This window comes from Perca flavescens, chromosome 24, assembly GCF_004354835.1.
Source record: "Perca flavescens isolate YP-PL-M2 chromosome 24, PFLA_1.0, whole genome shotgun sequence".
In the NCBI taxonomy this organism is placed as follows: Eukaryota; Metazoa; Chordata; class Actinopteri; order Perciformes; family Percidae; genus Perca; species Perca flavescens.
In genome coordinates, this window is record NC_041354.1 from 10,968,743 (window position 1) to 11,110,714 (window position 141,972).

Sequence of the window (141,972 nt, forward strand, 5' to 3'; positions counted from 1 at the left end):
AAGTGCTAAAAGCTGTCGTACCTAGCTACATTTCTTTCACAATCTGGCGCACACACGCACACACACACACACACTTTTGTTATCGACCCCACCTAACACCTAACATGCTGCATCGCCCACCACCCATGTGGAACATAGACTCTTTGCCCTTATGCTTTAGAGTTACAAACAAGGAAGTACAACAATTTGTGCATGTGGCTGTTTTCAGTTGTTATTACATGCCAACATCTTTAAAAAGATGTGCTAGTTTCTTCATTATTTTACTTTGGAACAGTGAAAGTGGAAAAAATGGGGGGGGGGGGGGGGGCACTTGAGAACTCATGCTTTAAAGCAAATTAAACATGGCTACCATCTAGTGGTGTAAAAGCAAAATTCTGCATTCTGAACTTATAAGGGAACTGGCCATATATTTTCCTAACAGTGTGACTCCATAAACATTAAAAGCCACTCACCAAAACAAAGTGATTTTTATTGTGAAGTCCACTTGAAGTCAGCACAGTTTCCTCCTCGCCTCTATGTTGTTTTTAATACTAATTTTTGTTGTCATTGCTTTGATTACATCACGGTTAACAATCAAAAAGAAAATATGTCAAAAGCCACAAGTGCCTTGATTAACAAACCTACCCTTACCTGTCTTTGTGAGGTTTGTGGAAAATGTAATACAAAAACGTTTATTTATATGAAAGATGATGGAAAAACGTTGCAATGGTTCAATTCGGACTGTAGAGTTTGAACCCTGAGCCACTGCGTCGAGGACCGAGCACTGTAGAGTTTAGCTAATTTCAATCAATGTGACTACCTGACGCGCCTCGTGTGATATGTGATTTCTCGTGATATCGCGAATATCCAGCTGCCGTGCACGGTAATTGATTTCATAAACAATAAAAGTCCACTCAAGACCTATTTTTACATCCTATACTCAAACAAGCCAACTTAATATGGTTATATAATTCAACCATTTGTCCATTACTTGTATTGTTACTAATATTATAAAAGTATAGGCCTATATTATTATATATATATATATATATATATATATATATACTATTAATATATTACTATTTTAAGTATTTTCCCATTACTTACCATTTCCAAGTGTTTTCCCAATGTTTGTTTTTTATCTTACTATTACAATGTTTTCCTATTACTTTTAGCTAAATATTAGGTAAGTGTTTTCCCCTTACCTTAGCTAACTGCTCTAACATTTTCATGCAGCAAAATGATTATGTGGCTATGCAATTACATTTTTTGTTTTTAATAACTTAAGCTATCACTACTCTACAATCTTTCCACATAACCCTTGGCTCCAGCAGAAGTACTCCTGGTTGGCAAGCCCACCATGAGGCTACAACGGCTTTCTAAAATCATTTTAAGGAACAATAAAAGCAATTGCATCCCGTGGACTTGAGGTTGAACTCATGGTAACAATTATTTTCAAATAGTTATTTTGCCATGAAACTAAAAAAAATGTATCCATGACTCACTCAACAACCGTTTATGTGGGATAGGTGTTAATTTGAGGCTATTTTAAGCTTTAAATATTTGCATTGGTTCATCATAGATTATAAAAAAAGGCATGAAACACAGTTATGCCACTCACAAGGTCTGAGAGAAAAAAAGTGAAGTCACTGGAGTGGGCTGTTGGAGGAAATGAGTTTCCTATTGTAACGTTATGGTGAGGTTTCTGCACCACCCACAGGCTTCATACAGTCACCCACCAACGTCTAAAGAATGCAAGTTGGTTCGGAGAGTTCAGTTACACACGTGAGGTATTACTTATATCTAATATTCTTACTCAAGATCTCAAAACACTGATCATAAAAATCAAAACAAAAAGCAGATAAAGTCTCAGATTTTATTTCCACTTTTAACTTCAGATTTATCTCAGCACCTGTACAAGAAACTACTCATCAACTCATACAGATAGTAAAAAGGTGAACACTGTTAAAAAAAACACTGTTAACACTGAAGACATGATTATTCAACTGAAATACAAAAGAAAACAGCAGGTCGTCAACTTAGCTACGCTTTTTAAAAACTTCAATAAAGGCATTTATTAACATTTAAACCTAATATTCACCTTTATATACAGACAATGTACTTTAATGTAAAACCACCCAACAGCTGTGTTTATTTGTTAATAGAAAATATATAGATTTTTGTTTCCTGATAAATGAGGTATAAATTAAATTTTCTACAATTAATTAACTATACTGTGCACAGCCCATAGGCCTATATTAATATTTTCCCAAATAGAAAGTTATATTCTAACACTGGTGTTCTGTAAGTCGTGAAATATTGTACAACACACACATACATACATACATACATACATACATACATACATACATACATACATACATACATACATACATACATACATACATACATACATACATACATATATATATATATGGAGGACATGCTCTAAATGTCTTTGCGCGCACACTCTGTCACACATTTCACACACACAGTGATTCACAGCTGCAGGGCTCATCCACACAGGAATCGTTTGGGCGGTGTTTTAACCACCCAGCGCTTAAAGGTTAGAGGGTCGACCACCCTTCTCTGTCCCGCACAACACAGCAGCTATAAATAACAAACCTTTCATTCCTTCCCACTCAAACCCATCCTTTTAGTCTTGAGTCACACCAGGGCCAGTTCACTAAAAGTTAGATTTTAGCCTCCATCCCCCTGCGTCTTTTGGATTTCCTGTAGCGTTTAGTTCAAGATTGGCATGGCATCCCACTCATCCTCCTTCATTTCTAGTTTACAAAAATGGTTGGGTCACTGACAACCACAAATACAGGGTTTTCAGGTGACGGAGCAGGCTGTGGTGGCCGTTTTGGTGGTCAACAGCAATCAAGGCAGCAGTGGCCAAGACAGTTTCAGCCACCCTAAAAAGGCTCTGAAGAACAATTTTCTTATCATCATCATCATCATCATCTTCTTCCTCTGAGCGATGGGGGTTCGGTGTCACCGTGTTCGTCTGTGCACCAATCGGGATTGAGCAATGTGTGTGTCAATTAAAAGTGTCTGATGACAGTTGTGGGGGTTGTTTGTCACATCTGATCAAACCGCACTTGCACAATCACCCAATGATGGTTAGCTGAGTTTTTCAGCATTAAAGGTCCCATGACATGCTGCTTTTTGGGTCCCCTAATACTGTATCTGAAGTCTCTTTCCCGAAATTCAGCCTTGGTGCAGAATTACAGCCACTTGAGCCAGTCCCACAATGAGCTTTCCTTAGGATGTTCCATTTCTGTGTCTGTAGCTTTAAATGCTATTGAGGAGGAGAGGGGGGGAGGCAAAGTGGATGGGGGGGGGTCTGACCTTGACCAAGCCATGATGTCTCTCTCTTTCTCATGGCTGGGCCAAATTCTCTGGGCGGGCAAAGCAGAGAAAGGGGAGGTAACCCCTTATGACATCATAAAGGGAAGATTCCAGATCGGCCCATCTGAGCTTTCATTTTCTCAAAGGGAACTCATATTAATGTTAAAAGAAACTCATAAAAAAGGGAAATTTTCATGCCATGGGACCTTTAAATTAAAAAAAGAATACCTAGGAAAATCTAATTCACTTTCATTTGTGCTTGTTTAGCAAAATGTGTTAAGGGTTTTTAAAAGAATATAGACATAAATCAATCTTTGAGTTGCCTTTAAATGGAACCAAATCAATTTCCCACTGATAAATTATCTATTAAATGTATTTAAATTTAGATTACATTAGTTGAGTTTAGTTACTACCCAAGCTACCCAACAAAGTCAAAAACATTTCAAACCAACAGAGAGAACGCTACTCAAGCTCGATATATCAACCATAATTAAAAAATATATACATTATTACAACATCTGAGAGTTGACCTTATACACTGCAACACCACTGGACCTCTATGAAGCCATAAGATCTACTGATCCAAATCTAAAACCCTCTTATTCATATCACAAGGATCTCATCAATCATCAAAGCAACTATTCTAGTGTAAGTGTAATATATAGCATTGAATAATGGTGGTTTTAGTTTTAGTGCTGTTTACGTTGTAGTAAATGACATGAGAAACGTGTGTGTGTGTGTGCACTAGCGGGACCTTCCCAGACCGTGGAAGCAGAACCAGCAGCGTCGGTTCAGTTCTGTGAAAGCTCTGTTCCCTTCCTCTGCACGCTGAGCCGGAGGGCACGGTGCTGAGCAGCTAGGTCAGGATCAGAACTCCACTGGACCTTCATCAAAGCAGCAGTGACGTCGGCATCCAAATCAGTCTGGACACAGAGAGAGAGAGAGACAGAGAGACACGCACAGTTAGGTGGGTCAGCTTTGTCCCAAGTATCTTTCCACAATGTTTTATTTCCCATTTCCCATTAATCAACACAAAACCCCCCTCCTCCCCCCCAGCAGTCTGCATGTCCTGTCGGGCTGTGACACCATTTTCCTACAGGGCATCCTCTGAGATTTCATCTGTGAAAAGGTTGAGCACTATGAGTTTAGGGGGACATCAGGTATTTATCCTTGAAGAAAAGCAAAGTGAGTTTCAGAAAATATACCACTGCTAAAACTATAGATTTATTATAACGGGGGGGAAAAAAGTATATAATATTGTCCAATTCTTTATAATAAAACTTGAGTCTACAGTCATGCTCAAAGCTATTTATTTTAAACTGTAGCTAAATGCTTACAGGACTCTACACATGTTGACATTATTATCATTTTCTATGAAGACTACAGCTCCAACAAGTTCTTATTTTCTTAGGAGATAATGCCAATGCGCTACTATTATTCATCAGAGTATATGAGGTGGAGGTCAGTGCAAAGTGTTAAGGCTGGGAATCAAAACTGTTGTTTCTCCAGTGAAGAATGAGTTTCCCCAAGCCAAAAATGTCTTAACATCACAGGGAGAGGTTGCATTTACTTGATATATAAATCCCACCCAGGAATGCAAAAATAAACACAGCAAGCACATACACGCTTGTATCCCCAAAACCACCCACTCACATCCAAAAAGACCACATGCACATATATAATGAAACATTGCAGGAATTCCTTCGTCGTGATCAAGCGACTGCCACGCCTCAATGTACATGTTGCGGCAATGGGAGTTATTTAGCGGTTAGCTTGTAGTGTTAAAGGAATATGCCATTGTTGAAATAGGGCTTATCACGGTCTCCCCTAGCTGTAGATAGGTGGGCCAATGCATTTTTCGTCTCAGTGCAAGTAATTAGGTTGTTTTTTTGTCTTTTGTTGGCTCACTTTTACTCACAACATGCTAACCGGCAACATAGGATTCCATTCATTATGCTAAGCTAACTAGCGGCGGCGCTGCCGGTGTTGCACCGGACCAAAACAATGCATTGGCCCACCTATCTACAGCTAGGGGAGAATGTGATGAGCCCTATTTCAACAAATGGTGGCGTATCCCTTTAAAGCTGAATCGACAGCCTAAAAGCCTAAGTGGAGCGAGAGTGACAAGAGAAGTGTATAACATAGAGCTTGGAAAAATCACACTGCAGTGGCCAGATGTTTCTGAAAAAGAAAGCAGCAGGCGTCACTTTCATCATGTGAAGAACTTGGGATGCATCTCATAGCCCTTATTCGATGGCTCCTCGACTCCTTGGCTCCTCGGCAGAACCAGAAGTTGTTCTGTCCCTCCTCGGTGAAGGCCGTCTCCAAGCTCTTATTTCTGCCGAGAGGAGCGAGGATCGAGGAGCTATAGGCGAGGACACACGAGAGCAGCCTTCCCAGAAGCCGTGCAGCTGAAGGAGTTGCTAACTCCGCCCATACAGCTGACAAATTCATGTGACACTTCAGAGGAAAGGACGTCTCATCCCTCTAAAAAACACATTTCCTCGTTTCATCTCTCCTACGATGATTTTCCTCCCGTGCCTCCTCGGTGGGAGGGACTAAGACGCGAGGGAAGGGAGGAGTCGAGGAGGAGTCGAGGAGGCAATTTAATGAGAAGCACGTCTGGTGCGCTGCTATATCATGTTTTTCTACCACTAATCTCGAAGGAGCAATCTGTGTTACCCTCAACCTGCCCTCGTGACCGGATGTGGTGACTCCCCCGTACTTCCTGTCTCGCTACAGATTAAAAGCTGCCACTTAAAAACTTTGGCTTTCATGAATAAACATCTCTTATCTGAGGTTAACTCCCTGACCTTGTCCTTGTAGCTGTGCCACCACTGCACCTTATAGTCTGTACATCTCCACCCGGTCCCACCAAAAAAACAAACATGGAAAGACAGACACAAATAGCAAGCAGCATTTTACTGGAACAACCTCAGTCCTTGGCCCTACTTCCCAGCTGTGATTGAAGGCTGAATAACGCCCACTGATTCTGTGGGAACCACAAAAGGACCAATTGTGGCCGGCTCGCGGTACAACTTTAGCCGCAGACATCACAACTTTTCAATGCAGTCCACAGTGGCTTTCTCTGCAGCTGAACATCTCAGACACACTTTAAATGCTCTGCATCCCTCCAGCAATGGGGCAGTTCACCTTACTAACAAAAAAAAACAACATATATTCCCGCTTACTTCTAGTGGTATCTACTGTAAGCCATGCACATAGTTTTACAGTACATGCGCCAGTTTTGGGATATTTAGCTGTGGTATTTGGATTAGTTTTGGGTATTTCACATGAGAAATGTATGTATTGTGTTTTTTCCTCTGCTCATCTTGCGGGTTTGACACTGGCAGAAAAATGTGAGGGTGCACGTTTAAGTTTTTACGGGTTTTTTTTTGGTCTCTTGATTGTTGGCGATTTTGTCGTTTATCTGTGTTTTTTGCCCCCACAACGATGCCTTCCCCAGTGTGAAACCCCGTCGTAGTTGAACATTCACAAAATGCTCTCTCTGTATGATGCAATTAAAAAAGCTTTAAAGTGCTCATATTATGCTCATTTTCAGGTTCATAATTGTATTTAGAGGTTATATCAGAATAGGTTTACATGGTTTCATTTTCAAAAAACACCACATTTTTGTTGTACTGCACATTGCTGCAGCTCCTCTTATCACCCCATGTGTTGAGCTCTCTGTTTTAGCTACAGAGTGAGACATTTCACTTCTGTACCATCTTTGTTGGGAGTCGCACATGCGCAGTACAGAGTATGAGGGCGTGCCACCCTAGCAGCTAGGCGAGCATTATAACGTGTGTTACAAAGTGACGCACGTTTGTCTCTGAAGTAAAGGCTGGACTACAATAGAGCTGTTTGGAGCAGTTTGTGAATGCTATTTTCTGTTTCAGATGGTAAGTCCCTATAACATGCAAAAAAAAAAAAGATATAACACTATAAAGGAAAGAGAAAAAGCCAAAAAGCATAATATGAGCACTTTAAAAAGATATGTCAAAATGAATGAGGCCAGCTCCAAATAAAGACAAATGCTTCACAGCTCTCTTCACATAAACTGCAATCTGAATCACATCCCAGCAAAAGCCTGTATTCCTGGCACATCTCAGCCAAGACTGGGACATACAGTAAGTGTGTGTGTGTGTGTGTGTGTCTGTACAGTAGAGTGTTGTTATCAGCTGGGCAGGCTCTCAACTTTGGGCTCTGTTCCTCCCTGTCACTGCCCCCTCCTCCAGGCCTCTAATGTCTGTCTAACAGTCCGAAGGATTAGACAGAGAAAGAGGCGCTTTTCTTCAGGCTGCTACCTCGCGACAATAAGCACCACCACTTGTTATTCTGCTCAGGATGCACGGAGTTGGAAAATGAGGAAAGACCTTCAAGCAATGTGGAAAGTCTCAAGCCAACGGGCTTTTTTTTTTTTTTTCTCCTCTCTCTCTCCAGAGAAACATCTATTTTTGCAGTGACCCAGCTGCCATGTATTCAAGATATCCCACAGATACTTGTGCAAGTTCTGGTCCAATACCACGTCCATCAATCACGTGCAAATACAGTGTTTAAGAGTGTCAAGCTGCCCCCCCCGACTGTCATGAGTTTAAAGAAAAACACAAACACTCTTAAATCAACAGCATAATTGACGCATTGTTGTGTGCGACCCATGTGGGCGAATGTTGGTTTTGGCGCTCGACATGATGGGGTGACGAATAAATTAGGAATTAAAAAGATGTGTCATTGGGTTTCCATCTTTAAGACAATAGGAAAATGCACGTATGTGGAGTCGGCTTTCTTATCGCACAAGAAAACAAAGAGGAGGAGAAGCTGAAGGAAAAAGGAAACTCATAAATCTTATTGGAGGAAATGCATTGCGCTGGAAGAATTTAGAACGAGTCCATGCAGGTATGACAAAAAAAAAATATCAAATATAAAACTATATTTATTATCGTATGATTCTGGTTGGCTCATGCGCCACAAGGCGAAATTGTGCATTGCCAAATCGAGAGTGGCCGTGAGACCGTCCTGACCCCGACGCATCATCAGCTGAAAGCTTTTGTTTTTCTTCCTTTACGGCTCTTGTTGGCCCGGCAGAAGCACAAATGTCAGCCAAAGCTTCTGTCGTTGCCGCGATATCTTTGCTTTTCCCTCCCTCTCCTTGGTGGGCGGAGAATTGATGATAAAAAGGAGGGGAAATGGGCTTCGGTCCACACGCCACATTACGCTGGCAGCACACAGTTTCCGTGACACCCAGCGAGGATTGTTGGAAAGGTGTTAACAGGAGTCAAGGGAGTGTTGATGACACGTGAGTAAGCATGCCACCTCTGTGTGGAGAGTCTCTGGGAGCCCTGCAAACTGACCTTTTGAGTGCGTTGTCAGAAACATGTGAGGCATTTCATGGTTTGATGACGCTCTTGGTCACTTGACCGACATGCACCTACACTATATTCACTTCCTGAGATTTCCTTCCCACTCTACAAACAGTTGAAACAGCTGAATTTCCGAAATCTTCTGTATTACTCATTAGTTAAAAACAGAGAATAAGCAGGTAAGGAGCAACATTAGCACTCATTTGGAGTTGTGTTTTGTGTCCAATCGATGAATTTAAATCCAATATTCAGTCTGTTTTTGCTCTTTCTTTGGTCTCTGCCAACTCCTGAGGGGAAATATCTGGCTCTTTAGCTACTTACTGCTCCATGTTTACCAGCTAGTCGCTAAATGTAATGGATCTTGTTTGATAGCATAGTGGTTTTCACTAAAGACAGCTGCCTGGTGCGCCTGGAAATGATGCTGATGAGCGCGATGAGAGTGAACCAAAAACAATAACTTTGCAGGGCCGGAAAAACCCAAAAAATTAGCTCAAAGTCCGTGAAATGCTCCGTAGAGTTGAGGGGAACTGCAAATACGGCTGGGCGATATGGAGAAAATCAGATATCACGATATTCTTGACCAAATACCTCGATATCGATATTGCGGCGATATTCTAGGGTTGACAATTGGTGTGTTAACAAAATATCTTCACACTTAGATTTTAGATAAGTAATCATCAGTAATGTGGACATAATGTCTAAGTGGGGAAAAGGCAAATAATAGAACAGCTAGTACAGTCTGGTAGGTTCAGAAAAGTACATCACTTTACTGTAATGCAGCCTTTAAAGCCAGTAAAAGACAACACTTATGTCATATCACGATATCCAAAATCTAAGACAATATCTAGTCTCATATCACGATATCGATATAATATCGATATACTGCCCAGCCTTAACTGCAAACCAGTGATCATTCTCTGTGGTGATCCCAATATAAACATATTGACAACATCAGCTTCAAGTACAACTTTTAACTTTTTTTTTTTTTACATTGTTTTAGTCAGGATTGGCTCAAGTTCTCTGAGGTTGTTCTAGTGTGCCAAGATGATTATGTAACCAGTAGAAATGTAGCAATTCATCACAATCGCTACAATGACAAAAGGCTCTCAAAACTTGGCAAGCACAACAGGCCACAAAACAAAAGTGTTTTTCTCCCATCATAGAGATCCTGTAAGAAAGAAAATCCCATAGAAAAAGACTGATCCTGAAGTCCTCAGCCTGTTTTTTTTTTATTTATTTGAATTTTTTTACAGTTACACCTCATGCTTCTGCTGAACTCTGTTCAAAGTGCCTCTTATTCACTTTCTCCACCCACGCTTTCCTGAACTGCTGGCAGCTTCAAAAGAAAAACATCCACCTTCACTACTCTCATTGCAGGAGTTAACAGTATGTCGGTTACACTTCCCAGAATGCCTTTGGAAAACCACTAGAGAACCTTGTTGCACACAGCTGCTGCAAACACTGGTCCTTCACCGGGGTTTGGCCGTTTTAGGTGGATTCAACGAAATCCTAATGAAACTAAATGTGGACAGAACGTGTAAACACATTTTTTTTGAGTCATTTAAGAAGAGGGAACGCGGCTTGAAAGCGCAGCTGCAGAGTCGGGACTCACCGTCGGTACAGATGAAGCACTTGCAGAGACACACACAGAGACATAGGAGGAGGACCGCCGCCACACCGCACACTGAGAGGAGGACGACCATGGCAGGACCCACTGCAACACACACACACACACACACACACACACACACACGCACACACGCACACGCGCACACGCACACACGCACACACGCACAGTTTCGGTTTGATGACATCTGGACTAAACATGTTAGGTGATGTGGTGGAAAATAATCCTTCTCGTATGCTGCGACATTACAGGATTCAGGAGGCCATCAAAGCAGCCATAATTACCCGTGACCCAAAATAGCCGAGAATACACACATGTTGAAAACAAAGAGCCTCTTTCTGCTTCACCTCAGCACACAAGAATGGGAAATAATATATATAACTGGTTTCTACACATTTTTTGAGACATTACTGGTATGTAGTTTAATTCTGGCTTGTTTCTTGTGCTGCTGTATCATCCAATCTCACGCTCAGATTTGACAAACTACAAAGTCCACATGGCTAACGGCAGATTTTATTTGTGGTTACACCTTATTTTTTATTACACTCTCTTTCACCAAGAAGCTCCGACAGGACATCATTCCTACCACAGGCAATAAAACATTTTAAACACTTCGTCACTGAGTGCTTTAGATAACAATACTGCACTAAGTGCAACTTGCACAAACATAGGTTTTGCTGACATCTTTATAAATACTATTTAAGTAGTTGGTACATTTTTATTCCCAACTTGTATTTACGTTTGTACATTCTCCACAATAATTGGTCAAATCGTGAAAACCTGATAACATTTAATGTGATAAAACCCCCCCCATTTGAAGAGGATTTACGAGCTCCTCACCGTCTGTGTTGAGGAACACTGTCAGGGGTTTGACCAAACCCGGGTGGTGCACGATGCACTTGACGGACCGGTCGTTGAGCATCGCTGATTGGAACGACAGCGTGCTCGTGACTACCGTCGTGCCGTCGCCCTGGTCGTAGGCGGACGAAACGGGCGGTCCGAGTGTTCGGTTGTCCCCGCCGACGTTCCACAAGATCTCTGCTGCGGGTCGGGACTGGGCCGTGCAGTTGGCCTCAGTGACTCCTGGCGACGAGGTCACATAACTCACCTCTGGTTTGGGTAAAACTGGCGAAAGAAAGATTGGGTGTAAAATCAGCATTTATAGGTTTTATTTTTCTTTGTGATAGTGGAAGCCGACTTCTATTTTTGTCTGAGCCTGCCAGTCACAGACGACAGAAAGCAGAGATTTGTTCCTCTGCCTTTATAATGGAGATGGAGAGATGGCGAGACGGAGCACATCGCCTGTCAATCTCTGTCCCCCGGAGGACACAATGACACAAGTTGTCCTCCGGCGGGCCGCCAGAAAACAGAGGCAAAGCAGCTTTTTTACTAACTCTGGCTGGTTGTGTGTGCGTCTGGATCTTCGGTCAGTTGAGACAAAGCAGAGCAAGGAGAAGGACATACACACAGACACAGGCCTTGTGTCTAGGGGAACAGTAAGCCACTCATCCCCTGGGCTTTCTCCCAAATTAAATCACCCCTTTCCCCCTCAGTGACAACCCCTCCCTCGGTCAACATCTCACACACACACACGCACGCACGAGGGACTCGAAGAGCTGTCACCAAAACAGTAGTTTAATGAGCCACTTGAGAAACTTTCACCTCAGGGTTAGTTTATACACAGCGCTTCCCTTTCCTTTCCTGAGCTATGTCTGGGATATAAGCATAAACACACACACACACACACACACACACACTTCCTCTCAGCCTACAGTGCATCTCCAGTACAATAAGTGTCAAGAACATTTGGAAAATAATCCCTAAGGTGTACAGTGTTTGTATTCAGCCAGGACTGTGCAGTGTTTGCTTTAAAAGCTCACTATTAATAAATACAAAATATAAAAATGTATTAGTCTAATACAATTTTATATTGTTTTTTTGTGCCGTTCTGTATGTATTTTCTGGTTGACTTTTGTATATTTGTATAAAAGGCCGATCTACGGTAGAGACAGCCATTGCGAACTAGGTTCAACTTGTTTTAATAAAAATAAAAAATAAATCAACATTAAATAATGAAATCATAATTTATGTCTTTTCACAAGGGGCAGTTTCCTCAGCATAATTATTTCCCCCACCCATTAAATGACAGAAAGGAGCGGTTGAACGAACGGAAACATCTCGCTGTTGCTTCATCGACTCGTTTAGAACAATGTCGGGAAATCCCTAACATTAGTCATAAGTTCCAAAATAGCTTTATTAAAAAATTATAATCAATTTGCAATGGCATCACCCAAGAAAGATAAATGGGGCACTCAAGAATCTAAATCAAGGATCCCGATCTCCTTTAAATACTTCTCCAAGCACACACCATTCCGTTCCCATTTAAGGAGTTCCGGCTCCTATGCAGTGGGATGTCCCACGAGGACAGAGATAGTAGACGGGTACTCACCATGAACAGAGAGACAGGCCGTGTCCCGTCTGGTCCCGTCCGGGTACGTGTGGAACTCGCAGGTGTAGCAGGCCTCGTCCTCCGTCCTGACCTCCTGGATGGTGAGTTGGGTGTCGCTCAGACTTCGGCTCAAGCTAAACCGGTCCTTGTACTGCTCCTCTACAATCCGGTGGCCACGCTTGGCGTAGGAGGCCACGGTGGTGGTGTCGCCCTGCTCGGCCGTCTTCCTCCACAGCACCTGTTGCACCCTCTCGGGGAGGCTGTACCAGCAGGACAGGGTGGCCAGCTTCCCGCTCACCGCCGTCTTGTTGCCCTCCAGGCGCACTTTACCTGGGACAAGGGAAATGCTCCTGTTATTAAAAAGGTGTTTTAAGCGATGTTGGGTGACGGCACTTGTTGACGTTCGAAGTATTTTTAAACAAAACGAGGCTAGCTTGCCCCTCCCTCAACCCCCACCCCCAAATTCTTCTTGTCGGTTATTGGCTGGAACACTGTTTGTTAGGTTTGGTGGTGCAGGTTGGCACGGTTTGTTTCTGTTGCCGTTTGTGGAGCCCGGGCTGTCCACAGAGATTGCATTTTTTTTTCGACAGTGTGTTCAGGGGACAGGCAGCCCGCGGATAGTGAGGAGATGTTTGCTGTATGTGACCAAAAAATGTTGTAGCCTAAAAAACGCGTGACATCGCTTAGAGCACCTTTAATATCAAGACAATGAAGATATGCAATAGCAAGTTGGCCTCTGAGTTGATTTATTTCTTCTGGCATCAAAATGTGGAGGAACCAGGCTAACGAGGGTAAAGAGGAGTGTGGGTGTAATAAAAATGTATGTGCACAATTAATAGTAACAACAGGAAGTGCCAAGGTTGACAAGCTGGGTGGTGGGTGGGCTTTCTTCCCTGCTGGTCTGCGAGTTCAAACCTCAGCCTACTACTTCCTGTCTCATACTGTAAGGCACACGTGTCAAACACGTGTCAAACTCATGGCCTGTTTTGGCCTTTTGTGACTTTTCACAAAAAAACATTTAGACATTTTTGACGCTTTTTCCAAACGTTTTTGCCATTTTCATTTTTATCGACCAAACTGTAAGTGAGAAGACTATTTGAAACATGCAATAATACAGTCAAACATATTTGACTTTTCCCATGACATAAAAGCAATAAACACTATGTCTGGCCCTTGATGTGATTCTCATTTTCTAGTGTGGCCCTTAGGGAAGTTAAGTTTGACACCCCTGCTGTAAGGGGTCTAGTAAAAAAAACAAACCCTAATTTGTCTGGAAAAAAAAAAGTGTGTGGAAAAAAGAACAAAAGTTCAAATGTTAGGTGTGAACTGCAGCACTGGAAAATGTCTTATTGAAGATAACTTGCTCTTTAAGATAACGTGAAAACTACTGACCGGTGACGCTGATGCAGGTCGTGGCCTCTAGCGCGCCCTTGGGGTAAACATCAAAGATGCAGCGGTAGCAGCCCTCGTCGTCAGGCCGCACCCTCCGCAGGGTGATGGAGCTGGCGTCGTTGTGGGAGGCGGTGAGCTGCACGTTGGGATCTTGATGGCTCACGCGGATCGGCACGCTTTGTTCGTACGCCAGGACCACCTCCTTGTGCCGGTTGAGCCAGCGCACTTGCCGGACGCTGTTGCCCGCTTCCGTGGTGACGTTGCAGCTAAGCAGCAGGGAGTGACCTACCTCGGCGCTCAGCCTGGCAGGAGCTACGACCTGACCTGAGTTCAGAGACCATATTACATTTCACTTTTATGCACCCTGAAATAAGTAAAAGGTGCCAATAAAACAATGTGAAAAAAACTTAATGACAAGTTAAATGTATTACCCGGGACTGGTATATTATTATTCTATAATATTAGATAATGAATACTCTCCACCCTCCATAGGGTCACAAGATACATTTGAGAGGATGTGAGATGATTAATGAGAAAGGTCTGATACACAACTGTGTATTCATTTTTCTAATCTCTAAGCTTTTACTTTGAAATATTCAATAATTGTATCTCTTTGAGCCTCGAACATCTAAATAAAACCAGTGAGAAGTGTCTTACTGTAACATCTGGAACAAACAAGGAGCAGCGACTAGATGCGGCTTTTTTTGTAACAAGTAACAAGACAAACATGTTTTTAAACTTGTGATATGTTTTGTTTATGTAAAATCTTGTCAAATGAAAAATGTGCAGTGGAGTAAAAAGTACAATATTTCCTTCTACAATATAGTGAAGTAGAAGAATAAAGTAGAATTCAATGTAAAAAGGCAGGCATCGTTAAGTTCTTCTCTTAACCCTTGTGTGGTCTTCCCATCGACCATGCAACTTGGTGTTTTTTCGGGGTCGAAATTTCAAAATTCCGACAACTTTATTCAAATATTTTTGTCACTTTCTTTCCAAATTTTTTTGTCGCCTTTTCCAATATTTTTGATATTCACCTTTGGCGATGTTTTTTGTCATTTTTTCTGATTTCTCACTTTTTTTCAGCGTATTTGTAGCTTTTTCCAACATTTGTCACTTTTTTTTTCCAACATTCTTATGTCATAGTTGAACCGAGAACAACAGGAGGGTTAATAGATTTGTACTAAGTTACATTCACTGCCATCACTGCCAAAATGAATATAAAAAAACAGCAAAGCACTCGGTACCAAACAGCAATTACTGAATGCAGAAAGTACCTCGCGTCCTGGAAACAGCCGTTCCTACTATCCAGAGGAGCAGACACAGGGGCAAGGCCGATCCACACATCGCACACTGACGCTGGGTTATCAACTCACACGCTGAGCCAGTAGCACATCCAGGCTGCTGCAGCTGCAAAAACACAAACACTGTCAGAGAGCTTCAACCACAGCCTTAACCCACAACTAGTTTGAGGCTACACACAATTAAAACCATCATTAGAGAAACAAGCGGTGCGAGTGAAGAGGCCGTGATGCAGACGTACCCCCCGTCAGCTGTCCAGTGTTGTGACTTGTTGAGCTGCGGTTGGTCAGAACGGCTGTAGCTGCATCGCACTGACACACTGTCTGCTGTAATGGGGGAAACATGAAGCCAGAGGATGACATTAGCCATGACAGCATCGTCTCAGCCTCATGAGAGATCACTTTTTAAAAAGTTCCTAGATCCCGAACACAATCAATGCATCATACAGTATTGTGTCGAGGGATGGTTGCATGGAACTCACTTCAGGCTGAGGTTGCTAAATCAAGCTTTTTTTAAAAAAAAAAAAAAAAAAAAACAAGTAAAGCAACATCTAAGGGCCCTAAGCCTGTAACCATATTTTGTAACTAATTTTGTACTTTTTATGTATAGGAATATTTATATGTACACAAAGTTGTAAGATTTAACTTTTCTACATTCAGTGCGTATGTATTTAGTGTAATATGTAGAAGAGTATATGAAGAGGAATATGTATAGTTATATTTGCAAGAAGGAATAATGCTAGTTATACTGCTCTTATTTTTTTATTTTTATATCATGTGGCTGTCTTGTCTGTTGTAATGTTTTATTTTTTGTGTTGACCCCAGGAAGAGTAGCTGCTGTTCTGCATCAGCTAATGGGGAAAATAAAATTCAAAATCACCCTTTACTTACTTAAAAATAGGGCCGGGTATTGCCAGTGATTTCCCGAATCATTTTGGTTCCGATTCAATAACATTTCTGATTCGATATCGATTAGGTTAGGGAAATATCAGTTACAAAACCAGTTTAGCTTGGCTATGAAAGAGATTCTCAGAGAGCTTGTGCTGTGAACTCTATGAACAAGAAGCAACCCTCAAATATGTTGTATAATGCACCAGGTTAATGTTTACATTAAGAATAAAAAAAATAAAAAAAAGTTTGTTTAAAGTACTTTTTACTTAACAGGACTAGCATGGCAGTCATTGAAGTAGGGGTGCACCGATAGGATATTAAGATCGGATATCGGTCCCGGAAAAATGAACACATCCACGGGCCGATCCAGTTTTGTTTGTTTTTTAATCCCTATCAATATATCGATATTATATCAATATCGTGATATGAGACTAGATATCGTCTTACATTTTGGATAAGTAAGTGTTGTCTTTTCCTGGTTTTAAAGGCTGCATTACAGTAAAGTGATGTCATTTTCTGAACTTACCAGACTGTTGTAGCTGTTCTATTATTTGCCTTTACCCACTTAGTCATTATATCCACATTACTGATGATTATTTATAAAAAAAAAATCTCATTGGGTTAATATTTTGTGAAAGCACCAATAATCAACACTACAATATCGTTGCGGTATCGATATCGAGGGATTTGGTCAAAAATATCGTGAGATTAGATTCTCTCCATATCGCCCAGCCCTAGGTGGAAGGTATACGGTTTATTATTAATTCAGCAACGGTATTGGATCGGTATCGGGTATCGACAGATACACAAAGACCAGGCATCGGTATCGGTATCAATACTGAAAAAGTCGGATCGGTGCATCCTAAAGACATATTAAACGATTATTTTAATCCAGCCCTGCTTAAAAACATAAAATAAAAATGTGAACAACTCAACAGCTTTGGCACATTAGTTGCCATGGCAGTACAATGTGTAAGCATCAACAACCACAGCTGCTGACTCATAAAACATCACCTGGGGTGTAATGGAGGTTTTACTGTAGAGGATATAGTCCTGACAGCATGCACACCCTCTCCAGTAAACACACAATTATCCGGCAGCAAAACAAGCTGCTACGCTTGGGATGTCTAGACAGAGGCGACCTCGAGATTTCAAAACCAAAAGCTGAAATCCTCAATGGAAATGACAGTGGTCGGATGATGATGGAAGCATTAGTCAGCAAGGTGATACGCAAAAAGGTGTGTGGAGGGTGCAGACCCCCAGCTAAGCTCAGCCGTCGGTTGGCTGTCAAACATCACGTAGTGTTTGGAAGACAACAGATCTGTAAATGTACCGGAGAGTTCTACTCTCAGATCACTTCTCCACACCCTGGACAAAAAGGTGGGAACAGCAGGGATCAGGCCTTTGATCAGACTTAACCAGAACGCGTAAAAAAAAACCACAAGACAGACCTCAGAGCTTTATGGGCGTTGTGTGCTCTTTTACAGTGCCAACCATCTGGCTTCAAACATGCAGCCTGCTCCTGTTGGGCAACAGTTAAATCACCTTTCAACTCCAAAAAAAACAAATCAACCACTGATGTCTCCCTGTGGGCTTTTGTAACCTATCTGATTGACCTCTAGGCTTTTAATGTGAAACCAGCAGATAAAGCCCAAAGGAAGGTAGTATGTTTCACATTCAGGAGAGCTGAATACTTTAATGTCCACCAAGAGAGGGGCTGAAACAGGCTGGCAAACTGGAATCCTCAAAACTTGCCCTACATCCAGATGTGCACTTGACATTTTTGCACAAGCTGGTTCAGTCCCAGAGAACACATGTTAGGGGAGATTTCTTGAACCGATTGCTAACAGAAAACCTGGAAACCACATTATACCTTTTTTTTCCCCTCACATAATCAAGCCAATTTTGTGGAAATGTAAATCTGTCTCTTGACTTGCCAGGTGTACCACATGATAATCAGAACAGATTGATAAAATAAAATACAATACAGACAAGTAACACATTAAACATGTCATGAAAATTGATTTCTACAACCAGGTATGCTAAGACAAATATCAACGGATTTAGGCAAGGCAAGGCAATTTTATTTGTATAGCACAATTCAGCAGAAATGCGATTCAAAGTGCTTTACACAAGACATAAAGACACAGTTAAAAATATCATACAAATTGGTAACAGATTTAGAAAAAAGGGCAACCTCTATTGATTTAATGGCAAAGTAATTAATGTATTTTTAGTGTATGTCAATGACTGCAATTGCAATACTTCAAACAACTTTTAAAGTAAAAGTTATTTGCAGTAAAAAAAATAAAAAAATATTAGTTTTAGAACATCCTTATCGATTTAAAACCATCCCAAGGAGTTTCACCATGGAGTTAGACGAACTCATTTAGGGGAGTTGACATTCCTGGCTGGATTAAGTAAGAAAGACTACAATGGTAACATTCCAAGTTATTCCACATCAATTTAGCTGCAACTGCAACTCGTAATAAAAGACATCCAAACTTACCAGCTGACAGATGAAAGTCCGCAGAAGACGGTGTGAGCTCCCAGTAGTGTCTGAGCTGCTCCCTGTGCTACAGGTAATGTGGAACTGGAGCAGAAGGATCCATGCTTCCGAGATTAAACCATGGGGATCAAACTAGGACTGGACTGAACCTACCGCGTTGAGTTTCCTGCTGCCTGCTCCCTGATCGCTTCATAGCGTCGACTCTCCTTCGGCTGCATTTGTAGGAGAAACAGGACCTCCAGTGGCCATGTTGTGCAACTACTGCTACAAATCTGAAAGAACTGCTATTTTATTAAATACAAATGCAGTTTCATTCTGCAAGTGCATTTTGTCTAGGGGTGATTATTCTATTTGGTGTTTCATCTTGCTCTATTGGAGATGCAGTACATTCTTTTGATCATCACATGGAGCTTCCAAAAAATACTTTTGTGAAATGTTCCTTTAAGAAAGTAATGATCTACAGTACATGAATTATATTCAATGCCCACAGTAGCACCTATGAGCCACATTTTTGCGTATTAGATGACACAAACATTCATTTTGATTTGAGACGTGTTTTGAAGACACTTTTTTTTTTATTTTGTTAAATGCTCTTTTGACACAAGATTTATACCCATTCTATATTCATATTCAGCATATTTACAGTTCCCTGAAATTTCATCTTTGCCATATTTCAGTTCACGTGAAAAACAAAACAAAAAGAAGCAGTAGTGAAATTATATATACACATATATAACAGTAAGTTGGTGGGTCAAATGCTAAAAAAAAAATTCAAGTATGAAAACATTAACACCAAATCTACGGTGTACATGAATATCTTTGATCTGCTGGAATCCTTATCTATGAACCAGGACAGACATGTCCTCTGGGTCATTCTTTGGAAAATTGATCTTAGACATGTTTTTAGGCTTTGAGGCAGTTTTGTTCAAGTCCAACTGTCTTCATTCAGGGACTTCAGCCTTGTGGGTTATTCTGTTTCACAAAATAATTTGCATCTTACTGTTGGAGATGATACTTTAGGGGGGATGTGATGTTTTTTTTTCACAGTAGACACCCGTTGCCGTACCTCATTCTCTTGACTCATTAAAGGTGTTTTGGACCTTCAGATGAAAACAAGACATTGGTCAGTTGCCAAATTAGTCTGAAGAACAGTGATGCAGACAAACATGCTTACAATGAATGAGTAAAGGGGCATCACATTTTGCTTCATGAATTAATAACACATGCAAATGATGCAAATACAAATAGAAAATTCATAAACTGACTTACTCATGATCATCTTTAGTTGTTTTCTGTGGTGTCTTGTTCTCCTCAGAGTCCCTGTGTGACAGACTGAAGGAACAAACATTTCTTTATGGCTTTTATCTGAAAATATCTCAATCAGTCGTTACCAAATTAACTCTGAGACACTGGTATTACAACAAGACAGATGTTGAGTTAAAAGTTTGAAATTACCGGCTCCAATGTTTTCTTTTGAGCCAGACGGCGATGATTACGGCAAGACAAACACCGGCCATTACCAAAGACAACACAAGGATCAAAGTGAAATCTGGGAGGGAAGAGAGAAAAACATTAAGACTCAACATTCATAAAGCAGCTACATATCAAATGCTAATGCTGACTTGAGGCCACCTAAAGGTTAACTTATTGTGATCACGGTTATCAGAGATAGATTTCTCATAAAAACCTAAAAAAACAAAAAAGACATGAGCAATAAAGTATTTATCAATCCATAAATCTGTATCTTTAGAATTGTTTCTCACCATCAGCAGACGGCTGTCTGATCTCAGGAATCATGGTAAACACCTCTATCTGAGGACCAGAGAGCACTCGCACTGCACATCCAACCTGTGTGCTGTTGCCATGGAGACGAGGCAGCACAGCTGTAGTGGTGACAGTGACTGTACCGTTGGTGTTGGTGACCCTGGAAGAGTTGTGGTGAGGGACAGTCAGTGTAACTGTGGGAGCAGGTCGACCTGTGGCCGAGCAGGACACTACTGCCTCTTCAGGAGAGATGGATTCTCCAACATGGAGAATAGGTTCATGCAGCTCTGCAAAGATCATATATTAAAAAAAATATATATATATAATCTGAATGACCATGTAAATGTCTCTGATAACACAGTTAGGTTCTTACCATAGAGTAGGAGGCAGGTTGTAGCAGTGAGAGCTCCTTCAGGGTAGGTGTTAAACAAACAGCGATAGCATCCTTCATCCTGCTCCGTCACCTTCCTGATGACTATGGAGCTGTTCTGTAGTCCAGCACATTTAAACTCCACTTTCTCTTCAAAACCAGCATTCACCTTTTGACCAAAGTATTTGTTGTAAGTAGCTAGATTCTTCTCCCCCTCAGGTAATAGTTTCTGCCATGTGACCTGCAGAACATCTTTAGATTGCATCAGCTGACAGTTTAACTGAGCCTCTTCTCCCACTGCTGCCATCACAGTCTGCTGGGTTTCTATCACAGAGGTTAGACCTGCAGGAGATGACAGGTTTAGAGGTGGAGTGTGTAACACAGTATATTTATTCACTTCAAATAATCCCAAACCAACTAAAATAAGATAGATGGGAAAAGGGAGACATATCGCCCAGTAGTGAGACTGATCCTATGTGCTGATTTTACACTGGGGTTTTAACATTACGCTGCGCCACCGCCGGCTTTTGCTCCAGTGTGTTCTTATTTTGAATGTCCGTGTCCTCTCGTGCGCTTAGAGCAGCAACTAACCTTTATCAACCTGTGCAGGTACAGTAAGGAGATAAAAACACACCATCTGGGCAGAGAAAGTAGCCTACTGACAGCTGCTGTGTGGGACAGGACAGTCATCTATCTGGAACATTACGCAGCTTTAATAACACGAGGAATAAAACAGTACAAGTTCTACGGGCACCATGTGGATCCAGGTCAGACCCTGGAAAATAGGGCAGATGTTCCCGTGCGCATGCTGTGGTTACTTTGTTTAGGCATTTGTTTCTTTGCAAGATGTGATTAAAAAGAAAATGTGAATTTAAGTATTAAACAATGCAAACGTGTTTTCTAAATGAACCGCCCAAAACATTGCAGGACAATAAACACTAAAAACACACGAGTCACACATCAGTCTAAGAACAACAGGCTACATTATATAGACTGAGGCTAAATTAAATTAAATGAGGCTACTGTATCATCTGTTTCTCACCTTTGTGAAAGACTCCCAACGCACAAACGAATTGTAGGACTGCACGGAGAGCCATCGGATCTGATTTGAATCTGCGCGCCCAACCAAATAGCTGAGTTCAAATTTCGAAATGTGCTCTCGCGAGAACTCTGGATGAAAGTGAAAGTGAAAGTTGTTGAAGGTATGATGTCCACCTTCTTTGTCCATAACAGTATATCTTTGCCCAATTAGGCCATACAGTGCAGGAGTGGCACAAAGTACGCGCACGTGGGCGCACAAACACGTCTGAATAGCATTAATCATGTCTGTATCCACTACTCATATCTAGGCTGCATTACTAACACTACAGTATCTTACAGCTCTGTGTTGACTTTATTCTTTCAGACTGTGCCTCCAAAAGCATTTATAGGCTACAACAGAAAACAATGCAGATTCAAAAATAAAGTCACAGTATAAAGTTACAACAAAATTGAAATAAATACGCCTGCAACTACACATCAAATGCTAAAACTGACTTGAGACCACCTAAAGGTTAACTTACTGTGACCACTGTTATCAGACCTAGATTTCTTATCAAAACCTGAAAATTAAAAACCTGAAAAACAAAAAAGACATGAGCTATAAAGTATTTATCAATCTACAAATCTGTATCTTTAGAAGTGTTTCTCACCATCAGCAGATGCTGTCTGATCTCAGGAATCATGGTAAACACCTCTATCTGAGCTAGTATCTTTCTCATGGAAACCAGAATTCACTCTTTGACCAAAGAATTTGTTGTAAGTAGCTAGATTCTTGTCCTCATCAGGTAAAAGTGTCTGCCATGTGACCTGCAGAACATCTTTAGATTGCATCAGCTGACTAGTCTACTTTAGAGAGGTTCGACTTGCAGGAAACACAACTCAAACATTAATAAGATACTCCACAGAATTCACTTCACTGGACTAACATGTTTAGAATGGGATTCTCATCATAAATATATCTGTATTGCACACAAATAGCCCGGTTGGCTATGTTTACATCACCTGGACCACTACACACACATTACACATTTGTGGAAAGAGATCACAAGACATTATCTGGCTGAATTGGACATCACTGAAGACCATAACACACTGGGAAACTTATATGGTACAATAGATTGATGTATGTGTGTGTTTATGTAAGCTACATATATTTTCTCTTCTTTTCAACATGTCGTATTGTTGTAATTGTGTTATTATCATAAGTAGTGGTAATATTAGTTGTGGTATTAATATTATGGATATTGATATTCACATTGACAGACTGAATCTAACTGTCAATCCCTCATAAATCCCAATCAGGTCTGGGAGCAGTTTTGGAAGGGATCAAGCACACAATGGGCCAGCCCTCTACGACGGGCGACCCAAAGCAATGCCAATATCAGTCAAAATAAACACCAAATAAACAAATTTATAAATAAATAGCAATATTGAAAACAGAGTAACTAATCAAAATTTAAATTCATGCAAAATATTATATAAAATATGAATTAACCAATGCAAAATGATAAACCAACATAGCAAATAATAATAATATAATAATAACTTTATTCAGGACACAAATGGAAGGTCCATAGTACATTAAAAATGACAATATTTACAAACATAGCAATAAATATACACTACAATTCATATAAATTAATAAAAGGTCAACAACCTTCACCTGTAATATATACAAAAAGGAGCGCCAATGTCTCCACAGTCTAGATGCATACCTGACAGAGCTCAAATCAATGTGGACTAAAGCTTGTATAATTCTGTTTTGTGAGACAGACATTCTACACATGTATCAATAAATAAGGTTTCTTATTAAGGCAGAACAGGCAGGCACACCATCACTAACAAACATTTGACTAGCACTACACCATCTCGGTTGTTTTAGAAGCAGTCTCATGCCATCATTATACGCTACATTCAGCCTCTGCATGATCTTTTTGCTGTAAGACCACCACACGTGGGCAGTATATAGTGGTGTACAGAATGCTTTGAATAAAGCTACATTAACATTGGGGGTAGGGGCCTCCTGGTCCTTTGTTGATGAGGCCAGCTGCAGTTGGGAAGAAACAGGTTTTGCGCTATTCTCCGACGTGCACTCTAATGGTCAGCCTTTTATACACTTATTTTTAGCTTAGGCTACGTCAGTGCAAAGATTTTAAGTGAACTTTTTGCATCAAATTTGTCATTTGTTTAAAATTCCTTAAATAAAGGAACAATATACAAACAAAGTGAAAACATAAAAATGATAATGAAATGCTATTAAAAAGATCCTATAAACATGGAACGGTATACAAAATATAAAACCTATATTTTTGGGAACACTCACGTTTTTTGAGTGTCTGAGTTCTGGTGCTGCAGTCTTGAGGGTTATTCTGTGTTACATTGTTGACTCAGATCAAAGTCAAGTCTTCTTGCTGTTGAAGGTGACGGCTCCAGCTTGTCACTTGTCGGACTTTTCTCAGGAGGTGTCTGTTTTCTGATCTGATTGTCCTGCGTGACTACACACCTATGGACCCTTGAGAAGAAAAAGACGCTCACATTATTACATGATGACATACATATTTCTATAACTAAATTCCTCTGAACAACAGGATTGAACATGCTGCCTATAAGAGAACGATGATGGCTTCATGTACAAATATATGTAGAGAGACAAGGTGGTATGAAAAAAAGGGTGCATAACATTTCAATCATTTAGTGAAGTATTAAATATGTGTAAGTTAATAACAATTAGGAAAGTGTCTTACTCATCAGGTTCTTGGATGCTTGTGTTGTCCGACTTCTTCTTCTCAGAGTCCCTGTGTGACAGACTGAAGGATTTAACAACAGTAGAGCAGGACAGACATTTATCAACTATCATAGAGTGAGACAGATAGTGACTAAAAGAAGTACCTGTTGGGATTTTTTTTGTCTAAGCCTGGCAGTGATGATGACAGCAGCAACACAAACACAGGCTACCAATATCACAGGCAATATGATCCAAGTCCTACCTTTAAGGAAAATGGGAAAAAAATGTTGATATGATAAACAACAGTTATTAAACGATTGAATGGGAATAGGCCTAGGCCTACATCTGAACATCAACTTACTGCGATCACTATTATTAGTTTCAGATTCCTCATCAAAACCTAAAAAATAAAAGAAAAGACATGAGCTATATAGTATGTATCAATCCATAAATCTGTATCTTTAGAAGTGTTTCTCACCATCAGCAGACGGCTGTCTGATCTCAGGAATCATGGTAAACACCTCTATCTGAGGACCAGAGAGCACTCGCACTGCACATCCAACCTGTGTGCTGTTGCCATGGAGACGAAGCAGCACAGCTGTAGTGGTGACAGTGACTGTACCGTTGGTGTTGGTGACACTGGAAGAGTTGTGGTGAGGGACAGTCAGTGTAACTGTGGGAGCAGGTCGACCTGTGGCCGAGCAGGACACTACTGCCTCTTCAGGAGAGATGGATTCTCCAACATGGAGAATAGGTTCATGCAGCTCTGCAAAGAGCATATACAGTATCTCACAAAAGTGAGTACACCCCTCACATTTTAGTAAATATTTCATTATATCTTTTAATGGGACAACACTGAAGAAATTACACTTTGCTACAATGTAAAGTATTAAGTGTACAGCTTGTATAACAGTGTAAATGTGTTGTCCCCTCAAAATAACTCAACACACAGCCATTAATGTCCAAACCGCTGGCAACAAAAGTGAGTACACCCCTATGTTAAATTCCCATAGAGGCAGGCAGATTTTTATTTTTAAAGGCCAGTTATTTAATGGATCCAGGATACTATGCATCCTGATAAAGTTCCCTTGGACTTTGGAATTAAAATAGCCCCACATCATCACATAGCCTTCACCATACCTAGAGATTGGCATGGGGTACTTTCCATAAAATAATCTACTTTCCATAAAATCATCTCTCAATGCAAATCAAACCAGCTATTAGGCTAACTGACATAAAACCATGCCAATCTCTAGGTATAATGAAGAGCATGTGATGTGTTGAGCACATTTACACTGTTATACAAGCTGTACACATAATACTTTACATTGTAGCAAAGTGTAATTTCTTCAGTGTTGTCCCATTAAAAGATATAATGAACTATTTACTAAAATGTGAGGGGTGTACTCACTTTTCTGAGATACTGTATTTTAAAAATATGACATGAAAATATCACATGAATGACCATGTAAATGTCTCTTATAACACAGTTAGGTTCTTACCATAGAGAAGGAGGCAGGTTGTAGCAGTGAGAGCTCCTTCAGGGTAGATGTTAAACAAACAGCGATAGCATCCTTCATCCTGCTCCGTCACCTTCCTGATGACTATGGAGCTGTTCTGTAGTCCAGCACATTTAAACTCCACTTTCTCTTCAAAACCAGCATTCACCTTTTGACCAAAGTATTTGTTGTAAGTAGCTAGATTCTTCTCCCCCTCAGGTAATAGTTTCTGCCATGTGACCTGCAGAACATCTTTAGATTGCATCAGCTGACAGTTTAACTGAGCCTCTTCTCCCACTGCTGCCATCACAGTCTGCTGGGTTTCTATCTGAGAGCTTAGACCTGCAGGAGATGACAGGTTTAGAGGTGGAGTGCGTAACACACTATATTTATTCACTTCAAATAATCCAAAACCAACTAAAATATGATATATGGGGAAAACATTGCAGGACAATAAAAACTAAAAACACAGGAGTCACACATTAGTCTAAGAACAACAGGCTACATTATATAGACTTAGGCTAAATTAAATTAAATGAGGCTACTGTATCATCTCTTTCTCACCTTTGTGAAAGACTCCCAACGCACAAAGGAGCTGTAGGACTGCACGGAGAGCCATCGGGTCTGGTATTTTAATATACTGCTCAAATGTGTGAAGGTTTGCCGCAGGTCTGATGGTATCATAGTTATGGTATCCACCTTCACTGTTGCCCAATCAGCGAGGCCATACAGTGCCGGAGTGGCACACTCTAAAAACTCCTGGGTTAAAAAGGGACCAACTAATTTCTGGGTTATTTCAACCCAGAAAATTGGGTTACTCTTTTTGACCCAACTTCTGGTTTAAATACTTGACCAAATTTTTGGTTAAAATAACCCAACACTGTAGTTAAAATAACCCAACTTCATCTTATACATCCCACTCCTCTGTTATGGTGTGGTGGCCATTTCAGTAGATTTACTCACTAACATTGTTGTGGAAACACAACAAGCATGGAAACTAAATGCACACTTCCTGCATTACTTCAAATACTAAGTTACTCATCTAGTGTGCGGTGGTTTATGGGATGAGTAGTTCCTTCGCTCTGAAATGACGATATGTACATACGTTGTATCAGTCCAGCCCTCCTCTTCCTCGTTCTTCTAAACGGGGTAGACAGGGAAGGAGGTGTTTCTTCTTCCTCTTCTTCTGAATTTCTGGCAGACTGATGTGTATGTTATAGGGGCAAGGGTTTAATATATGACCTTATTTCTTCTATTTCTTAGTTAATATATCCATGTTTAAAAGGTGTGTCACTTTATTTCTCCTACAAATACTGGTGATACTGTTTTATCATAATGTACACAACACACAAGTATGATTGTTCATATTGTAAACTATGTTGACATTATAATATAATAACTCCATAAAATACACCCCTCCAACAAAAAATACATTATATACAGTACAGGCCAAAAGTTTGGACACACCTTCTCATTCAATGCGTTTCTTTGACTATTTACATTGTATATTCTCACTGAAAGCATCAAAACTATGAATGAACATATATGGAATTATGTACTTAACAAAAAAGTGTGAAATAACTGAAAACATGTCTTATATTTTAGATTCTTCAAAGTAGCCACCCTTTGCTTTTTTATTAATAAGGGAAAAAATTTAATTAACCCTGACAAAAAGCACACCTATGAAGTGAAAACCATTTCAGGTGACTACCTCATGAAGCTCATTGAGAGAACACCAAGGGTTTTCAGAGTTATCAAAAAAAGCAAAGGGTGGCTACTTTGAGGAATCTAAAATATAAGACATGTTTTCAGTTATTTCACACTTTTTTGTTTAGTACATAATTCCATATGTGTTCATTCATAGTTTTGATGCCTTCAGTGAGAATCTACAATGTAAATAGTCATGAAAATAAAGAAACCCATTGAATGAGAAGCTGTGTCCAAACTTTTGGCCTGTACTGTATATATATATATATATATATATATATATATATATATAGAGAGAGAGAGAGAGAGAGAGAGAGAGAGAGAGAACCCCTAAACCCAGAACATGGGTTACTCTTTGAAAAATAACCCAGCAACCCAACAATCCAGGAATTGGGTCAAAATATTAGCCCTATAACCCAGAAAATGGTTACTCTCTGAAAAAATTACCCATCATTTTAACCCAACACAAATAACCCAGAAACTGCGTTGAAGAAATAACCCAGGAGTTTTTAGGGTGCACCAAGTATGAGCACGTGGGGGCACAAACACATCTGAATAGCATTCATTTATCATTTCTGTATCCACTACTCATATCTAGGCTGCATTACTAATACTACAGTATCTTACAGTTCTGTGTTGACATGTTTAATTTTAAAGATAACTAGACCTACCAATCACAACACAACAGAGTGGCACCATAAACATGTCTAAAGCTTCCATACTTTATTCTTTCAGTGCTGCAGAAGAAACTGTACCTCCAAAAGCATTTATAGGCTATACAACAGAAAACAATGCAGATTCAAAAATAAAGTCATAACAAAATTAAAATACATACGCCTGCAACTCAAATGCTAATACTGACTTGAGGCCACCTAAAGGTTAACTTACTGTCACCACTGTTATCAGACCTAGATTTCTCATCAAAACCTGAAAAATAAAAAACACATGAGCTATAAAGTATTTATCAATCTATAAATCTGTATAGTGTTTCTCACCATCAGCAGACGGCATCTATTTGTTGTTGGTGCAGTCAACAGGGAGATTGGCTACAAAGTTACTGTAGGTACAACGATATCGATTTTTAGATGTTTTGTGGTGTTTGAACTTTTTTTCTGTCTTGGCATATAGACAACATCTCACTTGCATAAATTAATATCATTATTATTAATAAAAAGTCTAGGTAAAGCCAACAGTTTAAGGAGTAGCCTATTAATATACTTACACCCTGCCTGTCAAATAACCAAATTTTTTTTGCCACCGGTATTTGAATGTGCATGATCTAGATGGATAGAGAGATTTTAAATCCAGGGCAACAATAACATATGAATGCCAGTAAAACCCCCTTTATCACACAAACTTTTTATAAAAACTGTTTTATTAACAAAAAAACTCACTCAGATGTGCGAAGTAAAAAATTGTGAATGGGAAATAAAAACATGTTATCTAAAATTAGATAATTAGATATAGTGGTAAACCTCAATAGCCACAGATTAATAGAGTTAATAAATAAGTATAAAGTTCATTGCGTTGGTGTATCGCCTGACGTCAGATGTGGATCAGGATAAGAGTCAGTGCCAGTGGGGGTGTTGGGGGGGTCAGGAAGAAACAGGTTTTGCGCTATTCTCCGACGTGCACTCTATGATCACCGCTGATATAGAGAGCCTTTTATACACTTATTTTTAGCTTAGATCAGTGCAAAGATTTTAAGTGACTTTTTTGCATCAAATTTTTCATTTGTTTAACATTCCTTAAATAAAGGAACAATATACAAACAATGTGAAAACATAAAAATGATAATGAAATGCTATTAAAAAGATCCTATAAACATGGAACGGTATACAAAATATAAAACTTATTTTTTTTGGAAACACTCTCTCACGTTTTTTTGGTTTTTGTCTGAGTGTCTGAGTCAAAATCAAGTCTTCTTGCTGTTGAAGGTGACGGCTCCGGCTTGTCACTTGTCGGACTTTTCTCAGGAGGTGTCCGTTTTCTGATCTGATTGTTATCCTGCGTGACTACACACGTACGGACCCTTGAGAAGAAAAAGACGCTGACATTATTACATGATGCCATACATATTTCTATAACTAAATTCCTCTGAAAAACAAGAATGAACATGCTGACTATAAGAGAACGATGATGGCTTCATGTACAAATATATGTAGAGACCCAAGGTGGTATAGAAAAAAAAATCTGAAATAGACAGAGTGCATAACATTTCAATCATTTAGTGAAGTATTAAATATGTGTAAGTTAATAACAATTAGGAAAGTGTCTTACTCATCAGGTTCTTGGATGCTTGTGTTGTTCTTCTTGTTCTCCTCAGAGTCCCTGTGTGACAGACTGAAGGAGTTAAGAAAAGTAAATGCTGAACAAACATTTATCAATTATTTCTATAGTGGTTCCTATGTTTTCGAATAAGCATCACAGTGATGATTACAGCAGAACTATTGCAATGACTAAATGAAAATGAACAGGTAATATGAATAAAAATGCTGACAATGAATGACAGTGATCCATAATCAAGATATAGTGATATTCATTACAATTACATTATGCTGTAAATATCTGATTATCCAGTTAAAAGGATAATAAGTTGATATAGAGGCAAAATGTGACAATATACAATAGAGTGTAGACAGATCATATCATTTTGTGAGTGTGAAGTGAAGGATGACAAGTACAGAGTGTCTTACTTATTAGTATTATTGATTGCAGTCGGAGACATCTCATCCAGCTCCCTGTGTGACAGACTGAAGGATTTAAGATCAGTTAGAGCAGGACAGACATGTATCACCTATCATAGACTGAGACAGATAGTGACTAAAAGAAGTACCTGTTGGGATTTTTTTGTTTACGCCTGGCAGTGATGATGACAGCAGCAACAACACAAACAAAGGCTACCAATACCACAGGCAATATGATCCAAGTCCTACCTTTAAGGAAAAATGGGAAAAATGTTGATATAATAAACAACAGTTATTAAACTATTGAATGGGAATACATCTGAACATTAACTTACTGCGATCACTATTATTAGTTTCAGATTCCTCATCAAAACCTAAAAAAAAGAAAAGACATGAGCTATATAGTATGTATCAATCTATAAATCAGTATCTTTAGAAGTGTTTCTCACCATCAGCAGACGGCTGTCTGATCTCAGGATTCATGGTAAACACCTCTATCTGAGGACCAGAGAGCACTCGCACTGCACATCCAACCTGTGTGCTGTTGCCATGGAGACGAGGCAGCACAGCTGTAGTGGTGACAGTGACTGTACCGTTGGTGTTGGTGACACTGGAAGAGTTGTGGTGAGGGACAGTCAGTCTAACTGTGGGAGCAGGTCGACCTGTGGCCGAGCAGGACACTACTGCCTCTTCAGGAGAGATGGATTCTCCAACATGGAGAATAGGTTCATGCAGCTCTGCAAAAAGCAAATATTTTAAAAATATCACGTGAAAATATCACATGAATGACCATGTAAATGTCTCTTATAACACAGTTAGGTTCTTACCATAGAGAAGGAGGCAGGTTGTAGCAGTGAGAGCTCCTTCAGGGTAGGTGTTAAACAAACAGAGATAGCATCCTTCATCCTGCTCCGTCACCTTCCTGATGACTATGGAGCTGTTCTGTAGTCCAGCACATTTAAACTCCACTTTCTCTTCAAAACCAGCATTCACCTTTTGACCAAAGTATTTGCTGTAAGTAGCTAGATTCTTCTCCCCCTCAGGTAATAGTTTCTGCCATGTGACTTGCTGAACATCTTTAGATTGCATCAGCTGACAGTTTAACTGAGCCTCTTCTCCCACTGCTGCCATCACAGTCTGCTGGGTTTCTATCACAGAGGTTAGACCTGCAGGAGATGACAGGTTTAGAGGTGGAGTGCGTAACACAGCATATTTAGTTTAGTTTAGTTTAGTAGTTTATAATGTCATGGACAGTCCCCTTTAATTAACTATACAGTAAAAGGAGCAGCTTTTGCCTCAACGGCTAATTTCCAGCTGTAGTCCCCGGCCAGCTATGATACAATGGTTAAGACACACACACACACATATATATATATATATATATAGCAGGCCTAAGCAAAAAAGGTTAAAACATACAAAGAAGTGGCACACAAACAAACAGGCACAAATATTGGCAATGGCATTAAAGCAGTCCATGCAGTCAATCAATACGAAGGAGACAAGAGAAAGGAGAAAAGTCTCAGAGGCCACACTGAAAACTCATACAAGACATAACGGAGGCAGGCAGCAGAGATGGAGCGACAGCAACAATGACTATGTCACATCGAACACACCACATCTGACAGATTAATGTATGCAGTAGGCTAATAGTTATCAGACTGCCAGCTTTAAGGTGTGTTGTAAAGGTGGAATATGTATGTATATCTTTGATTGTAGTGGGCAATGAATTCCAGTTTTGTAATGCCGTAACAGAAAATGATAATTGGCCAAATGTACTTTTCCTGAATGGAATGACAAGGTCACCTCGTGTGGTGCTTCTAGTGATCTGACTGCTGTTGTTACGTTGGGTTAGAAAAAAGTTCAAAGGAGGAGGAGCAGTGTTAGGCACTTCTTCACTTCAAATAATCCTAACCCAAATAAAATAGGATATATGGGGAAACGGGATATATCTTCCCGTAATGAGATTGAGGCTGCATGTTATCTGTGGTCCCATATGCTGAATTCATACTGGGGCTTTAACTTTACGCTGCGTTACGGCTTTTGACTATAAATCAGTGTGTTCTTATTTTGAATGTCTGTGTCCTCTCGTGCGCTTAGAGCAGCAACTAACCTTTATCAACCTGTGCAGGTACAGTAAGTAAGGAGATAAAAACACACCATCTGGGCAGAGAAAGTAGCCTACTGACAGCTGCTGTTTGGGACAGGACAGTCATCTATCTGGAACATTACGCAGCTTTAATAACACGAGGAATAAAACAGTACAAGTTCTACGGGCACCACGTGGATCCAGGTCAGACCCTGGAAAATAGGGCAGATGTTCCCGTGCGCATGTTGTGGTTACTTGGCGCACAAGTGAAGTCTCATTTGTTTAGGCATTTGTTTCTTTGCAAGATGTGATTAAAAAAAGTGAATTTTAGTATTAAACAATGCAAACGTATTTTCAAAATAAACCGCCCAAAACATTACACGACAATAACACTAAAAACACAGGAGTCACACATCAGTCTAAGAACAACAGGCTACATTATATAGACTGAGGCTAAATGAAATGAGGCTACTGTATCATCTGTTTCTCACCTTTGTGAAAGACTCCCAACGCACAAAGGAGCTGTAGGACTGCACGGAGCGCCATCGGGTCTGATTTGAATCTACCGCCCAAATGTGTTGTCACAGGTCTGTGGTATCATAGACAGTTATGGTATCCACCTTTCTTGGCTGTGGCCCAATTAGGCCATAAAAAGCAGGAGTGACGCAAAGTACCTGCACGCAGGGGCACAAACACATCTGAATAGCATTCATTTATCATTTCTGTATCCACTACTCATATCTAGGCTGCATTACTAATACTACAGTATCTTACAGTTCTGTGTTGACATGTTTAATTTTAAAGATAACTAGACCTACCAATCACAACACAACAGAGTGGCACCATAAACATGTCTAAAGCTTCCATACTTTATTCTTTTAGTGCTCCAGAAGAAACTGTACCTCCAAAAGCATTTATAGGCTATACAACAGAAAACAATGCAGATTCAAAAATAAAGTCCCAACAAAATTAAAATACATACAACCTGAAAAATAAAAAACACATGAGCTATAAAGTATTTATCAATCTATAAATCTGTATAGTGTTTCTCACCATCAGCAGACGGCATCTATTTGTTGTTGGTGCAGTCAACAGGGAGATTGGCTACAAAGTTACTGTAGGTACGATATCGATTTTTAGATGTTTTGTGGTGTTTGAACTTTTTTTCTGTGCCGGTATATAGACAACATCTCACTTACATAAACGGATATCATTATTATTAATAAAAAGCCTAGGCATAGCCAACAGTTTAAGGAGTAGCCTATTAATATACTTACACCATGCCTGTCAAATAATATATTTTTTTGCCATTGCTATTTAAATCTTCATGATCTAGATGGATAGAGAGATTTTAAATCCAGGGCAACAATAACATGTGAATGCCAGTAAAACCCCCTTCATCACACAAACTTTTTATAAAAACTGTTTTATTAACAAAAAAACTAATTCAGATGTGCGAAGTAAAAGATTGTGAATGGGAAATAAAAACATGTTATCTAAAATGAGATAATGAGACATAGTGGTAAAACTCAATAGCCACAGAGGTTAATAAATAAGTAAAGTTCATTGCGTTGGTGTATCGCATGACGTCAGATGTGGATGAGGACAGAGTCAGTGCCAGTGGGGGTGTTGGGGGGGGGTCTCGGGCCTGTGTTGATGAGGCCAGCTGCAGTCAGGAAGAAACAGGTGTTGTGCTATTCTCCGACGTGCACTCTAATGATCACCGCTGCTAGACGGCCTTTTATACACTTATTTTTGGCTCACGTCACTGCAAAGATTTTAATTGACCTTTATGCATCACATTTTTTATTTGTTTAACATTCCTTAAATAAAGGAACAATATACAAACAATGTGAAAACATAAAAATTATAATGAAATCCTATTAAAAAGATCATATAAATGTGGAACGGTATACAAAATATAAAATCTATTTTTTTGGAAACACTCACGTTTTTTAGTTTTTGTCTGACTGTCTGAGTAAGATAAGATAAGATAAGCCTTTATTGTCTCCTATAGGAGAAATTCATCTTAGGCATTCGAGAGAAACGAAATAAAGACACATCACGCATTAACACTAGGGCTGGGCGACATGGAGAAAATCAAATATCACAATATTTTTGACCAAATACCTCGATATTGATACCGCAAAGATACTGTAGTGTTGACTATTGGTGCTTTCACAAAATATTTACACAATGACATTTGTAATAAATAATCATCAGTAATGTGGATCTAATGACTAAGTGGGTAAAGGCAAATAATAGAACAGCAACAGACAACAGTCTGGTAAGTTCAGAAAATGACATCACTTTACTGTAATTTGTTGGAATTGTTGGGGCTTTGTAAATTATAGAGTGTGGTCTAGACCTACTCTATCTGTAAAGTGTCTCGAGATAACTCTTGTTTTGATTTGATACTATAAATAAAATTGAATTGAAATTGAATTGAATTAATGCAGCCTTTAAAACCAGGAAAATACAACACTTATTCCATATTACGATATCCAAAATCTAAGACGATTTCTAGTCTCATATCACAATATCGATATAATATCAATATATTGCCCAGCTCTAATAAATACACAAGAAACATACAGTTAACCTACATAGAAACATCATCATACATCACCTCATTCAATGCTTCAATGAACATATTATAAACCTCACACAATACCCCCCCCCTACCTTTCATCACAATCACAGAAGAACAGAAGAGAACTCACAACATATCCTCCCCCTCGTATTGCACTTAATTTTGATAATGATTGCACATTTCCCATTAACTCATGCTGTGGTCAATAACTTCTGTATAGCAAAATACTCAATTGCATAATACCATATCAAATATAACATATATTTGCTGCAGTCTTGAGGGTTATTCTGTGTTACGTTGTTGACACTGATCAAAATCAAGTCTTCTTGCTATTAAATGTGACTTCTCCGGCTTGTCACTTGTCGGACATTTCTCAGGAGTTGTCTCTGGTGGAGTTGTTCTGATCTGCTTGTTGTCCTGCGTGACTACACACGTATGGACCCTTGAGAAGAAAAAGACGCTCACATTATTACATGATGCCATACATATTTCTATAACTAAATTCCTCTGAACAACAGGAATGAACATGCTGACTATAAGAGCACGATGATGGCTTCATGTACAAATATATGTAGAGAGACAAGGTGGTATAGAAAAAAAAAATCTGAAATAGACAGAGTGCATAACATTTCAATCATTTAGTGAAGTATTAAATATGTGTAAGTTAATAACAATTAGGAAAGTGTCTTACTCATCAGGTTCTTGGATGCTTGTGTTGTTCTTCTTGTTCTCCTCAGAGTCCCTGTGTGACAGACTGAAGGAGTTAAGAAAAGTAAATGCTGAACAAACATTTATCAATTATTTCTATAGTGGTTCCTATGTTTTCGAATAAGCATCACAGTGATGATTACAGCAGAACTATTGCAATGACTAAAAAACTGAACAGGTAATATGAATAAAAATGCTGACAATGAATGACAGTGATCCATAATCAAGATATAGTGATATTCATTACAATTACATTATGCTGTAAATATCTGATTATCCAGGAAGTTAAAAGGATAATAAGTTGATATAGAGGCAAAATGTGACAATATACAACAGAGTGTAGACAGATCATATCATTTTGTGAGTGTGAAGTGAAGGATGACAAGTACAGAGTGTCTTACTTATTAGTATTATTGATTGCAGTTGGAGACATCTCATCCAGCTCCCTGTGTGACAGACTGAAGGATTTACAACAGTTAGAGCAGGACAGACATGTATCACCTATCATAGACTGAGACAGATAGTGACTAAAAGAAGTACCTGTTGGGATTTTTTTGTCTAAGCATGATGGCTGTGATGATGACAGCAGCAACAACACAAACACAGGCTACCACAGACAATATGATCCAAGTCCTACCTTTAAGGAAAAATGGGAAAAAAATGTTGATATGATAAACAACAGTTATTAAATGATTGAATGGGAATACATCTGAACATTAACTTACTGCGATCACTATTATTAGTTTCAGATTCCTCATCAAAACCTAAAAAAAAAGAAAAGACATGATCTGTATAGTATGTATCAATCTATAAATCAGTATCTTTAGAAGTGTTTCTCACCATCAGCAGACGGCTGTCTGATCTCAGGAATCATGGTAAACACCTCTATCTGAGGACTAGAGAGCACTCGCACTGCACATCCAACCTGTGTGCTGTTGCCATGGAGACGAGACAGCACAGCTGTAGTGGTGACAGTGACTGTACCGTTGGTGTTGGTGACACTGGAAGAGTTGTGGTGAGGGACAGTCAGTGTAACTGTGGGAGCAGGTCGACCTGTGGCCGAGCAGGACACTACTGCCTCTTCAGAAGAGTTGGATTCTCCAACATGGAGAATGGTTTCATGCAGCTCTGCAAAGATCATATAGTTTAAAAATATCACATGAATGACCATGTAAATGTCTCTGATAATACAGTTAGGTTCTTACCATAGAGTAGGAGGCAGGTTGTAGCAGTGAGAGCTCCTTCAGGGTAGGTGTTAAACAAACAGAGATAGCATCCTTCATCCTGCTCCGTCACCTTCCTGATGACTATGGAGTTGTTCTGTAGTCCAGCACATTTAAACTCCACGTTGTTTCTAAAGTCAGGATTCACCCATTTACCAAAGTATTTGCTGTAAGTAGCTAGATTCTTCTCCCCCTCAGGTAATAGTTTCTGCCATGTGACCTGCAGAACATCTTTAGATTGCATCAGCTGACAGTTTAACTGAGCCTCTTCTCCCACTGCTGCCATCACAGTCTGCTGGGTTTCTATCACAGAGGTTAGACCTGCAGGAAACACAACTCAAACATTAATAAGATACTCCACAGAATTCACTTCACTCGACAAACATGTTTAGACTGGGAATCTCATCAGAAATCTATATGTATTCCACACAAACAGCCTGGGTAGCTATGTTTACATCACCTGGACCACTACACACACATTACACATTTGTGGAAAGAGATCACAAGACATTATCCCTCTGAACTGGACATCACTGAAGACCATGTAACCATAAGAATATATATATATATATATATATATATATATATATATATATATATATCTTATTGGTATAATTTGTGTCATTATTATCATTATTTGTATTGGTATTAATATTATAGCTACTGATAATCATTATATGGACACGACTGAATCTAACTGCCAATCCGTAATAAATCCCAATCAGGTCTGGGAGCAGTTTTGGAAGGGATCAAGCACACACTGGGCCAGACCACTCCATATTATAATAGCAATATGAAAACTTCGTAGAAACGGATCGTGCTGTAATTAGAATTCATACCAATAATTAGGCCTACGTAAGGCAACAATAACAATAGCCTACTGCTGACCACGGATGCATTAAGAGAACGCTGCTGACCCGTTGTGCAGAAAGAAAGCAGATCTCCTGCAGGAGATGATAGCTCATATTGTGGTTGTGATGTAATAGGCTGCGATGCTGCAAGTCCACTTCAGGGATGAAGTCTGATTTGTTTTTTTATTTGCAAAATAGGATATAATATAATATGACTTAACCAATGCTAAATCATTAACCGCCAAATTAAAGAGTTGCGCAACTACAATAAATAATACAAACACATAGCTCCATTTTGAGGCTATACAAATAAATCACACAGTTCTAGTAGGCTATATAAGTACGGGAAACACACATGACTATTTCATCTCTTTCTCACCTTCCTGAAAGACTCCAAACGCTCCCAACGCTATAAGGAAATATATGACTGTACGGTGTGCCATCTTTGGGTTTACCGCCACATTTTGAAAAGTGAAAGTTGTTGTGCTGCGCGCGTTAAAGGGCGGGTCTACCTGTAGCGGATCCAGGTAGTACCATGGTCCAGGTACATTCTTCTTCTCTGGGGTTCTACTGCCCCCTAGAGGGGAAGTGTATTATAGGACAATGTAAGACTCCACAGGGAAAAACATGCTGCCTTTTGAAAATGTTTTTGTAGAATTCATCTCAACCCTTAATCATTTCTATTTTATAACTATCTATTTTATATATTATTAAGTTTTTTTTTTTAAAGGAATAGGCTACAATCCTAGTGTCTCTGTTTGGTTGATGTATTTGCTTCCAGAGGATCAGTCCATCAACACAGATCTTAGCATTTAAAGAAAAGAATCAAAAATATCATATAAAGAGCATTAAGATTGGCAGTTAGATTCAGTCGTGTCCATATAATGATTATCAGTAGCTATAATATTAATACCAATACAAATAATGATAATAATGACACAAATTATACCAATAAGATATATATATATATATATATATATATATATATATATATATATATATATATATATATATATATATATATATATATATATATATATTCTTATGGTTACATGGTCTTCAGTGATGTCCAGTTCAGAGGGATAATGTCTTGTGATCTCTTTCCACAAATGTGTAATGTGTGTGTAGTGGTCCAGGTGATGTAAACATAGCTACCCAGGCTGTTTGTGTGGAATACATATAGATTTCTGATGAGATTCCCAGTCTAAACATGTTTGTCCAGTGAAGTGAATTCTGTGGAGTATCTTATTAATGTTTGAGTTGTGTTTCCTGCAGGTCTAACCTCTGTGATAGAAACCCAGCAGACTGTGATGGCAGCAGTGATGTATCCTTATTTTTGATACAGTATGTTTAATTCACAGTCGCCTACATAGCATTTTCTAGCTATTATAATTATTATTAAGAAGTGTAGGCTACTTATCATAGGCTATAAAGGCTATACATGTAACTGCTTCACACAATTGTATTTTCTTTTGCATCCCTATTATCCAAATGTATTTATCAAATATTTGTCCAATTCTGAATGTTTTATTGTCTTACTATATTTCTTATGATTGTACTTTCTGTGTTGTTGTTCTGACTTGATGACATTGTAAATGAGAGTTGCCCCTCAATGGTCTCGCTAGGATAAATAAAGGTCATAATAAAGTAATTTCCCCCCTTTGGGCCCTCTATGGGTTGAACTGCAAAGGGCCCACTATGGATTTCAAGGGGGCTGCCCATGTGTGGGCTTCCCACTAAAAATCCACAGTGGGTCCCGATGTCGGATGCATGTGGGCTGCCCCTGGCCACACTGCCTACACTAAACCCAAAGGGGGCCCGCAGTGCTCTGTTGGCTGCGATGTATCTATGGGACATATGGTGGATGACCTGTCAATTTCTATCAGTGAGATGGATTTGGTGTTTTTCGCCCCCTGGTGGTGAAGTTAGAGCTCTTCAGTTTGTGTTGATAAAGTCTCCCATTTATGATAAAGTTATTTTTAGCTACTGCATATGGTTTTTCGGATAACACTTATACATTTTTTTTTATTAATTAGGCTATAACACGTAACGTTATGCTACTGAATAAAAACAACTTGATATTATGGATTTTAACAATTTTTAAAAGTTTGTCAATTTCAATTTCTTATCATTCTGGACATTAATTTATTAGGCTACCCTTGGTTTAAACTCGGAATAGTAGCCTAGTTTTCATAAATAGTTGTTTACTTTTTTGAAATGTTCTTGACATGGTTGCTGTCCTGCCGTTTCCATGGATACCGCAAACTTACTACGACGGAGCTGTGGAGTTTACCCATTGACATATATTTTACCAAAACGTAGCTAGCTAGACTAAACTAATTCCACCAATTACCAAAGGTACTCTGTTAAACATCTTGCGCAGGTGAGGAAATCGAAAGAAAAATACCTCAAGACCGACAATGTCTGGGAACTGGAATAGCGGACTTCCATTTTTACCAGGATACGCTTTTTATGATGTTACGGTGAGAATGCTGGTTATCCTACTACAGGTTTGACGTTAGTCACTTTATTTATTCGCAAGGAAATTGCTGTTTTTCTGAATGCATTCCTCCAGTCATTTGTGTCGAATAATGGGATAGCAGTTTCGACAGTGCTATTCAGGCCTGAGCGAGTTTTTAAAATTAAAATTAAAAAGTGTTTATTCAAGGGTTTTCGTTAAAGGCCACCCCTGTTTTTTAAGTGGTATGTTCCGTCTGCCCAGCGAAGTTCAAGAGCTCCAATAGGCTATTAGACCAATTAAGCCCAAAACAATTGTAGCTGCTTTGTTTAGGACTGTTGTGTGCGTCCATTTAAATACTACTTTAAGTCTCATATTAATACAGGTTTATGTATAATCATCTCTTTTTTAGTTTGTTCTTGTTCTTCTCCACTTATAGCCACTTAAGAGCAATGTAGGGGCTGCAGTGTTAGCTTCCATAGAGCCTATGCCTAATGTAATTGCATTCAATACGCCTCTGTTTTGTAATTTCTCATTGTAAAAACACTATTAAGCCTGTAGTCACTGTATCTTGTGGGTTCAAGCTATATACATTTTATTGTTGATAGCTGGCCTGGCACCATTGTGGTTTATATTGTGATTTACCAGAGCTAATGTATCTCCTCCTGAATGATCTGTCTCTGCAGAAGTCAGCCTTCCATCGTCCCCAGACACTGGACTACAAGAATGGCTATGCTCTGCCCCGTCGCCCCACTGTGGGCATTGGACAGGATCCTCTTTTCTCAGAGCAGTTAATCCTGCAGGAGATCAGTAAGCTGTCTTCTGAGACACCAGCCATTACTTATGGCTCCTTTGACCAGAATGTAATTGAAGACTTCATCCCAGCTCATGTGGCCCTTGACAAGAAGGTAGATTAAGGCGTTAGAAGACCAGAATATGAAGATTGTTGTTTCTATAATAAATTCCTTTTCATTGTCTTTTCTTCACCACCCTCTTGTCTTGTAGGTGCTGCGTTACTATGCATATTTTCAGGAAAATATCCTGTTTTGCCCTGAGGAGGAGTGGCGCGCACGCCCAGTGGTCATTTACTACTACCTTGAGGATGACAGCATGTGCATCATTGAGCCCGTGGTAGAGAATTCTGGGATGCCGCAGGGGAAACGGATCAAACGCCAGCGTCTGCCCAAGAATGCACGTGGAGAGCATTACCAGTGGAAAGACCTGAATATTGGCATGGACCTGGAGGTGTACGGGGTCAAGTACCACATCACACAGTGCGATGCTTTTACAAAGGTACAGCACTCACCTGGCTGTATGAATGCTCTCGCACTGTTATTTTCTCTGTGTCTGACAAAAAAAGTATGGATATTTTGTTGCAAATATACTCTGCGTCTGTGTCCGTGTCTCTCATTCATCACATGCAGGAATTCATGGAGAGCGAGGGCATTGTTCTGAACGACCCAGAGCCAATGCCTTGCGTCAGTCGTGGCAAAAACCCTCGGCCTTCCTACACAACACCGTCCGAATTTGACAACAAGCAGCAGTTTCTCACCATGGATCGTAAGGTAAAGGAAATTCCCTCCATTCAAAAACTCACTCGATCATCTTTACCAAACCTAATCGACAGCTATTAACAAAGAAGCAGGAGTACAATAACATCGCCTATTCAAGGTTTTTAGAAAAGAAAAAATGATCTGCTTTTTGTTTGTTTTTATACCTGCCATAATGTTACATTGGCTTTTGCAGATATCAGTATAGGTCATCTAGTCTAACTAAAACCCTCTTATTTAATTTTTGGTGAAGCTCAGTGTTTTCAATTTAATGTTGAGCCTATGTCAACAGTTACAAGTGAAGCCAATTTCATAGATTAATTGACACCTTTATGGAACCTAAAACAAAGTGTTGTTCCAAACCACTGACATGTTTCAAATAAGTGACCCTGCATAGTTAAAGGTGCAGTAGGTAAGACTTATAAAACTAACTTTCTGTCATATTTGCAGAAACTGACCCTATGTTCCAGTAGAAAAAAAAAAATCCAGCTCCTCTGGCACCACCTACAGCCTGTAGTGCGATTTGCAAAAATCCATCGCTCCCTGTTCAGATGCACCAATCAGGGCCAGGGGGGTGTCTAACTGCGTGTCAATCACTGCTCATGCACACACATTCATTCTCCCTTGTGGGGGGAGGGGCTTAGGAGACAGTTTTGGGCTTTAGCAGAAACGGGGGAGGGACTGAGAAGTTGTCGATGTTCAAATTTCTTGGCTAAGTCCTGGATCTTCGCAATCCTACCTACGGTACCTTTAATGAGGTGTTTTTAATTTGAGATTTGCAGTTGGCATACCCATTCTAGTTTGACGCCTCTTTTAACCTCTTCTCGGTCAGGTGCTGCGTTTCTTTGCCCTGTGGGACGACGCTGACTCTCTGTTCGGGGAGACCCGGCCTGTTACCATCCAGTATTACCTGGTGGACGACACGGTGGAGATCAGAGAGATCCACAAACCCAACAGTGGCCGCGACCCCTTCCCCATCCTGATGCGCAGACAGAAGCTGCCCAAGAAAATCAAGCCAGAGTTGGGTGAGATGCAACGCTGTGTCACTTTTAGCTGCGTCTATAACTGCATTAGATCTGATAACGTGCATTGGTCGGGTGGCTTTAGAAAGTGTCTCCAATTTTACATCATAATATCAACAACACAATGTATGTAATCTGACACTGTAATTGAGTATTGTTTATAATGTTTTTTTGTCAACTATTTCTGTACTACAGAACAATCTGAATTGTTTTAGACAACATGAAATAGATTTAAAGACAAAATACTCTTATTCCTATCCAGAGACCTTTCCCAGATGTGTGCTGGAGGTTACAACAGCAGAAGTAGACGAGTACTTCTCCCCCAAAGACTTCCAGGCGGGTCAGAGGATTACCCTGCTGGGCCGTCACTTCCTGCTGTGCGACTGTGATGACTTCACTAAAGAGTATTACCGAAAGAACCACCCTGACGTGAAGATGGATCCCTCAGAGGTACCAAAAAACACTGACCTGCTTCAGGAGAAGAAGAAGGTGAGAAACTGATAATGATCTCTTTTGTTGTCCTTTACAAAACTATATCATCAGTATTGCCTGAGGGTATGTGACTTAATGTTGTTATAGATAAAAAAATATATAAAATCTCATTTGTTACCCTCTCCTGTCCACGTTTACAGGAGGTTCCTCCCTATAATGGTTTTGGTTCACTTGAAGACTCTCTCCAGAATTGTTACTCTTTAGTTCCTGAGCCCCCCAAAAAGAATGTGCTAAAGATGCTGGAAAATGACCACAAAGTGTTGCGCTACAGTGCCAGGCTGGTGAGTCCAACATGCGTGACAACGTGTCTGTGCTGCTTCTTTGACCAAACCTTCTGAATAACTAGTAGTTTGCTGTATGTACAGTACATAGTTACAAGTTACCAAACTGCATTCAACCAAAATCCAGAGCCATTATCAACAAACCAGATCATTTCTCTCTGTACTTCAGCTGCCCTGTGTTACTGACATTTCAGGACTCCCAGAATCCCGGAGATGAGGGCCGACGTTTCATACTGTCCTACTTCCTGTCCAACGACATGATCGGTATTTATGAAAAGCCCGGTCGCAACTCTGGTATCATTGGTGGCCAGTTCCTGGAAAAGACGCGCATCCCCAAGCCGGGCTCTACACTGGACAATCCTGAGTTCTACTCACCTGCAGACTTTGCTATTGGAGCCACTGTGGAGGGTAACACTCTCAGCCTGTATTTATTTTTTTCTGTTATTATGTCTTAGTTTTCAAAAGGAATATTTGTATTCCGTAATGACATCTATTCTCCATGGAAAAATCAGCAATGTAGGCCTATAACTCCTGTTGCTACTGTATACATGACCTACTAGATACATTAAGCTAAATCCAGCATTGTTATTAAGTTAGAATTCTATTTCCAATAGGTGTTTAATAGACAACATAACCTAAAATCTCAGCTCACGGCATCCTTCTCCTCTCTCTCGTCTGTTTTTGTAGTTTTCAGCCGCTGCTTTGTGTTGACCGATGCTGACCACTATGTGCTGACGTACCTGGAGTCCAACGCTAGCCAGATCCCGTGTCAGACACTGGATTCTTTGCGACAGAAGCTGGGTGCGGGGACGACAGATAATCAACCAGCTGACCAAAATGGTACAAAAAAATCAAATCAGCCATTTAGCAAGTTCTCTAGAATTGTACCTCAATTGTTATGGTTTTCCTGTAGATGTCACATTTTACATTTTTTGACTTATACAAGAATTTATGCCCATTCTTTTTTTTAAATTCTTTATCAGGTGATGATGTAGGAGAGCCATCTTCATGATGTCGGGGAAGGCTGGATTTCCTCAAGAGTTGTTCACTCCCCTGATAAATTAGACCACAAATCAAATCAAAGCCTGTGCAGAACTTTTCTTGACATAAACTGGACCTGCTGCAGAAAATTAAACAACTGATGTAGGTGTGATTGACTTCAAAATATCCTTCTTCTTCTCTCCAAGGCCTACCCTAAAATCTTATTGGCTAAATAAAAATACAAAGTTATGTTAGAGGCGGGAAAACAAGCAAGTACATTTCATCAAAAAACTATGTTCCCTTATCCACATTATACTAACAAAAGGCCAACTCAGGGGCACTTTTAGTGCCACAGTTTAGTTTGGTCCTGTTGCCCACGTTTGCAACCACCAGTTCTGTGATCAAGAAATCAGCTATTTCTGCTGCCACAGAGTACTGGTACCACACGCCATCATACATAATAGCACTACAATTAAAAGTGAAGTAAATAACTGCAAGATAAGGTACATAATGAAAATAGATTGACTAGTACTACTGCTTATTCACATATACAGCTTTATATAATTAGTATAGTGATGTGATTTTAAAATGTCACAGTGTAATTGAATGATATTACTTAAGTCCTTTCTGACAGGTTGGAGCAGCGTAAAGAGGAAGATTAAACTTTTTTTTTTTATCCAGGGCAACACAACAGAGTAAACAGTGAAATCACATACCACGTTAAAACATCATGGTTTCATTGACCAAACAAAAATGAATGAATATATGGAATGACTCAGTGAATACATTCATAAAAACACATCAATTTAAAGATTAGATTATTACAAAATTGTCTTTATCACAATTACAACCATACAGTATATGTGCACTGAGAAATAAACATTAGTACACAAAAAAATTTACGTTAAAGTGCAAAATGACCAAGACACGTATATATTATGTCTATTATTTAATATATTATCTCTAATTTAAATTCTATATATTTATAGATATACATATGCTAATTTCAGCATACAATCATTTTGATTGCTTCACCTGTAAACTTTATAGATAATTTCATCAAATAAATAAATTTGCTGTGCAAAAAATTAATGTAGGCTATTAAAATCTTTACATTCTTGGTGTGATCATCTTCTTCTTCCTTTCTCTTTTTTCCCCACAATGCACACTAGATGGAGCCAGAGGACATTTCCTTGTTTTCACATCAATTGGTTATGCTGTAATATGCCTGTTGGATTACCATATTAGTAGACAATTAAGTTGCATATTAAACTGGGCCTACAACAATGTATAGGGCGGCCTAAAGCCTTTAGTGAATAGAATACTAAGCTATTAAAATAGTAATTGTTGGCATGATTTTATGAATCATGTTTTAATGTTAAACATAAATGTTGAACAGTGAAACCATTAGGATGAACTGTATCTGTGGATGGCTAGATTAGTGACTACAGGCCAGTAGCATATTAATAATGGTTGTTCCCACTAATAACTTGATTTATATTTGCTAATAATATGTTGGATTCATGTTAAGATGTTTTCATTTTTGAAAAAACTTAACAAATTAACAATAATTTGGTGGCCCCCTGCAGTAACTCTGAGGACCCCCTAGGTGTCCCGGAGCCCCTAAACTGAACAGGTAACATGAATAAACGTGCTGACAATGAATGACAGTGATCCAAAATCAAGATAAAGTGATATTCATTACAATTACATTATGCCGTAAACATCAGATTATCCAGGAAGTTAAAAGGATAATAAGTTGATATAGAGGTAAAATGTGACAATATACAATAGAGTGTAGACAGATCATATCATTTTGTGAGTGTGAAGTGAAGGATGACAAGTACAGAGTGTCTTACTTATTAGTATTATTGATTGCAGTTGAAGACATCTCATCCAGCTCCCTGTGTGACAGACTGAAGGATTTACAACAGTTAGAGCAGGACAGACATGTATCACCTATCATAGACTGAGACAGATAGTGACTAAAAGAAGTACTTGTTGGGATTTTTTTGTCTAAGCATGATGGCTGTGATGATGACAGCAGCAGCAACACAAACACAGGCTACCAATACCACAGACAATATGATCCAACAAGTCCTACCTTTAAGAAAAAAGTCCTTGGAATGGCTTCATGCAACTCTGCAAATACAGTATATTAAAAACATATATCATATGTATGATCACGTAAATGTCTCTGATAACACAGTTAGGTTCTTACCATAGAGTAGGAGGCAGGTTGTAGCAGTGAGAGCTCCTTCAGGGTAGGTGTTAAACAAACAGCGATAGCATCCTTCATCCTGCTCCGTCACCTTCCTGATGACTATGGAGCTGTTCTGTAGTCCAGCTTTAATCTCCACTTTGTTTCTAAAGTCAGGATTCACCCATTTACCAAAGGTGTTGCTGTAAGTAGATAGATTGTTGTCCTCATCAGGTAAAAATGTCTGCCATGTGACTTGCTGAACATCTTTAGATTGCATCAGCTGACAGTTTAACTGAGCCTCTTCTCCCACTGCTGCCATCACAGTCTGCTGGGTTTCTATCACAGAGGTTAGACCTGCAGGAGATGACAGGTTTAGAGGTGGAGCACACAGCATATTTCTTCACTTCAAATAATCCAAAACCAACTAAATAGGATTTAGGGGAAAGGGGGACATATCTTCCAGTAATGAGAGTGAGGCTGCATGTTATCTGTGGTCCCATATGCTGAATTCATACTGGGGCTTTAACTTTACGCTGCGTTACGGCTTTTGACTATAAATCAGTGTGTTCTTATTTTGAATGTCTGTGTCCTCTCGTGCGCTTAGAGCAGCAACTAACCTTTATCAACCTGTGCAGGTACAGTAAGTAAGGAGATAAAAACACACCATCTGGGCAGAGAAAGTAGCCTACTGACAAATGCTGTGTGGGACAGGACAGTCATCTATCTGGAACATTACGCAGCTTTAATAACACGAGGAATAAAACAGTACAAGTTCTACGGGCACCATGTGGATCCAGGTCAGACCCTGGAAAATAGGGCAGATGTTCCCGTGCACATGTTATGGTTACTTGGCGCACTAAATTAAATTAAATTAAATTAAATTAAATTAAATTAAATTAAATTAAATGAGGCCACATTATATTGACTGAGGCTAAATTAAATTAAATGAGGCTACTGTATAATCTCTTTCTCACCTTTGTGAAAGACTCCCAACGCACAAAGAAGCTGCAGGACTGCACGGAGCGCCATCGGGTCTGATTTTAATCTACCACGCAAATGTGTTGTCACAGGTCTGTGGTATCATAGACAGTTATGGTATACACCTTTCTTGGCTGTGGCCCAATTAGGCCATAAAAAGCAGGAGTGACGCAGGAGTGACACAAAGTATGTGCACACAGGCGCACAAACGCGTCTGAATAGCATTCATTTATCATTTCTGTATCCACTACTCTTATCTAGGCTGCATTACTAATACTACAGTATCTTACAGTTCTGTGTTGACATTTTTAATTTTACAGAGAAATAGACCTACCAATCACAACACAACAGAGTGGCACCATAAACATGTCTAAAGCTTCCATACTTTATTCTTTCAGTGCTCCAGAAGAAACTGTACCTCCAAAAGCATTTATAGGCTATACAACAGAAAACAATGCAGATTCAAAAATAAAGTCACAGTATAGAGTTACAACAAAATTAAAATAAATACGCCTGCGACTACACATCAAATGCTAAAACTGACTTGAGAACACCTAAAGGTGAACTTACTGTGATCACTGTTATCAGAGCTAGATTTATCATCAAAACCTGAACATTAGAAACCTGAAAACCAAAAAAAGACATGAGCCATAAAGTATTTATCAGTTTATAAATCTGTACCTCTGGAAGTGTTTCTCACCATCAGCAGATGGCATATATTTGTTGTTGGTGCAGTCAACAGGGAGATTGGCTACAAAGTTACTGTACAGCGATAAAGATTTTGAGAGGTTTTGTGATGTATGAACTTTTTTTCCTGTGTCGGCATATAGACATCTCACTTGCATAAATGGATATCATTAATAAAAAGCCTAGGTAAAGCCAACAGTTTAAGGAGTAGCCTATTAATATACTTACACCATGCCTGTCAAATAATATTTTTTTGCCACCAGTATTTGAATTTTCATGATCTTAGTTGGATAGAGAGATTATAAATCCAGTCCGGTCCTGTTGCCCACGTTTGCAGCCACAAGTTCTGTGATCAAGAAATCTGCTATTTCCACACGTCGTCATACATAACAGCACTACAATTAAAAGTGAAGTAAAAAACTCCAAGATAAGGTACAAAATCAAAATAGATTGACTAGTACAACTACATATACCTTATATAATTAGTATAGTGACGTGATTTTAACAGTGTAATTGAATGATATTACTTAAGTCCTTTCGGACAGGTTGGAACAGCGTAAAGAGGAAGATTAAACATTTTTGTACTCTCTCATTTAAAAATATGTGTATTTCCAGACAATTAAAGCCCTACAACCATCCAGAGACATACATCACTGGACAAACACCTCAGTTCCATCTAGATCTGTATCACAATTACAACCATACAGTATATGTGCACAGAGAAATAAATAACAAACAATGAACATTAAAGTGCAAAATGACCAAGACATGTATATATTATGTCTATTTAATATATATTATCTCTAATTAAAATTTTATATACAGTACATATAGATATAAATATGCTAATGTCAGCATAGAATCATTTTGAGTGCTTCACCTGTAAAATGTATAGATAATTTCATCAAATGAATACATTTGCTGTGCAAAACATTAATGTAGGCTATTACGTCAGTGCAAAGATTTTAAGTGACCTTTTTGCATCAAATTTTTATACATTTGTTTAACATTCCTTAAATAAAGGAACAATATACAAACAATGTGAAAACATAAAAATGATAATGAAATGCTATTAAAAAGATCCTATATACATGGAACGGTATAAAAAATATAAAACCTATTTTTTGTAAACTCACGTGTTTTAGTTTATGTCTGAGTGTCTGAGTACTGGTGCTGCAGTCTTGAGGGTTATTCTGTGTTACATTGTTGACACAGATCCAAATCAAGTCTTCTTGCTGTTGAAGGTGACTTCTCTGGCTTGTCACTTGTCGGACTTTTCTCAGGAGGTGTCTGTTTTCTGATCTGATTGTTATCCTGCGTGACTACAGACGTATGGACCCTTGAGAAGAAAAAGATGCTCACATTATTACATGATGCCATACATATTTCTATAACTAAATTCCTATGAACAACAGGAATGAACATGCTGACTATAAGAGAACGATGATGGCTTCGTGTACAAATATATGTAGAGAGACAAGGTGGTATAGAAAAAAAAAAACTGAAATAGACAGAGTGCATAACATTTCAATCCTTTAAATATGTGTAAGTTAATAACAATTAGGAAAGTGTCTTACTCATCAGGTTCTTGGATGCTTGTGTTGTTCTTCTTGTTCTCCTCAGAGTCCCTGTGTGACAGACTGAAGGAGTTAAGAAAAGTAAATGCTGAACAAACATTTATCAATTATTTCTATAGTGGTTCCTATGTTTTCGAATAAGCATCACAGTGATGATTACAGCAGAACTATTGCAATGACTAAAAAACTGAACAGGCTCTATTGGAGATGCAGTACATTCTTTTGATCATCACATGGAGCTTCCAAAAAATACTTTTGTGAAATGTTCCTTTAAGAAAGTAATGATCTACATGAATTATATTCAATGCCCACAGTAGCACCTATGAGCCACATTTTTGCGTATTAGATGACACAAACATTCATTTTGATTTGAGACGTGTTTTGAAGACATTCTTTTTTTATTTTGTTAAATGCTCTTTTGACACAAGATTTATACACATTCTATATTCATATTCAGCATATTTACAGTTCCCTGCAATTTCATCTTTGCCATATTTCAGTTCACGTGAAAAACAAAACAAAAAGAAGCAGTAGTGAATTTATATATACATATATATAACAGTAAGTTGGTGTAAAATTTTCAAATGAGTTATATTACAGAGGTTACAAAATGCTTACATAAAAACATAGGTCAAATGCTAAAAAAAAAAATTCAAGTATGAAAACATTAACACCAAATCTACGGTGTTCATGAATCTCTTTGATCTGCTGGAATCCTTATCTATGAACCAGGACAGACATGTCCTCTGGGTCGTATTGGAAAATTGATCTTAGACATGTTTTTAGGCTTTGAGGCAGTTTTGTTCAAGTCTGTCTTCATTCAGGGACTTCAGCCTTGTGGGTTATTCTGTTTCACAAAATAATTTGCATCTTACTGTTGGAGATGATACTTTAGGGGGGATGTGATGTTTTTTTTTCACAGGAGACACCCGTTGCCGTACCTCATTCTCTTGACTCATTAAAGGTGTTTTGGGCCTTCAGATGAAAACAAGACATTGGTCAGTTGCCAAATTAGTCTGAACAACAGTGATGCAGACAAACATGCTTACAATGAATACACAATAGTCCATGAGTAAAGGGGCATCAGATTTTGCTTCATGAATTAATAACACATGCAAATGATGCAAATACAAATAGAAAATTCATAAACTGACTTACTCATGATCATCTTTAGCTGTTTTCTGTGGTGTCTTGTTCTCCTCAGAGTCCCTGTGTGACAGACTGAAGGAACAAACATTTCTTTATGGCTTTTATCTGAAAATATCTCAATCAATCGTTACCAAATTAACTCTGAGACACTAGTATTACAACAAGACAGATGTTGAGTTAAAAGTTTGAAATTACCGGCTCCAATGTTTTCTTTTGAGCCAGACGGTGATGATTACAGCAAGACAAACACCGGCCATTACCACAGACAAGACAAGGATCAAAGTGAAATCTGGGAGGGAAGAGAGAAAAAAAACATTAAGACTCAAGATTCATAAAGCAGCTACATATCAAATGCTAATGCTGACTTGAGGCCACCTAAAGGTTAACTTACTGTGATCACTGTTATCAGAGCTAGATTTCTCATAAAAAAAAAAAAAAACACAAAAAAGACATGAGCAATAAAGTATTTATCAATCCATAAGTCTGTATCTTTAGAAGTGTTTCTCACCATCAGCAGACAGCTGTCTGATCTCAGGAATCATGGTAAACACCTCTATCTGAGGACCAGAGAGCACTCGCATTGCACATCCAACCTGTGTGCTGTTGCCATGGAGACGAGGCAGCACAGCTGTAGTGGTGACAGTGACTGTACCGTTGGTGTTGGTGACCCTGGAAGAGTTGTGGTGAGGGACAGTCAGTGTAACTGTGGGAGCAGGTCGACCTGTGGCCGAGCAGGACACTACTGCCTCTTCAGGAGAGATGGATTCTCCAACACGGAGAATAGGTTCATGCAGCTCTGCAAAGATCATATGTTACAATATATATATATCATATAAATGATCACGTAAATGTCTCTAATTATGCAAATTGGTTCTTACCATAGAGTAGGAGGCAGGTTGTAGCAGTGAGAGCTCCTTCAGGGTAGGTGTTAAACAAACAGAGATAGCATCCTTCATCCTGCTCCGTCACCTTCCTGATGACTATGGAGCTGTTCTGTAGTCCAGCTTTAAACTCAATGTTGTTACTAAAGTCAGGATTCACCGTTTGACCAAAGTTGTTGTTGTAAGTAGCTAGAATCTTTTCCTCATCAAGTAAAATTTTCAGCCATGTGACCTGCAGAACATCTTTAGATTGCATCAGCTGACAGTTTAACTGAGCCTCTTCTCCCACTGCTGCCATCACAGTCTGCTGGGTTTCTATCACAGAGGTTAGACCTGCAGGAGATGACAGGTTTAGAGGTGGAGTGTGTAACACAGCATATTTCTATCATTATTCATTATGAATGAATGTGTGATATTGATATTTGATTTTATTCTGCCACCTTTTTTGTTTCAGTTTGCATAACATTTTTACTTACTAAATGTTCAGTCTCAAATCATGTTTTAAGGCAACAACATTTATATATTTTACACTTTAAGTATTTGTTGTAGTACAACCATCTTCTCTGGAGTATTTTGTGAGGCATTTCTCTATGTAATTATAATATATTTATTGCGATAAATATACCCGAAAATTATGCATGTTTATTTTTGAAAAAGTAATTGTTATAGTTCAACTATAGGTGACAGTTATGTCTCTTTTCGCTGTTGTAGTTTGTAGACGGTCCTATCTTACGAGTTCGGAGTGAGAACTGGTTGACTGTGTTGAAGTTAAAAAGTTAAAACCCGGCTTATGTTTTGAAAACAATGTTTAATGGGGCCTGCAGCTAAATTTAATCAAGTAACTACATTAATCAGCATTTGACTGCCTCACCCAAAACCTAGCTTCTAAAGAATTGATCAGGTCATGTCTGATATTTAGCATATGAAGAAGACTCATTGTCCCCACAGGAAAGGTAACTATTGTTTCTGGTTTTGGGGAGCCACTCCCTGCAGGGCCAGACGTGACTAGAACCAAGGAAATGCAAACTCTGTAAACTTGAACAGAATCGGCACTACCATGTGAAACGACCTTTGTCTGTGACCTGGAGTAAACCTAAAATCAGAGGTGTGTCTTTAATCAGAGACCCACAATTCCACAGAAATATAATTCGGAAACTGAGGTGATTTCAAGGGGGTAAGCTTCGCTTCAGAACTCGAGCCATCATGGCGCCATTTTGTTGCTAACTGGCCATCACCTCCTGTTAGCATTCCGCTGACCGCCATTTTTTTTTTACGTCACTTGACTGCAAATAACTTTACATCTGAAGCGTTTAAAGACTATATTTGTCCGTTGTTTAGTTCCAAAGAAACACGACAATGTATAAAAGGCTCCATTACCTTGTACCTCACGTTATGGCTAGGTGGCAGACGTTTTTGTAAAAATAAGCTAACGATTGTGTCATAACCAAGTGACTTACTGTCGCATAGTAGAGGAATTACCGTATAGTACAGGAGAAGCTCGCAGGCAGTTTCGACTTACATGAGATGTTTAGGTTTAATTACTAATGTTAACTAGCATTTTAGTGATCAATAATTAGCCTGTGCCCATGTTATCTCCTTACATACACCTACAGTCTCCGTATCTGTAAGATTGGGAATGATTGAGATTTCTCTTGGCACAGCTACCAGAAGACTTCCAACTTTCAGACATGTTGCTCACGTCACATTCTCTCAGTTGGAGGCTGCGCAGTAAAGCTGGCCATCACCGGAAAAGTGCTTCTAATAGCCTTCACTGGTCTCCGTCCAGAGCAACGGGGTCTATTGGTCCATTATATACTGTCTATGGGTGATTTCGGGACTTCAATCTGTGACCCGCAAGTGAAGCAGATGGAGTCCGCTGTTTTATGGAGTTATATTCCTATCTTTATTCAAGAGCGCAATCTTTCAATTTGAGAGCATTTCTCACTGATATTACGTTCAGATTTTGTAATAATTTCCCTTAAATATGTAACAATTACACTGTTTACAGTGTAATTGTTTGTCATGTCACATGACTGTTCTTCTGTAACTCCGCCAGGAGAATTATGAGATCAGTCCGCTGTCAGCGTTTTATGTTTGATTGTGTTTTGTCTTGACGTTTTCATGCAGTTTCATTAAACCTTTTTGCTTAACTTTCAATTCGACCCCAGCCTCTCCTACTTCCTCCAGAAATCAGAACGAACACGTCTTTTAGAGAATTCTCTACAACGGTTATTTCTCCAGGTTGGAGGACGGCTCGTTTTGATCAAATTAGTTTGTAGCTCGTTGTTTACCTTACTACGGTAGGAAAGATGCGTCGTTTGGGATTTAATAACATTTTACTCTTAAGTTATTGATCCCGGAAGTTCGAATCTGTGAATGTCTTTCCAACTTTACCGAAGTAGGCTAGGCCTATAGGCTGCAGTGTTTTATGTTGATTGTGTTTTGTCTTGTCGTTTTCATACAGTTTCATTAAACCTTTTGCTTAACTTTCAATTCGACCACAGCCTCTCCTTCCTCCTCCAGAAATCACGAACACGTTATTTAGAGAATTTCTTAACAATATTTAGGCTAAATTCAATGAGGTTACTGTATTATCTCTTGCTCACCTTTTTGAAAGACTCCCAACGCACAAAGGAACTGTAGGACTGCACCGAGCGCCATACGTCTGAGTTGAATCTATCTCATGTCTTAAAGTGGAAGTAGTCGCAGGATCTAGGATCTATATAAAAAGTTCTATACAAAATGATTGACATGCCTACCCTTTTCCTCCTTCTCCTTCTCCTCAGGTAAAGAAAAGGGAACATGAACATGAACGCTAAGGAAGTGAAACTGAAATGCTGGTAACTGAGTGAGTCACTGCACAGCTGACTCACAGATCGACTTCAACGTCACTGATATCATCGTAGAAGTAAACAAAATGCAATTGCAACAATATATTATGATCCGCAACACATCGCCCCACTACGCCCTGCTACGCATGATTATGATTTGATACTATAAATAAAATCCAAAATAGAAAGGCCACTTTCTAAGAGCAACACACTACATTGCTATATAAAAAGTTCTATACAAAATGATTGACATGCCTACCATCTTCCTCCTTCTCCTTCTCCTCAGGTAAAGAAAAGGGAATCCTCTCCCGCCTCTGTCCCGTCACTCCAGTGTTCAGAAGACAATCCACATTTCCTTTCCAGTTTGGGGGCACTTGCAGAGTGATGTTACTGCTGCTGGTAAAAGTGTGGTCACTGTTTGTTACTGTAGTAGTCCGTGGCTGGTGTGCCGGGGTGGCACCAGGTGAGAAGTCCCACTGAATGGTTGGAGCTGGTTTACCTGTAGCAGAGCAGCTGAACACAACCTTCACGTATTCGTCGTCCTGTTCTCTGCTGGGAACTTGCACTTCTGTTTTAAACCTGGATATCCCTAGCAGAGAGAATTACAACGGGTCATGTTGAGAGCTGATAAAAGATGATTTTTTCACTTGAATGCTTTGGTTACACTTTACAGAATAAGGACAAGTTAGGAAACTAGCGGAATTCTTCGGAAAAAGTCTCATTTTTGGGCTTCAACTAGCAAAAACAATGGTGGTATTACTTAATTCTTTCATTTCCTGTATTCCCAGAATTCCAATTTAATTTCAGGACTTTTTTTCCACAGAATTCTTGTGTGAATTTGCTGCAATTTACCTCGCACCGTGAGGCAAGTCTGCTTTCTTTTGGACCCATCGGGATACACGTTGAAAGAGCAAATATAACAGCTTTCATCCGCCCATGTAACATTCGCCAGAGTGATCGACGTCGAGTTGAGAGACGCCTCTGTGAAGATCACTTTCCCTCTGTAAGGCTCATTTACTTGCTGTCCAAACCGCTTGCTGTAGGTTGCCAGATTCTCAATGGAGTCGTCTTTGAAAAGCCTCTGCCATGTAACCTGGAGCACACCTGTTGGGAATGGTAAACGTCCAATCAGTACATTTACTCAAGTGCTGAAGTACAACATTTGAGATATTTGTACTTTACTTGAATATTCTGCTACATTTCAAAGGGGAAATATTGCACTTTTTACTACACAATTATTTGAAAGCTTTAATTTACAAATTAAAATGAAGACTTGTTATATGTATTTAGCTTTGTCTTAATATATACAAGCACATCTGAAATGATTAGTCGATTAATTGATTAGTCAATTGGCAAATTTGATATACCATTAGTAAAAGGGGAGCGTTTTTCTGCCTTCAATAATTTACTTTTATTACTTTAAGTAGGCTACATTTTTCTAATTATAGCCTATTTTCATTTTAGTAACCTTTCATTGCAGGACATTTGTGTGGTATTAGTATTAAAGGTTTGGAATACTTCACCCTCCACTACTGGTCACATCTTCACTATAAAACTGGCATTTAAAAACAATTATATAAAATAATAATAAAAAAAATACATTTGTACCTGTAGGGTTGGCTGTGCATCTGTAATACGCATCGCTGCCATAGTCAGCTGTTGTATTTCCATAACCAGTAATCTGCGATGTGCAGGCTGAAAATAAACACAGCTGAGTTTCAGACCTAAAGTAAAATATCCATTTGTTGTGATGTTTAGAATAAAAAGACAACTTGTTGAATACACTTTGATTATGCATACATTATAGAATATAGATATAGATTCAATATATGGGCACATGATAATATTCAACTACAAAAAAAGGCTGGATTCTATTTTGTAATAAAAAATAAATAAATACTACAGTGAATATGGAAGTGCTCGCCCTCTCCTGTCAGTGTCACTTACCTTTAAACAGCAAACCAGCCAGTATCAGGAGAGGCAACATCTTCATCAGCTGTTGTACAGAGAACACTTTCAGTTTAGCCTCTGAGCAGGCTTTTAAAAGGGCTGTCCTTAAGTGAAACAGAAAGAGAGAAGGCAGGGACTTTAATTTGGGTATTAGGGGAAAACAAAATTATGAATGCTTTAAAGCAATCATCTACTTACAGTACATAAGGTTGTGGTTAAATACTTAATACTGTTAGGTTTAGCATTAGCTTTTAACTGGACCCACAATGCAGACTGCCAGACATGTGAACAGGAAGAGGTTGAAAAAACAAACAGATTTAATGACCAAAAAGTGCAGGTGATCCAACAAACACGACAGGTGAGGCTGGACAGGGTCAGGTGAGTGTGGCTGGTCAGTGTGGCACTGGCCAAGCATGGAGAGAAAGGAACAGCTTCAAACAGGTGGCAGATAATCATAGAGATGGCCCACAGGTGTACGGAGCAGCTGCAGGTGTGTGTTGGAGTCGATGCGCAGAATGTAGGTCAGCCACGCCCGGCCATAGACACAAACACACACACACACACACACACACACACACACACACACACACACACACACACACACACACACACACACAAAACAGACGGGAAAGGGAAGGACACAGGAGAACAAGTACTGCAGATCCTAACATGTACCACATGATATAAAAACAAAAATGGACTACATTCATGATGATGGACTAACAAGGTAAACATTAATATTCATAGATAGCTAGTATTTTATTAATAAAATCAATAACACTGCAGGTTATATAAGTGTAATTAAAGGGTGAGGTTAAATTAAACAAGTCAGATGGACTCATTTCAACCTCTTTTTGAAACTCACATCACTTTTCTCATTGCTAATACCATTACTGTTAAGTCCAGTAAATTGTGTATCTACTGTACAACAAATCTAGTAATACCAAGTGGTCAAAAAAAACAAAACAGAGCAGAAGCAGAAGTTTCCCGTACACTAAACTGTGGCCTCTGGTGTTAACACCATTTCTTAAATTCTCATAATAGTATGTGTGATAACAAACATGTGATGCTTGACATTTGTTGCTCCAGTGGACTTAAACTGATTCTGGAAAGCCTACCATCGAGGGAGTTAACAGTAGTTACTGTACTTCTGTGTAACAAGTGGACAATACTTATAGAAACAAGTCTCTGAGATAGGGAAAATACTATACAGTATCATTCATTCAAATTCATGGCAGGTCTTGAAAGTGTTGATATCCCATAATGGCTCTATTACCATTTCCACTGCTAAATCAACCACTTTGCCTGTCCTCAGTTTTACCACATTGGGTTGAAAGTACTTTACGGCCTATAATTGCAAATGTTCCGCATGTGAAAAACAAGTTTTTCATCCAGCGTATTTTAGTGTGGGATTACTACCAAACAATGACTTCAATCTTACTCATTTTATGATGTTCGGTCATCCTAACGTATTGCTAAAACATTCCTGACATCGCCCACATGCCTACAAGGAATCTTGCAACAAAATCATTTTTGTTAAAAAAATAAGTTAGGCAATTATTTTAGGAAGGTGACGGTATTCTTGAATATCATCAGCGTAGCAATGAAAGGAGATACCTTTAAAGTGTCTTAATATCTTTCCAAGAGGAAGCCTGTACAAGGCAAACAGAATCAGAAGGGCTTAACCTTGGGGAACACCACAAAGTAGATTTTCAGATAAGAAGGCGAGGTTGCCAACAGCAACTGAGAAACTCCTGTCAGCCAGCAAATAGGCTCGTTCGAGATGAGCCAGACCTGCGCAGAATCGATCATCTAACAGCTGATTGGTTCAGAATCGACTTAACATGTTTCATATAAACTTTTTGATTTGGAGGGATTTTAACTGCTGTAATGGGAAAATTACATTTAAGCACAATTCCTTATATTTTTATGTTTAATTCATACTTTACTTCTTTCACAAATGCTGAAAGAGTTTATCTCATTTTCCACATGTAGATTTTGATTCTAACTTTGTGAGACATCCAGTCTGGAACATTTTGTGAGCTGTTAGCCTGAACCGATAAAGGTACAAGGTCACCCTAAAACTATCTCTAGTTTTCCCATGCTAGTTAAGATGTAACTGGGGGGTGAAAGTCATACAGGGAGGAGGAGATGAGATGACTCCAAGATGTCTCTTGTATTTCTCTGATTGTCTTCACGTGTATCAGATTGCCTGTCAAAATTGTAGCGTCATACTAAGCCAAGTGCGTATGTGTTGTCACTCTGAAGATGCATATAAGCCTAGTGTTTCTGTTCAATCATTCGAGGAACTGACTCCACACTGGGCTGAGGCCTTTTGTGAAATCATGCTGCTCCATATTTGCAAATATATCTTTTTTAATAAAATACAAAAACCCAATTTGGTTTTAGTCTCAGTCTGTCTTATTTGTTTCAATTTACTAAACTCTGAAAACTCTTCCCCCTGCTGCAAAGGAAACTTCCACCACAAACATGGTGACGAGAATGGGGATCATGTGCGGGGGTTAGATAAAAGAGACTCCGTGGTTGACTGAGGACTCGCGATCCGAGATCCAACGATCTTCGCCTCTACCTCGCCCAAAAAGCATTCAGAGAAAGTGGATCAGAAACCACGGAGGCCTCTACTGACCCAACACTGATCTATTAAGATGTAAGCAATTCCATGCAGCAGGGTAAGATCACACTCTAATTTAAATTGAATTAAGAGTAATTTGAATTGGCTGTAGTAAACTTCCAGAAACAAATACTGACATTGGATACTAAAATAGGATAACCACTTTGGGGTTGTTTGTATTCATTTTGGGTAGGCCTAGTCTTTTATGTTTGTGTAAATACATAGGCCTAATTGTGATCATTCTAGCAGTATTTTTGCACCATACAACTGATCCACGCACGGGTGTGACTTTGCTTTGTAGATTTTCGGGGGACAAATCTAATTAGGTTTTGAAGTAAATCTAATAAATAGTTTTTCAGAAACTGTTAGGTTTTTTTGTGCTTGGGTTTTTCCGAAATAAGATAGAAACCGGGCCTTACAGTGACGATTGTAAGTAGGATAGAAGTACTTCTTCCCAGTAAAATGGGTAACGGATCGGGCAGATCAGGCTCACACGTCCCTACGGGAACCGTGGTGGATGCTGGGTGGATGACATGGTGCGAAAATACGGCTCAAAAAGCCTGGGGTGTCTGCCGTATTGGTCCAAAACTTACATTTTTTCCTGAAAATGGGTCTTTTAGCACGTACAAACTCACAGCACATGCGCACTCAAGCCAAGTGCGTATGTGCTGTCACTCTGAAGATGCATATAAGCCTAGTGTTTCTGTTCAATCATTTAACAAACTGACTCCACACTGGGCTGCGGCCTTTTGTGAAATCATGTTGATCCTATTTGCAAATATATCTTTTTTAATAAAATACAAAAACCCAACTTGGTTTTAGTCTCAGTCTGTTTTATTTGTTTCAATTTACTAAACTCTGAAATTTCCCCCCCTGCTGCAAAGGAAACTTCCACGACATCTGCCATGTGACCTGCAGAACATCTTTAGATTGCATCAGCTGACAGTTTAACTGAGCCTCTTCTCCCACTGCTGCCATCACAGTCTGCTGGCTAAAACAGTACAAGTTCTACGGGCACCACGTGGATCCAGGTCAGACCCTGGAAAATAGGGCAGATCTTCCCGTGCGCATATTCAGCATATTTACAGTTCCCTGCAATTTCATCTTTACCATATTTCAGTTCACGTGAAAAACAAAACAAAAAGAAGCAGTAGTGAATTTATATATACAAATATATAACAGTAAGTTGGTATAAAATTATCAAATGAGTTATATTACAGATGTTACAAAATGCTTACATAAAAACATAGGTCAAATGCTAAAAAAAAAATTCCAGTATGAAAACATTAACACCAAATCTACGGTGTTCATGAATCTCTTTGATCTGCTGGAATCCTTATCTATGAACCAGGACAGACATGTCCTCTGGGTCGTATTGGAAAATTGATCTTAGACATGTTTTTAGGCTTTGAGGCAGTTTTGTTCAAGTCTGTCTTCATTCAGGGACTTCAGCCTTGTGGGTTATTCTGTTTCACAAAGTAATTTGCATCTTACTGTTGGAGATGATACTTTAGGGGGGATGTGATGTTCTTTTTTCACAGTAGACACCCGTTGCCGTACCTCACTCTCTTGACTCATTAAAGGTGTTTTGGACCTTCAGATGAAAACAAGACATTGGTCAGTTGCCAAATTAGTCTGAACAACAGTGATGCAGACAAACATGCTTACAATGAATACACAATAGTCCATGAGTAAAGGGGCATCACATTTTGCTTCATGAATTAATAACACATGCAAATGATGCAAATACAAATAGAAAATTCATAAACTGACTTACTCATGATCATCTTTAGTTGTTTTCTGTGGTGTCTTGTTCTCCTCAGAGTCCCTGTGTGACAGACTGAAGGAACAAACATTTCTTTATGGCTTTTATCTGAAAATATCTCAATCAATCGTTACCAAATTAACTCTGAGACACTGGTATTACAACAAGACAGATGTTGAGTTAAAAGTTTGAAATTACCGGCTCCAATGTTTTCTTATGAGCCAGACGGTGATGATTACAGCAAGACAAACACCGGCCATTACCACAGACAAGACAAGGATCAAAGTGAAATCTGGGAGGGAAGAGAGAAAATCATTAAGACTCAACATTCATAAAGCAGATACATATCAAATGCTAATGCTGACTTGAGGCCACCTAAAGGTTAACTTACTGTGATCATTGTTATCAGAGATAGATTTCTCATAAAAACCTAAAAAAACAAAAAAGACATGAGCAATAAAGTATTTATCAATCCATAAATCTGTATCTTTAGAAGTGTTTCTCACCATCAGCAGACGGCTGTCTGATCTCAGGAATCATGGTAAACACCTCTATCTGAGGACCAGAGAGCAATCGCACTGCACATCCAACCTGTGTGCTGTTGCCATGGAGACGAGGCAGCGCAGCTGTAGTGGTGACAGTGACTGTACCGTTGGTGTTGGTGACACTGGAAGAGTTGTGGTGAGGGACAGTCAGTGTAACTGTGGGAGCAGGTCGACCTGTGGCCGAGCAGGACACTACTGCCTCTTCAGGAGAGATGGATTCTCCAACATGGAGAATAGGTTCATGCAGCTCTGCAAAGATCATATATTAAAAAAATATATATATATAATCTGAATGACCATGTAAATGTCTCTTATAACACAGTTAGGTTCTTACCATAGAGAAGGAGGCAGGTTGTAGCAGTGAGAGCTCCTTCAGGGTAGATGTTAAACAAACAGCGATAGCATCCTTCATCCTGCTCCGTCACCTTCCTGATGACTATGGAGCTGTTCTGTAGTCCAGCACATTTAAACTCCACTTTCTCTTCAAAACCAGCATTCACCTTTTGACCAAAGTATTTGTTGTAAGTAGCTAGATTCTTCTCCCCCTCAGGTAATAGTTTCTGCCATGTGACCTGCAGAACATCTTTAGATTGCATCAGCTGACAGTTTAACTGAGCCTCTTCTCCCACTGCTGCCATCACAGTCTGCTGGGTTTCTATCACAGAGGTTAGACCTGCAGGAGATGACAGGTTTAGAGGTGGAGTGCGTAACACAGCATATTTATTCATTTCAAATAATCCAAAACCAACTAAAATATGATATATGGGGAAAACATTGCAGGACAATAAAAACTAAAAATACAGGAGTCACACATTAGTCTAAGAACAACAGGCTACATTATATAGACTTAGGCTAAATTAAATTAAATGAGGCTACTGTATCATTTCTTTCTCACCTTTGTGAAAGACTCCCAACGCACAAAGGAACTGTAGGACTGCACGGAGCGCCATCGGGTCTGGTATTTTAATATACTGCTCAAATGTGTGAAGGTTTGCCGCAGGTCTGATGGTATCATAGTTATGGTATCCACCTTCACTGTTGCCCAACCAGCGAGGCCATACAGTGCCGGAGTGGCACACTCTAAAAACTCCTGGGTTAAAAAGGGACCAACTAATTTCTGGGTTATTTCAACCCAGAAAATTGGGTTACTCTTTTTGACCCAACGTCTGGGTTAAATACTTGACCAAATTTTTGGTTAAAATAACCCAACTTCTGGGTCAAAAGAACAACCCCATTTTCTGGGTTGAAAGAACCCAGCAATTAGTTAGTCCTGGGCCCTTTTTAACCCAGGAGTTGGGTCACAAATAACCTAACTAACTTCTCCAAAATGATATGGTAAAAATTGGATGACCCTGCCCAACAATTTATTGTACTTGCATGTTAGTTTTTTACAGCCATGAAATATTTGACTAAACCTCTGCATTCTCATCTTATACATCCCACTCCTCTGTTATGGTGTGGTGGCCATTTCAGTAAATTTACTCACTAACATTGTTGTGGAAACACAACAAGCATGGAAACTAAATGCACACTTCCTGCATTACTTCAAATACTAAGTTACTCATCTAGTGTGCGGTGGTTTATGGGATGAGTAGTTCCTTCGCTCTGAAATGACGATATGTACATACGTTATATCAGTCCAGCCCCTCCTCTTCCTCGTTCTTCTCCTACGGGGGTAGAGAGGGAAGGAGGTGTTTCTTCTTCCTCTTCTTCTGAATTTCTGGCAGACTGATGTGTATGTTATAGGGGCAAGGGTTTAATATATCACCTTATTTCTTCTATTTCTTAGTTAATATATCCATGTTTAAAAGGTGTGTCACTTTATTTCTCCTACAAATACTGGTGATACTGTTTTATCATAATGTACACAACACACAAGTATGATTGTTCATATTGTAAACTATGTTGACATGATAATACAATAACTCCATAAAATACACCCCTCCAACAAAAAATACATATATACAGTGGGGGAAATAAGTATTTGACCCCTTGCTGATTTTGCAGGTTTGCCCACTTACAAAGAATGCAAAAATCTACAATTTTAATCATATGTACATTCTAACAGTGAAAGACAGAATCCCAAAGAAAATTCCAGAAAATCACATCATATGAATTTATTAAAATTGATAACCATCTGATGAGGAAAAACAAGTATTTGACCCCCTGGACAAACAGCAAGTATTCTGGCTCCTACAAGCCAGTTAGTCTTTCTTTAAGACACAGCCCCAATCCGAACCAATTATCTACATCAAATATACCTGCCTCACCTCGTTACCTGTATAAAAGACACCTGTGAACACCCAAACAACCAGCATCCAACATCACTACCATGGGCAAGACCAAAGAGCTTTACGGACATCAGGGACAAGATTGTTGATCTGCACAAGGCTGGGATGGGCTACAAGAGAATCGGAAAGCAACTTGGAGAGAAAAGATCAACTGTCGGTGCAGTTATCAGGAAATCGAAGAAGCACCACACCACCGCCAACCTCCCTCGATCTAGGCCTCCACACAAGATCTTGCCTCGTAGGGTGTCACTGATCATGCGAACGGTGAGGAATCATCCCAAAACCACAAGGGGGAACTGATGAATCAACTGAAGGCAGCTGGGACCACAGTTACAAAAAAAAGCGGTTGGTAACACACTACGCCCGTCATGGATTGAAATCCTGCAGCGCACGCAAGGTCCCCCTGCTCAAGAAGAAACATGTACAGGCCCGCATGAAGTTCGCCATTCACCACCTGGACGACTCAGAAGAGGCCTGGAAGAAGGTGATGTGGTCAGATGAGACCAAAATAGAACTTTTTTGGCCTCAACTCAACTCGTCGTGTTTGGAGGGCAAAGAACACAGAGTACAACCCAAAGAACACCATCCCCACCGTCAAGCATGGTGGTGGCAACATCATGCTTTGGGGGTGCTTTTCAGCCAAGGGGACGGGACAACTCTATCGTATTGAGGGGAGGATGGACGGGGCCATGTATCGTGGAATTCTGGACCGAGATCTCCTTCCCTCAGTGAGAGAGCTGAAGATGGGTCGAGGATGGGTGTTTCAGCACGACAACGACCCTAAGCACACTGCCAAAGCAACAAAAGAGTGGCTGAAGAAGAAGCACATCAAGGTTCTGGAGTGGCCTAGCCAGTCTCCAGACCTGAATCCGATTGAAAATCTTTGGAGGGAGCTTAAAATTTGAGTTGCCAGGCGACAACCTCGGAACCTGAATGATTTGGAGGCTGTCTGCAGGGAGGAGTGGGCCAACATCCCTGCCGAAATGTGCATAAACCTTGTCACCAACTATAAAAACCGTTTGACATCTGTGCTGGCCAATAATGGCTTTTCTACAAAATATTAACATGGTGTTTGTCCAGGGGGTCAAATACTTGTTTTTCCTCATCAGATGGTTATCAATTTTAATAAATTCATATGATGTGATTTTCTGGAATTTTCTTTGGGATTCTGTCTTTCACTGTTAGAATGTACATATGATAAAAATTGTAGATTTTTGCATTCTTTGTAAGTGGGCAAACCTGCAAAATCAGCAAGGGGTCAAATACTTATTTCCCCCACTGTATATATATATATATATATATATATATATATATATATATATATATATATATATATATATATATATAGAGAGAGAGAGAGAGAGAGAGAGAGACAGAGAGAACCCTAAAACCCAGAACATGGGTTACTCTTTGAAAAATAACCCAGCAACCCAAACAATCCAGGAATTGGGTCGAAATATTAACCCTATAACCCAGAAAATGGTTACTCTCTAAAAAATTACCCATCATTTTAACCCAACACAAATAACCCAGAAACTGCGTTGAAGAAATAACCCAGGAGTTTTTAGAGTGCACCAAGTATGAGCACGTGGGGGCACAAACACATCTGAATAGCATTCATTTATCATTTCTGCATCCACTACTCATATCTAGGCTGCATTACTAATACTACAGTATCTTACAGTTCTGTGTTGACATTTTTAATTTTAAAGATAAATAGACCTACCAATCACAACACAACAGAGTGGCACCATAAACATGTCTAAAGCTTCCATACTTTATTCTTTCACTGCTCAAGAAGAGACTGTACCTCCAAAAGCATTTATAGGCTATACAACAGAAAACAATGCAGATTCAAAAATAAAGTCACAGTATAGAGTTACAACAAAATTTAAATAAATTCACTGTTATTAATTTTCAGGTTTAATCAAAACCTGAAAATTAAAAACCTGAAATACCAAAAAAGACATGAGCTATAAAGTATTTATCAATTATAAATCTGTACCTCTGGAAGTGTTTCTCACCATCAGCAGACAGCATATATTTGTTGTTGGTGCAGTCAACAGGGAGATTGGCTCCAAAGTTACTGTACAGCGATATCGATTTTTAGATGTTTTGTGGTGTTTGAACGTTTTTTCTGTGTCGGTATATAGACAACATCTCACTTGCAAACATTTTTATTAATAAAAAGCCTAGGTAACAGTTTAAGGAGTAGCTAGCCTATTAATATACTTACACCCTGCCTGTCAAATAATATATTTTTATCAGAGAAGTTAGACCGGCAGAAAACACAACTCAAACATTAACACCCATGTCAGAATCACCTAAACCCACTGCTGTCTTACTGAAGGAACACTGGAAACGAAGAAAGTAATTTAACATAATTCTGCATCCATTTGTCCCCATTTACCAACTGGCAACAATGCATTTTTAAAATGTCACAGTGATTTTAAAATGTCACAGTGTAATTGAATGATATTACTTCAGTCCTTTCTGACAGGTTGGATCAGCGTAAAGAGGAAGATTAAACGTTTTTGTACTCTCTCATTTAAAAATATGTGTATTTCCAGACAATTAAAGCCCTACAACCATCCATAGACATACATCACTGGACAAACAACACCTCAGTTCCATATATGAATGGAATAAATATCAATAAATCAATTCTATTGTTGTGAGGAGACTTATTTTTTTTAATCCAGGGCAACATAACAGTACATAAATGAAATCACGTACCACATTAAAACATCATGGTTTCATCGACCAAACAAAAACAAATGAATATATGGAATACTATAGTGACTCAATGAATACATTCATAAAAACACATCAGCTTAAAGATTACATTATTACAAATCTGTCTTTATCTAGATCTGTATCACAATTACAACCACACAGTACGTGCACTGAGAAATAAATAACACAAACAATGAACGTTAAAGTGCAAAATGACCAAGACACGTATATATTATGTCTATTATTTAATATATTATCTCTGATTTAAATTCTATATACATATAGATATACTAATGTTAATTTCAGTATAAAATCATTTTGATTGCTTCACCTGTAAACTTTATAGATCATTTCATCAAATAAATAAATTGGCTGTGCAAAAGAATTAATATAGGTTATTTTTTTCCCCACAATGCACACTAGATGGAGCCAGAGGACATTTCCTTGTTTTCACCAAAACATCAATTGGTTGTGCTGTGATGTGCCCGTTGGATTACTTTAAAGCTCTTCAACGTTTTTTTAAGGCAAGGACCACTTAACTAAAAGAGAGACTGAGCAGGGACCCCCTACAACATATATTATATCACACAACTTCTCATTGTAAATGAGAAGTTGTTCTCAAACAGTTTACCTGGATAAATAAAGGTTTAAAAAAAAAAAAAAAACTGTAATGCTCTAGAAAAACACTGGTCCCTGTTCAGACCATTTTTACATTCTACAAAGTCAGAAAAACTGCTTTGCTAGCTCCATAAACCATGTTAAAGTGCTAAGTTTTGAAATTCAAGAGAAATGGTAGCTTTGAAAACTATCTGTGGAAAGTGGATCTTCCATTACAGCTTGACTCACTGTAAAATGCAAATGTTTTTCATGCTTGCGTGCTTAAATGACAGCTGGGTGAAAGTCCAAATGCTCATCAAACATTTTCAGCTCTTCTGCTACCCTTTAACCTGCCAGGAAAACAGAAATGTTAATTACACTTTGCCCATGAGGAGAATAGAACTACATTTACAAATACATTGTTTTGCATTGGGTCAAATATCTCACCTTTTTCGCCTCATTACAACAGCAACAGCCAAAATACATATTACAGCAATGATTGCAAGTGCGGTCACAGATGAAGATAGTCCTTTCCCTGGAAACACACAGAATGGGGTTAGTCTGTACAGTACTAAGGTGAACTACATTTCTCTTTTAAGAGAAAGGTGTGTGTGGGGGGGGGGATTTTCAGGGTAACATTTGTACTTTTTACTGCTAAGAAATGATTATCCCTGATCTGTCAGATGACCTCCCCATGGGAGAGCCAATATCATGACTCATTACTGAGATATTCTTTCTTTTTCCTGAACATGAAAGCTAAGGAAGTGAAACTGAAATGCTGGTAACTGAGTGAGTCACTGCACAGCTGACTCACAGATCGACTTCAACGTCACTGATATCATTGTAGAGGTAAACAAAATTTCCTGAATACACACAGAGAAATACTACAGAAATAAAAATCCAACTAGTCATGCTGCATTTGATGCACTTCCCAGACTTCCTCACGGACTATCGAGTTCCTGGTTCAGCGGGAATTTGGACACGGAAGTCTTACAGAACTGGGACGCAACTAGGCATATCATAATAATGATGTTGCAACAATATATTATGATCCGCAACACATCGCCCCACTACGCCCTGCTACGCATGATTATGATTTGATACTATAAATAAAATCCAAAATAGAAAGGCCACTTTCTAAGAGCAACACACTACATTGCTATATAAAAAGTTCTATACAAAATGATTGACATGCCTACCATCTTCCTCCTTCTCCTTCTCCTCAGGTAAAGAAAAGGGAATCCTCTCCCGCCTCTGTCCCGTTACTCCAGTGTTCAGAAGACAATCCACATTTCCTTTCCAGTTTGTGGGCACTTGCAGAGTGATGTTACTGCTGCTGGTAAAAGTGTGGTCACTGTTTGTTACTGTAGTAGTCCGTGGCTGGTGTGCCGGGGTGGCACCAGGTGAGAAGTCCCACTGAATGGTTGGAGCTGGTTTACCTGTAGCAGAGCAGCTGAACACAACCTTCACGTATTCGTCGTCCTGTTCTCTGCTGGGAACTTGCACTTCTGTTTTAAACCTGGATATCCCTAGCAGAGAGAATTACAACGGGTCATGTTGAGAGCTGATAAAAGATGATTTTTTCACTTGAATGCTTTGGTTACACTTTACAGAATAAGGACAAGTTAGGAAACTAGCGGAATTCTTCGGAAAAAGTCTAATTTTTGGGCTTCAACTAGCAAAAACAATGGTGGTATTACTTAATTCTTTCATTTCCTGTATTCCCAGAATTCCAATTTAATTTCAGGACTTTTTTTCCACAGAATTCTTGTGTGAATTTGCTGCAATTTACCTCGCACCGTGAGGCAAGTCTGCTTTCTTTTGGACCCATCGGGATACACGTTGAAAGAGCAAATATAACAGCTTTCATCCGCCCATGTAACATTCGCCAGAGTGATCGACGTCGAGTTGAGAGACGCCTCTGTGAAGATCACTTTCCCTCTGTAAGGCTCATTTACTTGCTGTCCAAACCGCTTGCTGTAGGTTGCCAGATTCTCAATGGAGTCGTCTTTGAAAAGCCTCTGCCATGTAACCTGGAGCACACCTGTTGGGAATGGTAAACGTCCAATCAGTACATTTACTCAAGTGCTGAAGTACAACATTTGAGATATTTGTACTTTACTTGAATATTCTGCTACATTTCAAAGGGGAAATATTGCACTTTTTACTACACAATTATTTGAAAGCTTTAATTTACAAATTAAAATGAAGACTTGTTATATGTATTTAGCTTTGTCTTAATATATACAAGCTCATCTGAAATGATTAGTCAATTAATTGATTAGTCAATTGGCAAATTTGATATACCATTAGTAAAAGGGGAGCGTTTTTCTGCCTTCAATAATTTACTTTTATTACTTTAAGTAGGCTACATTTTTCTAATTATAGCCTATTTTCATTTTAGTAACCTTTCATTGCAGGACTTTTGTGTGGTATTAGTATTAAAGGTTTGGAATACTTCACCCTCCACTACTGGTCACATCTTCACTATAAAACTGGCATTTAAAAACAATTATATAAAAAATAAAAAAAAAAAAACATTTGTACCTGTAGGGTTGGCTGTGCATCTGTAATACGCATCGCTGCCATAGTCAGCTGTTGTATTTCCATAACCAGTAATCTGCGATGTGCAGGCTGAAAATAAACACAGCTGAGTTTCAGACCTAAAGTAAAATATCCATTTGTTGTGATGTTTAGAATAAAAAGACAACTTGTTGAATACACTTTGATTATGCATACATTATAGAATATAGATATAGATTCAATATATGGGCACATGATAATATCCAACTACAAAAAAAGGCTGGATTCTATTTTGTAATAAAAAATAAATACTACAGTGAATATGGAAGTGCTCGCCCTCTCCTGTCAGTGTCACTTACCTTTAAACAGCAAACCAGCCAGTATCAGGAGAGGCAACATCTTCATCAGCTGTTGTACAGAGAACACTTTCAGTTTAGCCTCTGAGCAGGCTTTTAAAAGGGCTGTCCTTAAGTGAAACAGAAAGAGAGAAGGCAGGGACTTTAATTTGGGTATTAGGGGAAAACAAAATTATGAATGCTTTAAAGCAATCATCTACTCACAGTACATAAGGTTGTGGTTAAATACTTAATACTGTTAGGTTTAGCATTAGCTTTTAACTGGACCCACAATGCAGACTGCCAGACATGTGAACAGGAAGAGGTTGAAAAAACAAACAGATGACCAAAAAGTGCAGGTGATCCAACAAACACGACAGGTGAGGCTGGACAGGGTCAGGTGAGTGTGGCTGGTCAGTGTGGCACTGGCCAAGCATGGAGAGAAAGGAACAGCTTCAAACAGGTGGCAGATAATCATAGAGATGGCCCACAGGTGTACGGAGCAGCTGCAGGTGTGTGTTGGGAGCGATGCGCAGAATATAGGTCAGTCACGCCCGGCCAGACACACACACACACACACACACACACACACACACACACAGACAGGAGGGAAAACAAACATAAAACATACGGGAAAGGGAAGGACACAGGAGAACAAGTACTGCAGATCCTAACATGTACATGATATAAAAACAAAAATGGACTACATTCATGATGATGGACTAACAAGGTAAACATTAATATTCATAGATAGCTAGTATTTTATTAATAAAATCAATAACACTGCAGGTTATATAAGTGTAATTAAAGGGTGAGGTTAAATTAAACAAGTCAGATGGACTCATTTCAACCTCATTTTGAAACTCACATCGCTTTTCTCATTGCTAATACCATTACTGTTAAGTCCAGTAAATTGTGTATCTACTGTACAACAAATCCAGTAATACCAAGTGGTCAAAAAAAACTCCAGAGCAGAAGCAGAAGTTTCCCGCCTGCTGAGCGTACACTAAACTGTGGCCTCTGGTGTTAACACCATTTCTTAAATTCTCATAATAGTATGTGTGATAACAAACATGTGATGTTTGACATTTGTTGCTCCAGTGGACTTGAACTGATTCTGGAAAGCCTACCATCGAGGGAGTTAACAGTAGTTACTGTACTTCTGTGTAACAAGTGGACAATACTTAGAAACTTGTACATAGAAACAAGTCTCTGAGATAGGGAAAGTACTATACAGTATCATTCATTCAAATTCATGGCAGGTCTTGAAAGTGTTGATATCCCATAATGGCTCTATTACCATTTCCACTGCTAAATCAACCACTTTGCCTGTCCTCAGTTTTACCACATTGGGTTGAAAGTACTTTACGGCCTATAATTGCAAATGTTCCGCATGTGAAAAACAAGTTTTTCCATTCGGCATAATTTAGTGTGGGATTACTACCAAACAATGACTTTTTTTTTTTTTTAAATGACAGAATCTTACTCAATTTATGATGTTAGGTCATCCTCACGAATTGCTAAAACATTCCTGACATCGCCCACACGCCTATACAAGAAATCTTTTGTAATACTGAAACTGTTGTTTTATCTTCAGGAAATCCGTCAAGGGTCCATTGTTGCTAGAATGGGCTGTAAGTTTATATTTCGGTTAGAAGTGGGATTCATCGCAGCACATTACTACAAGAAAGAGAGTGGGCTCTCACGCTTAACTATTGTGTTATCTTCCCGTCGACCTGCAACTTTTTGTTTTGAGTCAAAATGTAAAATTAAAACTTTTTTTTTCCAACGTTGGTTTTTTCGACACTTTTGTGGCTTTTCACCTTGTTTTTGTCACTTTTTCCAGTGTCTTTATAGATTTTTTTCTGCGCTGTTTTGAAGTTTTTGTTGTTTTTTCAACATCTTTTATCATTTTTTGTCTTCAAATGCTATAAAATTGAATAAAACACCCAAATTCAATGAAAGTAGTGAACTGATCATTTATTTTACTTATGAAGAGCGTTGTAGGGAACCATCGATGTTATTTTTTTTTGACAATGTGTTTGAAAGAAACCCAAATTTCTGATATAGAAACTTTTTGAAAATGGGTCAAATTTGACCCGAGGGCGCCCATATATAGAGGTTTACTCCTCGACGCAGCGGGCCCGGGTTCGACTCCAACCTGCGTCCCTTTGCTGCATGTCATTCCCCTCTCTCTCTCTCTCTCTCTCTCTCTCTCTCTCTCTCTCTCTCCCCTTTCATTTCTTCAGCTGTCCTGTCCAATAAAGGCCTAAAGTGCCCCCCAAATAAAAAAAATTGACCTGAGGAAAACAGGAGGGTTGAAGAGGCCTTAGGGTGTGTGTAAACCTTGGATGTTGTTGTACTCATCAGTTTGTTTTGCTATATACAATCTCTTGCAACATCTTGTTTACAAGAAAGCACAGAGGGGAAGTCACTTTATAATTCCCTGTAAGTGTTTATATATTCCTGGAAAGAACCTAATTGTTCTGTGTATGTCACAGTGGGAACCCACATCCTGGATAGGAAATAAATACATGACTTAAATTGATTAATGTGCAATGATTTAATCAGCAATGAACTGTCCAATGAACTCTCCTCAATCTACTATCATTTTTATTTTCATGCTATAGTACCCTGTAAAGTCTCACAACCCTTACACAACAATTTCTGTGCCAAGTTTCTGTTTGATGTTCATGTTCATGTAATACATTATGTGATTCAGCAATTGCAATGTAAATATTCCTGTGTTGCAGGCAACTGTACTTTACAACTGTACACAGGCCTACATATGTAGATTCCAAATTATTAATGAAATCTGGGAAGTACCGGCGCTACCTGGCAGCTGACACCTGTAATATGAAACAAGGATGCGACGCCAAAGCAGAAGCCAGTGGCTTGTGGTGTACCAACATCAACACGTGCCAATATTAAAGCCCCGGCCCTATGATCTAGATTTGACCAGAAATTATTATTATTTTGGTCACAAGTTCCACTTCTCTGATTTCGAAACTTATCACTGTGCAGCAGTTGTAGATAGTCACACCCTGCCAGCCAGTCGCAAAATAACTTAGCTTATATAACTTAATAACAGCTTTCTTGGAAGTCTTAAAAGTGGGGGAGGGGCATTTTATCAGAATACAGCATAGAAAATATGCTTAGAAATATAGGCAATATTGGATAGGATAGAACACAATGTAATTCTACAAAATAAAACATTCACATTCATTATTAGTTTCACTTGTTATCATTTTAAACAAACTGTATATCTAAATACAATCCACATGTTGCTCAATCTGCTACTTTTTAAAAAACAATTCCAGTGCTGGTTCCATGGTATCATACTGTCTATACCGGCATATCACATAGACTACGCCACTGGCTAAGGTGATGCTGAACTGCCTTTGAATCCTTCTCTCACCCAATCAAAGAGCAGAATCTCAGCAGAAGAGCCTTACATGTACCTTCAATGTTTCCTGGTTTGATAGGCATCTGAATGCCTAAGAAGTGCAGTCACGGTTTATCAAGTTCCTGCAAAGCTTATCCACAGCCAAAGAGGGTCCCTTGATTGAGAAACTTTTCACGAGTCATATCCCTTGACTAACCAAATAAAAGAACATGATTTCAGCGTGAGTCTACACAAGACAATAGTCATCCGGTGTGCCAGCTCCCAATAACTGGCAATAAAACAGCCTTCCATAGCAAGCTATATTTACCTTTGTCTACATCACTTGCAAGCTATCTACCAAGAAGTAAGCAAGTATTTGTATAACAAAGATTAAAACACCATAAAATAAAGAAGAAAAAAAATACAAAAGTCTAAGCAGATGGGTCTCGAGCTGTGTTTTAAAAGTGTCCAGTGTTAGTCAGTCCAGCGTTTAGTCAGTTACTTAAAACTGACACATTTTGAGGCTAAAAGTAAAGTATCGTCACCTTCCTAAAATAATTGCCTAAGTCATTTTTTCAGGTTTTTCAGAAAACACAAAAAATAAAACTGCCTAAGTCACATGCCTGACATAGAATCACATGACCTGTTCAACTGAGGATGTAAGCAATTTTACCAGAGGTGGCCTGCACCATGAGGAGATGATTTAGGCAACAAAATCATTTTTGTTAAAAAAATGACTTAGGCAATTATTTTAGGAAGGTGACGGTATTCTTGAATATCATCAGCGTAGCAATGAAAGGAGATACCTTTAAAGTGTCTTAATATCTTTCCAAGAGGAAGCCTGTACAAGGCAAACAGAATTAAAAGGGCTTAACCTTGGGGAACACCACAAAGTAGATTTTCAGATGAGAAGGCGAGGTTGCCAACAGCAACTGAGAAACTCCTGTCAGCCAGCGAATAGGCTCGTTCGAAATGAGCCAGACCTGCGCAGAAACGATCATCTAACAGTTGATTGGTTCAGAATCGACTCAACGTGACGTTTTATATTTTTTTGATTTGGAGGGATTTGAACAACTATTTGTCTGATTTAAGGGCTTATTCTGTACAGAACACCTGTTGTGTGGCTGATAGTTATCAAATCAGCAACAGATCGCATCTAGAGCATTTTGACAGCTAGCCAGTTTTCCACTCACAGATCAGTCTGGCATCTTGAGATAGAGAAAATTTGGAGCCATTTGCCAAACGACCGGGCCAATCAGCGTTGGTTTTGAGGTGGGTTTAGATGGTGATAGACAGATGGTTTATCCAATCAGCTAACCAGTATTTTCAGAGAGCGGTAGCCCTAATTCTGTTAGCTGCTCGCTAATGCTTTCTTCTCTTGGATCCTTCTTTTGGAATATGGTCCGGGAACCTGAAATGGTGCCTTTTATTCCTAAATTCTCGTTACACAAACGGCAAATATCCTTTACCGACATGTTGCTTGCATGCTGAGCTAACGAGCTATGCTTTGCCTGCAGCAGCAGGGGCGGGCTTGTGGTTGTATTTTCATACGCTTCGTTGATCTGATTGGTTGATTTGGCCCGTGTATCACCAACATAGGTGATAGACAGATGGTTTATCCAATCAGCTAACCAGTATTCTCACCCCTTCCCAAAAGTTCTCAAACGGTAAGTTCCCAGATGGATATGCCAGCAAATGTGAAGCAATCCATCTGGTGGAGTCAGTTTATTTGACAGCTACTCTGTCATAATAAAAACAACTGGAGACTGTGTAGGAGCTGATATATGGGTCTGATAACATTATATTATATCGGAATCGGACCACAGTGTTTCTGTCACTTCCTGTTCAGCCTGAAGTCTGCTGGAACTGTCCGACTTGACAGCGGATTTTTGTCACCGCCCCCCGGCTGCTCTCGCCTGCTCTCGTTCACTTTACAGGTGAGGCGCAGTTCATCTCGAACGAGCCTAGTAACATAACACACCAGCATGTTGCCACATCCTGCAGCATGCAGTGGTTAATAGAGCTTTCTGGTGAATTGCAAAAATACTGTACAGACAAAAACATTGATAAGATATTAAGTGATCCTTTAAATTTAGCCTACTGAGCAGCAGTGGTAATGTCACGATACTCAGGAAATGGTGGACTCAAATGCGGAGAGCGAGTGGGAGTTTAGTTGCTTGAGGATTTATTTAAAAAAAACTAAATTCGTACCAACACAAGGAGCCCAATCTGAAGAAGGCAAAAAACAAAGTCCAGAATGTAGATGACAAAAAAAAAAAGAAAAGAACAGGATATCACAAACTGGAGTTCAGAGTCAGCAGGGTAACTCCTCACATGAACTGAAACACACTAACAAAACAAAACAAAATGACCTGACATGAACAGACAAGGGGAACACAGAGACTAAATACACACAGGGTAAATGAGAAAACCAGGAACAGGTGACACTAGGGCTGGGGAACAGGTGCAACACATTAGGACTGGGCCCAGTAAAACCAGACAAGACAGAAACCCAGACTATCAAAAATAAAACAGGAAACAGAACACTCAACACCACAACAGGTTAAAGAAGTATTCAGATTGAGTAAAAGTAGCAGGCCCACACTGTAGAACCACTTAGTTACAAGTAAAATTCTTGGATTCAAATATTTACTTTAGAAGTACAGAAGTAATAGGAACAAAATGTACTTTAGGCAGCAGGCTGCCCTCTGGCCCTGTCAGTGTTATGTTGCAGTATCATAAATCATACTATCTGAATATTATTACTGATAACATGTAAGCAGGATAATTCCTATACTGTAGGGTTGTATAACCCTTGACACAGTTCAAAACTCATGTTTGTGTTAAATATGTTAAGCCTTCGTCTGCAAAGTAGATAGCAACTAAAGCTGTCAGATAAATGTAATGGAGCAAAAAGTACAAGATGTTGCAATAGAAGTATAAAGTAGCATAAAGTGAGTACAAGCACAAAAATGTACTTAAGTACTGTACTTGATTAAATGTACTCAGTTACTTTCTTCCATCTTTCTGAGTGATAATTATACAAAGTTCAAACTACATTTGGTTCAGTAAATGACAAAGTGAAAGTCTTTTTCGCTGATTGAATCCTTGATGCAGAAACCAAGCTCCCTGCCTGAGAAAATGCTAAATTCACTTAATTTAAGCTGAGGCATTATTGCTCTGTCTTCTTCAGTTCATTTCACTTAGAGCATCACATAGATGCTGATGCTCTAAATCAGCTGTTTCCAATCAGGAAACAGCTGATTCATTTCCCTGAATCTCCCTTAATAGTGCTGAGAAAATATGTTCTCTTGACCTTTAATAAAACTGCTAATGGCCTGTCTCAAACTGGGATTTGTGCCAACAACCAAAGAAGAAATGCAGTAAATGTAAACCAGATACTTATAAACCTCCTCGTACTTCCTCTGTAAATGAAGAAAACTGACAGGGAAACACCAGAGAAAGAAACAATAACAAAGGATGTACATGTTTGAATGGAAAGGACAAAACATCCTTCTCATTCTCTCAAGGCAAGGCAAGGCAATTTTATTTGTATAGCACATTTCAGCAGCGGTGCAATTCAATGTGCTTTACATAAAACATTAAAACACAGAAATGAATACAAGTTAATACAAAATTAAAAATAGTTAATACAAAATGAATGCAATTCATACAAAAGTAATGCATTTCATACAAAATTAAAAACAGTTAATCAAAAACAGATTAAATTCAGGAATAAAAGAATAAAATTCCCAATACAGTGCAGTGCAAAGAATTAAACATAGGCAGTATCGAAAAGAAAGGTCTTCAGCCTTGATTTAAAAGAGCGGAGCGTAGGTGCCGATCTACAGTTTACTGGAAGTTTGTTCCAGATACGTGGAGCATAGAAACTAAACGCTGCTTCCCCCTTTTTTGTTCTGATTCTGGGGATGGCAAGCAAACCTGTCCCTGATGATCTTAGGAATCAAGGTGGCACTGTGGGTTTGTATCATAGACTGTATAAGATTAATGGACAAAGCATCCGGTTCGGCCAAGTGCTGCAAATGCGGAAGTGCCTTAAAGCTGCATTCTATCTGAATTCCAGCAGGGGGTGACACGGGCGGTTGCAAAAGGAGGTCGGTTTCTGTAGAAGTCAGATTTATTACCTCAGAAAACATTTTCATAATGAGTTCATGGTCTCAATCGCTGGTTTCAAGTCTTCTGCAATACAGAATGATGTTCATGTTTTGGAAGATATAAAAGCATCACTCCCCTGCTACAATAACTAAACCCGGCATCATAAGGAGTGATCTGTATTATTGTAATTTAAATCATTATCTAGTTATATTCTGAATCTGATTTAGAGAGAGGAATAAAGAAGAGAACAACAACTTAGTTTTAGCAGTTTATTCATAAGATCACTTGTTGATTCTTATAAATATTACTTTATAATACAATAACAATAATGCTTTTAACATGCTTATTTCAACTTACACAAAGGATACACTTTGAGTGAAGTACACGAGTTAGCACAAAGCAAAAGAGTGCCACCTTGTGGACAACAGGTCCCCTTTCACTTTAGACAGTGTAATGTGTGACTGCATGTGTGTCCTCTGTAGAAGACATGTTTGTATTATTAGTGTTACAGACATTTAGTCTGACTGTTGAATAAAGCCCACTCTCTCTCCGCATGAAGGTGCTGTATGGCTCAATGTCTTCTGGCTCCTACAGAAAGACAAATATTAAAGTTAAATGAACCACATAAATGGAGAAGATGTACAGTAAGATGTTTCCTTACTGTGTTTGGATGACTGCTCAGTGGTTGTGGTTGTCTTCTGTTGGGTCAAACAACAATCCATTAGTGATTAATCATGATGTTTCGGTCTATGTTTATAGATAGGACAGGAAATAAAAGGCAGCGTCTTCCTTTGTTACTTCACATGAAACGGAAAGTCAAGGAAGCTTGATGCTGCATGTAAATGAACGAACATTTGTTCATCACAGTTGATGTAGTTATATTGTTTTAGAGCGTCCAATGCCATTAGGTTATAAAGCATTCCTAAAAATATTTATGAACATTGCAATAGTATCTCACCCATGTCGTACACTTCTGTAGATACACCCGAATATAACTGCAGTTATAGTGATGACTATAGTTACACCAATCAAGGCAATTAGAATCTGCGTTTGTGTTGAATTGTCGGCATCTCCAGCCTCTAAAACATTGTAAAGAAAAAAGTCTTTCTCAGAAAAAGGACACCGGTATTTGCCCTTAAGATGGCTAATTATTGTATGCTTTTATTAAATTTAGCCAAAGTATGAGGGAAAAATATAATATCTGTTTACCTTCCACAGTGATATTCAGATGGAGAATGTATGTTTCACCAGGATATGTACACTCACAGGTGTGGTTCCCACTATCCACTGGTGTTAAACTGGTCAGGTGGAGAAATACAGTCTGATTCACCATCATAAGAGTGAATCTGGAGTCACATTGGTTCTCAAAGTCCTGTCCATATTGATACAGCAGACGACACTCTTCTCCCCCGCTCATCTCTGTTCTGATCTTACACACTATAAGTGTTAAGGGACTCAGTGTTGTATTGGTGCATATCGGAGTAACATCTGGTTCTCTCCCGATGGTTTTCACAAGAGTCACTGCAAACAACCGTCTGAGTTAGTGATAGCTGTAGTTTTTTCACTACAAAATTACAGGAAATATTTAGTTCTCTTTTTTTAAACCAAAGACTGCTAAAAATAGTGAACAGCAACTTGCATACATTTCACATTATGTAAATTAATTTCCATGCATTACCTTCGCTGTCAAAACACACAGTCAGCTGCAGAAGCAGAAAGAAGCATGGTCTCCATTTTGCCATTCTGGTCAAGAAGCAACTGCTGCTGGCAGTGGACAGTATCCTGTACTGAAGGGAGGAGGACACTCTCTTGCTACCTAAACCTCAGACTCTCACAGAGGTATGAGCTGGTGTGAACTCTCCTATAAAGGAAGTGCTGCAGGAGCTTCTGCTTTCATTTTTAGAGACTCTCATCTCAAAAAACTTTAATGTGCCTGTATATATATATATGTCTACAATAAGATGTAAAATGATCAAGCATCAGCCAGTTTGAGCTGGACCCAAACCGATTTTAATTTAGAAGTATCCCGTGCATTGGTCTTACAGTTTGTACGGTTAGTGAGAGTTGTACGTCACACAACATGCTAAAACTGACATGTCTACTTTTTGTGGTTATTACATTTATAGAGACCTGAGCTTGAGCTGTGAATAGAAAGCTGCAGGGTCTTAGCAGCTCATTGCAATGTATGTCTCTGGCCTCTTTCATAAGGAAACAAGGGTGTCGTCAGTGACAAACTTACTTTCTTGCAAGTGAAATGAAGAAACAACCTGTAATCTAGTTATGTGAATGTAAGCATTATAAGCTTTGGGAATATTTCATCTTCATTTAGCAATAATACAGTTATGACTGAATTTTTTTTTATTCAGTATAATCATTATACAAGTCACAGCCAAAGGGTCTCAAACTTTTCAGTGTGTAGTTTTAAGGATGTTATTTTGACATGATTGTGATCATCAGAAAGGCCTCAACTCAAAGCAAGGTGTGTGCGTTAGAATAAAATAGTCCTACAATAAGTTATATTTTGAAAACTTTAGTGCATTGACTTGTTGACCACTGCAATAGTTTTATACAGAACATCTAAATCACAAGCGACAACTTAAAATAATTATGGGTGTTGAGGATAAATATCAGAAAAAAAACCCTATACCTTTGATGGGTGATGCATGCGTTAATGATCCAGCATCTTGAAAAATGTGACGAGAACATTAGCTTTTAGTAAAGAAACAGGACGCCGTCAAAATATTGCATAAGATCTTCACATAAAAATGTATTAATGACAAAGGACCTTTTTTATTAGATGTACTTCCTAACCACCCGTCTACAACAGATCTGTCTTATATACTGCATGTTTTGATGGTTGTGTCGCGAGGAGTGGAATATTTTAAATATATAAATACTGGGAGGAGAAACTAAAGACAACTAAGGGGAGGAAACTTAGGGACCGACAACGCCACCTGGGGACTTGCACCCCAGGATATGAAAACCAAATTCTAATAAGGACACCGATTGGAAACTGATGAGGCAGAGACAGTAGGTAAAACAGAACAAACGTTTTTATTAACAAAAATGACCTGAAAGAAGACAACTATAACAATACTAAAAACTCCAATGAAATACATATAATAAACTCAAATCAGTGGGCTGGGGCTTCAATGGTGGCAGACTACTGAAAGGATACCCAGTCTCCCTAGTCTGGGAGGCAACACTACAAACACTACAACAAAACATGCACTAAAAGAGTCCCAGTGCCTACTTGCATGCAACGGGAGCGAGGTTCGACACGGTGCCTAGCCGCCCACCTGAAGACACCCTGGCCACGCCAAAAAAGCAGGGAAACAAAAGAAAAACACTCCTGAAACAAAGAATAAAAAATTAACAAAAACCAACAACCCCATTGGTAACTAAATCTTAGAACATATACTCAAGCGAAATAACAGAAATATATTCAAAGTAAACAAACTTAATAAATAAACTAAAGAAAAGGCAAACCTAGCAAAAACAAAGTAAAGCAGAACAGCAACAGGTGAACCTAAAACAGAAAAAAGGCACGTTAGTTGGAGGGGCAACTTTAAATCACCAAGAAAGAATAAAAATGGGGACCCTACTCACCAGGAGGCAACCACCACCAGGGACCAGCAAAAGGCTAAACTGAGCCAGCTGAGGGCTTTAATACTACACCTGGGTAGGGGGAGGAGCTAAGGGAGGAGTTTTACAGGACTACTGGTGTTGCGTTCACAACACCTCACTGTGGTTCACTACAGTTGCAAGAAAAATGATCACTATAAACTGGATGAAGCCTGCATACAGCATACAGATTTTAAATTTGAAGTTATTTGAATGTAAATAGATATACAGTTTCTTACTGTATTATTTGAATTTACAGTAATCTACTGGCTGCAGAGTAATTCCTGCCTTTTCCTTTATTTTCCCAAGATGCATTGGTATTAACAGTAAATACCTGTAATCTGTAACGTTCACAGATAGTGCTGTAATATTATTTTTCCCCAGAATGCATTGCCATTTACACTATGATCCTGTATAACAATATAACAGTAAGATACTGTAAGATTTTAGCAATACATTTACATCAAAGGTTTACAGTGACAGTGTTGTTTCTATATGACAAATGAAGCCCAGTCTCAAGATGTTTTTTTTTCTTCTTTCTTTTGTGATGTTAATTGCTTGTAATTGTGTATTATAGGCAATAAAAAAAGTATCAATTTGGATATTTCAAAGAACTGAAGGCCAACTACGCTCAGTAGTCTGTTGTTCAGTAAGTCACAAACATCCATTTATTACAGGTTTCATTATCTGGATTCTTTGGTTTAAATGTTTTCATAGATTTCGCAACTTGGATCAGTCTATTTCCTGGTTATCCAAGCGGATCGTCACCATCTTGCCTGCTGAGTTTGAGATAGTTTGGTAGAGATCACTCGCTGGTTGCTGGAGGCTTGTGTAAGGGTCATCTGGGTCATCTTCATCCTATAATAAATAAATTAATCTTGATGCATCATGTTTTTAAAGTCTGGCTACAGTATGTCACTACTGAGTCACTACATTTACTGAAACCTTTTCATGAAGTGGTTTAATGCATTGTCTCCTCACTGATTCGCAAATATATGAATAAAATATGAAATGTATACATTTGAACATGGGTAATCAAATTTAAAATATAATCTTAAAATAATACACTGGCTTCTTCCTGAGTTTGAGGGTATTGTTTTAATTTTAAACAAACTGTATATATCCAAATACAATATACATGTGGCTCAATCCAAGATGTAAGATGTTTCCTTACCGTGTTTAGATGACTGCTCAGTGGTTGTGGTTGTCTTCTGTTGGGTCAAACAACAATCCATTAGTGATTAATCATAATTTTTGGTCTCTGTTTATAGATAGGATAGACAGGAAATGAAAGGCAGCGTCTTCCTTTGTTACTTTACATGAAACGGAAAGTTAAGGAAGCTTGATGCTGCATGTAAATGAACGAACATTTGTTCATCACAATTGATGTAGTTATATTGTTTTAGAGCGTCCAATACCGTTAGGTTATAAAGATTGCAATAGTCTCTCACCCATGTCGTATACTTCTGTAGATACACCCGAAGATAACTGCAGTTATAGGGATGACTATAGTTACACCAATCAAGGAGCTTACAAGCTGCATTTGTGTTGAACTGTCGGCATCTCCATCCTCTAAAACATTCAAAAGAAAAAAGTCTTTGTCAGAAAACCGGTATTTGCTCTTAATTAGCAATCACAATTATTGTATGCTTTTATTAAATTTAGTCAAAGTATGAAGGAAAAATATAATATCTGTTTACCTTCCACAGTGATGTTCAGATGGAGAATGTATGTTTCACCAGGATATGTACACTCACAGGTGTGGTTCCCACTATCCACTGGTGTTAAACTGGTCAGGTGGAGAAATACAGTCTGATTCACCATCATAAGAGTGAATCTGGAGTCACATTGGTTCTCAAAGTCCTGTCCATATCGATACAGCAGACGACACTCTTCTCCCCCGCTCATCTCTGTTCTGATCTTACACACTAAAAGTGTTAAGGGACTCAGTGTTGTATTGGTGCAAATCGGAGTAACATCTGGTTCTCTCCCGATGGTTTTCACAAGAGTCACTGCAAACAACCATCTGAGTTAGTGATAGCTGTAGTTTTTTCACTACAAAATTACAGGAAATATTTAGTTCTCTTTTTTTAAACCAAAGACTGCTGAAAATAGTGAACAGCAACTTGCATACATTTCACATTATGTAAATTAATTTCCATGCATTACCTTCGTTGTCAAAACACAGAATCAGCTGCAGAAGCAGAAAGAAGCATGGTCTCCATTTTGCCATTCTGGTCAAGAAGCAACTGCTGCTGGCAGTGGACAGTATCCTGTACTGAAGGGAGGAGGACACTCTCTTGCTACCTAAACCTCAGACTCTCACAGAGGTATGAGCTGGTGTGAACTCTCCTATAAAGGAAGTGCTGCAGGAGCTTCTGCTTTCATTTTTAGAGACTCTCATCTCAAAAAACTTTAATGTGCCTGTTATATATATATATATATCTACAATAAGATGTAAAATGATCAAGCATCAGCCAGTTTGAGCTGGACCCAAACCGATTTTAATTTAGAAGTATCCCGTGCATTGGTCTTACAGTTTGTATGGTTAGGAAGAGTTGTACGTCACACAACATGCTAAAACTGACATGTCTACTTTTTGTGGTTATTACATTTATAGAGACCTGAGCTTGAGCTGTGAATAGAAAGCTGCAGGGTCTTAGCAGCTCATTGCAATGTATGTCTCTGGCCTCTTTCATAAGGAAACAAGGTGTCATTGTCATACAGCTCTGCTGGAAGTGACAGAAACTTTCTTGCAAGTGAAATAAAAAAACAACAACCTGTAATCTAGTTATGTGAATGTAAGCATTACAAGCTTTGGGGATATTTCATCTTCATTTAGCAATAATACAGTTATAATGACTGGATTTTATTTGTTTTTTATTCCAGTATAATCAACATTATACAAGTCACGGCCAAAGGGTCTCAAACGTTTCTCTGTGTAGTTTTAAGGACGTTATTTTTGACATGATTGTGATCATCAGAAAGGCCTCAACTCAAAGCAAGGTGTGTGCGTTAGAAAATAATAGTCCTACAAGGAGTTATATTTTGAAAACTTTATTGCATTGACTTGTTGACCACTGCAATACTTTAATACAGCACATCTATGAACAAATTACAAGCGACCAGCGACAACTTAAAATAATTAGGGGTGTTGAGGATAAATATTATCAGAAATAAACCGATTCCTTTGATGGGTGATGCATGCATTAATAATCCAGCATCTTGAAGAATGTGATGAGAAAATGATTAGCTTTTAGTAAAGAAACAGGACACCGTCAAAATATTGCATAAGATCTTCACATCAAAATGTATTAATGGCAAAGGACCTTTTTTATTAGATGTACTTCCTAACCACCTGTCTACAACAGATCTGTCTTATACTGCATGTTTTATTGATGGTTGCAAGAAAAATTATCATTACCTGGATGAAGCCTAACCCCCCCCCAATGGCTGCGCACTGGATAAAGAAAGTAACGCATGTCTACATGATGGAATACCCATGACTGCCCAGCTACAGCTAAAAGTACCTATTTTTACTAGAAGGTACCTGTAAAACCTTTGTTTTTCATTTATCAGTATCATCATTATTCTATATATTCATCACTAACCCTACGCAGAATCTTTATAGCGACAGTAAATATATAACTGTAGGTGTGCTCTAAAAAAACTTTTCATCGTAAATTTACAGTAATATACTGGCTGCAGTGTAATTCCCGCCTTTTCCTTTATTTTCCCAAGATGCATTGGTTTACAGTGACAGTGTTGTTTCTATATGACAAATGAAGCCCAGTCTCAAGATGTTTTTTCTTCTTCTTTTGTGATGTTAATTGCTTGTAATTGTGTATTAAAGGCAATAAAAAAAGTATCAATTTGGATATTTCAAAGAACTGAAGGCCAACTACGCTCAGTAGTCTGTTGTTCAGTAAGTCGCCAACATCTATTTATTACAGGTTTCATTATCTGGATTCTTTGGTTTAAATGTTTACATAGATTTCGCAACTTGGATCAGTCTCTTCTCCGTCTATTTCCTGGTTATCCAAGTGGATCGTCACCATCTTGCCTGCTGAGTTTGAGATAGTTTGGTAGAGATCACTCGCTGGTTGCTGGAGGCTTGTGTAAGGGTCATCTGGGTCATCTTCATCCTATAATAAATAAATGAATCTTGATGCATCATGTTTTTAAAGTCTGGCTACAATATGTCACTACGGAGTCACTACATTTACTGAAACCTTTTCATGATGTGGTTCAATGCATCGTCTCCTCACTGATTCTCAAATATATGAATAAAACATGAAATGTACACATTTGAACATGGGAAATCAAATTTAAAATATAATCTTAAAATAATACACTGGCTTCTTTCTGAGTTTGAGGGTATTGTTTTAATTTTAAACAAACTGTATATATCCAAATACAATATACATATGGCTCAATCCAAGATGTAAGAGGTTTCCTTACCGTGTTTAGATGACTGCTCAGTGGTTGTGGTTGTCTTCTGTTGGGTCAAACAACAATCCATTAGTGATTAATCATAATGTTTCGGTCTATGTTTATAGATAGGATAGACAGGAAATGAAAGGCAGCGTCTTCCTTTGTTACTTCACATGAAACGGAAAGTTAAGGAAGCTTGATGCTGCATGTAAATGAACGAACATTTGTTCATCACAATTAATGTAGTTATATTGTTTTAGAGCGTCAAATACCGTTAGGTTATAACATTCCTAAAAATATTTATGAACATTGCAATAGACTCTCACCCATGTTGTATACTTCTGTAGATATACCCGAAGATAACTGCAGTTATAGTGATGACTATAGTTACACCAATCAAGGCAATTAGAATCTGCATTTGTGTTGAACTGTCGGCATCTCCATCCTCTAAAACATTCAAAAGAAAAAAAGTCTTTGTCAGAAAACCGGTATTTGCCTTTAATTAGCCATCGCAATTATTGTATGCTTTTTTTAAATTTAGTCAAAGTATGAAGGAAAAATATAATATCTGTTTACCTTCCACAGTGATGTTCAGATGGAGAATGTATGTTTCCTTGGGATTTGTACACTCACAGGTGTGGTTCCCACTGTCCACTGGTGTTAAACTGGTCAGGTGGAGAAATACAGTCTGATTCACCATCATTAAAGTGAATCTGGAGTCACATTGGTTCTCAAAGTCCTGTCCATATCGATACAGCAGACGACACTCTTCTCCCCCGCTCATCTCTGTTCTGATCTTACACACTATAAGTGTGATGGGACTCAGTGATGTATTGGTGCATATCGGAGTAACATCTGGTTCTCTCCCGATGGTTTTCACAAGAGTCCCTGCAAAAAAAACCAAAGTTAGGAAACTTATTACAGGCTACATATTATTCTAACAAACTGCAAAACTAGCTGACTGGCATGCATTGCATGTTATTAAAATCTCCCGTACATACCTTCAGAGTCAAAACCCAAACACAGTGGCAGGAGCAGAACATAACACAGTGTCAACTGACCCATGATGAGAGAGTCTGAGTAACAGTGTTGCAGTCGGGAAACTATACTGAAGAGAGGGGGGGGGGGGATGAGACGACACTGACCTCAAACTGCCTAAAATACCTTAAAAGCTCATGAGCTGATGAAGTGTCCTAGAAAGGAAGTAAAAGAACTCTAAACACAATTTTGATAAAGAATGCTCTCCATATTATACTTACCACAATAGCATTATAGCCAACAAGCATAGCACATATCCCATACTATAACTTAACACATGGTGATTGACATTGACTATATTTAATTTGAAAAGGTTTTGGAGCAAAAGTATTTTTTTGTTGTTCATTTTTACAGAATAATAAAAGATAAATTCACAATACAGTTAATATATATATGTATAATATACATTAATATACAGTACAGTTATAACAAAGAGCCTTTGGAATATGACCTTCTCAACTTTATCTTATAATATACAACAGTGATACATGTATGAATAATAATGAGAATTAAAAAAAGTCTCAACTTCTTCATTGAGGATTCTGTACATGATTTATGAGAACGAATGTGTGTTAAAAAATGAAAGGGTAACTTAACATGTCCTAATAATCTTGCAACATCCAACCAGAGGGCAGCTTTACAGCACAGTGTTAAATTACTATTTAAATTGATCCTACAAGAGGAATAAGACATCAGGTGATTTAGCATTTACATACAACTTGTCATTTGTCTTTGCCAAAAATCATTCAACAAATCATAGCGTTTCTTAAAAGCATGTTTGAATGTTGTTTTGTTAACATCGACACGTATAAAACAAGAGAAATTATTGTATGGCAATAACAAAAACATTTCAACATACTGTACAGTTATACTGTACAGTCATGTTATCTGGATTTTGGATTCAGATATTTTGATAGATTGCAGTCTCTCTTTCATCTATTTCCTCATTACCCAGATGGACAGTCACTATGCTGTTGCTGGCTGAATTCCTCTTGTTGTCGTGTTGACGGTGGACCGAGGAGAAGGTCTGGTAGAGATCATCGGCTGGCTGCTGGAGGCTTGTGTAGGGGTCATCGGGGTCATCTGGGTCATTTTGGTCCTGTGGAAACATCAACATCTTACTGCATTATGCTTTAAAGTGCTCATATTGTGGTATATATCTTTTGTGTGCATGTTATAGGTTTACAAAGTGAAAAAGCCCAAAGTCCACCCCAAAGGGACTTACCATCTCCAACAGAAAACACTGTTCACAAACTGCTCCAAACAGCTCTATTGTAGTCCAGCTTTTACTTCAGTGACGAATGTGCGTCACTTTGTAACACACGTTATAATGCTTGCCTAGCTGCTAGCGTGGCACGCCCTCATACTCTGCTTCTGACTGGCTAGCAGTACTTACTGCGCATGTGTGACTCCCAACAAAGATGGTACAGAAGTGAGATGCCTCACTCTGTAGCTAAAACAGAGAGCTCAACACACAGGGTGAAAAGAGGAGCTGCAGCAATGTGCAGGACAACAAATATATGGTGTTTTCTGAAAATTAAACCACATAAACCTATTCTTTTATAACCTATAAATACAATTATGAACCTGAAAATGAGCATAATTTGAGCACTTTAAAATGCAGGCTAAAGAAGGTTACATCCGGATAGTTATTGTGAATTGTCCTGAAAATACAAGTCATTGCTACCCTGTATTAAACAAGAGTAAGTAAAGATGCCACCTATTGTATTTTCTCCTGGCATAGACCTACACTACCTCTTACATACATATCTGCAGTGGAGGAATGTAGCTACAGTAAGTACATTCCCTCAAGTACTGTGCTTACACATTTGAGGTACTTGCACTTTAAACTTTGTATTTTCTTTTCACTTTAAATTCAGAGAGAAATGTTGAACATTATTTTTTGCATAAGAACACATGATGAGCTTAAAAAAATATGAATTTTCATTACTGTACTTAATAGTATAGCCTATACAATTAGAACTGAAATGATTAGTTGATTTAGAAAATGTATCAATTATTTTGATATTTATTAGTTATTTTATCATGCTAGAATGCAAAACCATTTCACGGTCCCAGCTTCTCAGATCTGAGGATTTTCTGCTTTTGCTAGGGGGTGCTGTAACTACCCCTAGATTTGCCATAGCACCCCCAAGAAATTGCTGTGGTTGATTTATAAATAAATAAAAAATTGTTAATGTGTAAATAGTATAATTTACATTTGAAAAATGAATAAATACATTAATAAAACAGGCTAAAAAACACAGGTGATCTATTCGGCACACATTGAACTTTTGACCTTACTTCCACAGTAACGTATTCACGTGTGTGTTTTTATGTGTGTGCTTGGCTATGGGTGGTGTATTTGGCATGCTGCATTAATCTTCTCAGCCAATGTATGAGAGCTGCAGTAATGATTGTTTGAACCCGGCATGTTGGCTGGTATTTGAAATATGTTTGGTGGGCTAATCAGAGTTCTATGGTGCTGTTGTATCGGCAACTTTAAATCAATCTCTCTCGTTCGCTCGTTTAATAAACTGCGGCGGAGGTGGGTGGGCATCTGCGCGAGTGTGTGTAACGTTAGCCTTAGCCATTTGTGTCAAGGGAAACTCAAACTTTCAGAGCACCCTCACTGAAACGTCCAGCAACCCCAAAGCACCAGCAAAAGAACATCTCTGGCGCCGCCACTGCTATACAATTAGAGCTGAAAAGATTAGTTGATTTAGAAAATGTATCAAGTATTTTGATAACTGTTAGTTATTTTATCATGCTAGAATGCAAAACAATTTCATGGTCCCAGCTTCTCAGATCTGAGGATTTTCTGCTTTTGTTTGTAATTAATTTGATCATTTTTAATTTATTCGTAATCATTTTGAGGTTTGGAGGCTTGATTGGACCAAAAGTGTCACTATTTCAGATATTTTACAAACTAAACAATCAATCAAAATGAGTAGTAGGCTAAAGTTAAGTTTTGAGTGGATGGTGAGTGCGAGATGCCGAAATGAATGCCAATAAGATTCTGAATGGAAAGTTTACTTTTAAAAAGTTGCCAAATGGTTCCATTGACAAGACCAAAGTGATCTGTGTGTTTTGTGGTTGTGAACTGAGCTATCATGGCAGCATGTCCAGTCTGAAATACCACTTGATGATGGCCAAGCACACAGCTGATGGGAATTCTCCGCCCCCTCGTCAAAGCCAGGCGACAAAAGCACAAAGCAAGCCGATCCACTTTTCCATGTTATTAAGAGCATTAAAATGACAAAAAAATAATGGGACAAAAAGAAATCAAGGGACATTTAGAATAGATAAAAATGTATAATTAATTGCGAGTTAACTATGACATTAATGCGATTAATCGCGATTAAATATTTTAATCGTTTCACAGCACTACTTTTGATACTTCAGGTACATTTTCCTGATGCATACTTTTACTTAAAAAAACATTTTCAATGCAGGGTTTTTACTTGCATGTGAGTGTTTTTATAGTGTGGTATTAATACTTTTATCTGAATACTTCCTCCACGACTGCACTTCACATCTGTTATTTTAATTTATGTTTAAAAGGTTTCCTCTTGTTGCAGACACACTAACACTCTGCCCTTTGCATCACCCTAAAGATGTTGTGGTGGCCTTGTGGTCCAGATACAACACCTAAACTGTGAGAGCAACATTTGGATATTTGTTTCATATCTCTGCCTCTCATCATTTCCTGTCTGCATGCAACCTATTTTTTTTAAACAATAAAAAGGCCTCAGCTAAACATCTTGAATGTTAAAGTATATGAATATGTATATATGAATATACACTATAAATAGCTGCTTTATACATGTAAATGCATAGTACAAAAGAATAAGTGGCTCACCAAAGAGACGGGGGTTTCACAGACAGGTGCTCCTGACCTCGTATTGTGTCTGCAAATAAGATGTCAGAGTTACAAGTGGAAAACAACTGAATGACGAAATACACAAATTACTGCTGTAAAAAACTCTTTATTCAATATAAAAAACTACATTATTTTACAAGGTTTAAAGCTCTCAATCAGAAAGATGTTTTCACCTGCAATGTTTTTTTCTCAGGATATGTCCAATGGCAACTACGGACACAATGATGCATGCAAAACCAATCATAGTAATGAGCAGTATCCTGGACCTAAGCACTTCATTTTCAAGAAGATTGGAAAGACAAAAAAAAAGTATTGCCCATTAAACACAAAAAGAAACACATTTACCTCCCACAGTGATACTGAAGCAGAATATTTGTTCATCCACCATAAAGCATAAATTTGACATTTGACAGTTTTAGTACCAAAGTTACAATAAATGTACCTTCCACAGTGATATTGAGACGGAGAATATCTTTTCCATCAGGATATGGACACACACAGATGTAGTTCCCACTGTCCACTGGTGTTAACCCAGTCAGGTGGAGAAATACAGTCTGATTCACCATCATTAAAGTGAACCTAGATTCACATATTGTAAACAAGTCCTCTCCACCCGGAGGATACGCCACAAAACAGTCGTCTCCCCTTCTCCTTTCTCTACTGATCTTACAACGGATAAGTGTGCCATCACGCCAGGAGTCAATGGTGCATAGCCGAGCCACATATGGATCCCTCCCTGTGGTTGTCACAAAAGTCACTGCAAACAACAGGATAGAGATTTTAAAGGACTTAGTTTTTGTTTTAATTTCACCCATCACATTTTTCTCCTTTGACTGCACTAGAATAAGAAGGACTTAGACAAACACAAACTGATAAACTGATATGTAATGAGAAGCTCTTATACCGTACCTTCGTTGTCAAAACAGAAACACAGTGGGAGAAGATGAACAAGCCAGAGTTTCCAGTGATCCATAATCACAGAACGCTGTCAGTAATCTATACTGAAGACAGGAAGACACAGCAAGCCCCCCCTTTTGCAACCTTTTAGAATTGCCTCATGTGTTCATTGGATGATAATGACGTGTCCTTAAAAGGAAGTACTGAAAGTAACACTTTTTCTACCTTCACATTAAGACTCTCTGTGAATCTTTGATTTTGGTTTCACTGAAAGCAGCGCTCTATAAAGCTTTAATCCTGATTGGAAAAAAAACAGATCTGCATTATGTAGAGGGACAGGCTGAGATTTTTGATTCTCAGCTTTTATTTTGAAGCAGGGTCTTTGTCGATAGTGGCCGTTATGAAGGGAGACCTGTTGTTGGAGGACATTCAGTCTGAACACAGACAAAACATCCAAGCATCACCTTATGTTCAGTCAGAGGTGTCAAAAGTATTCACATTCGTTACTCAAGTATAGATACTAGGGTTTGAAAAGACTTAGAAGTTGAAGTATCAACTCAAGCTTTTTACTCACGTAAAAGTGTAAAAGTACTGGTTTCAAAACTACTTAAAGTATAAAAGTAAAAGTAATGTAAGGAGGGAAAATGCCATTAAGGACAAAAGCTTAGCCCATCCCACCTCCACAAAAAAAACTGTTTTCTAAAGGCCATAATGACTATAATAATGTTATATTAAAATCATACCTGTAAACTCAGAAGGGCTGAAAAAGGTGACACATCTCTGAGTCTGTGTTTTTCAGACAATGGCAGCTACAGTCTGGTGTTACAATCCTCTACAGTGAAATACAGACACACTTTTACACCGTTTAGCTGTCAGCATTTTAACCGTGTTTACTCCAGCTGCTAGCTAACCGTAGGCTAACGTTACCTGCTGTCTAGTGTAGTGTTAACTAGAGTCCCGTGCAGCGATGTTTCAGTTCCCTCTAACGTCCGTTTTCGGAGCATCAGAGAGAAGCGCAGGCATTTCAGTAGCACCTAATGAGGCACCAAAATCCGCGTTACTATGGTCCGGTAGATAACGGTCGTCGGTGCCGTATTAGCACCAGGTCTGTGCAGGTGCGATGGATCGCATACAAACCAATAGGGTGTCGGAATGGTATGTGTTTATACTTCTCATCCAACCACAATCAAATTCACTCTATCCGGATGGCGCGATTTATCTGGTTAGTTTTTTTTTTTGTGTGTGTGTTTTTTTGAACGATGACAAGCCGGAATGAAAACAAGCCGAACTGAAATAGGAGTAACGAGGCTATTTTTAAAATGTATGGAGTAGAAAGTAGAGATAATTGCATGAAAATGTAAGGAGTAGAAGTAAAAAGTATGCTGGTATGACCTGTCTCTCTTAGTTACGCTGTGATAGTTCTAGACTGCCAGGGGACTTCCTTCCTTTGACACACTGAGCTGCTCTCTCCTCTCCCTTTCTATTACCATTTGTGGTATCCCGTCCCAGAAATGCTTGTTATTAATCCTAGCTTCTGGGGAGTTTACTCCCCGGAGTCCTTATGTTTTTTCACCCAGTGTATTTCCTTGGAGAACGTTGGCACCAAGATTTTTTTTTTTTTTATTACTGCCACTGTTCATCGCATCCCCAACCGGCACCGCCAGACATCGCCTACCAAGAGCCCGGGTCTGTCCGAGGTTTCTTCCCAAGAGGGAGTTTTTCCTCGCCACTGTCGCACTGCTTGCTCTTGAGGGAATTACTGTAATTGTTGGGGCTTTGTAAATTATAGAGTGTGGTCTAGACCTACTCTATCTGTAAAGTGTCTCGAGATAACTCGTGTTATGATTTGATACTATGAATAAAATTGAATTAAATTGTAAAATAATTACTCCAGTAAAGTATAGATACCCAAAATTTCTACTTAAGTAAGGTAACAAAGTATTTGTACTTTGTTACTTGACACCTCTGTGTTCAGTACATTTGATGCCGTTGTGTTTCTAAGTTTGTTATCATGTTTGGTTAAATCAGGGCTTGATTTGTACAGGACGAGATAATCTGCCGAAAAAAACCCCACAAAGCCTCAATTTGGTTTGGTCTTCTTTCAACCACTGTAACAAACAGAGCTGCATGTAAAGCGTTGGTTTACTGATGATAGATAAATCTGCTACTGCAGGTCGTCCCTCTTCAAAGTCCTCTGTGTGCAGAGAAAGTCTCCGGGTAGATTTGGGAAAGACCGGAAGTTCATGCAGGCGGCTGAGTCAAGTCAGGTCAAGAAGACTTGGTAATTTAACTAACTCAGAAGAGAGATAGAGAAAGAGGAAGCAGACGTGTCGTATGCAAACGGAGCAGAGTTGGTGGTATAAGTTTAAGTTTTGTAGCTACACAGTGTGTGCGGTGTCCGAAATAAACCCCAGACTGACAGCCAAGTTCAGTTATTTGCTCACCAGAAACAGGATATCAACCCAGACGATATTGATGTTATAACGTTGGTCATGGAGGTAATGAGTCCCCCCTGGTTTTTTGACCACATTTGGAAAAGAAGCAAGCAGGAGAGGTTAACACATTGAACATTTTAACAGCTTATTAACGTGGGCTTGATGCCCCGTGTGCACTGATGCCTCATCTGTTGACATTTCCGAATGCCTTCCTACAAAAAGCAGGCTTTCCACACAAAAACGTAGCCTACATGTGTCATTAGTATGAGAAAAAATGAGATTTTAACTGTGTCGGGCTCGGGCACAAATTTCTTAATGCCTGTCGGGCTCGGGCCGGGGTCGGTCACGGCTCTGTCGGACGCGGGCCGGGCTCGGACAGAAAAATTCGGCCCGATCTGGACTCTAGAACTCACCATTGACGGAGCACAATCCGAGGGGCGGGATAAACGGTTGTCTTTCAAATTCCCTCTGCACGCAATAGGGTAGCGCTACAACCAGGCAGAGCAACGAAGAAGGTAGCAGAGCTAGTTGATAGAATAAACTTTTGCTGTATCCGGTCGGCAAAATTCCGAACACATCTTCCTTTTTTAAGAATGACTTCTGTGCCGTTCTTTGTTCTTTTCTCAAAGAAAAACTTAACTCCAAGTCTTCCATAAGCCCGCCCACCAACTCTATACACGATGTGATTGGCCTGACCAGAATTTGGTTTTTCCAGCTCGCAAGTCCACGGAGAGTGCCTAGACCCCCTGGCTGCAAATTAAATTTGCTGCCGCTAGGGTGCGTCTAAATTTCTAGGCTAAAAGCCAGTACGTTCTCCTCTGAAATTTCCATTCCGGTCCAATGTCTGTTTTTGTTTCGGTCCAATCTACAGGACCTAAAAATCCTCGGCATCTTTCTAAACAGTTGCATGACCAGAGACGTGATAAAACACGGGTAAATATTGGAGGTGCATTTGAAAGATGGAGACAGCTTAAGAGACCAAAAGGGACAAAACTTAACGGATGCTAAAAATGTGTGTGTGTATTTTAAGACCAGGGGACTTTTATATCGAGCTAGCTTTGGCTATCATCAACTATATATACTGTATGTACATTGACATCATGGGATGTTGGGTTTAGTGTTCTCAACCTGGCAACCCACATGAGCGTCGAGCCTGGGGTACAAGGGGCCGGGGGGAGCAGCTGTCTCCATTATTCTGAATATGGACTACAGTGCACCATTTTAAACCTCTACCTGTCAGTATTACATATTACTCCCTTTAATAAAACTTATATTGAAATATTTAATTGTAATGGCTTTGCAGGTATTTGACTAACAGAATACCAAAACAAGTTGCAACTTTATTTAAAAAACAAATGTATTGGATCCTTTACAGTAATAAAATTAAATAGTATAATGCACCCAATGTGCTCCTTTTAAAACATTAAACTTACAATAAGATTAATAGAAAACAGGTGAGCTTGATCAGTTTTAGAATGAAATGCAAAAAAGTAAGTTAGTGCCCTGGACAGCAGACCCTGCTTTACTTGCAATTCAGTCAGATACACGCATCACATCAGAGTACATATTGTAGAATTAAAACTCTTCAAAAGCATCTTTCAATTTGTATCAGGTAAACACAGTCAATTATATTAAGACAGTTGAGTAAAGCTCGTTCTCTTTCTGTATGTAGGTGCTGTATGGCTCAATAGCCTCTTTCCGACCAAGTAGTTACAGGAACGTAGTTATAGGAACAGTCCACTTCTAAACAGTTCTAATAACTACTCTCCCCCAAAAACGGGGTTTGCCATTTGCATTCATACTGGCCAAGTGGCCATAGGGACTGACCTTTTGTTATCATAACACAGCCATCTAACCACCACTATGCGGAAACGGGAAAAGACCCTTCTCTGAAGTAGGAGCTTTAGAGTTACAGGAACTGTGGTCAGGGGAATTTAATAATCCCCAAATTGGTCCAGTCGGAATACGAGAAAAAAAGGGTTCTAGGAACGTTACGGAACTGCAAAAATCCCTCCGGTCGGAAAGCGGCTAATGTCTTCTGGCTCCTGCAGCAGCAGCACACAGAACAGATTAAAAATATTAAAATGAGGTCAAATGAACAGCCGATAACAGCAGGTAACAAGTAGGTACAACATTTAACGTGCAGTACCGTGTTTGCATCACTTGTCAGCGCTTCTGATTGTCTTCTGATTGTCGGACAAACAGAAACAACTCATTCCAAATTGTTTATTCACATCTCCTTTACTAAAATAGTTTTATTCCCCATCATAACTTCAGTATATGTAGGCTATATTAATGTCTTACCTGTGGTGATTTTTCCGTGGATCCATCCGAGGAGAACTCCAGTTATCATGATGAATATAATTGCACCAATAATTACAGCATTGAGGAAAGGCATGTCCGTAGAACTGCTGGCATCTTCATCCTCTTACATATTGTAAAGAAAAAAAAAGTCCTTGTCAGAAAAAGGAGCAGAAATTAAGATACTACCATCTGTTGTCCACAGTATCAGGTTTGTATTACTGGCCTATTATATTGTTAGTATTAAGCAGAGCTGTATAGTAACGAAGTAGAACTACTTCACTACTGTACTTAAATACTAAAAGGCTGTATCGGTACTCTACTGAGTATTATTTTTTTCTCCTACTTTCATCACCTTCTACTTCTACTGACATTAATGCAATTAATCGCGATTAAATATTTTAATCGTTTGACAGCACTACTTTTGATACTTCAGGTACATTTTCCTGATGCATACTTTTACTTAAAAAAACATTTTCAATGCTGGGCTTTTATTTGCATGTGAGTGTTTTTTACAGTGTGGTATTTGTACTTTTATCAGACTACTTCCTCCACGACTGCACATCTGTTATTTTAATTGTTGCAGACACACTAAACACTCTGCCCTTTACATCACCCTAAAGATGTTGTGGTGGCCTTGTGGTCCAGACACACACCGCACCTAAACTGTGAGAGCAACATTTGGATATTTGTTTCATATCTCTGCCTCTCATCATTTCCTGTCTGCATGCAACCTATTTTTTTTTAAACAATAAAAAAGGCCTCAGCTAAACGTCTCAAATGTTAAAGTATATGAATATGTATATATACTATAAATAGCTACTTTATACATGTAAATGTATAGTACAAAAGAATAAGTGGCTCACCAAAGAGACGGGGGTTTCACAAACAGGTGCTCCTGACCTCGTATTGTGTCTGCAAATAAGATGTCAGAGTTAGAAGTGGAAAAAAAAAAAAAAAAAAAAAAAAAAAAAAAAAAAAAAAAAAAAAGAGTACAACTTAAACTCTCACACACATTATTTTACAAGGTTTAAAGCGCTCAATCAGAAAGAATTTTTCACCTGTGATGTTTTTTTCTCAGGATATGTCCAATGGCAACTATGGACACAATGATGCATGCAAAACCAATCACAGTAATGAGCAGTAAAATGTATCTGGGCTCTTCATCTTCAAGAAGATTGGAAAAAAAAAAAAAAAGTATCGCCCATTAAACACAAATAGAAACGCATTTACCTCCTACAGTGATACTGAAGCAGAATATTTGTTCATCCACCATTTTATCACCAAAGTTACAATAAATGTACCTTCCACAGTGATATTGAGATGGACACTATCTCTTCTATGAGGATCTCTTACAAATGATAATTGTGCTCCCAAGCCTGGAGTCAATGGTGAATAGCGGAGCCACATATGGATCCCTCCCTGTGGTACAGGATAGAGATTTTAAAGGACTTAGTTTTTGTTTTAATTTCACCCATCACATTTTTCTCCTTTGACTGCACTAGAATAAGGACTTAGACAAACACAAACTGATAAACTGATATGTAATGAGAAGCTCCTGTACTGTACCTTCGTTGTCAAAACAGAAACACAGTGGGAGAAGATGAACAAGCCAGAGTTTCCATTGATCCATAATCACAGAACGCTGTCAGTAATCTATACTGAAGACAGGAAGACACAGGAAGCCCCCCCTTTTGCAACCTTTAGAAATGCCTCATGAGCTCATTGGATGATAATGACGTGTCCTTAAAAGGAAGTACAACACTTTTTCTACTTTCACATTAAGACCCTCTGTGGTTGAATCTTTTAATTTTGGTTTCACTGAAAGCAGCGCTCTATAAAGCTTTATTCCTGATTGGAAAAAAAAAAAACAGATCTGCATTATGTAGAGAGACAACCCCAGGCTGAGATTTTTGATTCTCAGCTTTTATTTTGAAGAAGGGGCTTTGACGATAGTGGCCGTTTTGAAGGAAGACCTGTTGTTGGAGGACATTCAGTCTGAACACAGACAAAACATCCAAGCATCACCTTATGTTCAGTACATTTTAAATTTGATGCCGTTGTGTTTCTAAGTTTGTTATCGTGTTTGGTTAAATCAGGGCTCGATTTGTACAGGGCGAGATAATCTGTCGAAAGAACCCACAAAGCCTCAATTTGGTTTGGTCTTCTTTCAGCCACTGTAACAAACAGAGCTGAAAGTAAAGGGTTGGTTTACTGATGATAGATAACTCTGCTACTGCAGGTCGTCCCTCTTCAAAGTCCTCTGTGTGCAGAGAAAGTCTCCGGGTAGATTTGGGTAAAGACTGGAAGTTCATGAAGGCAGCTGAGGAGTCAGGTCAAGAAGACAGCTAAATAAACTGAGTGTTAAAAGTTCGGAAACAACCCCTGCTTACATCGCTGACGATGTGTTCAAGAGCACCGGGGGAAATATTTCTCTGAAATCACACAGCAGTTTATAGAAAAATAATAAATGATTTCTGTAGGTTCATAAAAATCTAATAGAAATTATATGGGTTGTTTCCTTTAAAGGAGAAATATTTAATATATTTACTAAATCATTAAATGACCATTATACTGTATGTCATCAGATATTAAGGAAACATGCTAAAGTTGAAATAGCTTCTTCTCTGAACATACTAAAGCCAGTATGTTCTCCTTTGAAAATTTCCATTCCGGTCTGATATCTGTTTTTGTTTTGGTCCCCTCTACAGGACCTAAAAATCTTCGGCATCTTTCTAAACAGTCGCATGACCAGAGACGTGATAAAACACGGGTAAATATCGGAGGTGCATTTGAGAGACGGAGACAGCTTAAACGGATGCTAAAAATGTCCTCCTGAAAAGGTAAGCACTGAGCTTCACTAATTTATCCCGGCTAATAGTAGGGAATGGCAAGATAAACTTAGACAACATTATTATCTTTATGGAAGAAATGGTATATGTTTATTTAGTTTTTATTGTTTATGGGGTAAGGCCAGCACTCACTGAACCCCAACTGCAAAGTGTGTATTTTAAGACCAGGGGACTTTTATATCGAGCTAGCTTTGGCTATCATCAACTATATATACTGTATGTACATTGACATCATGGGATGTTGGGTTTAGTGTTCTCAACCTGGCAACCCACATGAGCGTCGAGCCTGGGGTACAAGGGGCCGGGGGGAGCAGCTGTCTCCATTATTCTGAATATGGACTACAGTGCACCATTTTAAACTCTACCTGTCAGTATTACATATTACTCCCTTTAATAAAACTTATATTGAAATATTTAATTGTTATGGCTTTGCAGGTATTTGACTAACCGAATACCAAAACAAGTTGCAACTTTATTTTAAAATCAAATTTATTGGATACTTTACGGTAATACAATTAAATAATGCACCCAATGTGCTCCTTTTAGAACATTAAACTTACAATAAGATTAATAGAAAACAGGTGAGCTTGATCAGTTTTAGAATGAAATGCAAAAAAGTAAGTTAGTGCCCTGGACAGCAGACCCTGCTTTACTTGCAATTCAGTCAGATACACGCATCACATCAGAGTACATATTGTAGAATTAAAACTCTTCAAAAGCATATTTACCTTTGCATCAGGTAAACACATTCAATTATATATAACAGTTGAGTAAAGCTCGTTCTCTTTCTGTATGTAGGTGCTGTACGGCACAATGTCTTCTGGCTCCTGCAGCAGCACAAAGATTAAAAAATATTAAAATGAAGTAAAATGAATAGCAGATAACAGCAGATAACAAGTAGGTACAACATTTAATGTGCAGTACCGTGTTTGCATCACTTGTCAGCACTTCTGATTGTCTTCTGTCGGACAAACAGAAACAACTCATTACAAATTGTTTATTCACATCTCCTTAACTAAAATAGTTTTATTCCCCATCATAACTTCAGTATATGTAGGCTATATTAATGTCTTACCTGTGGTGATTTCTTCTGTGGATCCATCCGAGGATAACTCCAGTTATCATGATGAATATAATTACACCAATAATTACAGCATTGAGGAAAGGCATGTCCGTAGAACTGCCGGCATCTTCATCCACTTAAATATAAAGAAAAAAAGTTCTTTAAAAGGTCATTAAGATACTACCATCTGTTGTCCACAGTATCAGGTTGTATTACTGGCCTATTATATTGTTAGAATTAAACACATCATCATGGTTTTGTTGTACTACACTTCTATTTTCCCCGTCAAATAAAGCACACAATGGAAAATAACCAGAGAAACGCGTACAGTTTGAAACACAAAAGCAAGACAATAAATCAAACACTTACCTTCCACAGTGATATTAAGATGGAGAATATCCGTTCCACCAGAATGTGTACACTCACAGGTGTGATTTCCACTATCCCCTGGTGTCAAACCAGACAGGTGGAGAAATACAGTCTGATTCACCATCATAATAGTGAATCTGGAGTCACATTTGTTCTCAAAGTCCTGTCCATATCGATACACCAGACGACACTCTTCTCCGCCGCTCGTCTCATTTCTGATCTTACACACTACAAGGACGATGGGACTCAGTGTTGTATTGGTGCATATCGGAGTAACATCTGGTTTGCTACCGATGGTTTTCTGCAGTTGCTTCCCAGTCTCTGCAAACAATTAAAATCAAAAAGTTAATGTAGTATGAAATAGATTCAAAGAGTAAGCACGTGCTATATTTATGCATTTGTCAAATGAAAGCTATAGTAGTTCCTTTACCATACCTTTGGTGTCGAAGACATACAAAGTTAGCTGCAGGAGCAGAACTAACCATATTTTCCATCTACCCATTACTGGTGCAACTGCTGCTGGCAGGGTACAGTATGATGTACTGTAAAGGAGGAGGACACACTGACAGCTTTGTACTGTGGCCATCTAAACCTCAAACTCTGAGCTCTCTCAGAGGTACGAGGTGATGTGAGGTCCTCTAAAAAGGAAGTTCAACACGTGAACGCTTTTGCTTTCATGTTAGGATACTCTAGAAAGTCAATGTTTGGGAGAAAGTAGCATTGATCTAAATAAGTTTCCTTGCATGCACAACCATAATCACAGGTCTTCACTTTAATGAGGCAATGAGAAGATTATATTATTATTAATCAGGCAAAGACATAGGAAGTAGAGCACCTGTAGTAAATACATGTGCTACTTCTTTGTGATGAACCCATAATAAGAAGTGCCATCCACTACATTTGCTAAACAAGTTCAAGAAAAGAAATATCAGGTGCAAGCAAGTGAAAGTGCCCCCCCCCTCCCTCGCTCCAGGACTTGTACACATGTAGGACCAGGAAGTGGCCAGAGAACATCACCAAAAACCCACACACGCTTTAAGCTCCTCCCCTCTGGTGGGCGCTACAGATCCCTGCACACAAAAACAACCAGACACAAGAACAGCTTCTTTCCCACTGCCATCACTCTACTAAACACTTTGGCCACTCACCCACTTCCCTACACATTACATGCTGATCATTCCAATATGCATCTTGCACACTACTTTTCACTATTATTTTTTGCACTTTACATCCCATGTGTACTTGTGCCTATATGTATATTGTTGTCTCTATTGTACAGTATGTTACTACTACGTGTCTATTTTTTGAATGTATAGAGAGTTAACACCTACCGAAGTCAAATTCCTTGTGTATGTAAGTATACTTGGCCAATAAATCTGATTATGATACTGAAATGAAGACACAACAACCTGTAATCTAGGTTTTGTGACTGTAAGTATTACAAGCTTTGGGGATCTTTCATCTTCAGTTAGCAATTTAGCAACAGTTATAATGACTGAATGTTTTTTTTATTTTTTATTCCTGTATAATCAACATTATACAAGTCACGGCCAAAGGATCTCAAACTTTTCTGTGTGTAGTTTTTTTTTGACATGATTGTGATCATCAGAAAGGCCTCAACTCAAAGCAAGGTGTGTGCGTTAGAAAATAAAATAGTCCTACAAGAGGAGTTATATTTTGAAAACTTTATTGCATTTACTTGTTGACCACTGCAATGGTTTGATACAGAACATCTATGAACAAATTACAAGCGACCAGCGACAACTTAAAATAATTAGGGGTGTTGAGGATAAATATTGTCAGAAAAAAACCTATTCCTTTGATGGGTGATGCATGCATTAATAATCCAGCATCTTGAAGAAAATGATTATCTTTTAGTAAAGAAACAGGACGCCGTCAAAATATTGCATAAGATCTTCACATCAAAATGTATTAATGGCAAAGGACCTTTTTTATTAGATGTACTTCCTAACCACCTATCTACCATAAGTCTTATATACTGCATGTTTTATTAATGGTTGCAAGAAATGATCACTATTAACAGGATGAAGCCTAACCCCCCTAACTAAAGAAAGTAGCCCATGTCTACATGATGGAATTCAAGACTATCTAGCTACAGCTAAGGCTATGTTTAGACGGAAACGATCCGAAGAGAAAATGCAGAGTGGCGTTGCGTTATCACTTTTTATTCTGCGTTTAGACGAGCGTTTTGGGGGGGAAATCTGCGTGTCTATGGTGACGCAAAAGTGTGTGAAATTCGATGTGGTGTGCACACCAGACGGCTAGGTGGTAGTGTTAAGCACTGCCACGCAACATCACCAAGTCCACGCGCAACAGGGCGTGGACTGGGAGTCCTGCCAGTCAAAATATATAGACATATGGACCCAATTTCTTCAGCAGTATCCTGTACCTGAAGGGACGTCATAACCACACGAGAAAGACAATATCTGTAGAAGTCAGATATCAAAGCTAAAAGCCATCCGGACCAAGGATAAGCAGACTGCGGATACCCAACGGCGGAGTGGTCATGGGCGAGTAATCATTCTATAATTTGATTTATTTTAACGAAATATGGCGTGGGTCACCAACACCCTCAACAATCAAGGCTGGTGTTGAAAGTGCATTTAAGATTTCCACTCTGGAGGGTGGTTTCACTTTGTTGCCCCCAAAAACGCCGTCGCCATCTAAACGAAAGGCACATCTGATAAAATATTTTTGTCGTTTTCACCCGCGAGCGTTGTCGTGTAAACAGGGCCTAAAAGTACCTATTTTCACCAGAAGGTGGCCACCAGTTATTGACTGTCTTGGTTGTAAAACCTAATTTGTTTTTTATTCATCAGTATCATCATTATTCTATCTATTAATCACTAACTCTACGCAGACTTTTTATAGAGAAAGCAATATATAACATGGTGCTCTACCACTGTAAAACATTTCACCGTAAAGTTACAGTAATATACTGGCAGGAGCTTCGCCAGTAAACTACTGTTTATTTACAGCAAGCATACAGTTTTTAAATTTGAAGGTATTTTACTGTAAATAGATAGTTTATTACTGTATTATTTGAATGTACAGTAATATACTGGCTGCAGTGTAATTCCCACCTTTTCCTTTATTTTCCCAAGATGCATTGGTATTAACAGTAAATACCTGTAATCTGTAACGTGCTGTAATATTATTTTCTGCCAGAATGCATTGCCATTTACAGTATGATCCTGTATAACAATATAACAGTAAGATCCTGTAAGATTTTAGCAGTAGATTTACGTCAAAGGTTTACAGTGACAGTGTTGTTTCTATAGGATAAATGAAGCCCAGTCTCAAGATGTTTTTTTTCTTCTTTCTTTTGTTATGTTAATTGCTTGTAATTGTGTATTAAAAGGCAATAAAAAAGTATCAATTTGAATTCTTCAAAGAACTCATTATTGTATGCTTTTATTAAATTTAGCCACAGTATGAGGGAAAAATAGAATATCTGTTTACCTTCCACGGTGATGTTCAGATGGAGGATGTAGGTTTCACCAGGATATGTACACTCACAGGTGTGGTTCCCACTGTCCACTGGTGTTAACCTGGTCAGGTGGAGAAATACAGTCTGATTCACCATCATAAGAGTGAATCTGGAGTCACATTGGTTCTCAAAGTCCTGTCCATATCGATACAGCAGACGACACTCTTCTCCCCCGCTCATCTCTGTTCTGATCTTACACACTATAAGTGTGATGGGACTCAGTGTTGTATTGGTGCATATCGGAGTAACATCTGGTTCTCTCCCGATGGTTTTCACAAGAGTCACTGCAAAAAAAACAAAGTTAGGAAACTTATTAAAGGCTACACATTATTCTAGCAAACTGCAAAACTAGCTGAATAGCATGCATTGCATGTTATTAAAATCTCCCGTACATACCTTCAGAGTCAAAACCCAAACACAGTGGCAGGAGCAGAACATAACACAGTGTCAACTGACCCATGATGAGAGAGAGGTCTGAGTAACAGTGTTGCAGTCGGGAAACTATACTGAAGAGAAGGGGGTGGGGGGGGACAAGACTACACAGACCTCAAACTACCTAAAATATCTTTAAAGCACATGAGCTGATGAAGTGTCCTAGAAAGACTTTGAAGTTAAGACACAAGTTTGTTTGAGCTTAGGTAACATTTTGATAAAGAAATGCTACATATGCTCTCCATAATTACCACAATAGCATTATAGCCAACAAACATTGCACAGATCACATACTATAACTTAACACATGGTGATTGACATTGACTATATTTAATTTGAAAAGGTTTTGCAGCAAAAGTATTTTTTTATTTTTGGTTAATTATTACAGAATAAATGATAAATTCACAATACAGTATTTTTTTCCATTAATATACAGTACAGTTATAACAATGATCCTTGGGAAAATGACCTCAATTAGCAACTTTATCTTATAATATACAACAGTGATACATGTATGAATAATTATGAGAATAAAAAAAAAGGTCTCAACTTCTTCGTTGAGGATTCTGTACATGATTTATGACAATGAATGTGTGTTAAAAAATGAAAAGGTAACTTAACATGCCCTAATAATCTTGCAACATCCAACCAGAGGGCAGCTTTACAGCACGGTGTTAAATTACTCTTTAAATTGATCCTACAAGAGGAATAAGACTCATTTGTCTTTACCAAAAATCAATCAACAAATTATAGCGTTTTTTAAAAACATGTTTGAATGTTGTTTTGTTAACATCTACATGTATAAATCAAGAGAAAGTATTGTACTACAATAAAAGAAATTTATAAATAGCTTCTTCTCTGAACATACTAAAGCCAGTTTTCTCCTTTGAAATTTCCATTCCGACGTCGGTTTTTGTTTCGGTCCCCTCTACAGGACCTAAAAATCCTCGGCATCTTTCTAAACAGTCGCATGACCAGAGACGTGATAAAACACGGGTAAATATCGGAGGTGCATTTGAAAGATGGAGACAGCTTAGAGACCAAAAGGGACAAAACTTAACGGATGCTAAAAATGTCCTCCTGAAAAGGTAAGCACTGAGCTTCACTAATTTATCCTGGCTAATAGTAGGGAATGGCAAGATAAACTTAGACAACATTATTATCTTTATGGAAGAAATGGTATATGTTTATTTAGTTTTTATTGTTTATGGGGTAAGGCCAGCACTCACTGAACCCCAACTGCAAAGTGTGTATTTTAAGACCAGGGGACTTTTATATCGAGCTGCTTTGGCCAACACCTACAGTATATATACACTGATATCATGGGATGTTGGGTTTAGTGTTAGTCAAGCCTGGGGTACAAGGGGCCGGGGGGAGCAGCTGTCTCCATTATTCTGAATATGGACTACAGTGCACCATTTTAAACCTCTACCTGTCAGTATTACATATTACTCTCTTAAATAAAACTTATATTGAAATATTTAATTGTTATGGCTTTGCAGGTATTTGACAAACAGAATACCAAAACAAGTTGCAACTTTATTTTAAAAACAAATTTATTGGATACTTTACAATAATAAAATTAAATAGTATAATGCACCCAATGTGCTCCTTTTAAAACATTAAACTTACAATAAGATTAATAGAAAACAGGTGAGCTTGATCAGTTTTAGAATGAAATGCAAAAAAGTAAGTTAGTGCCCTGGACAGCAGACCCTGCTTTACTTGCAATTCAGTCAGATACACGCATCACATCAGAGTACATATTGTAGAATTAAAACTCTTCAAAAGCATCTTTCAATTTGTATCAGGTAAACACAGTCAATTATATCACAGTTGAGTAAAGCTCGTTCTCTTTCTGTATGTAGGTAATGTACGGCTCAATGTCTTCTGGCTCCTGCAGCAGCAGCACACAAAACAGATTAAAAAATATTAAAATGAAGTAAAATGAATAGCAGATAACAGCAGATAACAAGTAGGTACAACATTTAATGTGCAGTACCGTGTTTGCATCACTTGTCAGCACTTCTGATTGTCTTCTGTCGGACAAACAGAAACAACTCATTACAAATTGTTTATTCACATCTCCTTTACTAAAATAGTTTTATTCCCCATCATAACTTCAGTATATGTAGGCTATATTAATGTCTTACCTGTGGTGATTTTTTCCGTGGATCCATCCGAGGACAACTCCAGTTATTATGATGAATATAATTACACCAATAATTACAGCATTGAGGAAAGGCATGTCCGTAGAACTGCTGGCATCTTCATCCCCTTACATATTGTAAAGAAAAAAAAAGTCCTTGTCAGAAAAGGAGCAGACATTAAGATACTACCATCTGTTGTCCACAGTATCAGGTTTGTATTACTGGCCTATTATATTGTTAGAATTAAACACATCATCATTGTTTTCTTGTACTACACTTTTATTTAGCCCGTCAAATAAAGCACACTGGAAAATAACCAGAGAAAACACTTACCTTCCACAGTGATATTAAGATGGAGAATATCCGTTCCACCAGAATGTGTACACTCACAGGTGTGATTTCCACTATCCCCTGGTGTCAAACCAGACAGGTGGAGAAATACAGTCTGATTCACCATCATAATAGTGAATCTGGAGTCACATTTGTTCTCAAAGTCCTGTCCATATCGATACAGCAGACGACACTCTTCTCCGCCGCTCGTCTCATTTCTGATCTTACACACTATAAGGACGATGGGACTCAGTGTTGTATTGGTGCATATCGGAGTAACATCTGGTTTGCTCCCGATGGTTTTCTGCAGTTGCTTCCCAGTCTCTGCAAACAATTCAAATCAAAAAGTCAATGTAGTATGAAATAAGATTCAATGAGTAAGCATGTGCTATATTTATGCATTTGTCAAATGAAAGCTATAGTAGTTCCTTTACCATACCTTTGGTGTTGAAGACATACAAAGTTAGCTGCAGGAGCAGAACTAACCATATTTTCCATCTACCCATTACTGGTGCAACTGCTGCTGGCAGGGTACACTATGATGTACTGTAAAGGAGGAGGACACACTGACACGTTTGTACTGTGGCCATCTAAACCTCAAACTCTGAGCTCTCTCAGAGGTACGAGGTGATGTGAGGTCCTCTAAAAAGGAAGTGCAACACGTGAACGCTTTTGCTTTCATGTTAGGATACTCTAGAAAGTCAATGTTTGGGAGAAAGTAGCATTGATCTAAATAATTTTCACTGGATGCACAACCCCAATCACAGGTATTTACTTTGATGAGGCAATGAGAAGATTATATTATTATTAATCAGGCAAAGACATAGGAAGTAGAGCACCTAAATACATGTGCTACTTCTTGAACCCACAACAAGAAGTTCCTTCCACTACATCTGCTAAACAAGTTCAAGAAAAGAAATACCAGGTATATGTTGTATTCAACCTGCGAGAATCTCACATAAGGCTCTTTAATCTCTTCTGAACAACTTACTTACAGCAATTGAGATGGACAACAAGTGTTCCTCCATCATATGAACACTCACAGGTATAATGTGTAAGTACATAATTTCATGAATTCATTTTCAAAAACCTTTTCTTTGTTAAATCTTTGTCAGCTTAATGCCTGAAACATATATAAATGTAGAAGTGCATACAAAGATTGAGGTACTCACTAAATTGAAAGGTTTAAAAGAAAAGAATACATTGCTCACCAAAGAGCCGGGGGGGTTTCACATAGAGAGAGAAGCAACTACACTTCATCTAGCAACAGTAGAATGGAAATTAAGGTTACTCCTTGCTGCAAATTTGTATCCTTAATTATCTTTGCACTCTTTTACTTCATACTGGAGCTGTAGGTAGTAGTTTATGTTGAGAAAAGCACAGTAATAAAGATATGCATTTTGTTGTAAAGTGCGATGTTTCACCTGCAATAATTCTTTCTCAGGATAAGCCCAAGGACAAATCCGGTTGCAATGATAAATGCGCCAGCACTACCAATCACAGTGGTAGAAATGAGCGCTGATAGCTTCTTCTTCTCCTAAAAGATGAAGACAAAAACTCCACATCATTTTAGATCACATCAATATTTAGCAATAAATACAGTAAATGCATTTACTGTTCCCTATAATATCTCATCTAAAATGTATAACGTTACACCTACACACATTATTAAGCTATGAAAATACCATATATTACCACAAGTTTATACCCATTATAAACATTACTACCGGTAATAATTGTGATATGAGTGCCAGCTCTGATTTCTTCAACAACAGTGTAGGAGACAACTAGAAGATCTCAAAAGCAAGACATTATTAAACGTATTAAACACATCATTATTTTGTTGTACTACACTTTTATTTAGCCCGTCAAATAAAGAACACACTGGAAAATAACCAGAGAAATGCATAAAGTTTGAAATGCAAAAGACAAGACAATAAATCAAACGCTTACCTTCCACAGTGATATGGATGTGAACACTCACAGGTGTGGCTCCCACTATCCACTGGTGTCAAACCGGTCAGGTGGAGTAATATAGTCCGATTTTCTTCCATAAGTGGGAATCTGGAGTCACATTCGTGCCCGACACCTTTCTCCCCCCAGCTGGTCTCTGTTCTGATCTTACACACTAGAAGTGCGATGGGACTCAGTGTTGCACTGATGCATATCAGAGTAAAATCTAGTTCTCTCCCGATAGGTTTCACAAACACAAAAGTCACTGCAATTATAGGAGGTGATGGTGAAGTGAAGTGCAACAAGACTGCATCTACTTTCCAGTTCAGACTCTTTTGGGGATCTCTAACAATGGTTCCAAATGAAAAGTATTCATTTCTGCTAAAGCATCATTCTTAAAGAAATAAACCCAACCATAGTATTATAGAGCATGTACAGGAAGCCAAACTTACCAACTCTTTGATTCTTCCCCCCCCCCACCTTGAAGCAGGGGTCCAAAAAACAACAACTGGATGTCCAATTTAAGCACTTCAACGTGTTTCAACAACTCGTTTGAGGACGCCCAATGAATCCAAATTGGTTTGAAGGAAGACTTGACACTGATCAAAAATTACAAATATTACATGTGATATGAGACCAGACAGCGATGCAATGTCCGGAAGTTATTTTCCCGGCTTATGGAATTTATGAACGGGATGGATAGATGAGAAAGACTTTATTGTCCCCAGGAGGGAAATTAGTTTCCACGGTGTGCGTGCATTATCTATGCCTCTGGAGTATAGCTGCATCCATATACAGTTGACCCATATAAACATCACAATGTAAAAAGATGTCAACTTCCAGGAGTCCAGAATTTATGTTGCAGGTCAAACACAAACACACACACACACAGACTTTCCTGCCTCAGTTTTTAGCCGTGATCCAGCGGTTAAAATAGCTAGCTGAATAGTGGATGTACAGAGTGAAGCCCCACAAAGCTGTCCAGACCATGGCCAGGACCATAACAACCTTCAGGGTCCACAGGCTGCGCTCCAACTTCTGCTCCAGGCGACTGCTGCTGGCCATCACCTGCAGGAGCTGAGGGCGGCAGACAGCACGTGGACTTAAATCAATGACAACAGAAGCTACAGTCAGAGAAGTTATTTAAAGCATTAATGGGCTGTTGCTATGTATAGCCATAACAATAAAGCCGGTACCGAGCACACAACTAACCGTTGCGTGAATCCTTTGGTGGTCGCTGCTGGCCGTCAGTCTGAGGACGGGCTTCACATCCTGCAGGACCTGACACTTGAGTCTGAAAAGAAAGAAAGAAAGAAAGAAAGAAAGAAAGAAAGAAAGAAAGAAAGAGATCAATCAAACTTTATTCATAGAGCACTTTTAACCATTGTGTTGTCTTCCTGTCGACCGTGCAACTTTTACATTTTTCTGGGTCAAAATGTACTTCTTTTTTTCTCAACCTTGTGGTTGTCTTTTGACACTTCTGTCGCTTTTCCCCAAAGTTTTTTTTGTCACTTCTTACCGATGTTTTTGTCAATTTTTTTTCCTACACTTTATTTGACGTTTTTGAAGCTATTTCTGACATTTTTGTCACTCTCTTATTTTTTTTTTTTTTTTTTTTTTTAAAAACACCCAAATACAATTAAAAGTATTGAACTGATCTTTTATTTTACTTGTGAAGAGTAACGGTTGTATGGAACCATCCACGTTATTTTTGACAATTTGGTTGAAAAAACAAAAAAATTTCTGATATGGAAACATTTTGAATATGGGTCAAATTTGACCCGAGGACAACAGGAGGGTTAAACAACCTAAGTTGACCAAAGTGCTGTACAGAACAATAAATAAAAGACATAAAATACATAACTCATACAGGCATAAAATAAAAAAACAAAAACTAAGAGACATAAAAAAAGAGAAAACAGCTATACAATAAAAAACATAAAATCCAAATGTCAACATCAGGTGTCAAAGGACCAAAGGAAAGAGGTGGGTTTAAGAAGAGAGAGATTTAAAAACAGAGGCCTGTCTAATGGGCAGAGGCAGATCATTCAGTTTAGGAGATGAATTTGTTCATGCCTTTGTGGTTATCTTTAAAAAAAAATAAACAAAAAAAGAAAAAAAAAACATGCTTATGAACATTACTGACAATTTCAAGATTGTGTGTCTTTGTTAGACAGGACTAAACACATTTTTTTTTTTTTTTTTTTTACACACAGAATACATGCACAATTGCTATTACAAATAAAATGTAATATTGTGCCATTTTTAAAGAGTTCTCATGAGTCTGACCTTTGCACTGGGGAGATCTCGTCCCAGAACAGGACTAGGTCCTGGTTGCCATCAGTGGTACTGGGCTCCATTTCAGCAGATGACTCAATGGCTTTAAATCAACGACGCACACATCAATAATGAGCAGTAAATATGAAAAGGATTATCAACTCATTCAAAAAGGTGAATGTTGCTGGGCACGGCTGAGTGACAGAACACGGTCCAGACCTACCTTCACACAGGAACACGATGGTTTCCACGGAGCTCCCAGCTGCTGTTGCCGGGTGCCTCGTATTACTCTGAAGCTGAGGCTCTCACCTGAGACCACACACACACACACACACACCACAGCATTCTTAAGCACCAAATGGACTTTGTTACTGGAATACAGAGGAATCAGATTAGATTTCCTCTACAGTCTCTCTCCTACAGCATTGTGTTAAATAATTTAATCAAGTGGTACCCCACCCATAACCCCATTGGTTTTTTTTTCAAAGCTCCTTACCTGTGTAAACCACCATCTAATCTACTAAATGTCCAAATATCAGCATCACTATTTCATTTCAATTCACACTTCCATACACATAGCTTTAAAACTTTGTTTGAATATTATGTTTTTAATTCATTAATTTAATGTAATTATCGTTGCTTTCCTTTTTTTATGCATTTTCATTCACAAAATTCACATTTTATTAATTGATTATTTAGTGTGTCCATACCATGTCTTTTTTTAAACACATATACATACACATACATATATATTAGTTTATATGAAAAGAGGCATGATGTTTGGTTATTTTTTTTAAATGAATGCTTCACGATAAAAGCATTTAATACTCATGTTGTTTGACTCTCCCATGTTGGGCAAAGCAAGTTAAGTAAATAAAAATGTGTGCTTTTTTTTGTACCATATACAAATAAATTGCCACCGGAACGCTAAAAACTTGAAATGCAACTTTGTTATAGGTGGTTTGTTCCTCAGCTGGACTGGACACAGACATAGAGACAGAGACAGAGATAGAGCTACACAACCTGAGACACACAGGCAGGCAGACAGATTTAAATAGATTTAGGTTTACAGCAATATGGAACCAAGTAGAACAGGTTATCGAAGACGCAGACCGACACTGACTTTTTTCTCACTGTAGGAGATGATGAGAGTTTCCGGACAGCGGTTTAAATGCTGCTACACGCTGAAGTGAGTGAAGGATGAAACTAGGTCAAGTGTTTCTACGCCGTGGCCACGAGACAAAGCATGAAGATGTGTGACAATCATTGACGGTTTGTGTCATAGTTTTATCTTTGTGCTCAGCTCCGACTGATGAAACGTATTTAATTACTTACTCTATATAAAGCGTGCAGCAAGAAGACACCGGCCACCTACTTTGTTCTCATCACCTGGCACAGAGAAATTAAAATGAAATTAAAATGAATGAAAAATGAAGAGAAATTGGACCTATGTAACACGCAACTACTCTGACAAGAAAAGGAAATTACATAACAGAAACCACAGCTTGAATAACAACTCTTATTTTGATCTCTGGCCTGGGTTTAGTGGCTTTTACTCTTCCCCCCATGGTTTAGACTTTTACAGTTACAAAATCCATGCAAGAAATTAATCTGTAATTATAATACATATGTAATAGTATACATGAAAAGAAAGACAATTATAAACCACACCCACAATGGTTTTTACTCTTGCTTGCTTGTAAATGCTTGTGGTAACCGTGTCAAATAATTAAAAGGATTATACTTTTTGAGCTAAACTTTTAGAAAACAAAAGAGTCAAGTCAAATGTAATACAGATGTGTGACAAAAATCAAATGTATCCTTGCTACACATTGTTATAGGGATTGAATACTGTGGTTTGCGTCGACAGCAGCAACCCTGCATTATCTAGGTCTACCAGCAGGGAGAGTAGTGGACCCATACTGGAACTGTATGACCTATAAATCTCTGTATGATGCTCCTGGTATCAATATATGCATCACTAATCATTGGGACATTTTAAACTACAATGGACATTCCAAAATAGTGTTTGTGCAGGAAATTGGTGAAAGAGCACAAACAGATGACGAGTGGCAATGGTTATAAATACACACCGTGTCCATAAAAGTACACCTAAAGGGGACAGTTATTACGGACTATGTTTGACTCACCTGGGAGAGCCCCGGCTCATATGTGAGGGTGCCGTTTGCGGACTTTAGTTCCGCGTTCAACACGATCATCCACAGCAGAACGGTGGACAAACTGCGCGACCTGGGTGTGAACACAGACACGTGCAAATGGATCAGGGGCTTTCTTAACAGACCAGGCCACAGACTGTCAGGTTAGGGTCCTAATCAGTTCCCCAGTCCTGACGCTCAACGCTGGAGCACCTCAGAGTTGCGTGCCAAGTCCCATCCCGTACATACTGTATGCCTATGACTGCACGCCGACCCACAGCACAAACCGGATCAAGTTTGCAGACGACACGACTGTGGTGAGGCTGATACAGAACGACGACGAGTCTGCCTGCCTACAGGGATGTAGTAAAAGTGAGAGCATCCTCTCTCATGGCATTCTGGTGTGGTTTGCTAGCTGCACAGGGCACCATAAACACACAGCTACCCACCCTAGAAGACATTTACAGGGCTCAATGTTTGCGTCGGGGCAAACAAGCATCACACAGGACTCCTCCCACCCACCCAGCCAATCACCTTTTCACCCTGTTGCAGTCTGGGAAACAATACAGGTCCATGAAGGCCCGCACATCCAGACTTATGAACAGTTTTTACCCATGTGCCATAAAAGAACTGAACACTAACAAATAATGGTGCAATAGCTTTGTCTTTCTGCAAATACAAATGTGCAATATCTGACTTTTTTATTATTGTATTTGTATTTCTATTCCATTTATCATTGTGACCAAATACATGACGTGGGTAACTTTAATATAACAGTTACCAATACATGTAGTCTAACAAAAAAAAGGTTTATTTTAAATATGTGAATGAAATTACCAATATTGTAACCTGGTTGACACAAAAATCAACATAACAGCCAAATACAATACTGCAATTAAAATTATAATATTAATACTTACCTCTCATATTCCATGGGATTTTATAAACCTTTAGTTTAGCTGTAAAGAAAAGAAGAAAGGACAACCGTACTCATTTAAGGTCATTTTATACCTGGAAAGTTGTGAAATGCATAATGTAATATAGCATGCATTATCCACAATGCACTGGGTAACACTTATACACGGACTACTACTACTTATACTAATACATGATATACTTCAGAAAATGCATGTTCTGGAAAAGAGAAAAATACTTATTGTGTTAACTCATCCATTCTAACATCAAAAGGAGGAAATGTGTTTTGAAAAAGGCACATCTGTCTTTTTGCATTTCCTCTGAAAGCTTTGAAGCCTCAAGCCAAAGCGTGACCCAGATATACAGTCAAACTATGTTTCACAGCACTCAAAAACACTCCGCCGAAATAATCTTTCTTACACCCCCCTTCCCTGAAATATCACAATGTCCTTGCTCACAACATGTTATATGTATTGGTGGTTATGGTTTTGCAAATGTTCAACCACAGAAATCAAAAGGTTTTGTCTACTGGAATTTCGAACAAAGATGCAAGGCACTAAAAATTAGATAGCCTTTTCAAATCTCAACTTTACCCTGAAAACAACAGTTAAGCTGTTAAGCCAAATTGCATAGGAAAATGAACTAAATTTAGACGCATATAGAGAATGAGATACAAAGATTGAACTTCACCTCTGACTATTTCGGCATGTCATACAAATCCATTTCCACATCCGCAGCTTCACCCTAAAAAAAGAAAAATCAGACAGAAAAAAAAAATTAGACTCAGTTCATTTTGTGCATCAGAGGTAGGCACTTATTACGAACAGTGCTGCATGCTAAAAAATATGGATGAAGAAAGCAAGGCCTATCATTATTAGACACCATCGACTTTTTAAAACTCTTAAAAATGGTCGAATGCAAGATATTTAAACCTATTATAATATTTAAAATTAAAATAAACTGACATTGAAAAAGACAATTACTGAAAGCCAAGGTATTAATCCACTACTCCAATTAGTTTCAACTTTAAACTGCCACAGGTTGCACTCTCAGCCAGTGTACATGGACAGGTGGGTTGGAGGACCTTGCGTGTGTGCACGGTGTCCACTAGGTGGCGCCACGCAGCCAGAATTTAATTTGCTGTGGCTCAAAGGCTGCTGGGAAATTTGGCTTTCAGGAAGCAGCATGAGCCACTAAATAAATAAGTTGCCATCACACCAGGTAAATGTTCCCTAATGAGAGGCGTTCAGCATGTAAATACACTTTACACGTTAACAGGTATTAACTGTATGTCTTGGTCGGTCGATGTTTTTGGTGGTTTGGCGTCCATTTTTGTTTTTTTAACAGCGTAGTTCCCTAACATTCCTCCTGAATTCCTTAAAAGTGAACGCTAGCTTCACGTTAACTTTTGTTTCATAGTCGTATTTTAACTACAGGTCACATTTTAAATTACTCCTTGTTGACTAACGTTGTTTATTATTAATAGTAAGTTGTTTATCTTTCAGAATTAGCAGGTCGGCTGGCGAAATAACGTTAGCGAAGTTGCCAGGAAGATTCCCTCAACCTGCATGCGTCTTCAATCATGGTAAGGCGGCCGAGGAGAAGACCTCTTACCGTTGTTAGCTTGCGTATTACTCCGTAAAGGTGTACACTGGGCATGGTGTTACAGTAACACCCCCCTATTCTAATCCTAAATGACTGCACTGCAACAGATCCTAGTTTACTGAGACCTAACTAAGGATATATGTCAATGCTAAGGACCAGCTGCCCACAGGAAACTCAGGTGTTATGTCCACAGGAAGTGACACATTTCCCCCCCCCTCCTGTTTTTTTTAATTAAAATTGTCAACATGAGTAATGCCATGTGCAGTTTAGTGACATCACGTTAAATGATTTCTGTTTTGTTTTTTTTAACTACAAATTCAGAGACATCAGTGTGCGTCAAAGTGCCCACTGCCCAGCCATCTTATTTTTGTTGAAAGGACTGATGACATGATGACATTATGTTATCATGCCTTTATCGGATCCCTCATATCTTTCTCATTAGTGTCATGGTTTGGGTGTGTTTCAGTTAAGCACGAGAATCGCCTAAATCAAATTTGTAAAATGGTCAGGTAAACTGACTGGTGAGTCCCAGCTGGTACCCCCCACGTCCCTGTATGCTTAACAGCTACAGAGGATAGCTATGGCCATCTTAGAAAATAGCCTGCACCCTTTTGAATAGGGAATTCCAGTATTTCCCCTCTGGACTGAAGCTAATAGTCCCTGGTTGTAGAACTACACGATTTAAAAACAGTCCAGCACCAATCGCTCTGTTAAACAAACAATAGGATTACTTGCACGCAACGCACAAGCACCTTGGTCATGTACTAGCTGTAGAATTTCGGCATATAACTGCACGAGTCAATGTGGTTGTGTACTGTCTGTGTTTTACCCATGCTGTACTGTCTGTTTGATATGTTTTAATGTTTTGTGTGTTGCATGTTATGTGTTGGTCTACAAAGTTGTAAGGCTGTCCTGCCTCTTAGACTGTAAACCTAGTTTACCTACAGGTACCGATAAAGTAGCCTGGACCTAACATGAAAACGAAGCACATAAACTGGTGTGATCTTTCTCATTAGCAGAAGGACATAAGCTCCGTGATGTCCTGGTTCTCCAGCCCCGTGTACAGCCGCTACTGGCAGCACTACCAGCAGGCTATGGCCTGGCACCAGAGGCATGGGCGAGCCTACCGAAAGGCCTTGGAGGCGGCCTACGGCTACAGCCAGGAGGAGCGGTATCCCAGCAGCCACCTGCAGCGCTACGCTGACTGGAACGCAGGAGAGGAAGACGACGGAGAGGACGGGGACGAGGAGAGCGACTCGGACAGCGAGATCGAGTGCGACGTCAGCAACATGGAGATCAGCGAGGAGCTTCGGCAGTACTTCGCCCAGACAGAGAAACACAGAGAGGAGCTGAGTAAGAGAACGTTTGAGGGAAAAGTTCAAGATTGTGACATTCATTGCGCATTTTTTTTGGAGGGCTACAGTCTCCAAACTTCTCCCATCTCCGTCACGTTATCAGTAAATCGGCTTTGCTTAGGGATGCACATTTGGCATCGTATATCACAGTCTGTTTTCTTGTCCTTGCAGAGAAGCAGCAGCAGTTGGAGGCCGAGCAGCACGAGAGCTACGTGCCGGCCGACCAGGACCTGCGCGGCGGCGCCTCCTGGCGAAGTAGCATGGCCCCTCCCTTGGAGCGACCCGGCGAAAGACGCGGGGCTGAGATGAAGAAGCTGTACGGCAGGGACTCCGCCAAGATCCTGGCCATGGAGGCGGCAATGCAGCTCAATTTCGACAGGAACTGTGACCTCAAACAGCCCAAGTACTGGCCTGTTATTCCACTGAAACTGTGACGGCTGCGGGCTGTGAACGCTTTGATTTGGAGGAAATCCCTTCCCTGATCTCTTGGTGAGACAGCAGCTTTGTCGTGTAATGGATTGTGGCTGCTGATGGAGAACTTATGGTGTCGCTTAGCTGAGGGTTACGAGTTATTTTAAGCACGGGAAAAAAAAGTTGCATAAATTAGCCGAGCTTCTGCTTCGACAGACGCGAATGCTACTGACCTGTCAGCGGCCCTGCTCTAAATGAAAACCTATGATTTTTTTTGATTTTTTTTTAATGCTACATATAACGTTGGATTTCTTTGTTGCTTTACACGTTTACAGAAGTTTATTTTTAACTCCGGATCAAGCAAGCAACACTACCGTTTATCCAAGAGACTGCATGGTTTGTACGTGGTCCTTCCAAAGTTGTTTTTGACAGATTTTCGGGACGAAAACTGAAAAGCACCAAGAATAAAAGTGAATGTGCCTGCGTGTAACCTCCTAATGTGTTTCTGTGTAGCCTCTAGCTGGGTGGTGATGCATGCGGCAGGAGCTCTTCTTATGCTTATCAACTTGGTCTAACCACAAAACCATTTCCACCCCCCCCTTTCCTCTGTTCAGATTTAGAAGTGCTCCCGCATCGCTGCATCTGATATTCCACATTTCAACAACCATACACGGAGAGTGATTTAGTTTTTGTCGTTTCTAAACCGTGCCTCTCTGGTTCTGACGTTTCACCGGGTTCAAAGCTGCTCACATGGTTTCTCAGGAGGGTCATTGACTATTCTCTTTTATCTTGTGCTTGCACCACCCAGCACCCCCCTTTTTAGACTGAAGGATGTGTATTTTAATATGATTCTGTTTTCAATAAAGTGTTCCCCGTCTGGATTAAACCTGCTCTGTCTGTGGTGATTTCTTATTCACTTCTCTTTGTAATGGGACTATGGCTCTTAAAGGTCCCATGACATGGTGCTATTTGGATGCTTTTATATAGACATTAGTGGTCTCCTAATACTGTATCTGAAGTCTCTTTTATATAGACCTTAGTGGTCCCCTAATACTGTATCTGAAGTCTCTTTTATATAGACCTTAGTGGTCCCCTAATACTGTATCTGAAGTCTCTTTTATATAGACCTTAGTGGTCCCCTAATACTGTATCTGAAGTCTCTTTTATATAGACCTTAGTGGTTTACTGTATCTGAAGTCTCTTTTATATAGACCTTAGTGGTCCCCTAATGCTGTATCTGAAGTCTCTTTTATATAGACCTTAGTGGTCCCCTAATACTGTATCTGAAGTCTCTTTTATATAGACCTTAGTTGTCCCCTAATACTGTATCTGAAGTCTCTTATATAGACCTTAGTGGTCCCCTAATACTGTATCTGAAGTCTCTTTTATATAGACCTTAGTGGTCCCCTAATACTGTATCTGAAGTCTCTTTTATATAGACCTTAGTGGTCCCCTAATACTGTATCTGAAGTCTCTTTTATATAGACCTTAGTGGTCCCCTAATACTGTATCTGAAGTCTTTTATATAGACCTTAGTGGTCCCCTCTTTTAAAGATTAAGACAGGAGCAAGCTGTGAATATTTCATTTACTTCTAGATTATTCTAATACTGCATACATTTTCCAGACTTTTCCTAAAGTGTTATACCTTTTTTTTTATGTGAGGTTTACCAGAATGTTTAAAGAAATTCAGTCTTATAATGTCTTTTCAGATATTTTCAGACAAACTACTCCTCTTGCCAGTTATATGGGAGCCTGCCTGACTGTATCCTTCCCACATTAACTCCTAGTGAGAGTCGCTGTTGATTGGATTAAGAGGAAGTGATCCGCTCTCACTCACAGTGGATTAAACTGGCTGGGCAAGGTTGAAACACACAAGACGGAGATGCATCATGCAGGGTTGTGCACATTTCTTTTCTTTTTTTTAATAAGCTTTATTTAATTAGCTCTCACTGATGAGATCATTTGAGATCTGCGTTGCAAGAGCAGGGTAAATAACAGACACAAGCACATACATACTTACATACTACAAAACGGCATCAGAAACATAACAGACATCTAAAAAAAAAAGGCCCAAGATTATGAGTTTCTTTTAAGTTTTAATGTCCATTTATAACATACTGGAAGTCTCCAGTGCACAATTAGTATACATCATAATGTTTTAAGGTGGAATGAGCACATTAAGATTACAGGATATCTTCATAGTGCATCATTACTGGATTAATATGTGCTTAAACACACAGATGAATAAATACAAAATAAATACACCTATATTAGAAGCAAAGTACACACAATGTCACCTCTTAACTGTGTGCGTGTATTAAATGACAACAACGGTTGAGATCACAGAAAACAGATTGTTGGATGCGATCGCGACTGCTTTCCAATTTGTTTTGGGAGAACAGATGAGAGACCACAGTGTATTGGCCGACATTCCAGCATTGAAACCAGTAGCATTCAGCTTGATCTCATTATAGGCCACTGATCCAACACAACCCAACCTTTTTCCAAGCATTTCTCTCCCTACACTCTCTCTCTTTGTGTGTCTCTCCCCTTCATAACATCTGTTTCCAATAAGGCAGCAGGGCCTTTTATCGCCTTCAGGCCGGTGAGAAGTTGAGAACAGACAGGATGTAGCCAAGTGACATCATTTACTGCGATGGGGGAACCAGAGCAATTTTTTTCTAAAGGAAGCCGTCGTAAACTTCTCTTCTTTCGGCTCCCCGTGTTTTCTTCTTATTTCCCCAAACTGCTACTTTAGTCTCATCATCGTCAGCATCATCATCCCGTCTCTTTCATCTGCTTCTGCTTCTCTCGACGTCTTCATCATTATTCTTTCCATTCCCTTCTTGCCTCCCGTCTTCTTTCCTTTCCTCCCCCTCCCTTGCGTCCTCCTCCGTGAATTCGCTCTTTGTGCTCGCTGCAGTTTTTGGTCTCTGGATATGTGCAAACGCATATCCTCTTGCATCCTCTCCTGTGGATTTGCTATGCGCTGATGTGCAGAATGGATGCTGAATGGAAAAAGGATTGTTTTATTCTGAAGGAATACATGATCACTCAGCTGGAAGTGGAACGATCCACTGACCTTGATTGGAATAAAAAAAGAAAAAGAAAAGAGAATTAAACTGCAGCAATGGTGTCATATTAAATGGTCTGGGGATAGCCGAAAACAAACCACAATCACTGTGGTTTCCCCTGTATACATATTGAGTTGTTGCAAGTTTCTGAAAGCTGATATTTTTAGACTGATTTAGCCACATTTTGAACGAGCAGTACTCTGTTAAAGCTTATATTTTATATACATATATAGATTATACTGTATTTTCTAATGGATAGAGCAGCATGAATGAACATATTAGGGTGTGTTACGTAATGCCGTTTATCTAATATAAAATATGTATACCAAGGAAAATGGTGGGGGTTCAAATCCACCAATTACTAGTCAAAATATTGCCATAATGTCCACAAAAATGATAAAATAAAGAGACTTTTGCAAGACTTTTTCAAGGAAAAGACAAAGGCAAAAAGTGTTAAAAAGGAGAAAAACCTGCTCCCTATAGCCACACTGGACCACAATGCATACAGAGAGCCTGAGTGCTCCCTATATAATGACCTCTTAATGAGGCAATGGTCTCCAGGTATGTGCCTGTCAATGGAGAGGCAGAGGGTGGAGCTTCTCAAGCCTACCTATACCAAATACATGGGAATAGAGGAACCAACACAGGGCAAATGATGTATTAAAGTCAAAAGCTCATTTTCCATCATTAAAAAGTGTTGATTTTTCAGTGTTAATTATTAGGAGTTGTGTTAATACGAGTTGTTTGCTCACTCATACAGTGGATATGACTATATTAAAGTGTTAAATTAACTCTGATAGCTGTGGGCTTACATCAGCACTGGCACAACTGTTGATCTTTACACCCTGAGAGTCAAATTAAGACCGACATTTGATAATTTGGAATTGGCTGCTATGATTCTGGAAGATTGTTTTATTTATATTTATATATATATATATATATATATATATATATATATATATATATATATATATAGTCCACAAAAGTCAGAATTGTCAAGACAGCTATTGGTCAACAGAAACCTACAACCTGATGTCCAGGGAGTTTACTCTTACTCTAAAATGATTTGTTTTGGTCTTAGTTGCCTTTCTTCTATATGTCTTATAGATTTTATTATTGATTTTATGTCTTTTGCTCTTTGTATGCTATTTGTTTTAAAGGTGTCTTTAGTTTCAGTACCACATACTTTGACTTGGCCCCGACTATAAGCTGTAGAAGAGCCAAAACATAATTCTATTTCAATATTTCAAACCTCCATGTCTTCAATACAGTACATCCAGCTCCCAACCCTATTCATATTTAGTCTACTTGTCTTTCCCTTGTCCTGCATGTGAGCATTTTAAGCTCAGCCCGACGGCTACTCTGATGTGTCAGAATCAGTTGTCGTTGAGAGGGCCTGTTGCCATGGCGACGCCGCGATGCACAAAGCTCTGAGGCGGGCGTCATTTCAAATTCCGGCACATGCGAACAGTCATACATCTGGTCGCACGAGGCCCACACTGACAACAAAATAGACCAAATATGAACATTTACACACACACGGACAGAAGAGGACCTCCATTCTCCCTCGCCTCCCCCTGCTGCTCTGCCACCCTCTGGAGTGATGATGATGATGATGATGATGATGATGATGATGATGATGATGAACCCATCCTGCTTTGCATTTCCTCCACACGGTAACTCATGGTGTGCTTGCATACTGTAGATGGAAGCTGCTCTTATCCCACATTGCTGCTGGCATTTGCTGCAGTTCAGTACAGTAGGTTACAGGTGGAGGAGTGGGGTTGGGGTGAGATACACACATATGGGGTGGGGGGTGGGGGAGTGGAGGGGGGGGGTGTGCAGTTGCTGGGATGACGACAACAACGTAACATCATGTGGAGCAGACTGTGGACCAAATCTGGGCCAGCGGGATTAGCGGCTCGTCGGATAAATTGCTGGACGGAGGGGGCGGTTGGGGGATGGGTGTGTGGGCGTATGTGAGTGTGTGTGGAGGTGAGTGTAGGTTAAGCCATCCGTACTGACAGGAGTCACATATTGTAAATAAGGCGGGATATATCAGAGATGCTCGCTCACTTTTATTTACTGTAGGTGGTTCCAGTAGAGGGTGGGCGTTCGACGAGGAGTTTGTGTGTGTGTGTGTTTGTGTGTGTGTGCATGTGCGTGGGGGTGCAAAGGGATCGCCAACATCGTTACACATTAAAACAAAACTTTGCAACCGCATGCAAAATCAGTGCACACGGAAGTGCAGGTGTTTCAAGCAGCGCAGATGACCAAGAAGCATAATGGGATTACTTTGCATGAATTTGCATTAAAGTCCTCATATTATTCTCATTTTCAGGTTCATAATTGTATTTAGAGGTTGTATCAGAATAGGTTTACATGGTTTATTGTTCAAAAACACCATATTTTTGTTGTACTGCACATTGCTGCAGCTCCTCTTTTCACCCTGTGTGTTGAGCTCTCTGTTTTAGCTACAGAGTGAGGCATCGCACTTTTGTTCCATCTGTGTTGGGAGTCACACATGCTCAGTAGGTCAGCACTGCTAGCTAATCAGAAGCAGAGTATGAGGGCGTGCCATGCTAGCAGCTAGGCGAGCATTATACTGTGTGTTGACACACAAAAGTAAAGGCTGGACACACTGTTTGGAGCAGTTTGTGAACAGTGTTTTCTGTTGGCATTTAGTCCCTTTTTGGAACATTGTGCATTTAGTTTGGAACATTCCTTTAAAACTCCAAATCACAATAAGACAGAAAAGGGCAAGAAAACCATTTAGTTTGGAACATTTAAAACAAAAAATAAGACAAAGAAGTACCACATTTTCAACAAAAGTGAGTTGTCTGAGTGAGTGTGTGTACGTGTGTGTGTTCGAGATGGACCAACCTTTGTCAGCATCTCACGGTTCCGTTCAGGGATGAGAGGGCTGAGGGTGGGGTGGAAGGGGGGGCGAAACTGGGTCATCATCACCACCACCACAGATTAAGGGCCCGGATCTGAGCGCACACATATACTGTACACCAAAGAAACACACACCTAGACACTCAATACAAAAATAGAATCTCTGCAGAGAAATTGGAGCAACTTCCAAGGTGAGAGACAAGACAATGCAAGGTGCGATGCTTGGTTCTGGCTCTCTGCCAACGGTTTCCCTTTTAAAGGGAGGCCAGAAGCCCATTAAAATAGCAAGGATTAGACTAAAGCGACAGCGGGAGGCTCACAAAGCCGTCGTTGAGACTCTGCCTGTTTCTGTGTGTCTTTGTGTGTGTGTGTGTACCGGCGTATTTGTAACCCTTTGTTTATGTTTGCCCAAGTGATGCCCTGTTTCCAGCTTTACTGATAAAAGACAAAGCAATAGGCAAACACAGATAGAAACATCCAGGGTGAGACGAGCATGATCAGATAAACTGTTGCATGAGGAGAATGTTTTAATCGTTTCGTGACTCCAATAAAAAAGAAAAAAAAAGGTACAAATTAGACAGATAAGAGCTTTTGGCTACTTTTGTATCTCAAGGCTAGACATTTGTTCACGGCTTCATGCCATAAAATGGATGATGGATAAGCTGCAACACTGACAAATAACAGAAAAACGTGATTGCAACATTACTTCTCCAAGTTCTCCATGACCTCTGAAGCAGTGTCATCTCCTTCTCAACCTACAACCTTGTATCAGACGGACGTGGACATATATATCTCTGGGCAGGCAGCAGTGGTTTCCCAAGGCTTGGGTCAACAGATGCTGTTAGTTCATGGCAAGGTCAACCTCTGGGATCAGAGCTCAAAGCCAAGACAGTCAGTGTCTGCGCTCCCGACAAAAGAGATGCATAATTGTCTTGGGCAGTGTGTCAGTAGGACGGTTAAAAGGTTAATGCGATGCCTGTAGTGAGGCTGGGCATCACACTGGAGACAAAGGAGACAAGTATCTAAAGATCAGTCGTGCTCTTTGATGCTGTACTTTGTGAGCTTTTCACCTTTAGGCATTGATTAGGTAGTCTCGCATTGGTAGAGCTATCTCCACAGCGCTGCGGAGGAGGGTGTGGCTAGTCCAAACAGCATTCCAGGATGGGAGAAAAACGCATCACAATCGTCTGGGGGGGGGCTCTTTAAAATAGCCTTGGGATGGAACATGTGTACGTTCAAAAGTTCTTTTAGTCATGCGACAGAAAACTCAGATTGGACAGATAGTCGAGCTAGCTGTCTGGATTTACCCTGCAGAGATCTGAGGAGAAGTCAACCACAGTCCTCATAAACGCCAACACAAAGAAAGCGGAAGGTGACGGACATCCAGCCGTAAATGAGGGACATCCGGCGTAACATCTGGCGGCACCGGAACAATCCCGTAAATGAAACGTCGTCGATATAGACTAGAGATTAGATGATTAGTTATTATTTGCTATACTTTTAAGATATGATGTTCAAACCAGATGTAATCTAAAGGCCATTTTATAGTCGTGCGTAAAATCGACGGCATAACCCCCGCAGACCCCTCTGCGTCTACGCCGGACCCTACGCCGTAGCCTGACGCGCACCTCTTGAAAAATGTAACTACACGTCGCTCGGCCGTGGCTTGGTAGCATTGCATTTCCTGGTTCTCCTTCTCCATAAACAACATGAAACCAAGGAGAGGGTTTAACTTTTCCTGCTACAGATTTCCCACCATGGTCAGAAAACACAGGGGAGACACTTTGTTTCTCTCACTATGACTCTAGAGTCGGTACTCGCTCAAAGCTAATCGCCATCACTCTCTCACTTCTCCATCTCTCTATCACCCACTCTTCACACACACACACACACACACACACATTCCGGCTCGACACACACACCAGCGCACAAGTATAAACATCAGGCCTCTTATGTAGGCTACGGCGAAAGCTCTGTATGGAGCCCACGCACAACTGTAAAACGGCCTCAAGACACCACTATGTAAAATGTAGAGGCATGTTGGGATCCTCCATTTAGCATCTCTTGAGCTAAATGCTAACATCGAGGGCTAACAAGCTTACTGTACATTGACAGTGCTAACATGCTGATGGTAAACATCTACAGTATGATGTTCATCGTGTTCGCCCATCTCAGTTCAGCATTGTAGCATATGCTAACATCTGAATCAAGTCAGTAGGATTCATCCTCTGGGAACCGTGAATATGTGCAGAAAATGTCACGGCAATCCATCCAACAGTTATGGTATTTCAGTCCTGACCAAAGTGGTGGACGAAGGAGATAACGCTTCTTCTACTTATTCACACCCGGACTTAAACTGTCCACAAGATGATTCTCCCTCTGATATTGTCAGGCAGATCAAAAAACAGAAAGCTTCAAACACATTGGCTGCGTGTCAACAACTCTAGCCTTCAGCTGAGCTGGTCGTAGGAGTAGAAATCATTTTACTGATAACATTTCTTTCAGTCAGTCCCTCTTCGTGGCTATCTCATCAATGTGGTTTTTGGTTTCTGCCTCAAGCTGTTACGAGGCCACATGAGAAGTTCAGGAACTGATAGCATCGCTGAAAGATCTGAGTTAGTGCAGCCTACGGGTGGTGTTGGACGTCTCCATGGCAACAGCAGAACCAGTATCACTCTGAGAATCTCTAATGTTGAGGATGTGGCCATCACCAGTGTTTGTTGTGGAAATGTGTAAAACTGAAGTTTGAAATCAATCTTCGCAGAGGTGTCCAGAGACTGCTGTGTCCTCCTTTTCTTCTTCTTCTTCTTCTTCTTCTTCTTCTTCTTCTTCTTCTTCTTCTTCCTCCTCTTCTTTTTCTTCTCTCCCATTAACTCCGCATCTGATAACATGAAGGAGTCGCAATGTCCTCATTACTTTGGGACGAACCAATTTGGCGCTCCACTTTCCTCTTCTGTGTCTCGTTGTAATGAGGGAAGACAGGCTTTTGACAGGCACTCGTGGCTTTCCTTTTAATGGACGCCAAGAGTTGTGGAGGCAGATAAGAAAGTCTGTGCGGCAGAGCAGGAGCTCTCTCTGAAGTCCAGCAGTCGGGTAAAATTGCTCATGATGATACATGATTCAGCAAAGTCAGAGGATGCATGGGTCAACGCTGAACATAAGGCTTCAAAACTTACATTTACACAGATACATGGACGCATCTTTGGGGAACTGTCCTTTAAATCTTGCTTTATTTTTTCTTACATATAGTCACATGACTGATAGGGATTACCCTGACTCCCAACCCCCCCCCCCTAAACACACTAGTAAATGATATGAGGACCTGCACAAAACTAAATCGTTCTCTCTCCTACCAATCGCTCCATCCATCCATTTAATATGAAACAATGCAGAATTGTTTAGCCACAATAATAAGTGTAAGTGTAATGATTTGCAATGGGGCTCGTTTAGTCCACCGCCTTCGTCCAGACTGAAATATCTCAACAACGGTTGGATGGATTGTCACCAAATTTTGTACAGGGTCCGGACGATGTTTCCAAATGACTTCAGTGACTCGCAGATTGTTCCTCTAGCGCACATGTGTCAAACTCGCAGATTATGATCCGGCCCGCATATCAATTTAGGTTCACAATACATTTTGGCCCCACCTATTTTTTGTCGCTTTTCTGACATTTTGAGGCGCTTTTTTTCTATGATGGCTGAGGAACTTTTTCCTGACTTATTTAGGACTTCATGTCGACCAAACTGTAAGTGAGAAGACTATATGACACATGCAATAATACAGTCAAAGATATTTGACTTTTTTGATTAAATAAAAGCATATCAATAAACTAAACATGTCTGGCCCTTGATGTGATTCTTATTTTCCAGCGTGGCCATTAGTGAAGTTGAGTTTGACACCCCTGCTCTAGCACCTAAATGAGGTCAATATTTGGTTTGAATGATTTTGATTGAGATTTCTCAACGGCTATTGGATGGATATGCGTGTGTGTGTGTGTGTGTGTGTGTGTGTGTGTGTGTGTGTGTGTGTGTGTGTGTGTGTGTGTGTGTGTGTGTGTGTGTGTGTGTGTGTGTGTGTGTGTGTGTGATGGAAAGAGTGCCAGGGAGCACTGTATCTCATCTTCTGCACAAGTCCTTAATCTGTGTGACCCAGCAAGGGATTATGGGGGTTCTAGGAGAAAAAACAGGACTTGAAACTCACCCTTCAAGCCTAATAACTGACAGAGTGTTTGTGAGTGTTTATGTGCGTGTGTAATTCATTCTTATAGTTCTTTCTGCAGATCCAGAAGTATGCCTTATTCTTCTTTATCCACAAGGAAAGAGTCTCATTGTGCGGTCTTTCATTATAGTGGCACCGCTCATGCAGCTATTTTGATATTTAATTAATTAGGCCTTAAGCCTACATTTTCTGTCTTATGTGATAACAAATTTAATATCTCTAGTCTCAAAGTGTTGGTCGAACAAAACATGCACACTGATACCATGATCGGGATTTTAGGAAATAGCCATGGCCATTTTTCACATTTACTTTTTATATTTTATGGACCAGACAATTAATCAGTTAATTGAGAAAAAACTGGCAGTTCAACCGACAATTAAAGTCAACGTTAGTTGCATTCCTAATGCCTATGATAACGTGATAAAACACCAGTTTGTTATATGGAAGCAGCTAACACTAACCTTATGGCCCTTTTGCTGTCCTTTTTAAAACTCTTAAACTGCCTTTATATGTCCTTTTATGTTGCTTTTGGGGTCCCCACCTGGCTCCCCACGACTGCACTCAAACTGTTTTCATAGAAGCAGACTTTAAACATTCATTTATGCAGCTGATCAGGTTTCCTCATGGCTCAATATCAGAAAACTATTCACATGTCAAAAAGTCAGTGTGATGGATGACCAAGCATATGGTGTTAATTTCAGCCCTAAGGGTAAATGGATCCACTAAAGGTCACATCATGTTAGCTGTTCTGGTGTCTCTGTGTTTTGTTGGATGAAAACATCAGGAGTTGGTGGGGGTCACCTTTGACTGTAGTGTGTGTGAGGGTGGGGGTGGTTCCTGGACTTTTGTTTGGGCTGGGCTTTGTCTAAAACAGGGCCACGTGGGCCAGAATTAAAACCTTATTTAAGAGGATTCAGGACAGATGGCGTCCCATTGTTTCAGGATATTATAAGAAAATGGGGTGAATGATGGAAACAGCCCCCGCCCACACACACACACACACCTTCTCTGAATAAACACACCCACCCACATTTAAGCATTTCACAGGGATTTGGGGACTCGCTAGATTCTTGCCCTCAGCCAATCAGCATCCTCGGAGGCAAACAAAGGGCCCCCTCTAATGAAGCCAGACACTGGCTGTTTAGCAGTTAAGAAGCTCTGATTGGTCAAAGGCGATCCAATCAAAGTTTTTAATCAAGCTGTTTTCAATGGGAGACCAAGGAAAGTGTACTGAAGTTACACACACAATGTTAAAGTAGGAGGAAGAGAAGTATAGGAATAATATCTTGACAGCGTAGGATCTTTCTGGCTTGTTGTGACTTAAACGTCATCGTACACAACCACATTTGTCCTCTGTGCTTTTTGGATGTTTACAAAACACACAAAAGTGTTAAATGAACTATGACGGGTGTTGCACAGGCCATTTTGATGTGTGAGAGAAAACCTAAAACCACAATCAGTCCTTTCCCCGCCTCTCACTTTTATAGTGCACTAGATTTTCTTATTTCCCTCCCATCCTCTCTTCCTCTCCTTCCTCCAGCCTGACTCTTTGACTTTCTTTCTCAACTCACCAGATGGAGAGGGGGTGGTTAGTGTGTCTGTGTGTGTGTCTGTGTGTGTCTGTGTGTGTGTGTGTGTGTGTGTGTGTGTGTGTGTGTGTGTGTGTGTGTGTGTGTGTGTATGTGTATTCATGCATGCATGGTTACTCATGAGTTTGCATATTTACATCTCCTGTACATGTTGTCCGTATATCCTCCTCTGCTTCACTGAAGCAAAGAATATCAATAGAATGTCAATATATATATATTTAAAAAAATAAAGTATATAAACACCATTGTATCCACAGGAGAGAGAGGTTTTATGGGCCAAACGCGTTATCTGGCATCATTTTGGGACTGCTAATCCGCATGTGCGAGATAAATCCAATCTGACAGCGCATTTGCATCTTGAGACTGGATTGTTAATATAGCCTACATAGAGACACAGTGCTACGCTTTAACAGGGGGAGAGAGAGAGAGAGAGAGAGAGAGAGAGAGAGAGAGAGAGAGAGAGAGAGAGAGAGAGCATCAAGTCACCAGGATAGGCTACACCATCCACAGACTGTTAGATACAAGTGACACAAGGAGACTATATTCCTCTAAAATAATGGATGGGACAAAGCCGGCCATGGAGTCCAACGCGGAGGAGACTCAAGACGAGGGACAAGAGAGCAAAGGTACGCTCAATCGGCCGCTGACATTTGCGCGTTTTTGTGTATTTTCTCTGGAGACATTTGCGTCTGCGCCAGCCAGAGCGGTTTAACCTACTTGCAATGGCTTCTCGTTTGTGCGCGAGACAATAGCGATGTTTCTTCTTCTTCTTCCTCTTCTTTGGCCTCTCACCTATTTATTTATGAGCGAGATTTGGAAAGCTGCAGATGACCGAGATTATTCCTACAATGCCGAGCGCAATTTGACGTTTTTGTGTGTGTCATTTGGCGCCTTTCAAAGAGATTTGGAGGCAGACGGAGGAGAATAAGAGGGATGGGCGGGTTGATGGGTTGTGAAAGGCGCACAGTCTGGTTTTATGGTGCATATATTAATGCCAATTTGCTTTTACATCGCTGCACTATTGTGATCTTATTTCTGCCTAATGAGGGCGGCTGATAAAGAGGCTGTGGAGGAGCTGCGCTGCGCTCCGTGCACGGCTGCATTGTCTCCCGTCAGGTGTGGAGCAGCAGCTTCATGATCCTCCCGCTGCAGCCGCTTCGATTATTATCTGCGATTCCCCCACAGAGGGTCGGCGTCTGATCTGTCAGCAGCAGCGTGATTAGTCGACGGCGCTGCAACACATGAAGAGTGTGTTCGGTATTAGACCGCAGCGTTCGGTTCTTTTGGTGGAGGCGGAGCAGGAGGATGCAAAAGAAACAGCGGTGCACTTGGCGCACCGTTGATGGTTGTGTCCATCAGTTACACCGCTCAGCCATGTAAAGCCTCTGTAGGGTGCAGACCTTCAATTCTGGCTCTATAAAAGATGCTCTATGTGACTCTGCAATAAGCACCTTACTATATCATTAGCAAAAAAAAAAAAAAAAAAAAGCTCTGCCCATAATGCTGAGTGTCTTTGCAATTTGCATGCAACATAAATTCTGATGTAAATCGTAGGTTAATGCATTGTGTTTTACATGTACACCAAAGGCCAGCCATACATTAGTGGATTTTGTCCAATCAAACTGTTGCTATTACTAATTATATGTGTTGGAACAGTGTAGGTGTGTCTTTGGGCACTGGAGGACTCAATGCCCTACAGAGTGGATGTGACTGATTTGTTTTCATTGTGGCTTGGTGGAAAAATCCCATCCTTCAGTTTGGAGACAGCAGCGTTGTTAGTGAAGACACAACAGGCCGTCTTGAATATCACTATACAGATTACCCACAGTTTTGTCCGACATGTAAATAAGGAGGACGGAAACGTTAATGATGAGCTTTTTATTTACAAAATCAGTGCAGTCAGTGCTGCAGCTCATCTGGCGCGATGCCTCTTTGCCCCTTTGGCTGTTAGAGAGCAGGTTAGTTGATACCAAGTCAGAGCGCCTCGGCCAGAGGGGCTTTTACACACACTCACCACACAGCAACATTCAGTGGTTCCCCGGTTTTATTCCCTCTTGTGCTTGCAGCTTATCTCCGCTTTCATGTGGGCAGATGCAAAATGAAGGGTTTGTGTTTGAAAAACACAATTTTGAAGTGATTTAACTTCAGCACATACAAAATGGAATCATTTTTCACTATTATCTAAGTAAATATTCAGATTTTTAGCATCAGCGTTACAAAATGTTCCTTTCTTGGAGTCAAAAAGTCAGATTTCAGCGTCAGTGTTTAAAAAAAAAAATCTTTTCTTGGAGTCAAATAGTCAGATTTTTAGCTTCAGCGTTACAAAATGTTACTATTTTTAAATAGTTCGATTTTTAGCCTCAGCATTACAAAAGGTTACTATTTTGGATTGAATATTAAAATAACTTGCTCCAACGTTACAAAATGGCAAGAAATGTTACTATTTTGGAAGCAAATATTCAGATTTTTAACTTTACCATACCATATCTACTTAGTTCTGGAAATTACATGTTTTGTCACTTGAAAAAACAATATTTGTAGTTCCTTGGACCCTGCCACAGAAATATTGCTGGGTCACAGTCTCTCTCAATGACATGAGGTGCAGAAGAGTGGGATGTCCCTCAACAGTGATGTTTTAAAAAAAGACATCACATCATCTTCTCCTGAGGCATGCTACTACGCACGAGCCAGTGTCCAATGAGAGCCATGCCACTTCAGTTGACAGAGTGGGCGAGTCTGTTTAAAGACCCCGAGGAGAGTTGAGCAGAAGGGCGGCCATATTTATGGTTAGCAATTAACCCTCTGAATTCCTTAATCACCATTGTCAGTTGAAGCGGGGAAATAAGCACCCAGTTCACCCTCCTGGACTGTTGTGCTCCAGGTGTGGTTGTGTTGCGCAACTGAGTCCACCCACACCCTCTAACCAAAATAGACTGGATTGGAGGATGGCCTATTTGTTGGTGTAATCATTTGTGTGTGCCTTTGACATCTGGAATGTTACCATAAGCTTAAAGCATCCGTTAAGAAGCTGAAGATTTACAGTTGGGGGCAAGAAGGCGAGAGCTGTCATGTAAGGAGCTTGTGTTTATGTGTGCCAGCGCTGCCCCTTCCGCTTCGGTTCAACACGTTGATAATTTGGACAGCAGATGTAGGAAGTTTTAATACTTATAATTTTACAAAACTCCCAGATGCGTGACGTGACAGTCAAACGTTTTGTGTGAAATGATCCAGTGGAGAATCATCTCGGATTCCCTGCAACATCTGAACCTTTTTATCTGACAAGTCCTGGGTATATAAAAGTTCAAAAACCAATCGAGCCAGTTGTATTCGCTTCAAATAATATCATGTTCATTTCAGTTTAAAATATTGGTCACAAAACTGTGACCTCACCTCAGACCACTTATGTAAGCTATCGTTACTGATTGGTGGTCTGTCCCTATACATTTTCCATTATTAGCAAATTGGATAAATCTCCCCAATCAACATATGTGTAGGCCAATAAATAACTAAACATTTCAGGAAATAAATTATGTTTGAGTTCATTTAGAAACACTGTCTTCATTTCACAATTTGTCCACCAAATAGCACTGATAAGTTTGTTATTATTATTATATTGGCGTTAAAATCCTTGTATCAGTCAGGCAATATTGTAATAATGCTACATTAAAAGGTATAGTTTTGACACTTTTCTATGAAGCTTAGCTTAGCATAAAAACTTGAAACAGAAAGCTTTCACGTGACATGACTGTTTAAGCCACAATTATTGGCAAAATATTTGGTCTAAAATGTATTAAATAGTATAAAAATGGAAACTGAAGACGAATTTAAACCACATACGACTTATTTTAGATTAACCGTGCATTAGCATCAGGTGCTATGTTCACAGTTGTAAAGAGCATGTTGATTAGCTGTGACTACCTTAATTATGGTAAACAGTCCATGTTCCTGATTGCACAACCATTGTGTCTATGCGTGATATTGAGCTGAGAGTAATTACAAATAAACACAGAACACAGGCGAGGTTTATAATCCGTGGTGGTGTTTGTGCGTATGCATTGATCTTTTAGCCTGATTGCGTCCTATAATCTCTAATCTGTATGTCTGCGGAGGTACACTGCGTTCAGGACTCGGATAATGAGACATCAACCACGCTCTCTCTGAGGTATGATTATATCTGATTTCATTGGTATGAGGCAGTTTGATTAGAGAAAGCAGCTCCCATGTGACATCTTTATTTAATGTGGCTCCTATAGCGGCTTCCAAAGTGGCTCGGAGTGCATTTCAAGTTCCTCCTCGTCTCTCCGTCCTCCCCTTTGTTGTAAATGATTGGCCTGTTCACACACCTTGCTTCCTTCCTGCGTGTGCGTGTGCGTGTGCGCGTGCCTGCTCTTGTATAACGCGTCGCTGGCTCGCAGCCTTTGGTTATGATGTTCAGATCAGAACCAAAAGAGATTACATCATCGTCTGGAGGGGTGCAGGTTTTGTTACATTTTCTGCATGGAAGGGCAGAGCTTTGATGCAGCATCTGAAGCACAAAGAGAGCTCCTTTTTATCAGCCTTTCAAGCTCACAAATCTGTGAGGTTTGACCCGAGCAGAGGAGGACATTAAGATTCTGAGCTGAGGAGAGATAATGCAAGATGTTTTCAGACTGATTTAAAGTCCGGTAAAGGAGAGCAATGTTTGAAGGAATGGTTTGACGTCCTTGGGAATATGCATTTTTGCCAAGCAACCAGCAGAAACCCAACCGAGAAATAACGAATTGTCGTTTTTTACGCTTCAGTTTTTGTACGGATTAAACAGACAAGATATAACGTGTTAATTAGTGAGCTTTAGAAGTGCTGGTAGGTGGATTTTGTTACATTTGGACTGAGCCAGGCTAGCCGTTTCCTCTTGTTTCCAGCCTTTAAGCTAAGCTAAGCTAACCGGCTGCCATATTTAACATACAGACATAAGATACATGGTATCAATCTTCTATCTTATCTAACTCTGCAGAAAGCAAGCAAATAAGCACATTTCAAAAATGTCAAACAATTCTTTTAACTGCATCCCATTATCAAAAAAATGGATGCCAGCCGAATCTAACCCCGCCCACAAAATTCGAGGTCTAGAATCTGAGTATGACCACGTCAGGCTAATTTAAACCAGTATATGACTCTAAAATAGCGCTAGATTGTTTACATTACGGCAGTGATTGGTAGATTGAGAGGACTTAATGACTGGTTTTCTTAGTTATTTGACAGGTTTTATTGCTATAACGCACATAGAGCTGAAACAATTAGTTGATTAATGGATTAATCCAGTAATACCCAAGCTCCAAATCTGGAGAGTCAAGATGGTGAAATGTACAAGAAATAAAATAAAACTGATTTCACACAGCCATTTTTTTCTAATTAATTTTTTAATGAAATACTGGATACATTTACCTCTTAATGTATACATTTACCTCTTAATGTCTCTGAAAATCCTTCAAATGAAACGATCTATAACAAAATAAGCCAAGCAAAAAATGATGGGATCCACTGAATAAGTCGATTGACAGGAGCAAGATTTTTCACAGCAAAAACGCCTAAATTATTCTCTGGATCCAGCTCCTCAAATGTGAAAATGTGCATATTTCTTAGCCTTCTATCAAGAGAATATCTGCTGTCAGATACAATAAGAAACCCTAAAGGTGAAACTGTGATTTTTTCTTTTACTATTTCCTGACATTTTTTGACCAGCTCACCAGAACAAAACCTCCAATGAGTGACAATGATGTTACAAGATGAAAAAAAATAAACCAGGGGAGCTTTCCGTCATTTGAGAAGAAAAAATAACTAACTGCCAGCTGAGCCCAGGTTGAGGTTGAATCTAAAGGCCAACCCCTGTTTGATGATCGTGAGTCGGGCAAAGAGCTGGACTGTCCTCTCTGCTGGTGCTGACATTTAGTTTGTGTTGCTCGTAAATATTGAACAGGTTCCTCACCCTGCTTTCTTGACCTTACATTAGATCAGGGGCGTAGCACAAAATTCTGGGCCCTGTAGAAAGGCATTCTCTATGGGGCCCTCCCCGCATCCACAGCTATTTATTCTAGCATCTTTTTGGGTCCTCCACACATGAGGGCCCTGGGTACTCAGTCCCATTTCCCCCCCAGTCTTACGCCCCTGCACTAGATCAAACACTTGTTTTATGTTACACAAAACATTTTAATCCTTCATGGATCATTGCTGCTGTTGTGATAAATTGTTAGATATTCAAATGCGATGAAAGTGTACATTAAATATTAGACTGTTGTCTGCGTTGTTATGCCTTGTAATCCACTTAACTGGCCGAGGCAAATCAGTGCTGCCACCCACACACACACACACACACACACACACAAATCCTAAGGAGCTTCTTCTCTTCTCTACACATTTTCTAAGGAGAGTGAGCAGAAAGTCAGTGTGGTAACTTTAGGGCATAAAACGGGTAAAAATAATAGTGAGCCTACACACATTTGGCATGGCTGATGCTGATGGGATGTGAGAAGTAGATTTGACTCATAATAAAAGTCGATATATTGATACTTATATGATCTTTTGTGTCTTTTATAACCACATGGCTTGTTTGGACCACGCCAACAAGCATCATTTGGGATATATTTGACAACTTGACATCTTGACTTGATGCCTAAACAATGTTCAACTAAGTAAAGTAACAGCCACCAGATTGTTTACCTGGTCACTATTAGCCATTGTGCATGTCAATCCAGGACCAATACTTTTGACCAGCAGAATGAAAGCTGGCTGTGTAGTAGCTGATATGGACTACTATCCACAACTATCATTTTGCTGCTGCATCTCTCTCACACACACACACACACACACACCCCCACATACACTCTAATGTGTGCTTTTGCTGTTATTGGCATCCGTCTCCTACTTGTCTTTGTTACACATAACCACCTCTCACTTAGGCTCTCTCCAGTTTAAAAAAAAAATTATCTCTTCATGGCAGTTTTTCAATGACAATATCAAGAAGAAAAAAGGCTTACGCACACTCAATTGATGCTTGTACAACTACGACGTTTCAACGTTGCGTCTTCATTGATAGGTTGGATATTTCAGCCTACATGTTTCAAATGTATTTTATATCTTGTATGTAGGGTACTATACAAGAAGGTCAGTCTGGGGACAACCTTCACCCACAAGAATGTGTAGAATCTATTATGAGTTTGGGTACAACTTTCACTCAGAGGAATTGGAGCCAGGAATGTGAGAATCTATTAGGAGCATCGGCCATAAAAGGTGTAGTTTAAGAGTAAAACTTGTGTGCTGAAATAGATGTCTCATACTGTGTAAGCACAATAAGAGTTTAAAAGGTATTCATTCTGATGTACATGTTGTTCATCTTTGGGCAGACGTGTCTGCGTGCTCATGGTTGTCCCAGTGTCATGAAAGTTTGTTCACTGTTTGAATAAAGCTGCACTTGATTTGTAATCATTGGACTGGTCGTCATCTTTGAGGTCTCCCAAAATCATTTCTGAGTCATCACCCGATATCATTCATCAAGAAGGTCCATGTATAGACTTCAGCTGATTAAACGCAGGTGTGAATCCCAGGTGGAATCAACTACCTCAATTAGTTTGGCATTGAAACCCATATTAAGAAGGCAGTAGGAGCAATTTCAAATGTAAGCACGCAGAGAAACATACGTTTTTAAGTCCTGACTGTTAAAACCTTGATTACACTCATGATTCTTTCCTGGCATGCTCTCAAAACACTCACAAATCTTCTCCTGCCTGCAGACAGATTGATTTGTTGCAATTAAACCACCACAATGCTCCTTTTTGTTTCCTCTGTTCTCTTATCTTGCCCTCTTCTCCTCCCTGTCTTGTCCTGATTCTCGTGCTTATCTCTCTCTCTCACACACACACACACACACACACACACACACACACACACACACACACACACACACACACACACACACACACACACACACACACACAGTTCACCTATTCCCCTCTCGCCCTGGAGGGGTGTGAGGTTGCGAAGCATGTGAGAGCCGTCACACAGGAAGAGGCTCATGTGTTCCTCATTTGAAGCCATTTGCCCAAAGCATGCTGTCAGCCTCCATCTGAATATGTGTGTGTGTGTGTGTGTGTGTATGTGTTTACGTGTCAATGACTAGGAGTGGTTTAGGGGAATGTCTGTGTTGGTGCTTTGCTTGCGCTAAAGGAAAAGCTCTATTTTAGCGTGCACATATGTGGGCGAGACGTGTGGTACGCCGTTGTCTTCCTATTCAGCCCTCTCAGTCCCCACGCTGTGGTCACATTTATATTTAAGTGTTCTTTCTCGGTTGCATGTTCATAAAACAAGCAGTGTTTAGTATGGATGTGTATTGTTGCCATTTCTTTTCTGCAGGAATGCCAGGAGTGTTGGGGGAAATCCCTTAAAAGTAGCTTTTTTTTATCTCAAAAAGCTACTGCCTATTGTATGTCAAGCAATAAGTCATAACATTTTGATTAATATGAAAAAAAAATCAGAGCTGAAAGAAGTTGACTGGTGGACAGAAAGTTAATCCGCAACAATTTTAGTAGTCTATCATTTAGTCTTCGTGCCTTTTTCCTGGCTAGCGGTCAGTCATATTTACAGAAAAATGATAAATGCTAGAACGTTAGCACAATTAGCAAATACAACAATAGAGGAGACCTATAAAGTCAATAAACTTGGCTCTATAATGTCAGTAATACAGCAATATGTAGTTATCTAAACTTGGTTAACATTAGCTACCGTATCTAAAGTTTGCTAATTAAAACCAATTAACCCCTGAGTGTGGTGAATTGAGCAAGGGAATGTTTTATTGCTTATGAATGCAATGTTTCATATGTCAAAAGATGAATGTGGTAATTCATATAGTTCCACATAAAGCAAAAATGCCTCAACATTCACTAGATCCAGCTTCTCAAATGTGATTGTAAATTTAATAACTTTGGGTTTTCGTCTGTTGGTAGGGAGACATTTGAAGAAGTCACCTTGGGCTTCGGGGAATTATTATATGCATTTTTCACTATTATCTGATGATTTATAGACTAAATGATTAAAAATGGAGAAAAAAAATGATACTGAAAAACATCGTGCAGCCCTAGAAAGGAGCAAACGGTTACAAGAATTTGGAAACAAATGCACAGGCTAAAACACCCATCCCTCTCCAACACACTGCAGCTATGTTTGAACCCCAGTCTGCAGTGGGTATATGAATAGCAGCAAGTGGCAGGTTGGCACAGCATGCCTTGTTCCTGAGTGATGCCAACCTCCTCTGGCTTTCCTCCATCACCCACTGAAGCCCAATCTGCTCCTCTCAGCCGCAGCCCATAAAGTGCCTGATGCTGCTTAAGCACCCGTCATGGTTATCCATGACCGCCATCGATAAGTGACAGGGTCTTTATGATGTGTAGGGCATTCTGGGTCTCGGTTTTAAGGCAATGGTCTGTGGTCTGTGGCCCTGCTTTAAGTGCTGAATTATATACATTCAGCACCAGACTCTCTCTCACTTAGACGTTGGTCTCTTTGGTCTTAATTTTCATGATAACTATGTATCGTCAGCAATCACAGAAAGTGTATCTGTGTTACAGTTAATGTAGTCTATATTGACAACATTCCACTTCCGGGATTGTTCAGGTGCCGCCGGAAATTCCGTCGGATGTCCCTCTTTTTAGGCTGGATGTCCGTTTCCTTCCGCTTTCTTTGTGTTGCCGTTCTAAAATCCGGTGGATTTATGAGGACTATGGTGAACTGCTCCTCAGATCTCTGCAGACTATCTGTCCAATCTGAATTTTCTGTTGCACGACTAAAACGTGATTGTTTTTGGTTTAAAGAAATGCCAATAAACCAGAGCACGTTTTTCTCCCATCCCGTATGCTGTGTGGACTAGCCAGACCCTCCTCCACAGCGCTGTGGAGGAAGGTCTGGCAATGCGAAAATACAGTAAATGACAGTCTTCAGTAATGTATATTTGAGAGTACATGCTAAGTTGGGCCCTTCTGCAATCGCAGCCCCCACCCCTCCCTCTCTCTCACACACACACACACACACACACACACACACACACACACACAGTGTTTGTGTAGCCCCTGAGGCTGCTGGAAAGTGAATGTTAATAATCACATGAGAGGGAGGAGGGTGGAGTGGAGTGGAGTGGTGTAGAGTGGAGTTGAGGCGAAGGGGCCAGGGGAGAGCCACTGACTTCTTTGACATCTCAAAAGTGACATTGGCCAAGTTGGTTGCATAACCGCTGAGCCATTCAGTTCAATGGCACGCCACTTCTGGCCGGAGGGGCCATTTTACATTTTAGTGGAACAAGACATAAAATAATAGAGCTCACTCCGCTCGGCTGAGCCGCCACACGGCAGCTCGGGACAGGTAATCCTGCTTCTGCTATTCAGAAGATTAGAGACAAGAGAGAGCTGTTGGGAGAGTTTTCACATTGTGTAGGCGGACGGTGGACTATCTGCCATCTCTGTTCGGGTCCTACTGTCACTGCACCCTGCAGCCGGGCACTTTTAATAAACCCTTATAATGATCTGCTTTTAATTGTACTTGCCTCATTATACAAAATAGCCCCCAAGGAAACAAATTCAGCTTTCTTGCATCATATTGTGTGATAATACGCTCCAAATTATGAGACTGCCTGAAGATAAACCAGGATTCCTAAACTTTCTTCATAACTTGAGCACCTCATCTCATATAGGCCTATGGAAACTAATTTGCACCCAAAAAAAAAGTAAAAAAGAATAGATAATAATAATAATGATAATAATTGTGAATTATGATATCCTAATTTGTAATCACTTTCGCGTTAGTGTGATCTAGTTAGTCAATGATGTGCTTATTATCATTTTGATTATCTCATTCTTAAAATGATAAGAAAGTCAAAAGTTTGACTTTTCTTCATAGTGCATTCAATAAACAGAAACATAACTCTTGCAGTGCACATGAACAGATGCGCAATATTAGCTCACACATAAAATGGCACCCTCGTGAATTAGCCTACTGTTGCAAACGTACATTCATAAATCCTGCATCACATCGTCCTGTACCCACAGGACATCAGACTGACTTATTGATGCACGCACACGGTAGTGTCCACAAACTTATTCCAATGAGGGGAGAAAGGAAAGTGTGATAGCGTCCCACGTTAACGCTTTTTTCTCTCTCTCGCTCGAGACCACTGTGTCCAAGCCGAGGCGCAGAGCATAACCTTACCGCATGCTGATACGTTACTAGTCCAGGTAGAGCGAGCTACTACTGACAGGGAGAGATAGAGACTGTATCACTACAGCCACTCCAGTCTGCTCAAAGCGATGGTCTTTTTCACAAATAGGTTGCACGTAAGGGAAAAAAAAAAGGTAGCTTCCACTTAAGGGGCTCTCTCTTGCACCCTGCACAGCACAGCGCAAAGCCCGACGCAAGTCTCTTTGCTAGTTTAAGACCGACGTAGTTGTCAATTTCCTCTAGGCCCCGCAACTAGGATTAGTGTGTGTCTGACGGGGGGGGGCATCACTATAGTGGCTCTCCATCGTGAGGTCGGTCAAATGATATTGTCCATCGGCACAACCCTACTGATATGTAGTCGATATCTTGACTTACCATGATCATTTTTATTTTATCGTGACTAAATTTTTTCATCTTGTTTTCGTCTATATTTCATGTATGTATGTTTCTGTATATATATATATACACACACACAAACATACATTCATATGTATTTCATAACTCACTAAACATACAGACTTTTCACTTTGGTAACCCCGGTGCTTTTTGAGCCTCTGTTGGTTCCAATTTTGTCCCGCCTGGTTCTCTTCTTGCCTTAAAATTGCCACAGAAAAACAGTGAAAAAAACTACTACACTAACAAATATTTGATCCAGGTCTTAGCGGTGGAAGCAACTGGATTATACATTAAAAAAAAAAAACTCTTTCACAGTACGTATCAGGAGGAAACAAAACGTGAGTGGGAAGGCACTCCAGCTGCAGCTCAGTTCACACGCAACGGGACAAACTTAAGCACCTCAACTGACCCAGCAGAGCAGATGAATATTTGAGGTTTAAGAGCGTGCGAGCATAATGTAGCTATATGTCAGCTTGAACATGTGATTAATT

General features: G+C 39.4%; 12 protein-coding genes and 3 long non-coding RNA genes across 29 annotated transcripts in view; 3 read left to right on the forward strand and 12 right to left on the reverse strand.

Annotated features, from left to right (window-relative positions):
- Positions 1-3,495: 3,495 nt before the first annotated feature.
- On the reverse strand, positions 3,496-19,034 carry LOC114551120 (OX-2 membrane glycoprotein). Its single transcript, XM_028572216.1, has 8 exons — positions 18,860-19,034; positions 15,702-15,786; positions 15,436-15,568; positions 14,162-14,485; positions 12,770-13,099; positions 11,161-11,445; positions 10,306-10,407; positions 3,496-4,256 (listed from the first exon to the last, which is right to left on the reverse strand). The coding sequence occupies exons 3-8, from the start codon at positions 15,503-15,505 to the stop codon at positions 4,252-4,254; spliced, it is 1,116 nt and encodes a 371-aa protein (XP_028428017.1). The 5' UTR covers positions 15,506-15,568; positions 15,702-15,786; positions 18,860-19,034; the 3' UTR covers positions 3,496-4,251.
- A 366-nt stretch (positions 19,035-19,400) lies between these two features.
- On the reverse strand, positions 19,401-22,123 carry LOC114551166 (OX-2 membrane glycoprotein). Of its 3 annotated transcripts, none has more exons than XM_028572313.1 (6): positions 22,036-22,123; positions 20,997-21,335; positions 20,623-20,910; positions 20,315-20,408; positions 20,129-20,191; positions 19,401-19,959 (listed from the first exon to the last, which is right to left on the reverse strand). In XM_028572313.1, exons 1-6 carry the CDS (start codon positions 22,088-22,090, stop codon positions 19,827-19,829), a joined length of 972 nt encoding a protein of 323 aa, XP_028428114.1. In that variant the 5' UTR covers positions 22,091-22,123; the 3' UTR covers positions 19,401-19,826. The 3 variants fall into 3 exon arrangements, with proteins under 3 accessions (XP_028428114.1, XP_028428115.1, XP_028428116.1); XM_028572314.1 differs by having other exon boundaries at positions 19,935-19,959; positions 20,315-20,329; XM_028572315.1 differs by lacking the exons at positions 19,401-19,959; positions 20,129-20,191; positions 20,315-20,408 and adding an exon at positions 20,449-20,546.
- A 2,764-nt stretch (positions 22,124-24,887) lies between these two features.
- On the reverse strand, positions 24,888-26,877 carry LOC114550655 (OX-2 membrane glycoprotein-like). Its single transcript, XM_028571414.1, has 5 exons — positions 26,823-26,877; positions 26,262-26,675; positions 25,238-25,525; positions 25,121-25,159; positions 24,888-25,021 (listed from the first exon to the last, which is right to left on the reverse strand). The coding sequence occupies exons 1-5, from the start codon at positions 26,875-26,877 to the stop codon at positions 24,888-24,890; spliced, it is 930 nt and encodes a 309-aa protein (XP_028427215.1).
- A 2,494-nt stretch (positions 26,878-29,371) lies between these two features.
- On the reverse strand, positions 29,372-30,869 carry LOC114550845 (uncharacterized). The gene is made up of 4 exons (XR_003691763.1): positions 30,802-30,869; positions 30,662-30,718; positions 30,246-30,296; positions 29,372-29,997 (listed from the first exon to the last, which is right to left on the reverse strand). It is a non-coding gene; the product is annotated as an uncharacterized LOC114550845 (long non-coding RNA).
- LOC114550656 (OX-2 membrane glycoprotein-like) lies at positions 30,242-33,299 on the reverse strand. The gene is made up of 6 exons (XM_028571415.1): positions 33,230-33,299; positions 31,480-31,818; positions 31,102-31,389; positions 30,988-31,026; positions 30,802-30,901; positions 30,242-30,308 (listed from the first exon to the last, which is right to left on the reverse strand). Exons 1-6 carry the CDS (start codon positions 33,282-33,284, stop codon positions 30,242-30,244), a joined length of 888 nt encoding a protein of 295 aa, XP_028427216.1. The 5' UTR covers positions 33,285-33,299.
- A 2,303-nt stretch (positions 33,300-35,602) lies between these two features.
- Positions 35,603-61,840, reverse strand: LOC114550844 (OX-2 membrane glycoprotein). 3 transcript variants are annotated; one of them, XM_028571762.1, is made up of 10 exons: positions 61,749-61,840; positions 61,563-61,625; positions 60,698-61,379; positions 37,245-37,482; positions 36,880-37,167; positions 36,765-36,803; positions 36,580-36,676; positions 36,441-36,497; positions 36,023-36,073; positions 35,603-35,773 (listed from the first exon to the last, which is right to left on the reverse strand). In XM_028571762.1, exons 3-10 carry the CDS (start codon positions 60,761-60,763, stop codon positions 35,614-35,616), a joined length of 996 nt encoding a protein of 331 aa, XP_028427563.1. In that variant the 5' UTR covers positions 60,764-61,379; positions 61,563-61,625; positions 61,749-61,840; the 3' UTR covers positions 35,603-35,613. The 3 variants fall into 3 exon arrangements, with proteins under 3 accessions (XP_028427563.1, XP_028427562.1, XP_028427564.1); XM_028571761.1 differs by lacking the exons at positions 60,698-61,379; positions 61,563-61,625; positions 61,749-61,840 and adding an exon at positions 38,493-38,647 and having other exon boundaries at positions 37,245-37,583; XM_028571763.1 differs by lacking the exons at positions 36,580-36,676; positions 60,698-61,379; positions 61,563-61,625; positions 61,749-61,840 and adding an exon at positions 38,493-38,647 and having other exon boundaries at positions 35,686-35,773; positions 37,245-37,583.
- On the forward strand, positions 40,370-45,069 carry LOC114550843 (EF-hand domain-containing protein 1). The gene is made up of 10 exons (XM_028571760.1): positions 40,370-40,596; positions 41,258-41,479; positions 41,577-41,864; positions 41,996-42,136; positions 42,954-43,146; positions 43,406-43,632; positions 43,776-43,916; positions 44,111-44,324; positions 44,604-44,756; positions 44,900-45,069. The coding sequence occupies exons 1-10, from the start codon at positions 40,534-40,536 to the stop codon at positions 44,926-44,928; spliced, it is 1,671 nt and encodes a 556-aa protein (XP_028427561.1). The 5' UTR covers positions 40,370-40,533; the 3' UTR covers positions 44,929-45,069.
- LOC114550846 (uncharacterized) lies at positions 45,941-47,009 on the reverse strand. Its single transcript, XR_003691764.1, has 3 exons — positions 46,896-47,009; positions 46,757-46,813; positions 45,941-46,125 (listed from the first exon to the last, which is right to left on the reverse strand). It is a non-coding gene; the product is annotated as an uncharacterized LOC114550846 (long non-coding RNA).
- LOC114550842 (protogenin-like) lies at positions 47,297-57,618 on the reverse strand. Of its 4 annotated transcripts, XM_028571756.1 has the most exons (12): positions 57,419-57,618; positions 57,151-57,257; positions 56,812-56,898; positions 56,056-56,307; positions 55,463-55,792; positions 52,370-52,705; positions 52,000-52,287; positions 51,687-51,780; positions 51,501-51,563; positions 50,343-51,317; positions 49,902-50,104; positions 47,297-47,454 (listed from the first exon to the last, which is right to left on the reverse strand). In XM_028571756.1, exons 1-10 carry the CDS (start codon positions 57,607-57,609, stop codon positions 51,185-51,187), a joined length of 1,881 nt encoding a protein of 626 aa, XP_028427557.1. In that variant the 5' UTR covers positions 57,610-57,618; the 3' UTR covers positions 47,297-47,454; positions 49,902-50,104; positions 50,343-51,184. The 4 variants fall into 4 exon arrangements, with proteins under 4 accessions (XP_028427557.1, XP_028427559.1, XP_028427556.1 ...); XM_028571758.1 differs by lacking the exon at positions 47,297-47,454 and having other exon boundaries at positions 49,643-50,104; positions 57,479-57,618; XM_028571755.1 differs by lacking the exon at positions 47,297-47,454 and having other exon boundaries at positions 49,643-50,104.
- Positions 61,745-71,064, reverse strand: LOC114550657 (uncharacterized). Its single transcript, XM_028571417.1, has 9 exons — positions 70,925-71,064; positions 70,602-70,708; positions 70,267-70,353; positions 69,512-69,763; positions 68,919-69,248; positions 62,430-62,768; positions 62,057-62,344; positions 61,942-61,980; positions 61,745-61,842 (listed from the first exon to the last, which is right to left on the reverse strand). The coding sequence occupies exons 1-9, from the start codon at positions 71,053-71,055 to the stop codon at positions 61,745-61,747; spliced, it is 1,671 nt and encodes a 556-aa protein (XP_028427218.1). The 5' UTR covers positions 71,056-71,064.
- Positions 71,065-87,974: 16,910 nt separating this feature from the next.
- On the reverse strand, positions 87,975-92,177 carry LOC114551195 (uncharacterized). Its single transcript, XM_028572361.1, has 5 exons — positions 91,967-92,177; positions 91,500-91,814; positions 91,231-91,330; positions 91,037-91,085; positions 87,975-88,273 (listed from the first exon to the last, which is right to left on the reverse strand). Exons 1-5 carry the CDS (start codon positions 92,028-92,030, stop codon positions 88,076-88,078), a joined length of 726 nt encoding a protein of 241 aa, XP_028428162.1. The 5' UTR covers positions 92,031-92,177; the 3' UTR covers positions 87,975-88,075.
- Positions 92,178-106,531: 14,354 nt separating this feature from the next.
- Positions 106,532-109,632, reverse strand: LOC114551176 (uncharacterized). 2 transcript variants are annotated; one of them, XM_028572328.1, is made up of 7 exons: positions 109,351-109,632; positions 108,822-108,934; positions 107,837-107,943; positions 107,401-107,721; positions 107,071-107,194; positions 106,920-106,956; positions 106,532-106,814 (listed from the first exon to the last, which is right to left on the reverse strand). In XM_028572328.1, exons 3-7 carry the CDS (start codon positions 107,901-107,903, stop codon positions 106,743-106,745), a joined length of 621 nt encoding a protein of 206 aa, XP_028428129.1. In that variant the 5' UTR covers positions 107,904-107,943; positions 108,822-108,934; positions 109,351-109,632; the 3' UTR covers positions 106,532-106,742. The 2 variants fall into 2 exon arrangements, with proteins under 2 accessions (XP_028428129.1, XP_028428128.1); XM_028572327.1 differs by having other exon boundaries at positions 107,837-108,934.
- A 416-nt stretch (positions 109,633-110,048) lies between these two features.
- On the reverse strand, positions 110,049-116,510 carry LOC114550910 (uncharacterized). 2 transcript variants are annotated; one of them, XR_003691788.1, is made up of 9 exons: positions 116,313-116,510; positions 115,389-115,442; positions 114,704-114,742; positions 113,778-113,877; positions 112,963-113,016; positions 111,851-111,936; positions 111,640-111,730; positions 110,563-110,644; positions 110,049-110,427 (listed from the first exon to the last, which is right to left on the reverse strand). It is a non-coding gene; the product is annotated as an uncharacterized LOC114550910 (long non-coding RNA). The 2 variants fall into 2 exon arrangements; XR_003691789.1 differs by lacking the exon at positions 112,963-113,016 and having other exon boundaries at positions 116,313-116,509.
- On the forward strand, positions 115,825-118,955 carry gemin8 (gem (nuclear organelle) associated protein 8). Of its 6 annotated transcripts, XR_003691787.1 has the most exons (5): positions 115,825-115,919; positions 116,204-116,283; positions 117,320-117,656; positions 117,830-118,147; positions 118,684-118,955. XR_003691787.1 is itself a non-coding variant. In XM_028571884.1 (4 exons), exons 2-4 carry the CDS (start codon positions 116,281-116,283, stop codon positions 118,090-118,092), a joined length of 603 nt encoding a protein of 200 aa, XP_028427685.1. In that variant the 5' UTR covers positions 115,825-115,919; positions 116,204-116,280; the 3' UTR covers positions 118,093-118,674. The 6 variants fall into 6 exon arrangements, 5 of the variants coding, with proteins under 5 accessions (XP_028427685.1, XP_028427689.1, XP_028427686.1 ...); XM_028571884.1 differs by lacking the exon at positions 118,684-118,955 and having other exon boundaries at positions 117,830-118,674; XM_028571888.1 differs by lacking the exon at positions 118,684-118,955 and having other exon boundaries at positions 117,323-117,656; positions 117,830-118,674.
- An 11,389-nt stretch (positions 118,956-130,344) lies between these two features.
- Positions 130,345-141,972, forward strand: part of LOC114551218 (neuronal membrane glycoprotein M6-b) — a 29,771-nt gene continuing 18,143 nt past the window's right edge. Inside the window, exon 1 of the mRNA XM_028572387.1 lies at positions 130,345-130,476. Coding sequence (XP_028428188.1) covers positions 130,407-130,476 — 70 coding nt within the window. The 5' untranslated portion in view covers positions 130,345-130,406. The remainder of the gene's footprint in view (positions 130,477-141,972) is intronic.

Coding starts and splice junctions, on each gene's coding strand:
- LOC114550843 (XM_028571760.1), top strand. CDS start 40,534: ATGTCTGGGAACTGGAATAGCGGACTTCCATTTTTACCAGGATACGCT. Junction 44,325..44,603: donor TATTGGAGCCACTGTGGAGG/GTAACACTCTCA, acceptor CTGTTTTTGTAG/TTTTCAGCCGCTGCTTTGTG. Junction 44,757..44,899: donor TCAACCAGCTGACCAAAATG/GTACAAAAAAAT, acceptor ATTCTTTATCAG/GTGATGATGTAGGAGAGCCA.
- LOC114550657 (XM_028571417.1), bottom strand. CDS start 71,055: ATGATTATCTGCCACCTGTTTGAAGCTGTTCCTTTCTCTCCATGCTTG. Junction 70,709..70,924: donor TGGATCACCTGCACTTTTTG/GTCATCTGTTTG, acceptor GTTTCACTTAAG/GACAGCCCTTTTAAAAGCCT. Junction 62,769..68,918: donor GAAGGAGAAGGAGGAAGATG/GTAGGCATGTCA, acceptor CATCTCCTGCAG/GTCTAACCTCTGTGATAGAA.
- LOC114550842 (XM_028571756.1), bottom strand. CDS start 57,609: ATGATTATCTGCCACCTGTTTGAAGCTGTTCCTTTCTCTCCATGCTTG. Junction 52,288..52,369: donor AACCTGCCTCCTACTCTATG/GTAAGAACCAAT, acceptor TGATCTTTGCAG/AGCTGCATGAACCTATTCTC. Junction 51,564..51,686: donor AAAAGAAAACATTGGAGCCG/GTAATTTCAAAC, acceptor TTGTTCCTTCAG/TCTGTCACACAGGGACTCTG.
- LOC114550655 (XM_028571414.1), bottom strand. CDS start 26,877: ATGGCTCTCCGTGCAGTCCTACAGCTCCTTTGTGCGTTGGGAGTCTTT. Junction 26,676..26,822: donor GTTGGGAGTCTTTCACAAAG/GTGAGAAAGAGA, acceptor ATCATATTTTAG/TTGGTTTTGGATTATTTGAA. Junction 25,526..26,261: donor AACCTGCCTCCTTCTCTATG/GTAAGAACCTAA, acceptor TGCTCTTTGCAG/AGCTGCATGAACCTATTCTC.
- gemin8 (XM_028571884.1), top strand. Junction 117,657..117,829: donor GAAACACAGAGAGGAGCTGA/GTAAGAGAACGT, acceptor TTGTCCTTGCAG/AGAAGCAGCAGCAGTTGGAG.
- LOC114551120 (XM_028572216.1), bottom strand. CDS start 15,505: ATGTGTGGATCGGCCTTGCCCCTGTGTCTGCTCCTCTGGATAGTAGGA. Junction 13,100..14,161: donor GACCTGCATCAGCGTCACCG/GTCAGTAGTTTT, acceptor CCCTTGTCCCAG/GTAAAGTGCGCCTGGAGGGC. Junction 10,408..11,160: donor AGTGTTCCTCAACACAGACG/GTGAGGAGCTCG, acceptor TGTGTGTTGCAG/TGGGTCCTGCCATGGTCGTC.
- LOC114551195 (XM_028572361.1), bottom strand. CDS start 92,030: ATGGATCACTGGAAACTCTGGCTTGTTCATCTTCTCCCACTGTGTTTC. Junction 91,331..91,499: donor TCTCAATATCACTGTGGAAG/GTACATTTATTG, acceptor TTGAAAATGAAG/TGCTTAGGTCCAGGATACTG. Junction 91,086..91,230: donor CTGAGAAAAAAACATTGCAG/GTGAAAACATCT, acceptor TCTTATTTGCAG/ACACAATACGAGGTCAGGAG.
- LOC114551176 (XM_028572328.1), bottom strand. CDS start 107,903: ATGGGTAGATGGAAAATATGGTTAGTTCTGCTCCTGCAGCTAACTTTG. Junction 107,722..107,836: donor GTATGTCTTCAACACCAAAG/GTATGGTAAAGG, acceptor AATTGTTTGCAG/AGACTGGGAAGCAACTGCAG. Junction 106,815..106,919: donor TGACAAGTGATGCAAACACG/GTACTGCACATT, acceptor CTGCTGCTGCAG/GAGCCAGAAGACATTGAGCC.
- LOC114550656 (XM_028571415.1), bottom strand. CDS start 33,284: ATGGCGCTCCGTGCAGTCCTACAGCTCCTTTGTGCGTTGGGAGTCTTT. Junction 31,390..31,479: donor AACCTGCCTCCTTCTCTATG/GTAAGAACCTAA, acceptor TGCTTTTTGCAG/AGCTGCATGAACCTATTCTC. Junction 30,309..30,801: donor AAACAAAAAAATCCCAACAG/GTACTTCTTTTA, acceptor TAACTCCTTCAG/TCTGTCACACAGGGACTCTG.
- LOC114550844 (XM_028571761.1), bottom strand. CDS start 38,556: ATGGCACACCGTACAGTCATATATTTCCTTATAGCGTTGGGAGCGTTT. Junction 36,804..36,879: donor CAGACAGCCGTCTGCTGATG/GTGAGAAACACT, acceptor CTTTTTTTTTAG/GTTTTGATGAGGAATCTGAA. Junction 36,677..36,764: donor AACTAATAATAGTGATCGCA/GTAAGTTAATGT, acceptor TTTTCCTTAAAG/GTAGGACTTGGATCATATTG.
- LOC114551166 (XM_028572313.1), bottom strand. CDS start 22,090: ATGGCTCTCCGTGCAGTCCTACAATTCGTTTGTGCGTTGGGAGTCTTT. Junction 21,336..22,035: donor GTTGGGAGTCTTTCACAAAG/GTGAGAAACAGA, acceptor CATCTCCTGCAG/GTCTAACCTCTGTGATAGAA. Junction 20,409..20,622: donor CAGACAGCCGTCTGCTGATG/GTGAGAAACAAT, acceptor CTTCCCTCCCAG/ATTTCACTTTGATCCTTGTG.